At 41.4% G+C, this 144,179-nt stretch overlaps 3 protein-coding genes across 30 annotated transcripts in view; 2 read left to right on the top strand and 1 right to left on the bottom strand.

Annotated features, from left to right (window-relative positions):
• Positions 1-5,904, top strand: part of ANKRD28 (ankyrin repeat domain 28) — a 212,889-nt gene extending 206,985 nt beyond the window's left edge. For 5 of the 10 annotated variants that reach the window (XM_021068206.1, XM_021068209.1, XM_021068210.1 and 2 more), the window contains one exon: positions 2,599-4,549. In XM_021068206.1, coding sequence (XP_020923865.1) covers positions 2,599-2,885 — 287 coding nt within the window. In that variant the 3' untranslated portion in view covers positions 2,886-4,549. 10 annotated transcript variants of the gene reach the window in all.
• Positions 26,140-88,334, bottom strand: BTD (biotinidase). Of its 17 annotated transcripts, none has more exons than XM_013981378.2 (6): positions 88,051-88,183; positions 52,978-53,215; positions 47,725-47,777; positions 45,825-46,056; positions 40,673-40,822; positions 26,140-29,601 (listed from the first exon to the last, which is right to left on the bottom strand). In XM_013981378.2, exons 4-6 carry the CDS (start codon positions 46,044-46,046, stop codon positions 28,429-28,431), a joined length of 1,545 nt encoding a protein of 514 aa, XP_013836832.1. In that variant the 5' UTR covers positions 46,047-46,056; positions 47,725-47,777; positions 52,978-53,215; positions 88,051-88,183; the 3' UTR covers positions 26,140-28,428. The 17 variants fall into 17 exon arrangements, with proteins under 17 accessions (XP_013836832.1, XP_005669335.1, XP_013836834.1 ...); XM_005669278.3 differs by having other exon boundaries at positions 88,058-88,176; XM_013981380.2 differs by lacking the exon at positions 88,051-88,183 and adding an exon at positions 87,863-87,949.
• On the top strand, positions 87,877-142,752 carry HACL1 (2-hydroxyacyl-CoA lyase 1). 3 transcript variants are annotated; one of them, XM_021068435.1, is made up of 17 exons: positions 87,877-88,324; positions 88,497-88,601; positions 91,859-91,899; positions 93,451-93,531; positions 94,832-94,904; positions 96,566-96,643; positions 98,062-98,156; positions 100,723-100,835; positions 112,252-112,387; positions 118,570-118,675; positions 120,646-120,729; positions 121,971-122,072; positions 125,035-125,189; positions 126,058-126,216; positions 127,771-127,878; positions 128,794-128,980; positions 141,934-142,082. In XM_021068435.1, exons 1-17 carry the CDS (start codon positions 88,235-88,237, stop codon positions 141,964-141,966), a joined length of 1,746 nt encoding a protein of 581 aa, XP_020924094.1. In that variant the 5' UTR covers positions 87,877-88,234; the 3' UTR covers positions 141,967-142,082.

Raw genomic sequence — 144,179 nt, 5'->3', positions numbered from 1 at the left:
GCTGTTTCCTCTACTCAGAACACTCTGCCCCCAACAGTCTTACTAAATCCTTCACCTGTTTGAAGTTTCGTCTTCTCAATGAAGGCCATCCTGACTACCCTTTTTGTACTACAGCCGCTGCACACCCCACTGTATCCTCTTTCTCAGTTAACCTGCTCTGCTCCTTCCTCGTTCTCTTTTTCCATAGAGCTTATCTTCTAACATTGTTTATAATTTGCTTTTTTAATTATCTTGGGTGTCTCCTCCACTAGAATAAATATAAGATCCACCAGGGCAGGAGCCTTTGTCAGCTGAACTCAAAGTTCTAAGTGGTTAGAGAAGTGCCTGGCCAAGGGGGCTCAGGGACTCTGTGTTGGTGGTGTGCCCAGCACTGTGCTCAGGTTCTCCAGATACTGTTCAGAGTGAAACAGTCCAGTTCCTTGAATGGAAATGAGTACAGACAGGCTGTCACAAGGTGCTGGAAAATAGTACAGTTGGAATAAACCTAGAAAAAGCCATAAGAGAGGGATTAGGAAAGGCATCCCCAAAAAGTACCTTCTGAGCCAAGATCCAAAGACAAGTAGAAAGTGGGGAGAAAACTTTCTAAGCAAAGAGAGTGGCATGTTTAAAGAGATAATGCAGGGCAGGGTCATTACTGTCATACTGGAGTCTCTTAGGTCAAATGGCAAAGGATCTGTATCAGGGAGGAGACACCAGTTAGTCTGAAAGGGAGCAAGCCTAGAATAAGAAAACAGTTTCACAGGGGTGGAAGAAAAGGGTGGGCAGAAATAAGTTAGAGATGTTGGAGATAAAAAACGGTAGCGGTAGCTGTTCCTAGAGATTTTATGATGGGACTCATTGGAACTTGTAGCAGGAAGAAGTCATCTCTGCCACCTAGCATGGGATGCTGTGGCAGGGGGCAGGGAAGAGGGAGTGCTGTTGTTTAAGATGAGAATATAGGAGGAAGAGCTAGGTTCACTTAGGGACTTAGGAAAAGTTCTCTGGAAACTCCAAGAAGGTAATGGGATGTATGAGTCTGGAGCCCAAAGTTAGCAAGATCTGGGCTGGATGTAGAGATTTAGGAATCATTAGTATATGTAGTCATGAAATCAGCAGGAGTGAATAATATCACCCATAAGACAAGTAAATTACATTTATGAAATATAGCAACTGAATAGATTAAAATGAGGAGCCTAGGAATTCCCTTGGAGCAGGGAGGGGGTTAAGGATCCAGTGTTGTCACTGTCGCAGTTTGGGTCGAACTTTGGCACAGGTTCGATTTCTAGCCTAGGAAGTTCCAAATCCCTCAGGCATGGCCACATAAATAAATAAATAAAATTAAATGAGGAACCTAAATCGCTAACCTGTATAATAAGATATTCGGCCACATCGTGAGGCTGTGTGCCAATAGCAGATGTGCAGTCTTTGATCATTTTCAAGGTTTTATGTCGTTTTTCCTTATAAGGAAATGGAAGGGATAATGTAGCAGATGATAGTGAAGGTTGCCTATGACCTGATGTCTTCCGTCATGCTTTGAACCGTAAAGTAATCATGTTCAAAGCTGGCAAGTCTTAGTAAGTGCCCATCTTATAACAGTTCTGACCTTCAGATTAATGATCCAGTTATAAATTGCTCCAGAAACACAGAGGTTGATTAATTGGGCTCTGTGTTCTTAACCTTCTCTCCCTACCCAACCTAGGTACCAACTACTTCTTTAGCTTGCTATGTTGATACTTTGTGGTGCTTTAGAGCCAAAGTCAGTCTTACTACTAAAGGAATATATACAAAGGAAACATTTGTTTTGACTTAGGAGCTTAAAACCTGGTTAGTTTTTCTGTTTTTCTTCAATTGACTGTGACCCTAAAAGAAAATTCAGTTGTCAGCCAGGTGTCATTCATTCCACATGCAAACATGCATTTTCTTTTTCTTTTTTTTTTTTTTTTTTGCTTTTTAGGGCAGCACCCATGACATATAGAGGTTCCCAGCCTAGGGGTCAAATCGGAGCTACAGCTGCCAGCCTACACCATAGCCACAGCAACGTGGAATCTCAGCCGCATCTGTGACCTACACCACAGCTCACAGCAACACCGGATCCTTAACCCACTGAGGAAGGCCAGGGATCAATCCCGAAACCTCATGGTTCCCAGTCGGATTCGTTTCCGCTGCGCCACAACAGGAACCCCTCAACATGCTTCTTTTGAGCTGGTGCATAAAGCTGTAAGGTTTCTCAGCACCTAGGCACATACTTACAGGACTCCAAATCGACAAAAAACTCTCCCAGCGTTCTGAACACAGATTTGTCCATCTCTGTTTCCATTATTCCAGCCTCGTATCTCCTATGAACTCAGACGGATTTGAGTAAGTTGTGAGATTCTGGAGGAATCATCCACCCCCAGGCCTCGTTTCCTCTGCTTTAATGCAGTCTGTTAGGGCTCCCCCTACCCTAGATTTCTATGACTTTCCTCCTTTTCTGTATACATACTGGGAAGTTCTAAATCATTCTAATTAAGCCAGGTAATTTAAAATCTGTGTAAAGTTGAAGGCCTTTAGGCTTATTCCCTTATGTTAGTGAAATGAGTCTAAGGATGTTTAATTTTTAAGTTTTCTCTTGAATTCTAGGCTATACCCCAGCCTTGGCCTGTGCCCCCAACAAGGACGTGGCCGACTGCCTAGCTCTCATTCTGGCCACCATGATGCCTGTCTCATCGAGTAGCCCTTTATCATCCTTGACGTTCAGTGCCATTAACCGTTATACCAACACCTCGAAAACAGTCAGCTTCGAAGCGCTGCCCATCATGAGGAATGAACCCAGTTCCTACTGCAGTTTCAACAACATTGGTGGGGAGCAGGAGTACTTATACACCGAAGTGGATGAGCTCAATGACTCCGACTCCGAGACTTACTGAGAGGCTGAGCCGAGGTCTGGGGGGGAGGTTCTGACACTGACGCTTCAAACTGTGCTTTTTCAGGAAAAAGGCACGCTCTTACTCACGTGCAAAAGCAACCTATGAGGAAAGATTGCAGAGTGAGCGAATAAACGAACTGTGATGACATTAGGAAAGAGTTTTAAAGGCAAGTTTTACAAAAGGAACTTCTAGAATCTTGAAATAGACTTGACCAGAGGAAAACCTTTGATGTCAGATTGCTTTGTGGAATTATGTAATTTGGTTTTGCAATGCCAGGAATAATTTGGGACACTGCACCCTAATCTGTTTACACAAGCAACACTATGGTAAAAGAAGAGATGTGGACACTATATTTCAATTTTACCAGTAAAACTACAACTAAATTTAAGGGCAATAAAAGTTTGGTACAGTAGGCATGACATGCACAGCAAATTGCCAAAGGACCAAGTAACTCCAGGGTTTTTAATAGAATGCCGTTTTGGAAGCTGGAGCGGGTGAAATGAGACATTATCTAAACTAGGAAAAAAAAAACATCTGAAAGCCTTCTAATACTGTATTAAACCGTGAGAGAAAGCTGATGTATTTTTACATTTTTTTCTTTTACATAAGAATTTTAAAATTCCAACTTTTATAAAATTAGAATTGAAAACCAGCTGACCGAATGCAGTCAGGGTGAAAATATTTGTGATGTAAACGTGAGCTAGATTGGGTTGGGCTGTTGTTGCCCAGTCTTGAATGGTTTAGGTTTAAAATTGAGCTATTTTTGTTGGAAAATGTAAAGAATTTCCTAGAAGAAGAAAGTTTCATGCAATCAGAAAGTAGATGATTTCCACCCTGTTGCAGCTACGTTGTCCTGGGGAGTGGAGTTTTCAACCTCACTGCTTTGGATGGTACACTTTCCTCACCTGTGTCGTCACCCTTGTGCCTCCACAATGGATTGGGGGATTTCTGTTGTCACTGCTTCGTGAAGAATCAAAAAGAAAAAAAAAACTCCCTTGTTATTCATAAGTTAACATCATCAGGTCTCATAGAAGGCATTTCTATATTGGGCAAGGTTTAAAATACTAAAGCCTTTAGGTCTTGTTCACATTTAAAGTAGCATGTTTGTATCGTGCTACAGTTTGAGGAAAGAAGAAATTGCCTGCCGAATTGGAAGACTGCCTTTCAGATAACAAAAAGAGAGGGCGAAAAGGCCGATGTTTAGGCTTTTAAATAACAATTTACACGGCTCTGCTTTTACTGTAACCATTACTCTCCCAGTGAAATGATTTCACAGATGTAGGGGGTCTTACAGGTCTGGGTAGAGTTCCATAAATTTTCACAAAATGATACCCAATTTCATTTTATTCTTTTTGTATTGTGAAACTGGAAACTTTATGACATTGTAAATTATCAGCTGGTTTTTTCTGAATATAAAGTGTGAAAACACAGAACAGTATTTTGATCTATTTGATAATTTTGTGGGTTTTTGAAGAATTAATGAGCATGTAAATAGAAATAGTGACTGCTTGAATACTGTATTTACTTGCACTCTTTCAGTACATCAAGATTCCTGTATATTTTAGAGTATAATAAAACACAGATGTGAGTTGTATTTAATGAATAATGTATTTGTATCTGTGCATATTACCTAAAAATCTATAAAGTTTCTAGAGCATTGACTACTAGATTTTAAGCATTTTTTTCTAAAATATTTGCAGAAATTATAAATGTAATCCTCCATCTTTTCTTTATAATATAAAGAAGTCATATTGGACCCTTCCTAATTATTAGTGGTAGGAAGGTGAATATGCATTTTAAAGACAGCAGACTACATTTTCTATTGTACCTTTTGAAAAAAAAGAAAACTCAAGAGGATTCTAAAAGTATACATACGTGTGCTTTCTCTTTCCTTTTAGGAATTCTCTTCTGAATTCCCTGAGGGAATTTTCTAGAATCTCAGAATTGAAAGAGACCTGAGGTTCATGCAGTCTAACCTCTTAACAAATGCAGGAGTCCCTTCTCCAAGGGTGACCTTTCCACCTTGAACACTTCCAGTGACTCTACCTCACCAAGCAGTCCATTCAGTTGTTGAGCAGCTCTTAACTGCTAGAAAGGTCTTCTTTAGATGGAGTCGAAGCCTCCCTCCCGGGAACTTCTGCCCTTGGGCCCAGGTCTGTCCTCCAAGAGAACTTGAACACTGAGAACTCGGCAGGATGACTTGTGCCCTCTGCCGCGTTCTCTCTTTTACAGGCTGTTTGACTCACCCGCTGAAGTGATTTCCGGAAGGACTCATTAGACATGCTGTTGGATTTAACGCATCTGATGAAACCCAAGGTGTAGCTATAAAGAAACAAGCTGTATAATTTATCCTCACACATACCGGAATTCAGATGTTGCATCACTTTATGTAAATGATGCTATGACTGGAAATATTTGTGAGGTGGGTTTTCTGATTGCTTGCCCACTATTTCAATGCTTTGTCATTGCATTTTTTTATAGTCCATCCCCCAGTTTGATCAGCCATTTCCTTTGGTCTGCACATGATGAGAAATCTCAAAGTACTTTCCCTGGTAGTATTTGCACAGCACTGCACATGATGAGAAATCTCGGAGTACTGTCCCCGGTAGTATTTGCACAGCACTAACATTGTTGGAGTAAGTACATGGACTGCTTGAATGAAGGGACACAGCCCCACAGTGAGATCCTTTATAGTTACACCTTGTATATCAAAGGCATTCAGGCCCTGTTCTATAATGGTTTTTATACTCACACAGAAGAGGGAAGCCTGTTTGCTTTTTTAACTTCTGCATGAAAGATGACATCTGAACTATCTGATGTGTATTATAATAATACCAGCTTCTGCTCTGGAACTACTTTGAGGGCAATGGTGGTAATAGCAAATGACCTCCTTTTAACAAGACACTCAACTCAAACAGTGCCATTTAGTTCAGGAGATCTCTAAGTATACCTGTCAATTTGGGGTTTAATTTGGCTTATATTGGACCTTTTAAATGAAATAAAGTTTTTTAATGCAATAAATCAAGTGTCTTTCTTCTTCACATACAGACTTCTTTGCCTTTATCTTAAAATGTCTGATTAGTCTTCAGTTGTAACTAGTTTTTACTTTTCTTGAGAAACTTAATGAATTTTCAATAGAGCTATTTTAGATATTAGATGAATCTTTCTAAATGGGCTTTTCAAATATAGTTATTCAACAAATTCTCATTGCTTAGTGGTAGGAATGAACAGAAAGTGAGCCTAGAGATTGTGGACTTGTCCCCTCAGAGCTTACCATTTCATTGTGGAAAGGTACACACCTCAGAGTAGAGAGTATGAAAGTGTAATTCAAGTAGAGGTGAACTAAGGAAGGTCAGAGAACAGCAAGATTCTTGCCTTTTCTGGGAGGGAAGATCAGAACAAGATTCTTGGAAGAGGTGGCATTTAGGCTGGACGTTGATGAATAAATGTGATCTGAGCAGGTGGAGAGAGGGCAAATGATACCCTGGGTGAAAAGAACAAAATCAGCATTTCTTAAAATGGTGGAGGGAAGGTGATGAAATAGATATCAGCCTTTAGCATTCCTGATCAGAATGGGATCAGGAAGACCTACTAAAGAGCTCATTATAAATATACAGAGATTAGGTAATAGAACATGTAAGTGCAAATAGTTGACTGGAGGAGCAGGCAAAGAAGACTTTAATAACTTCGCCAAATCATGCTGATAATAACAGAAAGTACACAGACGGTGTTTGTCATGTACCACGCAAGTTTGTGAAATACATATCTTAATCCACACAACTGTCCTGTGAGGTAGGTCCTATCAATAGCACCATTTAACAGATGAGGAATGGGGAGAGAGGTGATGTCACTTCTGCCCAAGCCTGCGCAACCAGTAATTTGTGCAGCCTAGACTCAGATCCAGGCAGTTGTTTCCAGTGTTGCTGCTCTTAATCCCCTGATGACCTCCAACATGCTTTCTGGTCCTTGTTGAAATTGGTGATTTTGATGTTGGACCACATGTTCGACTTACTAAGTTTATGTAAATTCCTTTCAGTTTGATTCTCTGTGGACACTACTACTTGTGGAAGAAACAGAAGTGTAACCACAACAGATGTTTATTGAACACCTGCTGTGTGCAGGAACTGTGTTAGGCTCTGGGTGTAGAGCAGTGAAGGAAGAGTTCTCATGATGGAGCCTAAGAGAATGGCATCTGCTTATGTTTCCATTGCTGTTACTGCTTCAAGTCTCATCAACCTAAACTACTCACCCTCATTTATGCCTTTGCAGGTTGGCTGACAGGCTCAGCTGGGTGACGCCTCAATCTGGAGTCTGGCTGGGCTGGACCGCTTGCCGTGAGTTGGGCTCAATCTGCTCCATCTGTATTCCTCTGTGACCGAAGCACAAGAAGGCAAGCCTGACCACACAAACACAGTTTGTTCCCCTGCATGCGTCATATTTGCTAATACCCCACAGAATGAGCCCAGCCTCAGTGAGGCAGGACAGGTGGCTCTGCTCCATGGGGAAGGATAATTTGAGTTCGGTTCACAGTTCATTTAGCCTTGAAGTGATAAGCCCAATCAGTTTGTCATAACTTTCCCTTTATCCATGGTCATGCTTAGCAGTCTTTTGTCTCTGCCTGCTCCTTCTCATGGTATCCTTTCTGTTGTGGGGGTTCAGATGGAAAACTGGGTAGCAAAAATGAGTTTGGAATTGGAAAGTTCTTCACTGGCAGTATAGAGCTGATTGGTTAGTTGTTGGATTTCCTCTTTCCAAAAATGGAGAACCAACAACCTATCACCTACCTCGAACTCTAGAAGAAGGCAGCACCAGTTACCCCTCTAGTGTCTTCCTGTAATCATCCCTTCCAAATCAGTGCCTAATCCAACAGAATATAGAGTAGAAAGTATACTGATATAGAAAGCTCTCCAATCGAGATCATTTCTTCATCTCAGCCTCTCTGGCACTGGTGTTAAGCCTTCATTTATCTGCCTTCCTCTTTTTGTATTATTTCATTTCCTTGAGATTCCTTTATTCCTCTTATGATTCTTATCTGTCTTCTTTCTTAATTAGGATTGACGTGCAGGCTGAGGTGTGGTATTTCCTTAATTTAAAAAGCCAGTGGATTTAATCTTAAAATGTTTCTTCCTCTTCACCCTTCTCTAAAGTTTAAGAAAACTTGCATTTTCGCTTTCAAGCCCTTCAGCAAATGTTACTGGAGTACATAGTCGCAGCAGGCACTGTCTTAAATCCTAGAGCTCCACCAGGGCTAAAGTTCCTGCCCTCAGGAAACTTATATTTTAGTCGTGGAGAAAGACAAGAAAGACAACAAATGGTGATTACTTTGCAGAGGAAGATTTGTGAGAATAACTGGATGGCTATTTGAGATTTGATATTTGAGGAAGGACCTTGATTTTTAAAATGCTGATTTGTGCACTAGGGGATTACATAATTTTTGATGTGAGAAACCATAAGATTTTGCTGAGAAAATATGAAGAATGTTGAAGTAACTAATAAAGGCAGGAAAAGGGTAGAAAGAGATGGTGACCTAATCCCCAAAAGCAAACCTGAAGTTTCTGTTGAGGCGAAACTAACCTCAAAGTATATCATAGATTAATTTAAGCATCAATTGTCATTTGAATAGCAAGGGGATTCAGGTTGGTTGAAAATATTTCTTAGATGCCTATTAGTTCCATCTCTAATTCATGATGTGTAACTTACTTCACCTTCAGCTAGAAATGAACCTGGCACCATGCTTGACCATGTTAGTACTAAGCGCTTAAACTTGGGCTCTATAGTAATTTTGGCCACCCACCCCACCCCCCAAAAAAGGGAAGTTAGTTTATTTCTGGTACTCAGAGTAACAGCAAGTACTGTGAGTAATATTGCCTCAGACCTAATGGAGACAATCAAAATGCATACTTTATGTTGACATCTTTTTTGTGTAACCTGGTTTAAACCCTCATGCCTGACACAAAGATGGTGGTACCCAGTGTACATGGGAGAAAAGTTACTTGTTCTGATATTCATGGTAAGAAATGCCAAAATCAAAGAGACTGTGAATGAAGAGTATTCAAGGAAAAGGGGCTTCTGGAGAAGAACTTTGTCTTCTCACATCTAGGTGCCGTTAAGTGTGTAGGGGCAAGGGAAAGAAGGCCATTGGTTGCCTGCAGTTAGGTGACTAATAGGAATAGGAACTAAGACATTGCAATTGGTCAAATAGCTTTTGCCAAGTGATGTCAGTGAAAATGGCAGAGGAAGGATCTCTGAATCTTGATAAGAACAAAGTAAGCTTTGTGGTGTTTCAACTTGCTTTACTCCAACTCTGCAGTAGCCTTGACATCTAAGAGCCCACATTCTCGATGCAGCCAAGCAGCCACTAGAAGGTGCAAAACAAAGCTAGAGGTCTTTGAAAGCTTCATTTGCAAGGTTTGCCATTTTTTGGCCTGTCTGATAGTTCCATGGGAGATTCCACTTACCTAGGAGAGCTCAACTTGTAGTTTGTTTTGTTTTGTTTGGGGTGGGGGGTTGTTTTTGTTGTGGGGTTATTTTTGTTTTTGTTTTTTCCTAGGTCAGGGGTCGAATCAGAACTGTAGCTGCCAGCCTATACCACAGCCACAGCAACATGGGAATCCAAGCCGCATCTGCAACCAAAACATCACAGCTCACAGCAAGCCAGATCCTTAACCCTCTGAGTGAGGCCAGGGATCAAACCCACATCCTCATGGATACTAGTCGGGTTCATTACCACTGAGCCACAATGGGAACTCCCTCAAGTTGTAGTCGAGCTAACTCAAAGTTGACCCAATGTGAAAGTTATTCTCCCTAGAGTAATGTTTGTTGAAAACAATTATAGGCAAGAGTTTTAATGTTGCACTTGCTTTAGGAGATGGAGAAGAGCTGAGGCAAGCAAAAAACAGCTGAAAAGCATGAAAGGAAAAGCTAGGGAAATGGATAGCCATGGCAGCTTTGAAAACTCTGACATAGTTCTAGGAACCTAGAATGCCACACACATACACTGAGCTGTATGTGTACTTGTGGAATATCTGAGGCTGTTCTAAATTCTCACCTGTGTCTAGTTTTGAGGCTTGCACAAACAGGAAGTGAGAGCTAGTTTTCAACTGCCAGACAATTTAGAAGCTATGCCTTTACATACACAGCCCCTTGGCAAAGAATAGGTAGTTCTTGTGGTTACAGATGGTTAAGGAAATCTCTGTGCAGATATTAGCTGACTGATAAGCTAACTGAATAGAGATTTCACTGGCCACACATGACAAAAAAAATACAGACTTTACAAAACTTGTAAAAAGTCACTAAACAGAGTGTTCCCGTCATGGCTCAGTGGAAACAAATCAGACTAGTACCCATAAGGACACAAGTTCAATTCCTGACCTTGCTCAGTGGGTTAAGGATCCGGTGTTGCCATGAGCTGTGGTGTAGTTTGCAGGCGAGGTTCAGATCCCACGTTGCTGTGGCTGTGGTGTAAGCCAGCAGCTACATCTCCAATTCGACCCCTGGCCTGGGAACTTCCCTATGCGCTGCGGGTGCAGCCCTAAAAAGACAAAAAAAAAAAAAAAAAAAAAAGTCACTAAAATAAGCAGCCTTTTTTAACACCCAACCCTGAAGAAAGAGACTAATCTGATTTCCAGAGTTGCCATGCTTTATTATTATTATTATTACTATTATTATTTGCTGTATAATAGCATGGATTTTTTAATTTTTTAATTACTTAATGAATTTTATTACATTTATAGTTGTACAACAATCATCACAACCAAATTTTAGAGCATCTTCATCCCAAAACCCTCAGTGCATCATCCCCCCACCCCCAAACCTGTCTCTCTTTTGAAAACCATTAAGATTTTCAAAGTCTGTTATTATCTGTTCTGCAAAGAAGTTCATTGTGTCCTTTTTTGAGATTCCACATGTAAGTGATAGCATTTGATGTTGGAGTCTCATTGTCTGACTGACTTCACTTAGTATGATAATTTCAAAGTCCATTCATGTTGCTGCAAATGTCTTTATTTCTTTCCTTTTAATGGCTGAGTAATATTCCATTGTGTATATGTACCACATCTTCTTTATCTACTCCTCTGTCAATGGACTCTTAAGTTGTTTCCATGTCTTGGCTATTGCAAATAGTGCTGCAGTGAACATTGGAGTACATTTGTGTTTTTGAGTCATGGTTTTCTCTGGATAGATGCCCATGTGCTATATTATTATAAAAGTCCACTTTTCAACAGAAGGTTGAAATACGCCGAGAAATAATGTATGACCCATACGTAGGAAAAACAGTCAGTATAAACTAGCCATGAAGAAGCTGAAACATTGGATTCACTAGATAAAGCATTTAAATCTTATTTTAAATATGTTTAAGGTGGCTGAAGGAAACCATGTCTAAAGAATTAAAGTATTGGAGTCCCTGTTGTGAATCAATGGGTTAAGAATCCGACATAGTGTCTGTGAGGATGTGTGTTCAATCCCTGCCCTCACTCGGTGGCTTAAGGATCTGGCATTGCTGCAAGCTGTGATATAGATCATAGATGTAGCTGGGATCCAGTTTTGCTGTGGTTGTGGTATAGGACTGCAGCTGTAGCTCCTATTTGACCCCTATCCCAGGAATTTCCATATGCTGCAGATGTGGCCATAAAAAAGAAAAAAAAATTACAGTATTAAAAAAATGGCTCTCTGAATAGAAAATGTTGATAAATATATAGAAATTATATGTGTATATATATGTGTGTGTGTGTATATATATATTTGTGGCTGCACCTGTGGCATATGGAAGTTCCTGGACTAAAGACTGAATCTGAGCCAAAGCTGTGATCTACACTGCAGCTGCAACAACACCGGATTCTTTAACCCACTGTGCCATAGTGGGAACTCCTAAGAATTATATTTTTAAATGCAAATGTAAATTCTGTATTCGGAAATTACAGTAAATTATAGAGGGTGTCAGTGTTAGATTTGAGTAAGCAGAAGAATCAGTGAGCTTGAATATAACTTTCAAATGTGAAGGGAAAATTAAGACATTCTGTTTATTATTACCTATTTGCTTTTAAGATAAACAAAATATAAAACTTATCACTAGCAAATCTGCCCTAAAAGGAGTCCTTCAGGCTGAAATGAAAGAACAGTAAAGACATTATAGACTCAAATTCTCATGAAGATATAAAGAATAACAGTAAAGATAACAGCCAAATAAGTTTGAAAGACAATATAAATCTATTTTTTGTAAACTGTTATTTCTCCTATCTGATTTAAAAGTCAACTACAGGAGTTCTCATTGTGGATCAGCAGAAATGAATCTGACTAGTATCCATGAGGGTGTGGATTTGATCTCTGGCCTTGCTCAATGGATTAGGGCATTGCTGTGAGCTGTCGTGTAGGTTGCAGATGCCACTTGGATCCGGCATTGCTGTAGGCCAGTGGCTACAGCTCCAAATTGACCCCTTGCCTGGAAACTTCTGTATGCCATGGGTGTAGACCTAAAAAGACAAAAAAAAAAAAAAAAGAAGTAAAAGTCAACTACAGGAGTTCTCTTGTGGCACAGAGGGTTAAGGATCTAGCATTGTCACTGCAGTGGCTCAGGTCTCTGCTGTGATGCAGATTCAGTCTCTGGCTCGGGAATTTCCACATGCCACAAGTGCAGCAAAAAAATTTCAATTTTCATTTTAAAAAGTCAACTACATAAAGCTATAATTACAAATTGTGTTCTTGGGCACACAATGTATAAAAATGTGAATTCTGACAATAACATCACAAAGGGGGGAAAAGGAGCTAATAGGAGAAAAAGGTTTTGTACAATACAGGCATACCTTGTTTATTGGGCTTTGCTTTATTGCACCTCACAGATACTGTGTTTTTTACAAATTGAAGATTTATGTTGACTCTGAATTGAATAAGTCTACAGGCATCATTTTTCCAAGAATGTATGCTCTTTTCATATCTCTGTCACATTTTGGTATTTGTCACAATATTTCAAATTTTATTCTTGGAGTTCCCATCGTGGCGCAGCAGAAACGAATCCAACTAGGGACCATGAGGTTGTGGGTTCGATCCCTGGCCTTGCTCAGTGGGTTAAGGATCCGGCATTGCCATGAGCTGTGGTGTAGGTCACAGGCTCAGCTCCGATCTGGCATTGCTGTGGCTGTGGTGTAGGTCGGCAGCAACAGCTCTGATTAGACCCCTAGCCTGGGAACCTCCATATGCCACAGGTGTGGCCCTCAAAAGACCAAAAAAAAAAAAAAATTCTTAATTATATTTGTTATGATGATGACCTGTGATTAGTGATCTTTGATGTTACTATAATAACCATTTGGGGGCACCACGAACCACAGCCTTGTAAGATGGTGAATTCAATAAATGTGTGTGTTCTGACTGCTCCACCAACTGGTTATTTCCCTACCTCCTGGTCACCCAAGAGCTCTGATGGAGATGTACAAGATCCATGCTGTTTTCATGCCTGCGAACATAGCATGCATTATGCAGCCCATGGACCAAAGAATAATGTCAACTTCCAAACCTTATTATTTAAGAAATATATTTTGCAAAGCTGTAGCTGCCTTGGATAGTTATTCCTCTGATGGATCTGGGGAAAGTCAATTGAAGACCGTCTGGAAAGGATTCACCATTCATTGATGCCATGAAGAAGACTCATGGTTCATGGGTTGAGGTCAAAATATCAGCATTACAGCAGATTAGAAGAAGTTGATTCCAACACTCATGGATGATTTGGAAGGGGTTCAAGACTTCAGTAGAGGAAGTAACTAGATATGGTGGAAATAGCAAGAGAACTCAAATTAGAAGTGGAGCCTCAGAGTTCCCTTCGTGGCTCAGCAGTTAACAATCCGACTAGGATCTATGAGGATGCAGGTTCGATTCCTGGCCTTGCTCAGTGGGTTAGGGATCCAGCGTTGCTGAGAGCTATGGTGTAGGTCATAGACTTGGCTTAGATCCCCCTTGGCTGTGGCATAGGCCAGCAGTTACAGCTCCAATTAGACCCCTAGCCTGGGACTTCTATATGCTGTGTATGTGGCCCTAAAAAGCAAAAAAGTAAAAAAAGAAAAAAAAAAGGGGGGGGAAATGGAGCCTGTAAATAGGACTGAACTAGGTGACTTCACAGGTGAATTCTACAGAACGGTCAAGGAATTAATACCAATCTTTTGTGAACTTTTAAAGAATAGAAGAGGAAGGAACATTTCCCAACTCACTCTGTATTAACCTGATACCGAAACCAAACAAAGGCATCTCAAGAAAGGCACACTACAGATCAATATTCTTTATGAATATAGACATAGAAGTTATCAACAAAATAATACTGGACCAAGTCACTGCCATCTAGAAAGTATTGTTCACCATGAATGTATCTTATGAATACAGCTGCAAAAATTGTCAAAAAAGTACTATCAAATCAAATTCATTAATACTTTAAAAGTATTATATACCACGACCAAATGGGATTTATCCTAGGAATATATTTTCAGCATATAAAAGTGAATCAATGTAATATACTAACAGTACAATAGAATAGGTGAACACTTGATTATTGCTGTTGATGGAGGAAAAGAATTTAACACCCTCTCATGATAAAAATACTGAACACTAGGAGTAAAAGGAAACTTCCTCATCTGTGAAAAGCCCACAGCTAACATCATACTTAATGATGAACAACTGAAGTCTTTCCCTCTAAGATCAGAAACCAAGACAAGGATGTCTGCTCTGACCACATCTATCCAACATTGTACTAGAGGTTGAGGCCAGAACAATTAGTCAGGAAAAAAAAGAAAAGGCATCCTTACTAAAAGAAGAAGTTAAATAATCTATTTGTAGATGACACGTTCTTATATATAGAAAATCCTGAAAAATACAACAAAAAATTATTAATGCTGATAAGTTCGGCAAAGTTGCTGGATACAAGATCAATATAAAAAACAATTTTTTGTTGTCGTTGTTGTTTTAGGTTTGTTTGTTTTAGGGCCATACCCATGGCATATGGAATTTCCCAGGCTAGGGGTTGAATCGGAGCTGCAGCTTCTGGCCTACACCACAGCCACAGCAATACCAGATCCAAGCAGCATCTGTGCCCAACACTGCAGCTCACAGCAACACGGGATCCTTAACCCACTGAGTGAGGTCTGGGATCGAACTCACAACCTCATGGTTCCTAGTCAGATTCATTTCCACTGCACCACGACAGGAACTCCGGAAACAATTTTGATAAAGAACAAAGAGGACTGACACTCCCCAATTTCAAAACTTACTACAAAGCTACAAGTATAAGGACAAGGACAAGCATATACAACTGTACAAGGACAAGTGTAACACTTGCTTAAGGACAGACATACAGAGCAGTGGAATAGAAATGAGAGTCTAGAAATAAGCCTATATACTTAAAGTCATTAGATTCCAGTAGGGGAACCAAGGCAATACAATGGGGAAAGAATAATCTTTTTCAACACATGGTTCTGGGACAGCTAGATGTCCACATGCAAAGGAATAATTTAGACCCCTATCTCACAACATCTGCAGAAATTAACTTTAGTGCATCATAGATCTAAGTGTTAGAACTAAATCCATAAAATTCTTAGAAGAAAGTGTAACCGTAAGTCTGGGACCTTGAATTGGGTAAACATAAGCAACCAAAAGAAAAAAACAGAAATTAGCCTTCGTCAAAATTGAAAGTTTTGCGTACCAAAAGGCAATATCAAAAAGTGAAAAGACAACCAACAAATGGGGAAAATATTTGCAAAAATCATTTATCTGATAAGGGTCTAATATCCAAAGTATACAAAGGACTCCTACAACTAAATAATGAAACGACAATACAGTTTTTTAAATGGGCTCAATGTTTTAATAGTTTCTCCAGAGAAGATAACGCGGTTGGCCAATAGGCACTTGAAAATATAGTCAACATCCTTTAGCCACTAAGGAAATGAAAAGCACAACCACAGTGAGAAACCACAGCCACTGAGCTGGCTGTCATTTTAACAAGCATTGGCAAAGATATGGAGAAATTTAAATCCTCCTAACATTGCTAATAGGGACGTAAAATGATACAGCCCCTTTGGAAAACAGTCCGCAAATAATTAGACAGACTTACCATATGACTCAGCAATTAAACTCCTGTAGCCAAGGAGTCGAAAACACATGTATGTTCACACATAAACTTGTACATGAATGTTCATAGCAGCATTATTCCTAGCAGCCAAAAAATGGAAAGGACCCAATGTCCACTCACTTATGAATGGATAAACAATGTGATATATCCATATGATAAAATATTATTCAACTGTAAAAAAGCAAGGGAGAACTTATACATGCTACACAAGGATAAACCTTGAAAACATTACACTAAGTGAAAGAAGCTAGGAACAAAAGACTACATATTGGAGTTCCCGTCGCGGCACAGTGGTTAATGAATCCGACTAGGAACCATGAGGTTGCGGGTTTAATCCCTGGCCTTGCTCAGTGGGTTAAGGATCCAGCGTTGCCGAGAGCTGTGGTGTAGGTCGCAGACAAGACTCGGATCCTGCGTTGCTGTGGCTGTGGTGTAGGCTGGCAGCTACAGCTCCGCTTCAACCCCTAGCCTGGGAACCTCCATATGCCGTAGGAGCGGCCCAAGAAATGGCAAAAAGACAAAAAACAAACAAACAAACAAACAAACAAAAAACTACATAATGTGTGATGCCATTTACATAATATGTTCAGGGTGGGCAAATCCAGAGATAGAAAGGATATTAGTAGTTGCCGCTGATGGAGAGCGGGATGGATGTGACAGCTCATCGGTCCAGGGTTTCTATAGGGGTAATAAAATGTTCCAAAAGCAGATAATCTATTGATTTGTATACTTTAAAATGGTGAATGTTATGGCATGTAAATTTTATCAAAAAAAGTGGAATTCCCTGATGGTTTAGTGGTTAGGACTCAGCACTTTCACCACTGTGGCCTAGGTTCAGTCCCTAGCATAGGAAGTGAGATCCCATATCAAGCCACTGCACGCCATAGCCAAAAACAAAATTTTTTTAAAATAGAAAAGCAGTTTTGACATTTAAGACTATAGGTAATGAATAATTAACCTTAAGGAAGTATAGTAAATTTCTTCTAGGTGTGATAGTGACAATGTGATTATGCCTTAAAAGGAATCCTTATCTTTTAAAAACACTGAAATATTTATAATGAAATGATAATGATATTTGGAATTTGCTTCAGATAATATAAGCCTTCACATCCAAGGCTGATTTAAATCTGTCACTCATGCTGATGACAATGAAAAGTAACCAAGCTGTCCCAGAAATCTGTGACTTGTTTTTCACTTCATTAGTAACATAGACCCACGAATGCCATCTGGCTTGGCATCTCACAAAGCCAATCTTGGTAAAGGAGAGGGACAAAGCTAAAGAAATAATGGCAAAATGGAGATATTTGGTAAATATCTTGAAAGTTTATGCTATGCTGGGTCCTCTAGATGAGAGGGTGTTTTGTAATTGTGGTTCTTAAAAAGGAAAAATATATGCACAGAACAGTGGCTAAAATGGTTTTCTAAAAATTCAGTAGTCATACAGAAAGATGTTTCAAAATGGTAAATGTTAATTGGCTCTAAAATTTTAAGCAGCTCTTTCCACATATACCTGTTCAACATCCTTCTGTATCTGTACCTCTTTTGTTTCCCTCCTCACAAATGTTAAATAGAAACTAGTTTAGATTTGCCTCCAAATGGAGATGTTTGCAAAGAACAAGAGAATAAAAAAGTAGATGTAAACATATTAGATATTTGCCACAGTAGGTGTTTTGTTCCAAGGGAGGTCTGTGAAAAAACTCAGTTTTGTTTAAACATCAAGGTTCCACTTATAGAACTGTATTTGATAAGATTTACTATCAACTGAAGAAAGCAGGTGTCAATTTCACATCAAATATATGTACATTTTTCATATACAAAGTAATGTATAGTAGAAAATGTATAGTATAGTAGAAAATGTATAGTAGAAAATGGAGAAAGATGAGCAAAGAGGAGAAAACAAAAACCACCCATTATCTTACAAGGAAGAGATCATAAGAAGCACTAAAGGTAGTTTTACCAAACCTAAAACTGAATACAAGCCATATTTTTACAATATAGGGGTTCCTATTGTGGCTTAGCAGTAAGGAACCCGATTAGTATCCTTGAGGATGTGGGTTTGATCCCTAGGCTTGCTCAGTGGGTTAAGGATCCAGCGTTGCTGTGAGCTGTGATGTAGGCCGGCAGCTGCAGTTCCAATTCCACCCCTTACCTGGGAAACCTGTATGCTGCAGGTGTGGCCCTAAAAAGCAAAATGAAATGAGACAAAATTATATAGGAGGTTTCTCATAGGAACTGGCTTGTGGTTAGAGACAAGACATCCCAGCCTGTGCCCTGAGCACGCTGGAGACCCAGCAACAGGAGGGTCTGAGGGCTGGAGAAGGTCATGTCTGGGCCTGAACACAAAGAGCAGGTTCATCCTTCCTCCACCTCTGTGTCCGCACCTGGGCCCTCAGCAGACTGGACGATGCCTCTCACACTGGTGAGTGTGGTCCTCTTACTCAGTGCGTTGATTTTAACTGCTAATCTTCCCCAGAGACACCCTCACGGACACATCTAGACAATGCTTTTTTGGGTTTTTTCTTTTTTTATTTTCTTTTAAAAGTATAGTTGATTTATACTCTTGTGTCAATTTCTGCTGTACAGCAGTGACCCAATCATATATATTCTTTTTCTCATACTATCTTCCATCATGTTCTATCCCAAGATATTGGGTAGAGTTCCCTGTGCTGTACAGCAAGACCTCATTGCTTATCCATGCTAAATGTAATCGTTTGCATCTACTAACCCCAAACTCCCAGTCCCTCCCCTCCCTCCCCCACACCCTTGGCAACCACAAGTCTCTTCCCTGTGTCTGTGAGTCTGTTTCTGTGCAGAGGTAATGTTTCACCAGGCAAGTGGACACATAAAATTCACCATCACAGATATATCAACTGTCATGTCTTATGTGGATTCAAATTGTGGAAAAGCAAAGGGAGCAGTGTTTAGAAGCAAGAATACGTCTCCTCTGGCCTGGGAGCTGAGGTGGGCAAGGTCAGTGTATCCTTCATGAGGAAGTGGGTAGAATCAGACCCTGTGGACAGCAGTGGCTGGTGGCCCCTTTCTGCACGGCTGGGACATCACTGCCATGAGGAGGAGGTGACCCGGGAAGAACGAGGCTCCAGGCTGCCCTGGTAGGAATTCTGGCTCTGCCACCTCATGGCTGGGTGAACCACTTAGTTTCTCCCTGCCCCACTTTCCTCAGCTGTAAAATGAGGACAGCAATTGTACATCCCTCATGGAGTTGTGGTGGAAATTAAATGAGAAAAGATATGGAAGGTGCTTGGCGCATAATAAGCCCGCAGGGTATTAGTTTCCTCATTACTGCCTGTGTATTCCATGGGCTTGTGGGAAGACCTCAGAAGCTCAACTCTGCCACTTCCTGGCTGGCTGATCTTTGGGCGAGTAACTACCTCCCTAGACCTCAGAAGTCCCGTCTGAGAAATGGAATTCACAGCCCTACGGATCTCCCAGGGTTGGTGCGGGGGTAGGGGCTCGAGTGTGGGAAGGCAGCACAAAGAAGAAAGCTCTGGTTCTTTCCCAAATCATAGAGGGGAAGGAAATAGCTAAGGTTATATCGTCACTGCTACTCTGGGTCCTCCAGCTTTACTGTGCAAGGGCCAGGAGAGAGGCTTGGGCACGAAATAGGGATGGAGCTGGAGTGGCTGCGAGGCTTTAGCATAGCGCAAGTCTAACCCCAGTAGAGGAGGGCAGCTTCCAGAATTGAGTGGGAGCCCCTCGACTGCCAGATTGTCCTGTAGTGAAGATTTGACAGAATATTTGGGGAGTCCTGGAGCCAAAGTGGGCCAACCTGAGGTGGTGCCTTCCTCAGGAATGGCTCTCAGTCTGTGGAGGCCTGGTTCCCAGCCAGCACAGAGATAGATTTCAAGGTGAGCAGCTGAAGCCCGCAGTCACTTTGCTTCCTAGAGTAGGGAGTGTGCAAGAGATAGCAGCTCAACTCTGCGTTCAGGTTCTTAGGCCTGTGCAGCCCCAGAGATGACCTTGACCTCCATACACTTGGTTCAGGCATTTATTGAGCATGTACTAAGTGCCGGGACAGTTGTTTAGAACCAGCAAGCATTATGCATGATAAATCAGGCTCCATGCCATCCACCAATGAGCAAGCAGACATGGGGAAAAACCCAAGCCCTTGTGTTTAGGGGAAGGCAGCAGGGCCATGTGGTCAAATTCCTGGACTTGCAAAGTCAACCTAGGTGACTTCTGGTAAGTTACATAACCTCTCTTAAGCTCTCGTTCACTGTGTCACATATGGTGGGGAGCTCCATGGTCTCGGGTCAGGGTGGGTATCTAACATTTAGAGGAAAGGGAGTGACACAAAGTGCTGAATAAGCTACCCAAGAGAAATGATTGTTCATTTTCCCTGAAGAGACAGAGAAACCAGAGGGACTGAAGGCAGGCCTTGCCCAGGTGGGCTAAGTGGCTCTTGGACTGCAGTCTCGCAAGTGGGAGGGCCAGCCTGCCTTCGAGTTTGGTTTGGAGACACTGGATCAAAGATGTGTGGCTTTCACAGACTTGCAGGTGATGCTTGCTGGGGTGTGGATGAGAGAAAAATGGACCAGGCCTGAGTGACTGCAAGGCTGCCTTGGTGCCAATCGCTATGGCACCAAGACCTCCCATTGTCCACCCCGGTGGAGCAGCCTGGCGTCACTTAGGTGACAGGATGCAGAGGGAGACACTACTTTCATTAACCAGGTAATCGCTGTCCAGGGTCTGAAGCACAGGAGTTCCTGTTGTGGCTCAGTGGTTAACAAATATACTAGGAACCATGAGGTTGCGGGTTCGATCCCTGGCCTCACTCAGTGGGTTAAGGATCCGGCATTGCCGTGAGCTGTGGTGTAGATCAAAGACGTGGCTCAGATCCCATGTGGCTGTGGCATAGGCTGGAAGCTACATCTCCAATTTGACCCCTAGCCTGGGAACCTCCATATGCCACATGTGCGACCCTAGAAAAGACAATAAATAAATAAATAAATAAATAAATAAATACAGGGTCTGAAGCACACGTTCTGTGTAGACCAGGGCTTTGTTCATTCTCCGTCTGATGAGTGTCCACAGGAGACTGTGCATATGTGTGCCAGTGTAATTTCTACTCTTTCTGAATTATTTTCTGTTGTACCCATGTTATATCCTGGTTTCCTGATTCTCATTTTTTTTTTTACCTTGGCATGTAGAAGTTTCCAGGCCAGGGATCAAACCTGCAGGCAAGTGGCAACCCAACCCACTGCAGTGACAATACCACATCATTAACCCACTGTGCCACAGGGGAGCTCCCCCCTTTTTTCCCCGGTAGTCTTTAAAAAAAGAGAAAATGCTAATTGAAGACTTTTATCTTGTTTGCAAGATTCACGCCTAGAAAAACAAAGATTCCTGGTAAGTTGCCTTTGAGCAGCCCCCTCACGCACCCACAGGCATCATTCTCTGGGCCCACAGACTCGCAGCAAAAAGGCAGCTGTGATCATCTACACTTGAGAAGGGTGTTTGCCCAAAATATGGAAAGGCCACACTCTTGCATAGTGCTTCACGCTTTATCACTGCTGTTAATAAATACATAAAATTATGATAAGAACAGCCTAGCTCATTCATTATTTTTTTAATTTTTTTTGTCTTTTTAGGGCCGCACCCATAGCATATGGAGGTTCCCAGGCTAGGGGTCCAATCAAAGCTGTAGCCGCCAGCCTACACCACAGCCACAGCAACACCAGATCCGAGCCGCGTCTGCGACCTACACCACAGCTCATGGCAACACTGGACCCTTAATCCACTGAGCGAGGCCAGAGATCAAACCCTCAACCCCATGGTTCCTAGTCAGATTCATTTCTGATGCGCCACAACAGGAACTCCCCATTCATTACTTTACGACACACATACTGCCTGGATTCAAAACCAGGCTTACCTACAGCTGAGTGGCCTTGGGCCCATTGATTATCATCTCTGTGTCTCAGTTTCCTAATAGGAAGACTCAATAAATAAAAACTGATATCAATAAAGCAGGCTACTCTGAGATATATTTAAAATAGCTACAGATTGTTTTGCACTCTTCCCACCAAGGGACGGTCTGTTTCCTCCCCTAGAATGTAGGTGGACTCTATCGAAGCTTTGCCATTCAGATGTGGCAGAGGTGCCTTCAGAAAGGGGCAGCTTTCCCTACCTGTCTCTCTGGGCCCCATCTCTCCTGAGACCACCATGTGGCAGGACATGGTAAAGGCCCAGCAAAGCCTGCCAGCTGCCACTCCAGCTGGGAAGAGAGGTGCACAGCCAGCCTTTCCACATGGTTCCTGCCTGCAGATCCATGAGCAAATTAAAGTGCTTATTTCAAGCCAGTAGTTCTGCTCCTTAGCAATAGATCATCACAACAATAACATGAAAATCTAAGCATATGTAGCAAATGAAATGGGAAGAGTTTCCTCCTCCAGCCTAAGGGAGAGAAGATTCATGTTACAAATTAAGTCTTTGTTTCTGTTTATTTGACAAAGTGTTCTATAATAGGAGCTTTGCTATAGGAGCTTTGCCGCTGTCATGGTGGATGTTATTGACTCCTAATTTACTATTAGAAACAACAGAGAAGAAAGAAAGGGTGTTTGAGCTGAAAACCTTCTAGTTTAACCCACTCTTTTGTAGAGAAAGAAGCTTAGGCCTGGAGTGGTAAAGGAACTTGCCCAAGGTCACACAGCCAGAGAGGAGGAGGCTGGGCCTGGTCTCAGCACTCTCAAACCTGTGCTTTAAAAATATTATTTAATTTCTTATTTTATTTTTTCACTGTTGTACCACTTTGCAGGAACAAATCTGTCTTGTAACGTATGTCCATTTTACATATATTTCCAACCCTTAGGAAGGGTCTGAAACAGAATCTTACAGGGGCCAAATTGGGGTGTATTAACAGCAAAATAATGAAATCATTTATCCTTTTCAGAACCATTGATAATGCCAATGATCTTATTACATCTTTGTCTCTCTATCCCTTCAACACAGTAATTATCCTGACAGACGTCACACTCCTAAGTCTGACCACCCCCCCAATACCCAGCAGTTTGAATGACATGTGCATTACAACTCAGACGACACAGCCTTCTTTGTTTTTTGTTTTTTGTTTTTTTTGTTTGTTTGTTTTTTTGATGGTTGCTGAAATTTGGATTGCCACCATTCTTGGAAGATGTGTTTTTGTTTTTTTTTTTTCCCTGAAAACAAATGCCTTTCTGTTATCTGTGAATGTAAGGATTTCCCCTTCTTTTGATGTATCTAATAGTCTTTTAAAAATTGATGCAGCAGTGTATTAGAAAATGTTATGCTCAGGATTTCCCATCCTGGCTCAGTGGAAACAAATCCGACTGAGTATCCATGAGGATGTGGGTTCGATCCTTGGCCTCGCTCAATGGGTTAAGGATCCAGTGTTGCTGTGAGCTGTGGTGTAGATTGCAGACGCAGCTCAGATCCCACATTGCTGGTGTAGGCTGGCAGCTGTAGCTCTGATTCGACCCCTAGCCTGGGAACTTCCATATACCGTGGGTGCAGCCCTAAAAAGCAAAAGAAAGAAAGAAAATGTTATGCTCAAAATGGATACTCCCAAAGATTTACTGCTTTTTCCCTTTATTTTTTGGAAAGTTTATTTTTTATTTATTTTTATTATTATTACTTTTGGCTGTGCCCAAAGCATGTGGAAGTGCCTGGGCCAAGGACTGAACGAGAGCCACAGCTGTGGCCTGCGACATCACCACATCCTTAACCAGCTGTGCTACAAGGGAACTTTCTGCTTTTTCCCTTTTAAATTGTTTTATTTCAATTTTTTTAAAAACTGTTTTTGTTGTTTAAATTGCTGTTTATCACAGTTCCTTTGAAACTGCATTCTGGGATGGGACTTGAACCCACATCCTCCCAGCTGAAACCACACACCTGCCATCAGAAACCACAGGACATATCTCGGGGCTTGATGCAGGTTCTCATCTTGGTGCAGAGAGAATTCAGGGAGAGGCCAAGAGATAGGCAAGAAGTGATTTATTAGTAGAGGAGCTCGTGAGAGAGACAAGGGGGCAGGCAGGAGAGTGCCGTCCAGAGAACTTAGGGAGCTACAGCTTTATAGTCAAAGGAAAAGTGGGGGTGGGAGATCACCTTCCTCACCCCTCAGTCTTCCGTCATTAACTCCTCCTGCGTGTCAGTTGAGGGAGTTTCTGACCCTATATGCCCCAACCAGGACTGTCACAGTGCTGTGGGAATGAGTGAAGAGGTGATAACATATATAAAATACGGTAAATCATCTCAGGTTTGAGTATAAGGTCAGCTTTCCCCTGTATTTCTGCTGTTACTACAGAGAAAGCCCCTTCTCAAGTATCATTGACTTGCTGACGAGAATGGGCAGAATGTAGGTCTCATTCCACCATTGTTTTCTTGTCTGAGGGTGTGTCCCATGCTTTTATTGCGTGGTTTTGTTAAGCAAGCCCACTTTCTTCCTTTTTTTTTTTTTTTTTTTTTTTTTTGGATTTTTAGGACCACAGGTCCCCCGGCCAGGGGTTTAATCGGAGCTGTAGCTGCCAGCCTACACCAGAGCCACAGCAATACCAGATCTGAGCCGTATCTGCAACCTACACCATAGCTCAGGGCAACGCTGGATCCTTAACCCACTGAGCGAAGCGAGGCCAAGGATTGAACCTGCGTCCTCATGGATGCTAGTCAGATTAGTTTCCCCTGAGCCATGACAGGAACTCCCAAGCCCACTTTCTTGAGTAATCAACTTCTGGGGTCTCCCAGAGTTCCCGATCTATGATTCTCTAGTGGGATTAACTATTTAATTACCTACTTTGTCCTTTACTCTATCCCTGACACCCCAGTCCTCATGGCTGGTGATGGGGCTTCGGGAAACCCCATTGGCAGGCTCTGAGCCTGTCATTTCCCGGCTCCCACCCCCACCAATGGCACCCTGTGTGACGGCCCCAACCCAGCCCTGCCCGACCCTGGGCCAGAACCACACAGCTCTGCTGTTCCCAGACCCCTGACCCACAGCAACTCTGTTTGACGCCACTGAGTTTGGGGATAATTTGTTACATGGGTACAGGTGATTAATAAAGGAGGGAGGATTGGCGACAAAAGACTGAAGCCTCCACAGTGGTCCTGCTCACAGAGCTTGATGTCACATCAGCCTTTATTCTTTCTGATTGTGCCCGCACCATGCAAAAGTTCCCAGACAAGGGATCGAACCCACATCACAGCAGTGACCCAAGCCACAGCAGTGACAACACTGGATCCTTAACCCTAGAGGTTTAAGGCCACCAGGGAACTCCCAGCCTTTGTTTTAAATATGGGCCTTTGGAGTTCCCTTCATGGTGCAGCGGAAACGAATCCAATTAGGAACCATGGGGTTGCGGGTGCGATCGCTGGCCTCACTCCGTGGGTTGAGGATCTGGCATTGCCGTGAACTGTGGTGTAGGTTGCACATGTGGCTCTGTAGGTTGCAGATCTGGCGTGGCTGTGGCTGTGGTGTAGGCCAGCAGCTACAGCTCTGATTCGACCCCTAGCCTGGGAACTTCCATATGCCACGAGTGTGGCCCTTAAAAAAAAAGATGAAAGACAATTAATTAATTAATTAATATGGACCTTAAAAAAAGTTTTGCCTATATAAATCCACTTTGTGGAGAAATCATTTGTTCGTTTAGTGTGTGATTGGTTTGGAGCAGTTCTGAATGTCACGGTTCCTTTCTGGGCAGGGCTTCTGTGTGGCCACCTCTGGCTACCGGACAGCCCTGTGACTGGCTGGGCCTGGGTCTGATGCTGACTCTCAGTCCCATGTGCCGTGGCCATGGGGTCACAAGATACTACGCACAGTGGCCTGTGGGTCAGCACTGGCCCAGGGTGGTGGGCAGGCCCTCACCTCAGGACCGGGTGTGGTGGGTGCTGGGACCGACAGGCTTTGAGCATGGCTTCACCTTCACCAAGAAGGGGACACTTTAGGCTCACAGTGCCTGCCACCTCCTCCGTGAGGAAAACCGCAAATAGGCACATCTGCACCTTCATGAGAAACCGCACAGACCAGCCACTTCCCCAGCCAAGCCTGAGTCCACCAAAAATACATTTGATTTCCTGCCTCTATGTTATGGTCAAGATAGCCACTTGCTTCCTGAGTTTCAGGACTACAAGCCGACAAAAGCATATCACAACTGTGAGTCATAGGTATTTTTTTTTCCTGAAAATGATTTATTTTACTCATTTCCCTCTGGTCTCCACTTTGTTCTGCCATCTGGCAACTACTTCTTTTTATTGTAAAAATCATCATTTCTTGTCCGCCTCATTTCTACTTCATGAGCCGTTCATTGTAAATTGTCAGCAGAAAGTAACTTGGGGGGAAGTTCTCGGTGCTCTGCTCAGAAAGGCAGAATGTGCATCCAGCAGGTGCTTCATAAATGTTTATTGGGTGAAGCAGCTCCACTAAGTCTGGGTTTAGGGCTGTCCTCTGTCTGTCTGACTTGAATCATCTTGGCAGGAAGGAAGAATATGCATTTCTGAGATAATTTCTGTCTCCCTGGGGTTGAGGGCAAGGACGCGGCATTGGGGAGGGTGGGGCAGGGCAGCCACATCCGGAGCCCGTGGCTCAGCCAGCTCGGTCAGCACGGCATCTGGAGGGAGAGGTCCCCGTCCTATTCCAGGGGGACCTTCCAGGGCTTCCTCAGGAATTCTGAGCTGTTCCTGCAAATTCCCTGAAGGCTTGACTCATTCCAGGCTTTTCCAAGCGGGCAGTGAGTCAGTGGGTCTTTGCTTCTTTCCCACAATTCAACCATCTGATTCAACACACATTCCACGAGTAAGAAAACCAGGCATAACAAGGTCAAATAGTCGAGATCTATGCAGTGAAAAGTGAACAGGGAGGCCGAGAAAGTAAAGCTGGTCAGTCTGACTCTAGGATTTACGCTCTGTATTATCCTAAAAGCCAGAAAAGGATCTGGAAGGCCACACTGGAGTGGAGGTGGGGGGATGGGGAAAGTTCGTTTTTCATTTTGTATAGATATGTGCACATAGTGTTTTTAAAAACCTAACTTATAAAGGAGATAAGACTAAATAGCCACACATTGAAGAGACAAATCACAGAACGCTAACTGTCCATTCTCCTTCAAAAATGATTTTCCACTTTAAAAATGATCTGAAACAGTTACCATGCATAGAGCCAAAATGATTTTGAAAGGTTGGATACAAACAATACAGAAATCAGTGGCCTAAAACCGATTCTGCATCTGCAGTTCATATTCTGGGAGGTCCTTGCTCCGTCCCTGGTGGGCTCTCCAAGGACACCTGCTGAGTGACTGAATAAATGAAAGACTAACGTGGACCAACCTCCACAGCCATTCTTCAATCCGTTGCAAAGAGCGGGCGGGCTGGGAAGGAATCCACAGCCTCATTCCATCCCGCGCAGTGGGGCAGCTGGAAGGCCCTTGCCCAGAGCTAGTGTGATTTATTAAGGTGTCTGGAATCCCTGGATGAGACTCGCTATTCGCAGGAATCCTATTACTCATCTGTTCCCTTTGCGGCCCTCTCGTCTGCACTTTCTTCCATCCTCTCTCTCTGGGGCACTGCACCCTTTTCTTTCCAGTCATTCTGCATCCTGCCTGACACATTCCTATTCCTGACAGGGAGGCAGATGTGAGAAAAACCTTCCCTTCTATTTTTAAAAGCTCCTCGGGATCCACAGTGCTGATGCCGCTGGTGGCACTGGCACCATCCGTCCATGTGCATGAATTCTGGCCAAACGGAATGGAAAAGTCCCTGTGGCAACCATATCGTGTATGGCTTTTGCTTTGAGTTTGTTTCTTACCCTAGAAAACATCTGAGGTTGTGAAGTTTTATGTCCTGGGTGTCACCTGATCAACAACAAAAACAAGAAACACATAACCTGCTATTTTGTGGACATGTATAAACTACATTTACTTTTGTTTGTGCTCTTAAAACAATGTGTTCTGGAGTTCCCGTCGTGGCACAGTGGTTAACGAATCCGACTAGGAACCATGAGGTTGCGGGTTCAGTCCCTGCCCTTGCTCAGTGGGTTAATGATCCGGCGTTGCTGTGAGCTGTGGTGTAGGTTGCAGACGCGGCTCAGATCTGGCGCTGCTGTGGCTCTGGTGTAGGCCAGCAGCAACAGCTCCAATTAGACCCCTAGCCTGGGAACCTCCATATGCTGCAAGTGCGGCCCTAAAAAGACAAAAGACCAAAAACAAACAAACAAACAAAAAAACCCCAAAAACTGTTCTGAAAGATCTGCTGGAGAAAGATGTGGCTTGAAAAAATATATGATTAGAAAATACCAGAAAACATCTCACTAACTTGCACTTAAGAAGAAGAGACACTAGTGCAATCAGTCTCCCTGGCTTCCCCCACAGCTCCCAGGATGGGTTCTCGGGGGGAAAGGTGGTCCCGGGGCTGTGAGCTTTGGCCTGTGCAGGGCCCACATGTCAGCCTGAGCCCACCCCAACATCCCTAGTCCCTCTCATACACCCGCCCATAGAGAGCTGCTGTCACCAGGCCGGAGGACAGTCCACTCTTCCTCAGGAAATAGTGACCATTCTCCCAGCCCACCTGGTCAGGGGTCTCCAGGGTCATCCCTGAGGTCAGAAGCATTGGAAAGATATAGGAAGTACTGAAGTTCCCCCATAGGTGAAAATCAAATATCCCTGTGCTCTCTGTGATCTCCTGCCCACAGGTGTCAAAGCCAAGGCCCCCACACTTGACCAGGGCACAGGCTTGCACATAGTAAGTGCCATGCACGGTGTGAAGGCCATCAAAGACCCCCAGGGAATACAACTCGTTGGACAGGGTGGGCCTCAGGTAATGTAAATGACAGCAAAGGCCATCTGCACAGACTTGGAGGTAGCCTTCCTTTCCCCACACAGGGACCAGGGTGAAATTGTCATACATCATTTCAGAGTTAAATGTGGGGGGAGCGCTCATGTTCCCTTCAGGGGCTCCATCACAGTGGATGTCCTCAGCGTCCTTCTCAGAGTATAGATCCCCTGCCAGGATTTTTAAAAGCTTGCTATGGGCTATGTCCATCTTCGATGTGGTGTTCCCTGTGCTAATGAGACCTGGTGGATTTTTGGCTATTTGGGCAATTATGAGGCGACCTTCAGGGCTTTCCATGTCGTGGTGCCAAAAGGACTTCAGAGGAGTGTGAATGCCACTTCCGGTCATCCCCAGGGATGGGTGGTGGATGTTTGCAGCCAGAAAGTTGATGCCAAAGGCAATGGAAAAACCTCTCTGAATCTGAATGGCTGCCAAGAGCGGAAGCTGGTTCATCCAGGCAGTTGGATATACGATGTGCTTCACCTCAGGGTCTCTGAGGATGCTGACAGCAGGCTCGAAGAACAATATATCAAAGCAAGTGAAGGTGCCAAACTTGCCAGCAAAGGGGGTGTCAAAGATGCTGTGATCCACTTCCAGAGGGGTATCGAATGCTGCCTCAAAGTAGAGGTTGTGTTTGCGGTAGCGACTGACCAGGGTTCCATTACTGCTGAACACGACATTCGTGTTAAACTGGTATCTTCCATCATCTGGGCACCCTGGGTCACTACTATGACAAGGCTCCTTTGTCCCAAGGTTGGCCACCAGGAACATTTGTCCCTTGATAGCCATACAACTCAGGCGCTGGAGGACCTAGAGGAAAGAAAAGGTATAAATAAATGGAATTTTTAAATACTGCCTTTCATAATTTCAAAAGAGAAAAGCACCTGTACTGTATGCAAAATATATAAACAACTATCATGAATCAATAAGAAAAAAGTAACCATTACTGAAAGTGTGCAACAGATATGAACAGGTGGTTCAGAGAAGAACAAATACAAATGGCTAACAAACATCTGAGAAGATGCCTGATCTCATTCGTCATGAGACACAAATTAAAATTATAATAAGGTATGATTTTTCATCTGCATAAGATTTAGAAAAATTTAAAAGACCATTCTATCTTGCATTGACCAAAGGATGGGCAAACAGGCACTAGTGCACTATTACTGGGTATGTAAAGTGAAATTAAAATCTTTTAAAGGGAAAGTTTGGTGCTCTTAAAAAATAATTTTAGGGAGTTCATGTCAGGGCTCAGCAGTTAACAAGTCTGACTGGTGTCCATGAGAACGCAGGTTCCATCCCTGGCCTTGCTCCATGGGTTAAGCATCTGGCATTACCATGAGCTGTGATGTAGGTCACAGATACGGCTTGAATCCCGTGATGCTGTGGCTGTGGGGTAGGCCGGCAGCTACACCTCTGATTCGACCCCTTGCCTGGGAACCTCCATATGCGGCAAGTGTGGCCCTAAAAAGCAAATAATAATAATAATAATAATTTTTAAAGTGCTTATCATCCTGGAGGGCTCCAGTAAAGATGGTAGAATAGTAGGATGTAGAACTCACCTCCTTCCAAAGATACATCAAAAATACATCTGGACTTCCCTGGTGGCTCAGTGGGTTAAGGATCCAGTGTTATCATTGCTGTGGCTCAGGTTGCTGCTATGGTGCAGGTTTGCTCCCTGGCCCAGGAACTTCCACATGCCACAGGTATGGCCAAGAAAAAAAAATGTAGAACAATTCTCACAGAATATCTTAACCACCAAAAATCACAAGATTTCCATGTAACTGGGTAGGATGAAAGAGAAAAAAATGAAAGAAAGCTGAATGGGACATGCTTCCCTGGGATGGAGCTGTGAAAGAGGAAAGGTTCCTGTACCCTGGAAAGCCTCTTCATTGGTGGGGAGATAAGCTGGGACAGAAAGGGAGCTTCAGAGGCTTGGAGGAGAGCACAACAGTGCTTGGCAGAAGGCAGAACAGATGGAGACTGGCACAGATGGCTCAGCCCACCGCCCCTGTGCTCCTCAGCATAAGATGCATGCTTGCTGGTACATCTGGAGGCTGTGTGTTGAAACTCAGGCTTCAGAGGACACACCCAGGGAGAGCATAGGGGTCAGCTGTGCAGAGACAGCCTGAAGGGGCTTTGCTGTGCAATGACAACCTTGGAGCAGAGGAGGGCCCAACTCAACACCCAGTGCAGACTCTGGTCACGACAACTACGACTGCTACTAAGGGAATAATAGCCAGCAGACACTAAGGAAAGAAGCAGCAAGCATCCATACTACAGCGTTCACAAAAAATATTAAATCCATGTAAGCTACACAGGGATGCTCCCACATAAAATAGCCCTCTAAGACCACAGTAGATAACTGTTTATCCTAAACTCATAGAGTCAGAAATATATAAATAAATGGAGAAACAGAGAAACTACTCTGAATTAAAAGATCAAGAGAATTCCCCTGAACAAACAATGAAACAGTCTAGTAGATATCAAGTTCAAAAAGGAGATAATGAAAATACTAGGGAGTTCCTGTTGTGGCTCAGTGGGTTAAAAAGCCAACATAGTGTCCATGAGGATGTGGGTTTGATCTCTGGCCTTTCTCAGTGGGTTAAGGATCTGACATTGCCCCAAGCTGAAGTGTAGGTCACAGATGTTGCCCAGCCATGGTGTTGCTGTGTCTGTGGCATAAGGCCTGCAGCTGCAGCTATGATTTGACCCCTGGCCCAGGAACTTCCATATCCTGCAGGTGCAGCCATTAAAAAAATACTAAAGGACTTAAGAAAGGGTATTGACAGAAATGCAGATTACTGTAGAAAGGAACTAGAACCTATAAAGAAGGGCCAAGAAAAATTAGAAAAGCTCATTTGCCAAGATGAAAGCTGAGCTAAAGGCAATGAATAGCAGACAATGAAAATGCTGATGGACAAACATGTGATCTGGAAGCTAAAGGAAATTACCCAATCCAAACAGCAGACAGAAAGCCAAATAAAAAAGTGAGAGCAATCTAAGAGACTTATGGGATAATATAAAGTATGCCAATCTAAACATAATATGGATCCCAGAAGGAGAAGAAAGAGACAAAGGGCTGGAAAGTGTATTTGAAGAAATTCTGGCTGAAAACTTCCCTAACCTAAAGAAGGAAACAGATATCCAGTTACAGGAACCACAAAGGGTCCCAAACAAGGTGAACCCAAACACACTTACACTAAGACATATTATAATAAAAATGGCAAAGGTTAAAGATAAAGACAGGATTCTAAAGGCAGCAAGATTCACAGAACTAGAACAAAATATTTTAAAGTTTGTTTGGAAGCACAGAAGACCCAGAATATCCAAAGCCATCCTGAGAAAGAAAAATGGAGCTGGAGGAATCAGGCTCCCTGACTTCAGACTACACTACAAATCTCCAGTCATCAAAACCATATGACACTGGCACAAAGACAGAAATATAGATCAGTGGAACAGGATAGAAAGCCCAGAATTAAACCCATGCACCTACAGTCAACTCATCTATGACAAAGGAGGCAAGAATATACAATGGAGAAAAAATAGCCCCTTCAATAAGTGGTGCTGGGAAAACTGGACAGCCACATGGAAATGAATGAAATTAGAACACTTCCTAACACCATACACAAAAATAAACTCAAAATGGATTAAAGACCTAAATATAAGACCACATGCTACAAAACTCTTAGAGGAAAACATAGGACAAACACCCTCCTACATAAACCACAGCAACATCTCCCAAGATCCACCTCCTAGAGTAATGACAATAAAAACAAAAATAAACAAATGGGACTTAATTAAAATTAAAAGTTTCTGCATAGCAAAGGAAACCCTAAACAAAACAAAAAGACAACCCACAGAATGGGAGAAGATATTTGCAAATGAGTGGACGGACAAGGGATTAACGTCCAGAATCTATAAACACCTTCTGCAGCTCAATACCAAGAATACAAACAACCCCATCAAAAAAGACAAAGAAGACATACAGATGGCCAAAAAAACACATGAAAAGCTGTGCAACATCACTCATCATTAGAGAAATGCAAATCAAAACCACTATGAGGTACTACCTTACTGGGCCAGAATGGCCATCATCAAAAAGTCTACAAACAATAAGCGCTGGAGAGGGTGTGGAGAAAAAGGAACCCTATTACACTGTTGGTGGGATTGTAAATTGGTGCAACCACTATGGAAAACAGTATGGAGCTTCCTCAGAAAACTAAAAATAGAACTGCCATTGGATCCAGCAATCCCACTCCTGGGCATCTATCCAGAGAAAACCATGACTCGAAAAGTTACGTGTACTCCAGTGTTCATTGCAGCACTGTATACAAATAGCCAAGGCATGGAAACAACCTAAATGCCCACTGACAGAGAAGTGGATAAAGAAGTTGTGGTACATACACACAATGGAAAATTACTCAGCCATTAAAAGGAAAGAAATAACGGCATTTGCAGCAACATGGATGGACCTAGAAATTATCATGCTAAGTGAAGTCAGTCAGATAGTGAGATACCAACATCAAATGCCATCACTTACATGTGGAATCTAAAAAAAAGACACAATGAACTCCTTTGCAGAACAGATACTGACTCACAGTCTTTGAAAAACTTATGGTTTCCAAAAGAGGGACAGGTTGGGGAGTGGGGGGATGCACTGTGGGTTTGGGTTGGAAATGCTATAAAATTTGGTTGTGATGATCATTGTACAACTATAAAGGTAATAAAATTCATTGAGTAATAAAAAATAAAAGCAGCAAGAGAAAAATGATGTTAATTATAATGAACCCCCCTATAAGGCTAACAGCTGATTTCTATACAGAAACATTGCAGGTCAGAAGGTAGTGGCAAGATATAGTCAGATCTTTTTTTTTTTTTTTTTTTTTTTTTTGGTCTTTTTGTCTGTTTAGTTTGCACCCACGGCATACAGAGGTTCCCAGGCTAGGGGTCAAATGAGAACTACAGCTGCTGGCCTATGCCAGAGTCATAGCAATGCCAGATGCACGCTGTGTCTGCAACCTACACCATAACTCACAGAAACACCAGATCCTTAACCCACTGAGTGATGCCAGGGATCGAACTTGCAACCTCATGGTTCCTAGTGAGATTTGTTTCTGCTCTGCCACTATGGGAACTCCTAGTCAAAGTCTTGAAAGGGAAACTTCTGGAATCCAGAATACTCTACCCAGCAAGATTATCATTTATAATAGAAGGAGAGATAAAAGATTTCTCTGACAAGCAAAAACTAAAAGAATATAGCAATAGCAATCTAAATCTATTATAAGAGAAATATTTAAATGTCATCTCTAAATAAGAGAAGCAAAAATCTATAAGAGGAAATCACAATTGAAAAGTAAACCACTTAAATAAGCCAGTATATGAATTAAAAAAAAAAAAAAACTTTGTGAAAGCAACGGTAACCACAAGGAACAGCAAAAGGATAAACATGAAGATGTAAAAGAAGACATCAAAATCATAAACTGTGGGGGAGGAGAGTAGGAAAATGTAATTTTTAAAAAGTATATTATTTGAGGTTATATGACTGTCTAAAGCAAGTATAGGAAGATGTTAACATACTTAAAACAGGGGAGCCACAAATCAAAAATATACAACAGATTCACAAAAAACAAAAAGAAGAGAACACAAGCATTATAAAAAAGAAAATAATCAAACCTCAAAAGAAAAATGAAAATAAAAAGAAAGGAACAACAGAAGAAATACAAAAGCCAAATGGTAAACAATGTCTAAAATGGTAATAAAAACATATCTATCGATGATTGTCTTAAATGTCAATGGACTAAATGCTCCAATCAAAAGACACAAAGTCACAGATTGGATAAAAAGAAAGAGCCTACAATACGCTGCTTTCAAGAGACCCACTTTAGAGTAAGGAACACACAGAGATTGAAAATGAGGGGATGAAAAAAGATATTTCATTCAAATGGAAATGACAAGTAAGTGGGGATCATAATACTTAGACAAAATAGATTTTAAAAACAAAGACCATTAAAAAAATAAGAAAGAAGGATACTATATAATGAGAAGAGGATCAAGAATACAAGAAGAGGATATTACACCTGTCAACAGATATGCACCCAATATAGGAGTACCTAAATAATACATAAAACAAATACTAACAGATATAAAGGAGAAATGATGGGAATACAATAATAGTAGGGGACTTTAACACCCCACTCACATCAGTGAACAGGAAATCAGTAAGGCCACAGAAATCCTAAATGATACAACAGGACAGTTACACTTCACTGATTATGTTCAGGATATTACATCAAAAAAAAAAAAAAAAAGGCAGAATATATATTGTTTTCAAGTGCACATGATACAGTTTCTAGGTCTGACCACACACTAGGGCACAAAACAAACCTCAACAAATTTAAGAGGACAGAAATTATTTCAAGCTTACATGCACACACACACACACATATACATACAGCTGCCAGCTTCCACCACAGCCACAGCAATATGGGATCCAAGCCACATCTGCAACCCACACCACAGCTCACAGCAATGCAGGATCCTTAACCCACTGAGCAAGGCCAAGGATTGAATCCACATGCTCATGGATCCTAGTCAAGTTCAATAACCACTAAGCCATAAAGGGAACTCCTCAAGTGTATTTTCTGATCACAACGGAATGAGGCTAGAAAGAAACCACAGAAAAAGAAATGAGAAGAAAATGATTATGGAGACTGAACAACATGCTACTAAAAAAAATCAATGGGTCAATGATGAAATCAAAGAAAAAATCGAAAAATATCTTGAGGCAAATGACAATGAAAACACAACCATACAAAAAAAAAAAAATCTATGAGATGCTGCAAAAGCAGTTTTTAGATGGAAGTTCACAGAAACACAGGCCTTCTTCAAAAAACAAGAAAAACCTCAATCTAACCTACCATCTAAAAAGTTAGGAAAAAAAAAAAAAAGAACAATCAAAACCTAAAATCAGCAGAAGGAAGGAAATAGTAAGGATCAGAGAGGAAATATATAAAAGAGAGATCAAAAGACAATAGAAAAAATCAATTAAACCAAGAGCTGGTGCTTTGAAAGGGTAAACAAAATTGACAGACCTCTGGCCAGGCTCACCAAGAAGAAAACAGAGAAAACCCAAATAAAATAAGAAATGAAAAAGGAGACATAACAACCAACACCAAATAAATAAAAAATTTAAAAAAAAGGGAATACTACAAACAATTATATGGCAACAAATTTGACAACCTAGAAGTTTCTAGTTTCAAGTTTCTGGAAACATACAGCTCACCAAAATTGAATCAAGAATAAATAGAGGGGAGTTCCTGTCGTGGTGCAGTGCAAACGAATCTGACTAGGAACCATGAGGTTGCGGATTTATCCCTGGCCTTGCTCAGTGGGTTGAGGATCCAGCATTGCCATGAGCTGTGGTGTAGGTCACAGACATGGCTCGGATCTGACATTGCTGTGGTTTTGGTGTAGGCCGGCAGCTATATCTCCGATTAGACCCCTAGCCTGGGAACCTCCATATGCCATGGATGTGGCCCTAAAAAGGAAAAAATAAATAGATAAATAAATAACTTGAACAGACAGATCACTAGAGGTGAAATAGAATCCATAATAATAATAATTTAGAAAAAAAAACAACTCCCTGGGGTTCTTGTCATGGCTCAGAGGAAACCAATCTGACTAGCATCCATGAGGATGCAGGTTTGATCCCTGGCCTCACTCAGTGGGTTAAGGATCCAGCATTGCCATGAGCTGTGGTGTAGGTCGCAGATGTGGCTTGGATCTCTCATTGCTGGGCTGTGGCATAGGTCAGCAGCTGTAGTTCCAATTTGACCCCTAGTCTGGGAACCTCCACATGCCACATGTGTGGCCCTAAAAAGAAAAAAGAAAAAAAAAAAAAAAACCTCCCTAAGAAAGTCCAGGACTAGACCTCCCAGGCAAATTCTATCACATATACAAGGAAGAACTTGGAAGAAACTCTTCCAAAAGACTGAAGAGGAGGGAACACTCCCAAAGACACTCTAAGAAGCCATTATTACTTTGGTAACAAACCAGAGAAAGTCACTACAAAGAAAGAAAGAAAGAGAGAGAAAGGGAGGAAGGAAGGAAGGAAGGGAAAGAGAGAAAGAGAGAAAAGAGAGAAAATCACAGGCCAATATCTTTGATGAATATAGATGCAAAAGTTCTCAACAAAATATTAGCAAACCGAATCCAACACCACATATAAAAGAATACACACCATGACCAAGTTGGAGTCACCCTAGGGTCACAAGGGTGGTTCAACATATGCAAATCAATCAATATCACATCAATGAAAGACAAAAACAACATGATCATCTCAATAGATGCAGAAAAAGCATTTGATAAAATTCAACATCCTTTCACGATAAAAACTCTCACCAAAGTGAGTACAGAGGGAACATATCTCAACCTAATAAAAGTTATTTATGGAGTTCCCATCATGGCACAGCAGAAACAAATCCAACTAGGAACCATGAGGGTTTGGGTTCGATCCCTGGCCTTGCTCAGTGGGTTAAGGATCCGGTGTTGCTGTGAGCTGTGGTGTAGGTCGCAGACATGGCTCGAATCTTGCAGTGCTGTGGCTCTGGTGTAGGCCAGTGGCTACAGCTCCAATTGGACCCCTAGCCTGGGAACCTCCATATGCCATGGGTGTGGACCTAGAAAAGACCAAAAAAAAAAAAAGTTATTTATGACAAACCCACAGTCAATATAACACTCGGTATTGAAGGAGTTCCCATTGTGGTTCAGTGGTAACAAACCCAACTAGTATCCATGAGGACATAGGTTTGATACCTGGCCTTGCTCAGTGGGTTAAGGATCTAGCATTGTGGTGAGCTGTGGTGTAGGTTACAGGCATAGCTCAGATCCCACATTGCTATGGCTGTGGTGTAGGCTGGCAGCTACAGTTCTAATTGGACTTGTAGCCTGGGAACTTCCATATGCCATGGGTATAGGCCTAAAAAGACAAAAAAACAAAAAAATAACTCAGTGGTGAAAAGCTGAAAGCCTACCCACTAAAATATGGAACAAGGCAAGGATGTCCACTCTCACCAACAGAATATTGGATGTCCTAGCCACAGCAATCAGACAAGAAAAAGAAATAAAAGGTATCCAAATTGGAAGGGAAGAGGTAAAATAGTCATAATACATTGATGACATGATACTATATACAGAAAACTCTAAAGACTCCACACAAAAAACTACTAGAATAGGCAATTTCAGCAAAGAAGCAGGACACAAGACTAACATACAGAAATCAGTTGCATTTCTTTACACTAACGATATCAGAAATGGAATGTTAAAAAAAAGTCCCTTTCAAAATCTTACTATAAAATAAAATAAAATACTTAGGAATATACATGACCAAGGAGGTGAAAGACATATGCTGAGAACTATAAAACATTAATAGAGGAAATTGAAGATGATTTAAAGAAATGGAAATATATCCCATGCTCTTGGACTGGAAAAATTAATATTGTTAAAATGGTCATACTACCCAAAGCCATCTACAGATTTAATGCAATCTCTATCAAATTACCTATGACATTTTTCACAGAACTAGAACAAGTAATCCTAAAATTTATATGGAACCATCAAAGACCCAGAATTTCCAAAGCAATCCAGAAGAAGAACAAACCAGGAGACATAATGCTCCCAGACTTCAGAAAATACTAGAAAGCTACAGTAATCAAAACAGCATGATATCAGCACAAAAACAGACATATATGTGTCGATGTAACAGAGTAGAGAGCCCAGAAATAAACCTACACACCTTCAGGCAATTAATCTTTGACAAAGGAGGCAAGAATATATAATGAAAAAAAGTCAAAAAGACAGTCTTTTCAGCAAGTGGTATTGGAAAAATTGGACAGCTGCATGCAAATCAATTAAATTTGAACATACCTTTATAACATACAGAAAAGTAAATTCAGAATGGCTTAAAGACTTAAAAATAAGAGATGACACCATAAAATTCCTGGAAGAGAATATAAGTAAAACATTCTCTTACATAAATTGTACCAATGTTTTCTTAGGTCAATCTCCCAAGGCAATACAAATAAAAGCAAAAATAAACAAATGGGACCTATAAACTTACAACCTTTGTACAGCAAAGGAACCAAAAAAAAAAAAAAAAAGAAAAGACAACCCATAAAGAGGGAGAAAATATTTGCAAATGATGTGACCAACAAGGGTTTAATTTCCAAAATATAAAAACAGCTCCTATAACTCAACAAGAACAAAACAAATAATCCAATCAAAAAATGGGCAGAGCAGGAAAAAAAAAAGAAAAAAAAAGTGGGCAGAAGATCTAAATAGACTTTTCTCCAAAGAAGACACACAGGTGGCCAATAGGTACATGAAAAGAGGCTCAACATTACTAATCATCAGAGAAACACAAATCAAAACTACAATAAGGTACCACCTCACACTGATCAGATGGTCATCTTTAAAAACAAAAAAATAACTCAGTGGTGAAAAGCTGAAAGCCTACCCACTAAAATACAGAACAAGGCAAGGATGCCCACTCTCACCAACAGAATATTGGAGAGATAAAATAAATGCTGGAGAAGGTGTAGAGAAAAGGGAACACTCCTACATTGTTGGTAGGAAGGTAAGTTGGTACAGCCACTATGGAAAACAATATGGAGGTTCCTCAAAAAACCAGAGTTGCCATGTGATCCAGCAATCCCACTCCTGGGCATATACCCAGACAAAACTGTAATTTAAATATACATGCACACTTACGTTCATAGCAACACTGTTCACAATAGCCAAGACATGGGAACAACCTAAATGTCCATCAACAGATGAATGGATAAAGATGTGGTACATATATTCAATGGAATACTACTCAGCCATAAAAAAGAAATAATGCCATTCACAGCTGCATGGACAGACCCAGAGATTATCATATGAAGTAAGTTAAAGAGAAGAAGACAAGTACTACATGATATCGCTTATATGGGGAATCTAAAATATGACACAAACCAACATATCTATAAAACAAAAAAAAAGATTCACAGATATAGAGAACGGATTTGTGGTTGCCAAGGGAGGGGTGGGGGAGGGAGGTATTGGGAATTTGGGATTAGCAGAGGCAAACATATACAGAAGGGATAAACAACAAAGTCCTACTGCATAGCACAGGTAACTATATTCAATATCCTAACCCTATATTCATATATATATGAATCATTTTGCTATACAGCAGAAATTAACACAACATTGTAAGTCAACTATACGTCAATAAAATAAAAATTTTTTTCGGAGTTCTCACTGTGACACAACAGGACTGGCAGCATCTCTGGAGCGCTGGGACAGGGTGGTCAAAAAAGGGAAAAAAAAAACCATCATCTCTTTGGAGTTTCCATTGTGGCTCAGCAGATTATGATCCTGACTAAGATCCATGAGGACAAATGGTTCCATCCATGGCTTTGCTCAGTGGATTAAGGATCTGGTGTTGCCGTGAGCTGTGGTGTAGGTCGCAGACGTGGCTTGGATCTGACATTGCTGTGGCTGTGTGGGGTAGGCCGGCAGCTGCAGCTCCAATTTGACCCCTAGGTTGGGAACTTTCATATGCCGTAGGTGTAGCCCTAAAAATCAAAAATGAAAACCAAAACAAACCACACCAAACAACAACAACAAAACCAAATAGAATGATCCGCAGATGGGTAAAGGCCTCTCGGTACCAGACACTCCTTAACTGAATGTGGGGCACATGGAGCTTGGTGTTGGTTGTCAGGATCCTAAGGTCTCTGGTCAGTCTCATTCAACAGGTCCCAGGTTTTGCCCTGGGTTTGTTTGGTTCATCTCTGGGAGCCTCCCGCCTGCTGAGAAGGCTGGTCCCCTCACATACCTCTGTGTCGTTGAATCGCTGGGGTTCTAGGCACGGGTTCCACTTGTCCAAGTGGGGAGACGGCATGAGGTCCAGAAATGGGTAAATGGATATTCTTGTAAAGTTGAACCCATGGATGCCATCTTCTGGAAACACTATAATCTGTACACCCTGTAAATCACGACATCAGAGTACATTCCGTCATCAGATCGTGGAGAGTGCCCCTTTCATCCAACAGCCGTCCAACTGTTGCTCTGGACCAGGAACCTGGGGTCGAGAGATGGTGGCTGGACTTGCAGGGATCTCGGCCCGGGGGGGAGCTGTCCCCTTGCTCTGAGGGTACAAAAGTCCTCCAGAAACAAGCACTGACTCTCTGGGCCTCATCAGGGAAGGTTACAGGTGAGCCTGGTTGAAGGGATGGGGCTTTGGAGGGGTTTGGAGCTGATGGTGGATGTGGAGACGGGAGCACGACTTTAAGTGGCCTTGAATATTGGGCTCAACACATGTGCTCTCTCTCGTCAGGTGGTTTTCAACCTTCACTGTGCATCTAAATCAGATGGGGAACTTCTGAAAAAAACACTCTTCATTTAGGGATGATGCTGGAATCCACCCCTAAAGTCTGTCTGCTTCAACGGATGATGGGTGGGGTCCTGGCAACAGTGTTTGTTTGAAGGACCCCACGTGATTCTAAGGTGCTGTCAAGGGTGGACTCACTGGAGTTCGGAGGTTTCCCTCCGAATCCTGACCACCCCACAGGCCCTCTCTTGCATCTGGGGCTCCCTGTGACAGCAACCTAAGGAAACCCAACAAACACGGCAGCCCTCAGCTCCCTGCCCGCCAGCATCTGCCGTGCTGCCTGCTCAGCTTACGTGGCTGAGAATGGCAAGCCTGGAGCACCGCCCCACCATGAAAGGTGGAGGAGGAAGGCAGCTCAGCCAAGAAGAATCTAAAATAACAGGCAGTTTGCGTCACTTATTTCCGGAATGCACTCCAAACTCTTTATCAGTTGTTTTCTTAGTTATAAAACCTTTGAAAGTCCAATTGCAGAAAATTTGGAAATATAAAGAATTCATAATCCTGTAACATGAAGACACTCATTGTTAACACCTTGGCTATTTTCATTTCCCTCTCTCTCTGCATATGTGTGTATGTAAAACTGAGATAATAATAAATATGTGGGAGTTCCCATTGTGACTCAGTGGTAACGAATCCGACTAGTATCCATGAGGACGCGGGTTCAATCCCTTTTTTTTGCGTCCCTCAGTGGGTTAAAGATCCAGCGTGGCTGTGGCTGTGGTGCAGGCCAGCAACTACAGCTCCGATTTGACCCCTAGCCTGAGAACCTCCATATGGTGCAGGTATGGCCCTAAAAAGGCAATAACAATAACAATAGAACATATGGTTTTCCATCTTGACTCTCTCACTATGGAACATCAAGACTACAAAGATACCTTCAGATAGATCACTTGTGTTATACGCTGGGTTATATTTAAGAGGACACTGCTGTTTATCCTCTACTATAGGACATTTGCATTATTCCCAACCTTCTGTAATAAAGGGAAAACTGTGATGACCATCTGTGTACGTGGTGCTCAGAACACTTCCTGAATGAGCACTGAGATTAATATTAATGAGCTTGGATTATTTCTTTAGAATAAAGCCTTATAAGTGAAAATACTAGGTCAATGTTATGAAAAATTTTTAACTTCTTAATATACATTGTCAAATAGCTTTCCAGAGAGCTGACAGCCACGTATACTTCTTCTGGCAGAATATGAGGTTGGTCATTTTACTGTACATTATTGACAAAAATTATCACAAATTGGATATAAATTGGATACATTCTTTGTCTACCTTTCCATGAGGTACCAGGGTACTTATTGATGGACAAGCTCACTTGAGGGTTATGTATCTAGTGAATGTACTACTGTTTGACTTCCTATTTTAAAAAAGATCACTCTAAAGATGACGGTTTTATCTCCCTTAGGACATTAGCCAGTTTTTTATCTACTAACAGATTCATTTCAACATTTATTTGACTGATGGATACACTCAGATAATATCTGTTCCTCAAATTCTCTTTTGCTTTTTTTTGCCTTTTTTTTAATGGCCACGCCCACGGCATATGGAGGTTCCTAGGCTAGGGGTCTAATCGGAGCTGTAGCTGCTGGCCTACACCACAGCCACAGCAATGCCGGATCTGTGCCACGTCTGCGACCTGCACCACAGCACATGGCAACGCCGGATCCTTAACCCACTGAGCGCAGCCAGGGATCGAACCTGCATCCTCGTGGATACTAGTCAGATTCCTTTCTGCTGAGCCACGATGGGAACTCCCTCAAATTCTCTTTGAACCAGCTCTACCATCTTACTGGTTCCTTCATTAATTAATAAGTTAAATAAAAGCTTTCGCATGCACATTCTCTACTTGTGTGAGAGTCACATTTTTAACTTTTTGAAAGTTATATTTGGACAAATATTTTCATTTATGAAAAAACTCTGAGAGCAGTGGATGGTTTCTTAGGAACAATAACTGTTATGCGTAATTAGATTAATATTAATATTAAATTGCATTTCCCAAATATCTGCCAGGAATGAGGAATCAAACCTGAGCCAGGGCAGAACTTGGGTCTGATGTGATTACCCGTGTGTTCTAGGAAGTCATTTGTATCCCTGATACAAGGCTTGAACGATTTTCAGATAGACCTTAGTGAGGTAAAAAATTCCTGGGGAATTAGGGCTGCCAACCCAGGTGATCGCCCAGCCTCACATCTCTAAGCCTGACTCCTTTTCTTCCCTGTAAATGCCTCTATCAAAAGAGAATTGTTTTGGAGTTCCCACTGTGGCTCGGTGGAAACGAATCCAACTAGTATCCATGAAGATTAGGGTTCGACCCCTGGCCTCCCTTAGTGGGTCGGGGATCTGGCATTGCTGTGCGCTGTGGTGTAGGCTGCAGACATGGTTCAGATCCTGAGTTGCTATGGCTGGTGCATAGGCCCGAAGCCACAGTTCCGATTCAACCCCTAGCCTGGGGACATTCCATATGCCGCATGTGTGGCCCTAAGAAGCAAAAAAAAAAAAAAAAAAAAGAGAGAGAGAGAGAGAGAATGGCTTTAATTGGCCTGCTTAGGAATCTCTGCCTTTTAGAGCAAGTTTGATAAAAAAAACTGACACATGCTTGGCATCAACCTGTCTTAGAGGTTGCTTTAACACATAACCACATAAGGGAACCCTAAAAATGACCAGATCAACAGCTTCATCCCTGCTCCTGGACCACAAACAGAAAAGGAATGATGCCTGCAGCCAGCTTGGGTTCAAGAAAAACATCTGTTTCACCTGGAGCAAGTGATGAAAATGCAAGGGTACACTGCAGTAAATCTCTGGGCTGCAGTATGGCAACTTCCAAGTGTGTTAACATGGTCTTAGGGACAGGATGGGGAAGAAGAGGGGGTGACATTTCAGCACCGTCCAAGCAAACGCCTCTGCAGAGAGAAGGGATCTTTGACAGGAGGATGTCCGTGGACATGGCCAGGGATGTTTTTACACTGACATCAGCGCAGACACAAATGAGGTGTGGATGGGAGGTGTGGATGGCGGAAAGATAACTGATCGTGTGATGTCAGTCAAGAGCCCCAAATGGCCCAGCAGGCTGGAATGATGAAATTTCACAGCATAAAGGTGAAGCTTTGCTCTTGGGTTAAATTAATTGACCTTACAAGTACAGGCCAGCCACGGCAGCACGTGTGCCCATGTGAAGAGGGGTCAGAAACTTTGGTTGACAGCAAGCGCCTTATGAATCCACAGTGAGATGTGGCTGCCAAGAGCTTGCTTTGGGGGGACAACACCTGGAATGAAAATGGTGGCAGGTCTCCTCCGCCCTGCCCTCCCTGGAACTGTGAGCAGCTCAGGGCTTGGCCATGACCCAGACGTCTTAGGCGGCAGGGCTGGAGCCGTGTTCCTCTCCCCGGAGATGCAGTCCGGAAGAGCTCTGGGGCCATGACAGCCATCCTCAGATTCGGGAAGAGAGCACGGATCTGAGGGATTCGGTCTGTTCTGTTCTGCTTGGGGAGGATAGGGCAATGGGTGGCAGTTACAGGGAGGCTGATTGCTGCTCATGGAAAGGAAGTCCTTTCCAGAAGTTCCCACCGTCCTCAAGTGGACAGTGACTCCTAGGTCACTGGAGGTGTCCAGAGAATAAAAGAGGAGCATCCCCCATCAGAAGTTGGAGCAGGCCTTCGAGGGCCCTTCTGATAACTGTGTTACATATACATATACTACAGGCTAGATTTTAAGTGTACGGTGGACCTGGCTGTCCAGGCAGTCCTGGCCACCTTGATTGAAGACAGAGTGTTGGCAGGACCTCTTGGCATGACCAGTCTGCCCTCTGAACTCACATATGTGGGGCTCTTCTGCTTGTACATAGTCCGCCTCCTGTGCAGGCGAGGCATGGCTTCCTTAAGCAGCGCAGGGCTGCCCCCACCCCCAGGGTTAAAGGCCAGAGGTCTCTCCCACAGACCATTTTCCTACAGTAAATTCTGGTGCCCACACCTCCCCACCATTCCTGGCAGGAGTAGGGATGTGGCCACGCAGGAAGCCTTTGTAAAGGCTATGCCTTGGCCCTCTGTCCACTGGGCTTGGTTCTGTCTGGACTGAGTTCTCAGGCTGTTCAGGCACAAGGACCAAAAGAGCCCCACGGAACTGGGAGGCAGCCACCAGCCACCCTGGGGCCATTTACCACTTGGAGAGCTTGAGAGGCCATTGTGCCTGGTGGCCTTCAAATTTTCTGCCCCTTTGAATGCATTGGGGAGTCTTAAAAAAATCCAGCCTGTACCCCAGCCGACTCTGCCGGCCTAGGAGCTGGGCACCCACTTTTGTTTACAGGCAGCCAAGCACTCCCTTGGCCCAGCCATGTGTGAGAACCCAAGGTCTGGCCCTGGGCTTCCCAGACTGGAGGAGAAGCATCACCTGGAGATCCTGCTAAAATGTAGATTCTGACTCAGCAGGTCCAGGGTCGGGAGGGGCTCCTGATGCTAATGGGCCTTGGACCACCCTCTAGCAAATGGGACTCATTCAACTCAGCTTTACCCCTGGAGCCCATTTCCCAGGGAGCTGCAGGGCCCACCGGCCAAGGGCTGATGAGCAGTGGACACGAGGCCCCAGGAGCACAGCTTGCCTTTTGAGCTGCGATCATCACTTGCTGTTCATAGATGTCAAGGTTCTGGTTCATGAGCTCCAAGGCCTGTGTGCGGCTGATGAGGGACAGCGGGTCCAGGCTGAGGATGGACCGGTGCTCATACACAGCAGCCACGTACTGGGCATCTTCAGCCTGGACCCCCAAGGCTGCCACGCTGCAGACACACAGGAAGAGGGCGAGCTGACGACTGGCTCCGGACATGATCAGGAATCTAGAATGTAACGAGGCAAGGAGAAGACAGCTGAGTCACGGGTCCTGCCAAGATTTCAACTTTCACAGCTGTGATTTATTAATCCCGGCAATTAAACTCACCCGCTGTGATGCTCAAAGGTTTGTTTCATGTTCCTAATAAGAGGCTATGTGTTTCTCTCCAAACACGTAGCGAGTTAGCTTTTAAAATGCCTCACTGTGTTAATGGTCTGGTTTTAGAACATTTCAAAACAGACCCGGTGTTTGCCACAATGTTCTTCCCCAGCAGGATGGCAGTCACTCTTCTAGCTGTGCGCCTCGGATTTGGGCAAAAGTAACTATTCTCATTATTTTACATAATTCGGTGACATAGTCCACAGCCCACCACCTGCCCTCCATACGCACAAACAATCCACAGCTATGACAGCTGTGATAACAATACAGCTCAGCTATCCTAGCCACAAAAACCTGATGGATCACTAGCCTTTGGTTAGTAATGAATATAAAGGGCAAACCTCCCTTTACACAGCACGACATTCTTTTTGGGGAGTCGGGGGAGCATGCCCGTGGCATGTGGAAGTTTCCCAGCCAGGGACTGAACCTGCACCACAGCAGTGATAACGTTGTGTCCTTAACCCACTAAGCCACCAGGTTATTCCAACATTCTTTAATCTGGTGCAGAGAAACTGCTGACCTCTACTTAAATGCCATTTTATGGACAGTCAAAAGAAGTCTTCCCATTAAAACATGACTTTTCCCCACTCCAAGACTCTTGGACTCTCTTGGACTCCAAGACTCTTGGGAAAAACAAGCATACTAGTTTGGAAATAAAATCCTCTTGCAGGATCCTGTTGTGGCTCAGCAGGTTAAGAATCTGATGGGTATCCATGAAGATGCGGGTTCGATCTCTGCCCTCACTCAGTCGATTAAGGATCTGGCATTGCTATGGCTGTGGTACAGCCCAGCAGCTATAGCTAGGATTTGACTCCTATCCTGGGAACTTCCAACTGCCACAGGTTTTGGCACTAAAAAGCAAAATAAAATAAAAATCCTTTTTCAGTAACCAAATGCAATCTTCTAGAAAGTAAACTCAGCTTTGCAGCTCCTACCATAAAAGATTTGAAGCAAATCATACCTCTGACAGTGACACTTCTGTGTGCCTTTTTCCACCCCCCCAGAATAGGAATTTTAATTTCTAATAGTTCTGTGTACTAGGTGTTTTAGAGTGAAGAGTCCAGTTCCGCCTTGAAAATCAGCCTGGCCTCCTGGCTGAAGCCCCTCCCCTGGCACACAGACTTCCCAGGTGGTGTGCCACGGTCAGGCCCCCTGCTCTGAGGCCAAGCGCCCAGGCTGACTAGCCGCCCTGGGAATCCAAACAAACATCAAGACAACAGAGACAAATTGAGGAACCATTTTCTCTTTAAAGAGAAAATGACACCCTGGCCAAGTCTACTCAGAACCCATGTTTGCATTTGAAAACTAGACTCTCCAAGCCACTGCACATTGCTTTTTCTCTCAAAAGTTCCAGGAACAAAAGCAACCATAATTATTTTCAGCAACAGACCACGGAACTGGAGTGCTCCATCAGAATCCTGGCAAACTCAGACTTCTCAGCATGATCAGCGTGCCCCGGCACCCCAGCCCTGCCCCATCTCAAACTGTTACTTCCTCCCCCAGGGAATAAACGTACCATCCAAATACCAGAGCCCAGGACAGGCTGCCATCCATCCGGGACACTGTGAACTGTGTTTGAAGATGAAAACAAGGGGCCTTTGAGTGAGCAGTCATGAGATTTTGAGTAGAAACAAAAGTAGAATTGATAAGCTTTCTTATCTGAATTTTGCCGCTGAAGAACAGCAAGGAATAATTTTTAAAGTCTCAAAATCTGTTTTCCACTTCATCTCTGGTTTCAGAATAATGATAATGGGGGTGGTGTGAGGGGGGAGACTTTTATCTTCAGTCATATTCACAGTATTTCTAAAGCATAAGGCTGTGGCCTCATTAAGGGATGGAGGGGGTGGGGGTGGAGGGAGCCCACGAACCAGGGCACGGTTGGGGGGGGTCAGGGGTCCTGGAGCCAGGAGTGGCATTGACACTGTCCTCCCTTTTCAGCTCAGAGCTGCACGGTACCGATTTGGGGACAGAGAACGTTTGTTTAAATCTCAGGGACTTGCAATCCAGCAAAACAAGGACATTGTGGGACCGGCAATATAGCACCTTTCTTTCTACTTTGAGAAAATACGTTTAGATTATTTACAAAAGGAGCCTGGTAGGAGAGCTGTGAGGGGCCATCATTTCTGCCTGAACAGAGGCAGGTCAGGAAGAAAAGGCTATGCGGATTCTTGCCAGTATTCACGTGAGAGAGAAGCCAGCCTGGTAAGGGAGGAGAGGATGAGTCATGATGATGAAAATAGGCACAGGAGTGTGCCCTCGCTGAAGAGTGGTGAAACCGCAGACGTTTTAACCAAATTGCAAACTCTGGTCTTCCCTCTTTATGTGGCACCACGCAGCAGCCGCAGGAAGGACCGAGCAAGGCCAGGGGCTTAGAGGGGCCTGGGCGCAGGCTGGAAAGTGGCCTGGTGCCGGCTCGGGACCAAGTGCAAGGGGGCTTGGGGGGCTCCCCAGGAATAATGGCCCCGGAAGTCATGAGGGTTTTGGGGATCCAGCAACTGATCCACCTGCAGCGCTGGCCAGGGCCTGGCCCATAAACAGAATGGTGGCTGGAGGTGTGTGTGCAGCCTGGAAAACGTGGCTACGAACATCCTTCCACCACAGGGCATCTGACACAAGGCTAAACTCCAGGAAGGCCCCACTGAGGTGACAGTGTGCTTCCACACTTTGCTTCATGCCCTCCACCAAGACGGGGGCTGGGAGGCGCTCACTGGGACATGCATGTGACACGTGCCAGGGCTCCACCTGGTGTGGGTGTTAGGGACCCAGCCGGGAAGGCACCCAGCCCTTCCCAGCGGACCCCTCCCCCATGTATGGGGAGACTGACACAGTCAAACACAAACAGCCCCCTGCTTAGGACGCTTTGACTTCATGATGGCTCAGAAGCCACATGCATTCAGTAGAAACCGTACCCAGAAGTTAGTATATGGACCTTTCTTGGGTGAGCGACGTGCAGTGCAACCCCATCTCTGATGCTGGGCAGGGCAGCCATGGCCTCCAGACACAAGGGTGAACAACCAACACACTGACCACCATTTGGGCCCACATCCCATCCTCTTTTCCCCTCTAAGTACAGACCTCCAGAAATTCCATGAGATAGTCAACCCTTTGTGGGGTTTTGGGGGGAGAGGGGATTTTTTTTTTGGCGTGCCTGAAGCATGTGGAAGTTCCTGGACCAGAGACCGAACCTGTGCCACGGCAGTGACAACACTAGATCCTTAACCCATTGAGCCACCAGGGAACTCCTCGACCCTTGTTGCAAAACAGGCCTTGTGTTAGAGGGTTCTGCCCCACTCACTTCAGGCTGATGGGAATGTTCTGAGGCCATGTAAGGTGGGCCTGGCTGAACTGGGATGTTTGGTAGCCTCGGTGTAGTAAATGCATTTTGAACTATGGTATTTCCAACGTACGGTGGGTTTGTTGGGATATTAACCCCATCATGAACTCAGGAAGTTCTGTACCTGGTATGTCAGATGGCAGTAAGTACTAGGAAGAGATAGAGATGGGGGAGGGTGCAGGTATCTGTGAGGAGGCCCTGGATACCTGGGGGATGAGGGTTCCGGGCAGAGGACTGCTCGGTCAAAAGGCCCAAGTGAGAGCTTTCGGGGATTCAAGAAACAGCAAGGACAGCAGTGCGCTGGAGCCCAGGGACCAGGAAAGGCTGAAGAAATTCGAAGTCAGAGGGAAAGAACGGCCCCACCCTCCTCCAGTCCCATCTCTTTGGAGCAGCCTTTGAGATCTGGTGAAAGCCTGAGTCAATCCAGACGCTCCCCTGCTCAGAATCACCCAGTGACTCCCCAGGGCCTGCAGAGTGAGGGAACGGACAGGAATGATGCTGAAATCAGCGGTGGGGTGGGGAGAGCACTGCTGATCTTTTTTTGGAGGAGGTGGGGCATGCCTGAGGCACGTGGAAGTTCTCAGGCCAGGGATCAAACCACCCCACAGCAATGGCCTGAGCCACAGCAGTGACAAGTCCTATCCTTAACCTGCTGAGTCACCAGGGAACTCCTAGCATCTTGGTCTTTTAACTGCCTTACAGAAGCCTCTGCTTTTCACTCATAAGGGAACATGTTATTTATCCGACATGAATCCTGGTCAGGAAGGTTCTTGTGATCTATGGGGAAAAGAAATCAAGGTCTAAATGGCATGGAAATCCACTTTGTGGAAATTTGATAACATGTCAATCACTAGATATTTTTACACACAGGGAACTTTCTCCTTCTTGCCAAATGATTCATCTTGATAATTAGCTGTGTTTCCTTCCTAGCCATGCTATTACAATAGTGTCTTTTGCAATGAAATGAAAGGATTATTATGAAGGTATCCTTAATAAGATAATTTCAGAGGCAGGTATATACATTTAAAATTTTATATTTAGACCTACTGATCTTTTTTAAAAAAGATCTTGTCACTCTTTACTTGTCAGGGAGAATAAGAGTCCCATGACTGGGAAAGAGGCAGGAAAAGTGGGCAGAGGAAATGTCACATCCTGTGGAACAAATCTGAGGGGCCTAAGTCATAAGGAGCGAGCACCATGTGTGCCTCTATGTGTTTCTGACAGGAGGCTAAGTTCCAAATAGCTTTAAACCTATACTCATGAATTTTGTGATTTCCTTATTTAATACATACTCCTTTTTATATAAGGGGAGAAATAACCCCATCTCCATCTAATTTCCATAATCTGGGAGTTCCCCTGTGGTGCAGCCAGTATTGTCATTGCAGCAGCTTGGGTTATTGCTGTGGCGAAGCTTTGATCCCTGGCCTGGGAACTTCCACAGCCAAAAAAAAAAAAAAAAAAAAAAAAAAAGTACATAATCTGAATTTAAAGAAACCCCAAAGAGACCATGATTTCCCAGAGAGCTTCTTGTTCTCTGCCTCTGCCCTTGCTGAGGCTAGAAGTTGAGTCTGTCCATGACTGGCCCTGGAACAGTGGAAAGCCCCACAATGCTGGAGCTCAAAAAGCTCCAAGCAAGGCGTCTTCCACCTTGACTCAGGAGGCCGTGTCAGGTGGCACCTGAGGGTGATGCCAAGGTACAAGGCTGAATTCATGTGGAGCAGTGGGTAAATTATTAGGAACTCTGGGCTGAAATGGTACCTTGCGATTTCTCCTTTAAAAACATTCCAGCTATTATTTCCAAAAAAGAGAGTGATATACAGAAGTGTAACTGGGTGCAATTCTCTAAGACAGCTATACTTTAAAAAGTGGAAAAAATAAAACAAAACAAGTGTAACTGGGGCCCAGGCCTTTGACTGGGGCCCATTTTTTGTTGACTGGGGCCCATTTTTTGTTGACTGGAGTAATTCACTTAGAATACCACACGAGCAATCAAAGAATCGTGACACTTGAACTTTAAATAAGTCATCTTTCTTCTCCTCAAATGGGAACTATCTTCATATTTAAGACCAAACCTCTCCCTGAAACGTCCAGGTGTTTAATGGAAGGCTCTTTTCTTCACTTTGCTGTGCAGAGAAAAAGAGCCCAAGACTGAGCCTTCAGGCTCGCTACTGCCACCCTGTGGTCAATCTGAGTACCATGAACCCACGTGGGGATTTGCTCTGAAGAGCTGCAAAAGTTGGTCATTCTTAAGAAAATGGATGTTTTTCCTCCTTTTCTTCCCCCTTTCATTCCTAACACTTTCCCTATCTCTTTGACAGTGAAAAAACCCAGGAAACATTTGATTTTCCAAGATTGGATCTCATGAAAGCTACTTTTTATTCACCATGCACCCAGGACTTACTGCATTGTCTAGATTCATTGGTTCTAAATTTGTTGTGATTTCTTACATAGATGTGACTGGGTGTATAAAGTGATGCCGCCCATCCACATCGACAGAGAGCACCATGCATGAAGAAATCTGGCTCAGGTGAAGGATCTATAGGGACAAATTTTTATACAGATGACACACTGACTTTTTTTTTTTTTTGGCTTTTGTCTTTTTATGGCCGCACTCGTGTCATATAGTGGTTCCCAGACTAGGGGGTCCAATTAGAGCTAAAGCCGCCAGCATTCGCCAGAGCAACAGCAAGGTGGGATCTGAGTTGTGTCTGCAACCTACACCACAGCTCACAGCAACGCCAGATCCTTAACCCACTGAGCAAAGCCAGGGATTGAACCTGCGTCCTCATGCATGCTAGTTGGGTTCACTAATTGTCAAGCCACAACAAGAGCTTCCAGATGCTGCATTCCATTTTATGTTACATGTTGTTTTCAAACCACTTTAACATCCACTGTTCTATTTCATCTTCCTGTCACATAAAGCAGTGAAAGCAGACAGTAAAATTCCATTTTCATGGTTAAAGAATCCTCTAGGACTAGTTAGCAGGTAGAAAGGCCTGGAAAGCAGGTCTCCTGGCTCCTGGTCTAGCCTCCCAGCACACTGAAGATGAGGGTAATTTATCAGTCAGACCTTCAAAGACCACAGCGGCATCTTCAATGCAGCTGCAGCAGAATCCAACAAAAATTCAAAGAGGCCTCCCAAGGGAAGATTCTGGGTGGTCTGAGCAGAGCAGGGCCTCTCAAAAGTGGGGGTGACAGAGTCACCTACAGGGCTGGAGCTGCTGCTCTCTGGACTCCCCCGTACCCAGTTTTTATTCAGCAGGTGTGGGGTGGGGCCCTAGAACATGCATTTTGAACAAGTTCCCAGGTGATGCCGGTGTTGATGTTTCTGGTCTGGGGTCACCTGGAGAACCACTGGGCTAGAGGATTCAGGCAGGTACATTCTGACTCTATCTTTCCTTCACATCAAATAAAGGCATGTGTCAGAACCATTACCTTTATTTCCCAGGTGCCTGTCGAACAAGGCTGATAGAATGTGTGCAGATTTCAAAGTGCTTCCACTATATTTAGTGAAAATGAGCAGCAAAGTATTTAAACACTCAAACTTGAGGTGGGCAATGGGGAACCTCCTCCAAAAGAATCCGATCCAGGTCAGTTAAAAGAAGATTCAGTGCCCGTCTTTGCCTCAACAGGAGCATCACTGTGGAACCACGTCGTTACTGGTTTTCATTTTCTGAAATAAAAGTTCTCATTTTAAAAATAAAATGGATACAAAATAGATATTCCATTAGGCAATGACACGAGATGAATAAATATGGGAAAATAAATAATGTTTAAAATTTAAATACATTTTTAATTAATATGTTTTAATTTAGGGGAGTTCTTTAGCGGTCCAGTGGTTACAGCTCCATGCTTTCACCGCTGCAGCTCAAGTTCAAGACCTGGCTAGGAACTGAGATCCCATATCAAGCTGCTGCCCACCATGGCCAAAACAAACAAACAAACAAAAAAATGTTTTGGAGTTCCTGTGGTAATGCAGTGATAACGAACCCAACTAGCATCCATGAGGATGCAGGTTGGATCCCTGGCCTCACTCAGTGGGTTAAGGATCTGGCGTTGCCGTGAGCTGTGGTGTAGGTCACAGATGCTACTTGGTACTACATTGCTGTGGTGTGGTGTAGGACAGCAGCTGCAGCTCCAATTCAACCCCTAGCCTGGGAACTTCCATATGCAGTGGGTGTGGCCCTAAAAAAAAAAAAAAAGACAAAAAAGGTTTTAATTTGAAAATAATGTAATTATTTATAATATAATTATACATTTATTAATAGGTAATCTGAAAAAGCCTTCCAATTATATTCTGCAAAAGTGTATCAGATTTCTTCTCAAAAGTTTATCTGAAATCTTCAAGGGCCAAAATGAATTGCTGAGGAAGTCTTAAACTGTGGCTCAGAGACCTGCACCATGGGGGGCAGGGAAAAAAAGAGAGAGGCTTCCTTACTGTCCATCAGTCTCGGGACAGAAGGGCGGTGCAGGCACTGGTGGTTGCCCTGCTCTTCTGGAACGTCTTTGACTTCTGCCTGGGTTTCACCTTCTCATCCTCCAGGACTATCATCAATGTCTCTGAAATAAGCCTCAGTGGGAGTCAGCAAAGAACTGTCTATCAAAGCCCTCGGGAAATTTCTCCTGCGTTTCCTTGTTGGACCACCTTCAATTAGAGTCATCTGAAGAACCACCTTGTAGGGAACGAGGACCTGGAGGCTGGACGTGACGAAACACAACCAGCACTTGAGACATAAGATGCCCTAGAACCACGTGCTCAGAAACGGGGGCAACGTAAAGGTTCTCGTGAACATTAAGCATATGGTGGATACAACACCCCTAAGGGTCTGGTGGGCCGGATACCACTGTGTCAAGTCCCATCACACCTGTGCTCTTCTCTGCCAGCGGCTCAGGACTGAAACACCCAGATCACAGACCTGCAGGACACCCTGCATGCAGACAGTGGAGAACAACGGAATGGGCAATAAAGCCAAGGAACCGTGGTTCCCAAGTCACTCCCTAACAGGATGCTCTGGAAACACTGAATGGATGACAGTAGGAAGAGTAAAAGAGACAACGAAAAAGGCTAGAGTGAAGTAGAACAGAGCACTAGGAAAAACATGCCAAAGGCCCCTTCTCCTACGGAGGGTACAGGAAGTATACACCAGGGACAAGCAGAGTCAAGTTCAGCAAGAGAGAAAATGTAACAAGCGAGCAAACAGGTCCAGCTTCTGTCCGTGTTGCGCTCTGGTGGAGGATGCTCACGAACATGGTGGGAGGTGCAGACGACCCACAGCACCGTGAGAGGGCGGCACACCGTCAAGAATGACAGTTCCCTTAATGGCTCAGCAGTTAAGGAACCCAGCTGGGATCTATGAGGATGTGGGTTCCATCTCTGGACAGGGGTCCAATCTGAGCTGTAGCTGCTGGCCTACACCACAGCCACAGCAGTGCCAGATCTGAGCCGCATCTGTGACCTACACCACAGCTCATGGCAGTGCTGGATCTTTAACCCACTGAGAGAAGCCAGGGATCAAACCCACGTCCTCATGGATACTAGTTGGGTTCATTACCACTGAGCCACAACGGGAACTCCTAGGTGTGGACCTTTGAGTGTTAAAATATCAGACTTGACATTCCCTGGTGGCCTAGCATTTAAGGATTCAGCACTGTCTCTGCTTTGGCTCAGGTTCAATCCCTGGCCTGGGAACTTCCACATGCTGTGAGCATGGCCAAAAATAAAATAAAATACCTGATTTGAAATCCTGGCTCTGCTAATTACTCCTTATATAACCTTGGAAAAATTATTTATCACAACTAAGCTTCAACTTCATCTACAAGCAGGACATGAAAATATCCAATTTAAAGTGCTTAGTGTTTGATGAGTGGACACTAGCTAAAATTGAAGAATATGTCCCAATAGATGAAAGCTGCAAACGAATAATATCCAATATGAAGCTAGGAAAATGTATACAAACCAGGGGGAATATTAAGCAAAAATTTTAAAGATAGTTATGCTAAACAAACATATAGTGAAAACTTTTCTGCATTTACAATGATAATAGCTAAGTTAAACATATATTCCAGAGTTCTCTGGTGGTCTAGTGGTTAGGATTTAGTGCTTTCACTGAGGCCTAGGTTCAATCCCTGGTTTGGGAACTGAGAGCCCACATCAAGTCGCTGCATCCAGCAGCCAACCCCCATCACCCCCCCCAAAAAACCTCCGCCCATGTATGTATGTATGTATGTATGTAAACAAAAACTGGAAAAGAATGTGAGAAGTCAAATACCATCTGATATCACTTATTTGTGGAATCTAAAATATGGAACAGATGATCCCATCTTAACAAAAACAAAACAGAAACAGCTCATGGCCAAGAAGAGCAGACTTGGGGTTCCCAGGAGGAAAAGGAGAGGGAGTGGGAGGGAAGGGCATTTTGGTGGTTTTGGGGGATGCGAACTGTTATACCTGGGATGGATGGGCAATGGGGCCCAACTGTACAGCATAAAGAAATGTGTGTAATTCGGTCACTTTGCTGTACAACAGAACTTGAAGAAAAATTGTAAATCAACTATACTTTAATAATTTTTTTAAAAGAAAAGGAAAAAAATGTATAAGTAGACCTACACAGTTTAAACTCATGTTAAGAGTTCACTGTACTTCCTAACTCATTTTACAAAGCCACGATTACCCTAGTATCAAAACTAGACAAAGACAGCACAAGAAAATAAAACCACAGACGAATATCTATCATGAACATAGATGTGAAAATCTTCAACAAAATACTAGCAAATCAAACCTAATAATTTATAACAAGGATTATACACCACGACCAAGTGAGAGCATGCAAGTCAGGCATGCAAGGCTGGTTCAACATTTGAAAATCAATTCATGTAATCTGTAATTCTGAAACTGACAACACTTATGACTTGAATCTAGTGCCAGGACTTGAAACTGGCCTAAACTCAGATGGGGACTTGAACCCACAGTTTTTAAATTATTCTAATTTAAGTCCATCTTGCATCTGGACTTACCGAGGTTCAGGTTTTTTGTGCCTCGGCACAGAAGGAATTCAGCAAGAGACAGTGATAGGCAAGAAAAAGATTTATTAAGATAGGACATTTGTAAGAGATGCAAGCCGGCAGGCAAGGAGGCTCTGTACTGAGAATTAGGTAGGCTACACTTTTATCATCCAAGGGGAGTGGGGGCAGGAAAAGACCACTTCTTCCTCTATCTTCAAAAATCCTCCTTGAAATCCAGTAAGAGAGTATATTGCACCCTTCAAGGTCAAACTAGGACCTTCACGGTGCTTAATCAAATCAGCAGAAGGTGGTGCTTAAACTCCTGCCCTTGGTCTGAACCTGAATGCAGGCCTCACCCCAGCCCCCACCCAATGACCTGAGGCATATCTTGTGCCTCCACTAGTTAAGCAAGCCTGCCTCCTTCTGATGGCTTTTTAGATAGTATTTTTTAATTAATCAGTTACATTTATAGTTGTATAATGATCATCACAACTAAATTTTATAGCATTTCCATCCCAAACCCCCCAACCTGTCTCATTTGGAAACCCTAAGTTTCTCAAAGTCTGTGAGTCAGTATCTGTTCTGCAAAGGATTTCATTGTGTCCTTTTTAAATTTTTTATTTATATATTTATTTATTTATTTTTGTCTTTTGTCCTTTTACGGCCACACCTGCGGCATGTGGAGGTTCCCAGGCTAGGGTTCTAATTGGAGCTGTAGCCGCCAGCCTACACCAGAGCCACAGCAACGCAGGATCCGAGCTGCGTCTGCGACCTACACACCACAGCTCATGGCAACACCAGATCCTTAACCCACTGAGCAAGGCCAGGGATCAAACCCACAACCTCATGGTTCCTAGTCAGATTTGTTAACCACTGAGCCATGATGGGAACTCCTGTGTCCTTTTTTCAAATTCCACATGTAAGTGATAGCATTTGATGTGTCTCAATGTCTGGCTCACTTCACTTAGCATGATAATTTCTAGGTCCATCCATGTTGCTGCAAATGCCGTTATTTCTTTCCTTTTAATGGCTGAGTAATATTCCATTGTGTGTATGTACCACAACTTCTTTATCCACTTCTCTGTCAGTGGGCATTTAGGTTGTTTCCATGTCTTGGCTATTTGTATACAGTGCTGCAATGAACACTGGAGTACACATAACTTTTCGAGTCATGGTTTTCTCTGGATAGATGCCCAGGAATGGGATTGCTGGATCCAATGGCAGTTCTATTTTTAGTTTTCTGAGGAAGCTCCATACTGTTTTCCACAGTGGTTGCACCAATTTACAATCCCACCAACAGTGTAATAGAGTTCCTTTTTCTCCACACTCTCTCCAGTGCTTATTGTTTGTAGACTTTTTGATGATGGCCATTCTGGCCCAGTAAGGTAGTACCTTATAGTGGTTTTGATTTGCATTTCTCTAATGATGAATGATGTTGCACAGCTGTTCATGTGTTTTTTTGGCCATCTGTATGTCTTCTTTGGAGAATTGTCTGTTTAGATCTTCTGCCCATTTTTTGATGAGGTTGTTTGTATTCTTGGTATTGAGCTGCAGAAGGTGTTTATAGATTCTGGAGGTTAATCCCTTGTCTGTCCACTCATTTGCAAATATCTTCTCCCACTCTGTGGGTTGTCTTTTTGTTTTGTTTAGGGTTTCCTTTGCTATGCAGAAACTTTTAATTTTAATTAAGTCCCACTTGTTTATTTTTGTTTTTATTGTCATTACTCTAGGAGGTGGATCTTGGGAGATGTTGCTGTGGTTTATGTAGGAGGGTGTTTGTCCTATGTTTTCCTCTAAGAGTTTTGTAGCATCTGGTCTTATATTTAGGTCTTTAATCCATTTTGAGTTTATTTTTGTGTATGGTGTTAGGAAGTGTTCTAATTTCATTCATTTCCATGTGGCTGTCCAGTTTTCCCAGCACCACTTATTGAAGGGGCTATTTTTTCTCCATTGTATATTCTTGCCTCCTTTGTCATAGATGAGTTGACTGTAGGTGCATGGTTTAATTCTGGGCTTTCTATCCTGTTCCACTGATCTATATTTCTGTCTTTGTGCCAGTGTCATATGGTTTTGATGACTGGAGATTTGTAGTGTAGTCTGAAGTCAGGGAGCCTGATTCCTCCAGCTCCATTTTTCTTTCTCAGGTATTCTGGGTCTTTTGTGTGATGGCTTTCTTGAGCAATTATTAACTTACAATCACCTCCCAAAGTTCCCTAGGTTTCCCCCTCTATCGATGCCTTACTGGGACTCCTACAACTACCCGTGTAACTATCCTATTCAATCCCTATCAATATCAATGGACTGAAAAAGAAAAAACCGATATGGACAAAATAGGTGATAAAATCCAACACTCCTGGGAATTCCCATTGTGGCTCAGCAGAAACGAATCCAACTACTATCTGTGAAGATGCGGGTTCAATCCCTGGCCTCGCTCAGTGGGTTACGGATCCGGCATTGCCATGAGCTGTGGTGTAGATTGCAGACACGGCTTGAATCTGGCACTGCTGTGGCTGTGGTGAAGGCTGGCAACTGCAGCTCCAATTTGACCCCTAGCCTGGGAACTTCCATATGCTGCAAGTGTGGCCCTTAAAAAAAGCAACAACAACAACAAAAACACTTTATGATAAAAACTCTCAGTAAACTAGAAGTAGAGGGGCAAACTTCCCCAAGGTGACCAAGAACATCTACAGAAAAACCCCACAGTTAACATACTTACTGGAGAGACCTGTAAGACCAGGTATAAAACAAGGATGCCCCCTCTGCCCACTCCTTTTCAATACTGTACTAGAAGCTGTAGCTAATGCAATAAGAGAAAGGAAATATAAGGTACAGAGATTGAGAAAGAAGATATAAAGTTTTTTTTTTTGAAAATGACATGATTACCTATGTGAAAAATCTGAAAGAATGGACAAAAAAAATTTTTTTAAAACTCTCCTGGAACTAATAAGTGATTATAACAAAGTTGCAGGATAAAAGGTTAATATACAAAGATCAATTACTTTCCTATATACCAGCAATTAACAAATGGAATTTGAAATTAAAAACACAGTACCAGGAGTTCCCGTCGTGGCACAGTGGTTAATGAATCCAACTAGGAACCATGAGGTTGCAGGTTCGGTCCCTGCCCTTGCTCAGTGGGTTAATGATCCGGCGTTGCTGTGAGCTGTGGTGTAGGTTGCCGACGTGGCTTGGATCCAGCGTTGCTGTGGCTCTGGCGTAGGCCAGCAGCTGCAGCTCCGATTCAACCCCTAGCCTGGGAACCTCCATATGCCGCGGGAGCGGCCCAAGAAATAGCAAAAAATAAATAAATAAATAATTAAAAAAATAAAATAAAAAATAGAAAAACACAATACCAGAGTTCCTGTCATGGGTCAGTGGTAATAAACCCAACTAGGATCCATGAGGACGTGGGTTCAATCCCTGGCCTTGCTCAATGGGTTAAGGATTCTGCATTGCTGTGGCTGTGGTGTAGGCCAGCAGTTGTAGCTCAGATTAGACTCCTAGCCTGGGAACCCCCTATATGTTGTGAGTGCGACCCTAAAAAGCAAAAATAAATAAATAAATAAATAAATAAAAATGAAGAACACAATACCATTTACATTAGCACCCCCAAAATGAAATACTTAGGTATAAATTATGTACAAGATATATATGAGAAACAACAAAACTCTTATTAATGAAAAAAAGGATTAAATAAATGGAGAAATATTCCATTACTGTTCATATCCTCTCAATTTCTTCAGTATTTTCACTATCTCCCTTTTGAATTCGATGTCTGTCAGACTGCAGGGGTCTGTTTCATTGTTGACTGCTTTAGGTGAATTCTCTTATTCCTTTAACTGGGAATGGTTTCTGAGCTTCTTCATCTTGCTTGTGTTTTTCTTTTTCTGTGAGTTCGGGGAAGCCAAACTATACTCTTAAAAGGCTACTTCTATACAATAATACCCCTTTGTATTTTGGGGGGTTATTATTTATTTTGGGGGTGGGAATGTGAATATTTGCTGTCTCTTTCTTCAGTGTGAGCAGGCTGTTACTCCCAGGATGCTCAGTGTGTTTTCAGGGAGAAGGAAGCAATAGGTAGGGCCAGCAGTCAGTGCCTGGTTGCTGGGCTCTCAACAGCAGCAAGGACCTGCAGGAAAGTGGCACAGGCTGCTCCTAGTTGCAGTGCCCTGGGAAGTGGTCATAAGCTCTAGGCAGATCTTCAAGGTGACCAGAGCATTTGGCAGTGGCAGTAGCAGCAGCAGCAGCAGTTCCCAGGGGAGTGAGAGCAACAACAGCTTGTGTTTGAGTGCAATGCCCTCCTCTGAGGTGATTGGAACCTCAGGTGGTGCCTGTTCAGGGGCCATGGGAGTGGGCCCTGACCATCTCTAGAGTCAGTGATAACTGTGGTAGTTTACCCCTGCCACCTGTAGTCCACGCATGAAGCAAACCGTCTTACTTAGCCCACATAAGAGGTGCTTCCATGAAGCAATCTGTCTCACTTAGCCCACACAGGAGGTGCTATACAGGCTGCTCCTAGTTGCAGGATCCTGGGAAGTGACAGAGATCAGGCATGTGGGTACCGCCCAGAATGTCTGGCACCAACAGGTGGTATTTGGTCACAATGCCCTCCTCTGTGGTGCCCTTTTGGTGAACGGGGGCTGCAAGTGATTTTTGTTCAGGTATCCCCAGTGGTAGTGGGCCATGCCCACCCCTGGAATCAGAGATAACTGTGGCAGTTTGTCCCTGCCACCTGCAGACCATGCAAGAAGCACCCTGTCCTGCTTAGCCCACGAAGAAGGTGCTGCACCAGATGCTCCTAGTTGTAGAGTCTTGGGAAGGGACAGTGACCATGTGTCTGGGCGCTGCCCAGAGCATTTGGCAGTGGCAGCTGCAGGGCAGGTGTGTTCCTAGGGGAGTGAGAGCAACAGCATATGGTGCTTGGCTGCAGTGCCCTTTTTTTGTGACAACCCCTGAGGTGACTGGGGCTGCAGGTGGAGCCACTCACAGGCCCCCAGTGGTGGCAAGCCACGCCTCCCTCTGGCCTCTGAGAGGACTGCTACAGTCTGTCCCTGCCACCTGTAGATCATACAAGAGGCACCACGTCACACTTAGCCCCCTGATGCCCTTAGCCCACACAAGAGGTGCCTGGCCACCAGCAGCCTGCACAAGAATCGCCCAATCTCTCCTAAACAAGCAAGAGGCTTCTAGTCACCCTCAGCCTGTGCAGAGCTGCCCTGCCCTCTAAGCCCTTGGGCATGCGCACACTCCAATGCAGGGCGTTTCCTATGGTGGTCCGCCCCTCCTCCTTTCACCCTCCCCAACAATGGTGCCCTGCCTCTCCTGTGGGTCCGGACCTTCTCCCCGGTTCCCGCTGACGTGGCGTTCCCCTCCTCAGCCGGTGTTGTTCTGCTCCTTAGCCCCTCATGCCATCCCCAGTCCTCTCTCTCCCCGGGGCTGATCTCCGTAGCCTGAGTCTCAGCGCCCAGCCCCGGCCCAAGCGTCTCAGGCAGTGGTGTCCAGGCCGGTGGTTCAGATGATCTGTGTGGCTCTCACTCTGCTGTGCTGTCCTCAGTCGAGCTGCTGCACTTTTCCCGGTGACTTTGAGGTCCCGCCAACTCGGCTGATCTTTCCGTCAGTTAGGTGGCTTCCCAGGGTGTGGGTTCTCTTTCTCCTTCGCAGCTCCCTCTCGGGAATGCTAGTCCCGTCCTGATTCCTTTTCTCTCTTTTTTTCTTTTGTTCTACCCAGTTATGTCAAGAGTTTCTTGCCCTTTTTGGAAGTTTAAGTTTTTCTGCCAGCATTCAGTTGATGTTCTATACTAGCAGTTTTGCATGTAGATGTGGTTTTTGTTTTGTTTTGTTTTGTTTTGTTTGATGTGTTTGTGGGAGAAGGTGAGCATGACCTCTTACTCCTCTGCCATCCTGCTCCGCCTCCTAGAGTGATATTCCAAATTCGTGGAGAGGAAACTCAACATTGTTAAGACGTCAGTTCTTCTCTACTTGATGTACAGATTGAATATAAATTCAATTAAAATCCCAGCAAGTTCTGTGGTAGATATCTACAGTGACTTGGAAGTTTATATGGAAAGGCCAAAAGACCCCAAATCGCCAATACAACATTGAAGAAGAACAAATTCTGAGAACTAACACTATCTGACTTCAAGACTTGCTATAGAACTACAGTAATCAAGTCAGTGTGGTATTGGCAAAAGAACAGACAAATACATCAGTGAAAAAACAAAATAGAAAGAACAGGCAAATACATCAGTGAAAAAACAAAATAGCACAGAAATAGACCCACATAAATATAGTCACCTGATCTCTGACAGAGGAGCAAAGGTAGTCTTTTCAACAAATAGTGCTGGAACAAGTAAACAAACATCCACATGCCAGAAAATCAGTCTAAACACAGACCTTACCCTCTGTGTGTTTTGTCCAACAGCACCAAACCATTAACTCAGTTCTGACACTACCTACTTGAAGCTAGTACAGATCGGAGCCTACACCTTCAGGGCTCAGTCCTCCCCAGTTTGACTGACAATGGCAAATCCAGGGTGTTAGCTATTGCTTCTGACTGACTGGCTTTAAACTGGAGATTCCCACAACCCTCTCCTCCTGTTTGATTAATCTGCTAGAGCAACTCACAGAACTCAGAAACACTTACTTCCATTACCAGTTACTTATATAAAAGATATGATAAAAGACAACAGATGGAGAGGTATATGGGAAGAGAAGCCCTCTGCATCTCAACGTATTCACCAGCCCAGAAGCTCTCTGAACCTCTGAACCTCGTCTTTTGGGCATTATTGATTAAATCACTGGCCACTGGTGACTGAACTCAAACTCCAGCCCCTGTCCCCTCCCAGGAGGTCAAGGGTGGGAGTGAGGTGGCCAAATTACAAAACTTTACTCACACAGTTGATTCCCCTAGCAAACAAACTCCCTCTTTAGGAGTTTTCAGAAAGTTATCTCATTCACATAACCGCAGGCTTGGTTGAAGGGAGCTTGTTATGAATATTAAGACTCATTTATTGCCTTTATCACTAAGGAAGTTCCAAGGATTTTAGGAGCTCTGTGCTAGAAATGGGGATGAAGACTAAATATATATTTGTTATTATAAAACTCATCACAAACACCCTTCACAAAAATTAACTCAAAATACATCACAGACCTAAATGTAAGGTGTAAACCTATAAAACCCCTAGAAGACAACATAGGAAAAAACCTATATGACACTGGGAATAGTGATGACTTCTTTGATACAACACCAAAGGCACAATCCATGCCTTTGGATAATAACTGGCAAGCTGGACTTTATTAAAATGGAAAACTTCTGCTCTGTGCCCAGAAATAAAATCATGCACCTATGGTCAATTAATCTTCAACAAAGGAGGCAGGAATACACAATGGAGAAAAGACAGTCCATTCAGCAAGCAGTGCTGGGAAAGCCAGACAGCCTCATGCAAATCAATGAAGTTAGAACACCCCCTCACATCATACACAAAAATAAATTCAAAATGGTTTAAGGACTTAAATGCAAAACATGACACCATAAAACTCCTAGAAGAGAACACAGGCAATGCATTCTCTGGCATAAACTGTACCAATGCTTTTTCTAGGTCAGTCTCAGAAGGCAATGGAAATAAAAGCAAAAATAAACAAATGGAACATAATCAAATTTATAAACATTTGCACAGCAAATGAAACCATAAAGAAAATGAAGACAGCCTACATACGGGGAGAAAATATTTGCAAATGATGCCACTGACAAGGGTTTAATTTCCAAAATATGCAAACAGCTCATACAGCTCAGTAACAAAAAACCCAAACAACCCAATCGAAAAATGGGCAGAAGACCTAAATAGATATTTCTCAAAAAAAGACATACAGGTTGCCAATAGGCACACGAAAAGATCCTGAACACTGCTAATTATTAGAGAAACGCAAATCAAAACTACAATGAGGTACCCACTCCACACCTGTCAGAATGGCCATCATTAAAAACTCTACAAATAGCAAATGCTGGAGAGGGCCTGGAGAAAAGGGAACCCTCCTACACTGTTGGTGGGGAAGATAAGCTGGTGCGCCCACTACGGAAAATAGTACAGAGGTTTCTCAAAAAACTAAAAATAGAGTTGCCATAAGATCCAGCAATCCACTCCTGGGCATATATCTGGACAAAACTATAATTTGAAAAGATACATGCATTCCAATGTTTATAGCTGCACTATTTGCAATAGCAAGACATGGAAACAATCTAAGACATCAACAGAGAACTGGATAAAGCAGATGTGGTGTATATATATATATATATATATATATATATATATATATATATATATATATATATATTTGACACACACACACATATATATAATGGAACACCACTCAGTGGTAAAAAAGAATGAAATAATGTCATTTGTAACAACATGGATTACCTAAAGATTATCATACCAAGTGAAGTCAGAAAGAGAAAGGCGGGGGAGACAAGATGGCAGAGGAGTAGGGGGACACGCTCGCCCTCTCCCACAAACACAACAAAAAAAGCACATCTACAGAATAAAAGACTCGCACAGAACAGCAACCAATCGCTGGCAGAGGAACCTAAACTCCAATAACGGCAAGAAGTTCGTGACATTATTGGGCAGAATGGGAGAAAAGAGGAGAGTGAGAGAAGGTGAATCCCAGCGGGACAGGCGCTCCCAAAAGGGAACTGCGGAGGAGAAAGGGATCCCACACCCTGGAAAGTCACCTACCAGGGGAAAGATCAAACGAACCGGAGGAATCTCCAGATGCAGAGAAGAGTGTAGCAGTAAGTTGGAGTACGGAAAAGCCGATCAAGAACCCAACGGACCATCTGAACTACGGGCACAGTCACCAAAAATTGAGACGCCTGGGTGGGGGCTGGGCATGAGTCCTCGCCTCTGAAGGTTAGTCCCCGGGAAAGGGCCGGGGGACGCCTGGGTGGGGGCTGGGCACCGAGACCTCGCCTCAGAAGGTTAATCCCTGAGAAAGGGCCGGGGGACGCCTGGGGGGGCTGGGCACCGAGACCTCGGCTCCAGAGGTTAGTCCCCAAGAAAGGGCTGGGGGGGCGGGGTGGAGCGGAGACTGCTTGGGAGGTCTAGAAACCGGTCTGTCAAGTTTGACAGAGCAGAGACTGCCTGGGAGACTAGAAAACAAAGCTGTCACAGAGGAAGGGAGCAATACTCCAGGGGCGGGGAAGTGGAAAGCCACATCAGAGGGAACCTGGGAGAAGAGCCTGGTCTGCGCCCGTGCTGGGGAGGGGAGAGAAGAAGGGGTGGGTCCCCATAGAATACCCCCCACGCCACAGCAAGCTTACAGGCCCGCTAGCTAGCAGAAAGCTGTGCTTCCAAGTGCATCCCCTCCCCCCACCCCCACCACCCCCTATGCTCTCGCAGGACCTGGGGCTGCCTGCCATCCGGAAGGGCTGGCCTCAACAATTGCCTGAAGCCTACCACTGCAGGGGCTGTCCCTGCACAGGCCTGCCTGCCCTTTGGAGGGGCTACACTTCCGCAGAGCAGCACCAAAAACCATCAGCGCCCGAGAAAAAGCCTGCAGCCCAGAAAAGCTAGAACAAGCCTAGCCAGTCCGTGAAAAGATCTGCCTAATTCTCGGACAGTTTTTCTGAGTCAGGCTGCCCTGGGGAGGAGCCTCTTTGGTTTTCAGTGGCCCTGCTACCCGCCCAAGCCCCCAGGGGGTGCCGAGCCCTAGCGGATCAGCTGCATAGGACTGCCAGCTCCAGGCAGGACCCCCTGCAGCCCAGAAAAGCTGCAACAAGCCTGGCTGAGCCGGGAAAAGATCTCAGACGGTCTTTCTAAGTCGGGCTGCCCTGGGGAGGAGCCTCTTGGGTTTTCAGCGGCCCTGCTAGCCACCCGAGCCCTCAGGGGGTGCCCCACTCCCGTGGAATAGCTGCTCAGCACCACCAGCCCCCTGGAGGAGCCCCTGCAGCCCAGAAAAGCTGCAACAAGCTTGGCCAGACTGTGAAAAGATCTGCCTACATTCTCAGGCCATCCTTCTGAATTGGGCTGCCCTGGGAAGAGCCTCTTAGGTTCTCAGTGACCCAGATAGCTGCTCCAGCCCCCAGGGGAGCTGCACTCCTGAGGAACAGCTGCCCAACACCGCCAACTCCCTGCAAGAACCCCACAGCCTAAAAACACCAGAGCAAGCTCTGCCTGACTGAGTGAAATCTGCTACCATCATGGTGTGGACCTCCCAGTCCTGTCTGCCCTCAGGAAGTCCTCCTTTGCTTCAAAGAAACCCTGTTAGCCCCATCAACACTCCACAAAAGCCACACTGCCTCAAAAAAGATTGACCAACAACGCCAGCCCTCAGGAAATATTCCACAGCAGTGACAAGGCAAACACTGCCCGATCACGGAGAGTACAACTCCCTCAGGAAAAAGAAAACAACAAGCAAGATGAAGCTGAGAAACCACCCCCAGTCAAACCAACAGGAGAACTCACCTAAAACAGTCAACAATGAAACAGATCTCTGCAGTCAGACAGACCTGGAGTTCAAAAGAGAAATAGTGAAAATACTGAAGGAATTAAGAGAAGATATGAACAGTAATGCAGATACCCTCAGAAAGGAACTAGAAAATATAAGGAGGAGCCAAGAAAAACTACAACATTCATTTGCAGAGATACAAACTGAACTAAGGGCAGTAAAAACCAGAATGAATAATGCAGAAGAACGAATCAGTGATATGGAAGATAGAATAATGGAAATCACTCAATCTGGTCAACAGACAGAAAACCGAATCAAAAAACTGGAAAGCAATATAAGAGACCTATGGGATAATATAAAGCGGGCCAATCTACGCATAATAGGAATTCCAGAAGGAGTAGAAAAAGATAAGGGAATGGAAAATATATTTGAAGAAATTATCGAAGGAAACTTCCCAAATCTAAAGGATACTGGGTTCAAGATACAGAAAGCACAGAGGGCCCCAAACAAATTGAATCCAAATAGACCCACACCAAGACACATCATAATAAAAATGGCAAAAGTTAGTGATAAAGAGAGGATCCTAAAGGCAGCAAGAGAAAAAGAGAATGTTACCTACAAGGGAACCCCCATAAGAATATCAGCTGATTTCTCTACAGAAACACTACAGGCCAGGAGGGAATGGCAAGAGATATTTAAAGTGCTCAAAGGAAAAAATATGCAACCTAGAATACTCTATCCAGCAAGAATATCATTTAAAATAGAAGGGGAAATAAAAATTTTTTCCAACAAACAAAAACTTAAAGAATACAGTAACACAAAACCCCAGTTAAAGGAAATATTGAAAGGGCTTCTCTAAACCAAAAAGAAAGGAAGAAAAGGAAAGAAAAAAGAAAAAAAAAAAAAAGAAGAAGAAGAGGAAGAACTAGGACTGAGGAAACCGCAATCAGAGAGCAGTCACTCAAATAAGCCAGCATACAGATTTAATCATGAACATGCTTCAAACAAAATAAAATTAAAAAGAAAAAAATAAAAAAGAGTCATCAAAACCATAAAATGTGGGCAAGGGATGTCAGGAGGTAAATAACCCTTTTTGTTTGTTTGTTTGTATGTTTCTCTTCTTAATTTTAATGTAGTAATGAAGTGTTTGAACTTACAGGACCATCAGGCTAAAACACACAATTATGGGAAGGGGTTAGCATACTTAAAAAACAGGGCAACCACAAGCCAAAACCAAATATTGCATTCGCAAAAAATGAAAAAAAAAAAAACAAAAAAACAAAAAAACACTCAAGCAGATAATAACAGGAGACCATCCAACCAAAAAGAAAGAAAAAGGAAGAATGGAGAACCATAGAATCAACTGGAACACGAGGTTCAAAATGGCAATAAATAATCATCTATCAATTATCACCTTAAATATCAATGGACTGAACGCCCCAATCAAAAGACACAGAGTGGCTGAGTGGATAAAAAGGCAAAAACCTTCAATATGCTGCCTACAAGAAACTCACCTTAGGACAAAAGATACATATAGATTGAAAGTGAAAGGGTGGGAAAAAATATTTCACGCCAATAGACATGACAGAAAAGCAGGAGTCGCAACATTCATATCAGACAGAATAGACTTTAAAACAAAAAACATAAACAAAGACAAAGAAGGACACTACTTAATGATTAAGGGAGCCACCCAAGGAGAGGATGTTACGATCGTCAACATATATGCCCCAAATATAGGAGCACCCAGATACATACAACAAATATTAACAGACATAAAGGGAGATATTGATGAGAATACAATCATAGTAGGAGACCTCAATACCCCCCTCACATCAATGCACAGATCCTCTAGACAGAAAACCAGTAAAGCAACAGAGATCCTATAGGAAACAATAGAAAAGGTAGACTTCATTGAAATCTTCAGGACACAACATCCAAAAAAATCAGAATACACATTCTTCTCAAATGCTCATGGAACACTCTCAAGAATCGACCACATATTGGGACACAAAGCTAACCTCAATAAATTTAGGAGCATAGAAATTATCTCAAGTATCTTCTCTGACCACAATGCCATGAAATCAGAAACCAACCATGGGAAAAGGAAAGAGAAAAAACCTACTACATGGAGACTAAACAACATGGACAAAAATGGCCATACTACCCAAAGCAAAAAAAAACTACTAAAAAACCAATGAGTCAATGAGGAAATCAAGAAGGAAATTAAAAACTACCTGGAAACAAATGATAATGAAGACACAACCCCTCAAAATCTATGGGATGCTGCGAAAGCAATGCTCAGAGGGACATTTATAGCAATACAGGCCTTTCTCAGAAAAGAAGAAAGATCCCAAATTGACAACTTAACCCTCCACCTAAATGAATTAGAAAAAGAACAAAAAAGACCTAAAGTCAGCAGAAGGAAGGAAATTATAAAGATCAAAGAAGAAATCAATAAAATAGAGACTCAAAACAATAGAGAAAATTAATAAAACCAAGAGCTGGTTCTTTGAAAAGGTGAACAAAATTGACAAACCCCTGGCCAGACTCACTAAAAAGAGGAGAGAAAGAACCCAAATAACCAAAATTATAAATGAAAAAGGAGAAATCACAACAGATACAGCAGAAATACAAAAAACCATAAGAGAATACTATGAACAACTGTATGGCAACAAGTCTGACAATCTGGAAGAAATGGACAATTTTCTAGAATCTTACAGCCTGCCAAAACTGAATCAAAAAGAAACAGACCAACTGAACAAACTGATCACTAGAAATGAAATTGAAGAGGTCATAAAATCACTCCCTACAAATAAAAGTCCAGGACCAGATGGCTTCACAGGTGAATTCTACCAAACATATAAAGAGGAACTGGTGCCTATCTTCCTTAAACTCTTTCAAAAGGTTGAAGAAGAAGGAATACTCCCAAAGACATTCGATGATGCCACCATCACCCTAATGCCAAAACCAGACAGAGATACCACCAAAAAAGAAAACTACCGCCCAATATCACTGATGAATATAGATGCAAAAATTCTCAACAAAATCTTAGCCAACCGAATCCAACAACATATCAAAAAAATTATACACCATGACCAGGTTGGGTTCATCCCAGGTTCACAAGGATGGTTCAACATACACAAATCTATCAGCATCACACACCACATTAACAAAAAAAAAGTCAAAAATCATATGATCATCTCAATAGATGCAGACAAAGCATTTGACAAAGTCCAACATCCATTCATGATCAAGACCCTCGCCAAAGTGGGTATAGAGGGAACATTCCTGAATATAATCAAAGCCATTTATGATAAACCCACAGCAAATATAATCCTCAATGGGGAAAAACTGAAAGCCTTCTCACTCAAATCTGGAACAAGATAGGGATGCCCACTCTCACCACTGCTCTTCAACATAGTTTTGGAAGTCCTAGCCACAGCAATTAGACAAACAAAAGAAATAAAAGGCATCCAAATAGGAAGAGAAGAGATAAAACTGTCACTGTATGCAGATGACATGATACCATACCTAGAAAACCCTAAGGACTCAACCCCAAAACTATTTGAACTGATTAATAAATTCAGCAAAGTAGCAGGATATAAGATTAACATTCAGAAGTCAGTGGCATTTCTGTACACCAGCAATGAAATATTAGAAAAGGAATACAAAAATACGATACCTTTTAAAATTGCACCTCACAAAATCAAATACCTCGGAATACACCTGACCAAGGAGGTAAAGGACCTATATGCCGAGAACTATAAAACTTTAATCAAAGAAATCAAAGAAGATGTAAAGAAATGGAAAGATATTCCATGTTCCTGGATTGGAAAAATCAATATTGTGAAAATGGCCATCCTACCCAAAGCAATCTATGGATTCAATGCAATCCCTATCAAATTACCCATGACATTTTTCACAGAACTAGAACAAACAATCCAAACATTTATATGGAACCACAAAAGACCCAGAATCGCCAAAGCAATCCTGAGAAACAAAAACCAAGCAGGAGGCATAACTCTCCCAGACTTCCAGAAATACTACAAAGCTGCAGTCATCAAAACAGTGTGGTACTGGTATCAAAACAGACAGACAGACCAATGGAACAGAAGAGAGAACCCGGAAATAAACCCTGACACCTATGGTCAATTAATCTTTGACAAGAGAGGCAAGAACATAAAATGGGAAAAAGAAAGTCTATTCAGCAAGCATTGCTGGGAAACCTGGACAGCTGCATGCAAAGCAATGAAACTAGAACACACCCTCACACCATGCACAAAAATAAACTCAAAATGGCTGAAAGACTTAAATATAAGGCAGGACACCATCAAACTCCTAGAAGAAAACACAGGCAAAACACTCTCTGACATCAACATCATGAATATTTTCTCAGGTCAGTCTCCCAAAGCAATAGAAATTAGAACAAAAATAAACCCATGGGACCTAATCAAACTGAAAAGCTTTTGCACAGCAAAGGAAACCCAAAAGAAAACAAAAAGACAACTTGCAGAATGGGAGAAAATAGTTTCAAATGATGCAACCAACAAGGGCTTAATCTCTAGAATATATAAGCAACTTATAACACCCAACAGCAAAAAAGCCAATCAATCAAAGGAAAAGTGGGCAAAAGACCTGAATAGACATTTCTCCAAAGAAGATATACAGATGGCCAACAAACACATGAAAAAATGCTCAACATCGCTGATTATAAGAGAAATGCAAATCAAAACTACCATGAGATACCACCTCACACCAGTCAGAACGGCCATCATTAATAAATCTACAAATAACAAGTGCTGGAGGGGCTGTGGAGAAAAGGGAACCCTCCTGCACTGTTGGTGGGAATGTAAACTGGTACAGCCGCTATGGAGAACAGTTTGGAGATACCTTAGAAATCTATACATAGAACTTCCATATGACCCCGCAATCCCACTCTTGGGCATCTATCCAGACAAAACTCTACTTAAAAGAGACACATGCACCCGCATGTTCATTGCAGCACTATTCACAATAGCCAGGACATGGAAACAACCCAAATGTCCATTGACAGATGATTGGATTAGTAAGGTGTGGTATATATACACAATGGAATACTACTCAGCCATGAAAAAGAATGACATAATGCCATTTGCAGCAACAAGGATGGAACTAGAGAATCTCATACTGAGTGAAATGAGCCAGAAAGACAAAGACAAATACCATATGGTATCACTTATAACTGGAATCTAATATCCAGCACAAATGAACATCTCCTCAGAAAAGTAAATCATGGACTTGGAGAAGAGACTTGTGGCTGCCTGATGGGAGGGGGAGGGAGTGGGAGGGATCGGGAGCTTGGGGTTATCAGACACAACTTAGAATAGATTTACAAGGAGATACTGCTGAATAGCATTGAGAACTTTGTCTAGATACTCATGTTGCAACAGAACAAAGGGTGGGGAAAAAAATGTGTAATGCATACATTTAAGGATAACTTGATCCCCTTGCTGTACAGTGGGAAAAGAAAAAAAGAAAAAAAAGAAAAAAAAAGAAAAAAAGAAAAAAAAAGAAAGAGAAAGGCAAGGAGTTCCTGTCATGGCACAGAGGAAATGAATCTGACTAGGAATCATAAGGTTGCAGGTTCAAACCCTGGCCTCACTCAGTGGGTTAAGGATCTGGTATTGCCATGAGCTGTGGTGTAGGTTGCAGATGCAACTTGGATATGACATTGCTGTAGCTGTGGCATACGCCGACAGCTGTAGGTCTGATTAGACCCCTGGCCTCCATATGCCGTGGGTGCGACCCTAAAAAGCAAAAAAAAAAAAAAAAAAAAAAAAAAAAAAAAAAAAAAAAAAGACAAAGAGAATTATCATATGATATCACTTTAATGTGGAATCTAAAATATGGCACAAATGAACTTATTTTTGAAACAGAAACAGACTTATAGACACAGAAAAGAAATATATGGATACCAAAGGGGAAGAAGGGGAGGGATAAATTAGGAGTTTGGAATTAGCTGATAAAAAATACTATATATAAAATAGATAAACAACAAGGTCCTACTGGAGTTCCCTTCATGGCTTAGCAGTTAAGGAACACAACTAGAATCCATGAGGACGTAGGTTCGATCCCTGGCCTCGCTCAGTGGGTTAAGGATCCAGCATCGCTGTGAGCTGTGGTGTAGGTCTCAGATGCAGCTCGGATCTGGCATTGCTGTGGCTGTGTATAGGCTGGCAGCTGCAGCTCTGATTCGATCTCTAGCCTGGGAACTTCCATATGACTCGGGTGTGGCCCTAAAAAGCAAAAAAACCCCAAAAAACAAAAAAAACAAGGTCCTACTGTAGAGCACAGGGAACTATATTCACTATCCTGTAATAAACTATAATAGAAAAGAATGTATATATAACTGAATCACTCTGCAGTACAGCACAAATTAACACAACATTGTAAATCAACTATACTTCAATTTTAAAAAGTCTGCTCTGTTAAAGACAATGTCAAGAGAATAAGCAACAAGACTGGGAGAAAGTATTTGCAAAAGACACATCTGACAAAGGATAGTTATCCAAAATGTGCAGAGAACTCTTAAACTCAACAGTAAGAAAGCAAAAAAATAGATTTAAAAATATGTAAAAAACAGGAACAATCACCTCACCAAAGAAGATTATCTAAATGACAAATAAGCATATGAAAAGTGCTCCACATCATGTATCATAAGGGAATTTCAAATCAAAATAACAATAGATACACTAAACACCTATTAAATGGCCAAAATTAACAGCTGAGAATACTGACAGCACCAAATGCTGGCAAGGATGTGGAGCAAAGGAATTCACATTCACTGCTGGTGGGAATACAAAGGTACAGTCACCTCAGAAAAAAGACTGGTAGTTTCTTAAAAACTTAAACATACAGTACTCTTACTATGTGATCCAGCAGTCACACTCCTATACTAACAGAGCTGGAAATACAGGTTCACACAAATACTTGCACATAAATGTTTACAGACACTTTATTGGTCATTGCCCAAACCTGGAAGCAACTGAGAGTAAGCGAATGGATAAGCTGTAGGACTTCAAACAATGGAATATTGCTCAGCCCTAAAAATGAGCTATTGGGGAGTTCCTATTGTGGCTCAGCTGGTTATAAACCTGACTAGTATCCATGAGGATGTGAATTCAATCCCTGGCCTTGTTCAGTGGGTTAAGGATCCAGTGCTGCCATGAACTGTGGTGTAGGTCACATCCGCGTTGCTGTGCCTGTGGCAAAGGCCGGAGCTGTAGCTCCAATGTGACCCCTAGCCTGGGAATTTCCATATGCAGCGGATGCAGCCCTAAAGAAAGCCAAAAAAAGAAAGAAATGAGATTTTAAGGTATGAAAAGACATGGAGGAAACTTAAATGCATATTATTGAATGAAATATTCCAATCTGAAAAGCATACATACTGTATGATTTCGACTATATGACAGTCTAAAAAAGGCAAAACTGTGGATACAGTAAAAAGTTCATTTGTTCCCCAGGACTAAGGGAAGGGAGGATGAAACAGGTGTAACACGGAGGGTTTTTAGGGCAGCAAAACTATTCTGTATGATACTACAAAGGTAGACACATATCATTATACATTTGTCAAACCTCACAAAATGTACATATACCACTAGGAGTGAATCCTAATGTGAACCACAAACGTTAGGTAATAACAATATGTTACCGTAATAATGTAAGGTCACACAAACATATCAACACTTACCTGCCAGCAAAAGTAACTAACCACCTTAGAAACTTGTATATCTCCTCTTGGGCTTTGAACAAGGGGAGAAATTATCCTCTTGTTACAACACAGGTTTCCTTATCTGGGTTTAGAATTCAACATAACCCTCAAGATAAGAAATGAACATAAAATAGTGTTGAGGTCCTAGCAAAGCCAATCCACACATCCTTCCTAAAGGAGCTCATTTTCAAGTAAGCGCGAGCTCACAATCCAAAATTACTGAACACACAAGGAAGCAAACAATCATGTAAAAGAAAGTAGCACGGAAGAGAGTCAAAAGAACACACCAAATCAGACCAGTAACTTCAGATGACAGTATCACTAGTACAGATTATCAGAGGAGTACATGTGAGATGACTAAAGAAGTATCAGTGGAATCTAAAACAGAAGAATAAGATGCTGTCAAATAGAACCAGATGGAGTGATTCTGTGACAAAGAGTTAGAGCTGAAAAAATTTTTGCTTAGAGTGTACCAGACAGATGACAAAAATGAGAAGAGACATAGAAGATATGTATGATGTTCCATTACATTTCTAACTGAAATTTCAGGAGAAGAAAATACAGCAAATGACACATATTTGAAGGAAAAATGGCTGAGACGTTTCCATATCAACAAAATATAGAAATCCAGATTCAGGATAACCAAAAAGAAATCTATAGCTATTCACATCATAAAGTAACTTTATTATTTATTTATTTATTTATTTATTTGCTTTTTAGGCCCGCATCCATGGCATATGGAAGTTCCCAGGCTAGGGGTCAAATCAGAGCTGCAGCTGCCAGCCTACACTACACCCGATCCAAGCCTCATCTGCGACACCACAGCTCACGGCAATGCCAGATCCTTAACCCACTGAGTGAGGCCAGGGATTGAACCCGAATCCTCATGGGTACTATTCAGGTTCATTACCATGGAGCCACAACAGGAACTCCCTAAAGTAACTTTAAAACACCAAATATTAAAAAAAAAAAAATCTTAGAAGCAACCAGAAGGAAAAGAGATAACATTTAAAGCCATAGTGATTTGAAGAGCAGACTTTTAAACGAGCAACCATGGAACTAAGAAGATGATCTTTAAAGTGCTGAGAGAAAATAACTATCTACCTGGAATGGTCCTGTTCACCTCCCACATAAATCTCCTACAAATAAGCAATCCAGGAAAAAAATCTCACTCAAAAATGAGTAAATAAAAAGCTCAAGCTCTGGTAAAAGATACTACAAAAAAATCAAATTAAGATTATTCACCAGAACGGAGTTCCTTCTGTGGCACAACGGAGTCAATAGCATCTCTGTAGTGTCAGGATGTGGGTTCAATCTCCAGATGGGCACAGTGGGTTAGAGGATCCAGCACTGCTGCTACAGCATAGGCCACAGCTGTGACTCAGATCTGATCCTTGGCCTGGAAACTCCATATGTCACAGGGTGGCCAAAAAAGGGAAAAAAAAAAGATTACTTTGTGGCAGAACACTGCCACAAAGCACATAAAAACTGTGACCAAACATTCTGCTATGAATGAAGAAAAACCCCAAAAACTGCTTTATAAGACAAAAACAAACAAACAAAAAAAAAAACCACAAAAAGAACAACTTTAAATCATTTTTTTAAAAAATTTATGGCTGTATCTACAGCATAAGTAAGTTCCTGGGCTGGGGATTGAATCCAAGGCCCAGTTGCAACCTATGCCATAGCTGCGGCAATGCTGGATCATTTAACCCACTGTACCATGGCAGTAACTCCAAAGCATCTTTTAAAAGGAAGAGAAAGGAGAAGTAGAAAAAAGTGGGTAGGTGGGGGGGAATGAAATGTTTTCTGGTAGAGCTTCAGAAAGAAGAAAAAAAATAAAACCATCTAGGAGGTCCCTTTGGGGTGCAGTGGAAACATAATCCAACTAGGAACCATGAGATGATGGGTTCAATCCCTGGACTCGCTCAGTGGGTTAAGGATCTGGCATTGCCATGAGCTGTGGTGTAGGTCGCAGATGTGGCTCAGATCCTGCATTCCTGCGGCTGTGGTATAGGCCAGCAGCTGTAGCTCTGATTTGACCCTTAGTCTGAGAAACTCCATATGCCACGGGTGCAGCCCTAAAAAACAAACAAACAAAACCCCATCTAATAAATTAAGGCATATTTCCAGTAATAAATAAGTCATGGGATGTAATGTATAGCATGGTGACTATAGTTTTAATAATACTGTACTGCATATTTGAAAGCTGCAAAGAGAATAAATCTTTTTTTTTTTTTTTTTTTTTGGTCTTTTTGCCTTTTCTAGGGCCGCTCCCGTGGCATATGAAGTTTCCCAGGCTAGGGGTCTAATCAGAGCTATAGCTACCGGCCCATGCCACAGCCACAGCAATGTGGGATCCGATCTGCATCTGCAACCTACACCACAGCTCACGGCAATGCCGGATCCTTAACCCACTGAACAAGGCCAGGGAGCGAACCTAAAACCTCGTGGTTCCTAGTCGGATTTGTTAACCATTGAACCACGATGGGAACTCCTAAATCTTAAAAGTTCTTATCATAAAAAAAAAAAAAATGTATTTGGGGGAGTTCCTAGTGTGTTTCAGCAGAAATAACCCAACTAGCATCTTTGTTGCTGTGGCACATAGGCCAGCAGCTACATCTCTAATTCAACCCCTAGCCGGAGAACACCTTCGGCCCTAAAAATAAAAGTATTGTTTACTACCTATGGTAACAATGCGAACTAGACTTAGTGTGGTGATCATTTAGTAATGTATACAAATATTAAAATCATTATGTTGTATACCTGAAACTAGCGTAATTTTATATGTCAATTATACCTTAGTTTTAAAAATGAACTTAGGGGAGTTCCCATTGTGGCTCAGTGGGTTAAGGACCAGTATCTGTCAGGATATAGGTTTGATCCCTGGCCTTGCTCAGTGGGTTAAGGACCCAGCATTGCTGCAAGCTGTGGCACAGATCACAGATGCAGCTCAGATCTGATGTTGCTGTGGTTGTGGTGTAGGCCTGCAGCTGGAGCTCCAATTTGACCCCTAGCCTGGGAACTTACATATGCCACAGGTGTGGCCCTAAAAAGGGGGAAAAACAAAAACAGAGAGAGAATTTAGGAGTGCTCTGGTGGCCTAGCAGTTAAGGATCCAATGTTGTCACTGCTGTGGCTCAGGTCACTGCTGTGGTGCAGGTTTGATCTCTGGCCCAGGAACTTTCACATGATAAAAGAATAACCTAGGGGGAAAAAAAAACCTTAAATTTTTAAAAAATAAGGCAAGTATGGAAGCAGCGCAAAAGAATCTGATGATGGGGGAGTTCCTGTCGTGGCGCAGTGGTTAACGAATCCGACTAGGAACCATGAGGTTGCGGGTTCAGTCCCTGCCCTTGCTCAGTGGGTTAACGATCCGGCGTTGCCGTGAGCTGTGGTGTAGGTTGCAGACGCGGCTCGGATCCCGCGCTGCTGTGGCTCTGGCGTAGGCCGGTGGCTACAGCTCTGATTCAACCCCTAGCCTGGGAACCTCCATATGCCGCGGGAGCGGCCCAAGAAATAGCAACAACAACAACAACAAAAGACAAAAAGACCAAAAAAAATAATAATAATAATAAATAAATAAATAAAAAAGAAAAAAAAAAGAATCTGATGATGTAAATAACATAAGTGACAAAGAGGTCAGGAATGAGAAAGTGAGCAACATGAAGAGAAATACAGAATTGAAAAGGTGTCTAAAGAAAACAATAGATAGGGAGGACTGGTGAATGAGATCCAACATATGCATAATTGGAAAATCCATAAAAGAAAAAGGAAATAATGTGTGGTGGACACACCCTAAGGTGGTCCCTTGTACAATCCCTTGTCCTTGAGTGCAGGTAGAAACTATGCTTTACTTCCAGCCAACAGGATATGAGAAAGATAAAGACATTTACATATGAAATTAAAATCCCAAGTGAGGAGTTCCATCATGGCTCAGCAGAAATGAATGTGACTAGTAACCATGAGGACGCAGGTTCAATCCCCGGCCTTGCTCAGTGGATTAAGGATCCAGTGTTGCCGTGAGCTGTGGTGTAGGTTGCAGACGTGGCTTGGATCTGGCATTGCTGTGACTGTGGCGTAGGCTGGCACTACAGCTCCGATTCGACCTCTAGCCTGGGAATCTCCATATGCCATGGATATGGCCCTAGAAAGAAAGAAAGAAAAAAAAAAAATCCCAAATTTTGAGTTGTTCAAAACAGATTATCCTGAGGGGGCCTGACTTAATCAGCTGAAAGCCTTTAAAAGAGGAACTGGAGACCTCCCTGAAGTCAGACATTTTCTCTCCCTCTGTCTTTGAAGAATGAAGCTGCCAGAAAATTACCTTCCAACAACTGGGCCTGGAAGAGGACTCAGCCTCAGATGAGACTGTGGGTCTGACACCTTCACCTTGTGGTCCTGAGCAGAGGGCACAGTTATGCTACGCTCAGTCTCCTGCCCACAGAAACCATGAGATGATAAATGTGTGGTAAGGGAATTTGTTATAAACAACAGATAATACATAATGGAACAGGAAAATTATTTAAAGATATAATTGAAGAAAACTTTCCAAAATGAAAAGCAGATTTGAATTTATATATTGAAAGGACACACCAAAATTCAGAAGAGAAAGGAACAGACTATCAACAGCAGTACATAGCCTAGTAAAATTCCTGATCTTCAGAGATAAAGTATGAATCATTTGGGAGGCCATATAAAAAGATGAAGGGCATTTATAAGGGCAAAAAAAAAATCAGGCTGTCCTCAGACTTGGCCACAATAACATCAATGCTGGTAAAAGCCTATACAGAGCCCTTTTGGAAAAGAAAGTAGGAACCAGGAATTTTATACTATGCCAAACTGTGTTTGAAGTATAAAAATAAGAGATATCGGTTTGAAAATGCAGGAACTAAGGGAATATTATTTTATCAACCTTTCTTAGAAAAAATGCACATAGGATAAACTCTCAACCAAGAGGTGATTTAAAAATATGGCAAAAGAACTGACAATGAGCCTTAAGTATAAAATAAATATGAAGAGTATGTTTACAGAACACAATGCCAATGTTTTCAACCCTGACAACACAGAAATTATAAAACAAGCAAAAAAAAAATGTGGGTGGGAATGGGAGAAAGAGCAGTGTATTTCGCAGGAAAGTAGGTGAAAAGAAATAAAAGCAGAAGTTAATAAATTAGAAAACAGAAAATGACAGAACTGGTAAATAAGCCCAAGAGATTGTTCTTTGGAAAAAAAACAAAAATGAAAAACAAAACCCCAGAGTTCCCGTTGTGGTGCAGCAAAAAGGAATCTGACTAGTATCCATGAGGATGTGGATTCAGTCCTTGGTGTTGCACAGTGAGTTGGGGATCCAGTGTTGCTGTGAGCTGTGGTGCAGGCTGGCAGCTGTACCCCTGAGTCAATCCCTAGCCTAGGAACTTCCATATGCCTCGGATGTGGCCCTAAAAAGCAAAGCAAAACAAACAAACAAAAAAACAACAAAATAACTGCCAAACCCCAAACATAGATAAATCATCAGCTAACCTAAATAAAAAAAAATACATATACAAAATGGGTAATAATAAGAAGGAAGTATCTACAAATGCAGGAGAAATTAAAAGAATAATGAAGAATCTCCTCTCACAATTCTATGCTGATAAACTTGAAATTTTAGATAAAATGGATAATTTCCTAGGAAAGTATATCTTACCTGTACTTATTCCAGATAAAAGAAAAAAGTAAACCAAGCCAACAATCCCAGAAGAAATAAGAAGTTATCAACCACTATTCCTTTCCCATCCTCTACTCTCAAAACAGGCCCAGATAGTTTCCAGAGAAAGTCTTCCTAACTATAAAGGGGGAGTAGAGAATCCCAATGCTATTCAGTGTTCTAGAAGAATTCTAAGACCGAGTAAAAGAATAAAAGTGTTTCTAAGGAAGCGATGAAATTCTGATAACAAAACCTAACAAAGGTAGGAGTTCTACAGCCTCTTTGTCTTCAGCTCAAAGCTACCATCTTCAGGATCACCTTGCGTTTGCCAAGAGGACTCTCTGAGTCCACACCATGCCACATGGAAGAGGAATTGGAGGCATCTGCTAGTTGAATCAGCTTTCCCCAAAGCCCTGTTCCTACTCCATCTAAACTGCTTTGGCCAATGATGTGGCTTATGTCCACTCCTAACTACAAGGAAGGCTGGGGAGTAAGCTGCATTACCATCTTGAATAAAATTATTATTATTTGTCTTTTTTTAGGGCCGCACCTGTGGCACATGGAGGTTTCCAGGCTAGGGGTTGAATCAGAGCTGTAGCCACTGGCCTACGCCATAGGCATAGCAATGCCAGATACGAGCCATGTCTGTGACCTACACCACAGCTCATAGCAACAGCGGATCCTTAATCCCCTGAGCAAGGCCAGGGATCGAACTTGAGTCCTCATGGATACTAGTCAGATTTATTTCTGCTGAACCACGATGGGAACTCCCTTGAATAAAATTAAATTTTTCCAGGTGAAATACAGGAGGCCCATTTAAGCTTGGGTTTTGGCTAAACAAATATGTTGGAACATATGTCAAAAAATTATTGTTTACCTGAAATGCAAATTTAACTGACAGTACAGGGTGTCCTGTTTTCATTTGTTTCTTTTTCTAAATCTGGTAACTCTTCCCATAAGCGACCAAGTAACCATTACCCGGACTTCAGCCTGTTGAAGAAGCCTGATCATTTGACCTGTAGATTTTCCAACAGAATGGATTTTGCTTGCACTTGCATAGTGAGATTCAAACCTTTCCTCTTTCCTTGGCATTTCTTGCAAATTGACAGCTGGATCCAGAGACTGGATTGGACACAGGTTCCATCTCTTTGGCAGGACTGAGTGGTAGTGTGTTCTTTCAACATGAGACTTGTGTCTGACTCTCTTTTCATGACCTTAGCATGAAACATTGACCCTTAATGTTTTCTACTCATTGGGGATTGCAAAATTCTGGTATTCTATCATTTCATTCTTATTTATTAATTGGAATTTTCTTTTCCTTTCTTTTTAGGGCCACACTTGCAGCATATGGAAGTTCCCAGGCTAGGGGTCAAATCAGAGCTGCAGCTGCCAGCCTACGCCACAGCCACAGCAACGTAGGATCCAAGCCACAACTGTGACTTACTCTGCAGCTTGCAGCAACACTCGATACTTAACCCACTCAGCGAAGCCAGGGATCGAACCCACATCCTCATGGAGACTGTTGGGTTCTTAACCCGCTAAGCCACAAAAGGAACTCCATGGAGCATTTTTTATAAAGAGACATTTTATTTTAAATATTTGGTTATCTAATGGTACAGTTCCTAAAGGAAAGGCAGGATAAATCTCCCATTCTTTATTAAATCAGTTTTTAAGATAAGGAACTGGTTATCTATTATTTTCTGAAGGTGGTCAATTTTTTTCAAAATACTATGAACTCATGGATTTAAACATACTTCATGAGCTTCTTTCTATTGCAATTATTATCATCATTGAAACTCATCCTTGGCCAGTTGTAGCCTCTTGAAGTTGGCTTTCAGTACGCTTGACATTACTGTAATAGTTTCTGAGAGCTTCTTTATAACCAAACATTGAAAGATGTCCTAACTTGAGTTCTCTGGTGGCAAAGAGGGTTAGGGATCTGGCATTGTCACTGTTATGGCTAGGGGTCACTGCCGTGGCACGGATTCGATCTCTGGCCCGGGAACTTCCACTTGTCACAGGTACAGTCAAAAAAAAAAATTCTTTGAAAAGAGGTGTTTTTTGTTTGTTTGTTTTTGTTTTTTTGTTTTTTTTGTTTTTGTTTTTGGTGACTCATATCTCACAAGTTTCTTGCCCTGCCTGAATGTCCCAGCCCATGACTGGGAAGGGATTTTCTCTTAGCCTTGGGGGTGACTATTACTCTCCCTGAAAACCAACACCAAGGAATATTTTTGGCTGGTCTACAGGACACAGGCAGTTCAGCCCAAAATATTCCCCCATAAATTAAAAAATTTATAGATCTACAGGTCTGGCATCAGGGAATCTCAGGGAAAAAGTCACTGCTATAAAAATCACCTTAAAGGAGGCTAATAATTTCCCTTCCAGGCATCAACAACCCCCCTTTCCAGTAAACGCTCCTTTTCTCTTCTTGTTTGCTTCTCATGAAGTCGTGTCTCCTCTAACCACACCCATCCTAATGGTCCTCCTTGTCCACTAGCTTACAAACATCCACTATCTGACCCCATGAATGCCACTCCCAAAGTCACTAAGTCGTCTGACTGGTGAATCTTCCCCTGCCAGCTGCGCCTCCCCAGAGGACCCACGCCTGCTAGGACTCCTCACCTAGTTTTCGCTAACAGAAAAATTTGCTGGGTTCTCCTTTACCACGCAGTACAGTAAGGAAGGAAGGACTGGGGCAGGAACCAACTGGAGGCCAAACTCTCTAGAAAAGACACCCTCTTCTAAATCAGAAGAAAGCGTATTCCAGCTTTTAGACAAAGCTGGCCTTTGTTTACTGGTCTTAGCATCAGGGGACAAAAATTAAGATGGCTCAGTAAAACATACTATAATCACACTCTAATTGTTAGTGATCACAGCTGTGTGACAGACACCACCCAGACGGCTAATACCCAACATGTGGGGAATGTCATTCTCCAGAGGAAGAACCTAGTCACTAGAAACTAAAACTAAAACACAACCAAAATATAATAATAGTTAACAATACAAAAGAAAAGGCCAACAGAGGGATCAGACAACATTTCTGGCCTAATGTCTAATATAACCAATAATTATACTCAGATACACTCCAAATTTCTCCTTATTATAGCAGCTGTATCAAAAGCTTAAGTCATAAGGGAAAAAACTCCAGAGCTTCAAAAAACTCCAACTTTAAATGATAATGCATCACGGATGCAACTTATCTCACCTGAAGACGGAGACCATCCACATGGGCTGGACAAGGCTGCTGCCTCCTCCTACTCTCCACTCCCTACCTCCACCTCCACCACTGCAAACAACCCCAAGACCTCTGTCTCTGACAGACAGCAAGGAGATCTGGACCCACAGGTGGGGACAACGCCCGTGCTCAGCCTGAAGAAGTTTCAGAAGATGGACCATTAACCCTTGCCCCTTAAAAGACTTTAAAAGTCCAGACTCATTGAGGGGGGAATCTTAGAAGCAGGCAGATAGATATGAGCAAAAAAAAGGGGGCATGGGCTATAAAACCATGCAATTTGTAAACAGTGGGGGTCCTTGTGCAGACAAGCAGGAACTTTCAGACTGACAGGAAACGACATATTTGGGGGTGACAAGTGTCCTGGAGGTGGACAAAGAAAGGTGGGAATCTCCAGGGTCCAAATGTAACCTTTTGCTCATTATGCTCTCATTACAATAAAATTAGCCTTGCAGAAGTTCCTATCATGCACCAAAGCCAGGACACTTCCAATCAAAGCTAAATAACGACAAAAATCCCCCCTCTTTTCAAGAAGGTGGAGTTAGAGTGAAAATCAAGGAATACAACCCTCCAGCCCCTCCAGCCCCAATGAATATTCCACCCATCTGTTTTATTCAAAGAACCACTTCACTCTATATTGATAAATTTCCAATAGCACACTTCCTACTGGACATTTTTCAATGTTGGTTTTATCTTTTTTTTTTTTTCCCCCCAGGGGCCGCATCTGTGTCACATGAAGGTTCCCAGGAAAGGGGTCTAATCCAAGCTAGAGCTGCCAGCCCACGCAAGAGCCACAGCAACACCAGATCCGAGCTGGGTCTGCGACCTACACCACAGCTCACGGCAATACTGGATCCTTAACCCACTGAGCAAGGCCAGGAATCGAACCTGAAACCTCATGTTCGGTTCATTTCCACTGAACCACAACGGGAACTCCAACGTTGGCTTTAAAAACAGTTTTCTACATAGACCTCCTTTTGGGTTATTTTAGCTTGTTTCTGTTTGTATTTAAGATAAGCAGTTTCAGTTTTTTATTTCAGCCAATTTTATTTTATGCTCAGCCATTTCATAATGCATCACAAATAACTCTAATTTGGAGCTCAGTGGGTAAGGATCCAGCATTGCAGCAAGCTGTAGGTCGCAGATGAGGCTTGGATCTAGCATTGCTGTGGCTGTGGTATAGGCTGGCAGCTGGAGCTCTGATTCAACCCCTAGGCCCAGGAACTTCCATACACCTCAGGTACAGCCTCCCCAAAAGGAAAAAACTTTAAAAAACCCTCTATTTCCTCATTCAATAACCAAACACTTCACTTTTTGATAAAACATGCCTATGAAAACATTTCTTACAGGTTCATTTAGTGTTATGCTTTTAAATAATCACAAGGATTTTTAGTGTCCTTGTTTATTGAAATTAAAACATGCTATCATCACATACCTGTAGAGCTGCCTGTTTTAAATCTTTGGTGAGCATATCTTCTCCAGGTATTATTTTGCAACTCTTAAGAAATCACCTGTTTGCCCAGATATTCTCTTCACCCAGATTAAGAGCTGCCAAATAACATCAGAAGCCACAAGTAGAGTAACTAGTATGAAGACCGGTTATTTCATCAAAGAGTAACCAATGCGAAGTGACACTTCATGACAAAGTAACAAATGACTGACTCTGCTCTCAGAACACGTTTTCATTACCTTTTCTTTGCAAAACAAACAAACAAACTAGACTTACTTCTCATTTGACATTCTTCCATGAATAAACAAACAAAACCAAACAAAATATTCCACACCTACCACCAATAAAAGTAATAAAGAATGTCATTAATGCTTGCAACGTCTGCACAAAGGGCCTTGGATGAGTCACAAAAAAATCTTGGAATCCTGTCACTGCCACTGCCTTGAAAGCAGTTGCTCCAAGTGGCTGCCAGTTCTGGGCAGAGACTCTCAGCACTTCTGCTGAATCATCAGACCCAAGTGAATCACGGAACGTTGTGCCCTGAATTCAAGGGTATAAAGGTGAAGCAAGTTTCAACATTCTTACCAACCTCTCCCTCTGCTAAAAGGGCTAAAGGACAAGAGTTCAGTCAGTTGATAATTTATCCTTTGTTCCAACCAGTTCATCTGAATTCAGGGGATTTATACCAATTCATAGTTCACTTTTCACCACACCTTATATGGAGTGACTCCATCTGTGATTCATTCGGGACATTGGTGGACACAAGTTCCAATGAACTATCATCTATACAAGTTGGAGCTGCCAATGTCAAACCAGCCTTGAAACCATAAATCCAAATTAAGCAATAGCATTTGGTAATAGGCAATCAAAAATTTAATTAGTAACTCAGGCCTCTAGCATGAATACAGAGCTAGTGGTTCTCTGGTTGGGCTGCAAATCAAATTTAGACAGCAGCTCTGAAAAAATACAGGCGCCTGATTTGTCCTGAGATATTGATACAGAAGACGTGGGGTAGGGCCCAAGTAACTGTATGTTTAAAAAGATTTCCAGGAGTTCCCGCAGTAATGAACCTGAATAGTATCCACGAGGACACGGGTTCGAGCCCTGGCCTCCTTCAGTGGGTTAAGGATCCGGCATTGCCATGAGCTGTGGTGTAGGTCACAGACAGGGCTTGTTTCCCGAGTTGCAGTGGCTGTAGTGTAGGTTGGCAGCTGCAGCTCCGATTCGACCCTTAGCCTGGGAACTTCCATACGCCACATGTGTGGCCCCAAAAAGCAAATAAATAAATAAATAAATAGCTTTCCAAGTGAGTCTGATGCTTGGGGGTAGAGACTGTCACACAGGTACTGATATCAATCCCACATGATAGAGAGGTGTGCAGTCTATGCTTCTCAAACAGGGACAGGAGATAGTGTGCCAAGGACCATTCAAAGCCACACAAAAAACACTCTGTACCTTTCTGGAATCTCAATTTTCCTTGACAGATAAGTAGTTTAACATGTCATTTTTATTCTGGGTGGTGGTTCCGGAGGTATATACAATTGTCAAAACTCATTTAAGATGTGTACATTTATATTTATTTTACCTCAATTAAAATACAGATTCTGGAATACAACTGAAGATCTGCATTTATTATTTTTTTTAGACGAACTCTGAGACTTCAAAGAAATCTCCCTCTTAGATGGACTACACTAGCCCAGGCCCCCATATTCAAGGAAGCAACTATTTTATTCTCCTCTGCTTTGGGTGAAAGTCAGAGTTTCAAATTCCCAGAGAACCCTTTTCGGAAGGACCCACAGGGTTTAGAAATTCTTTCATTTCCAATGCTTTTCATCCATTTCACTACTCATGACCCACTGCCCTCTCTTCTTGTTTCTTCACTTTCCACATATTACTGGGTTCTTTGCATTTTAAAACACTTCGAATCCCCCCAAATTTAAAGTTCCACTCTTCATTAGGATTGGAGATTTTGGTTGCTACTGAGCAGATCTTGAGGATTTAGCTTCATAAATTGCACACTGTAAGCACATTTTTTACTCAAAAATGTGTTTTTTTTTTTAAAATGTGTTTTAAAAGATGCTCCACTGCAGAGCTCCTTGTGGTTACCCACGCTAATTAATCACAAATATCCCCATTTCCTGACTTTGTAAAGAGTGGAGGGTTAGCAGCAAGGGTTAGAGAATAAAATGGTCAAGAATAGGCTTAAGAGGCCCTTCTTATCTCCTGTGGCCAAAGGGCTGAACAATGAATAGAGCACAAGACTGTCCTGGGTCCAACGGCTTTTAGCAACTTGCCTCGTCCTGCGTGGAGATTTGGCGTCCTTATATATGACACGGGATAAGAAGTACACATTTGATTATGGATTTTTCTTTTTTTTTTAAGCACTCCAGGCAAATGTAAGTCCCCGAGTCCCAGGTATCGAATCCAAGCCGCAGACGCGACATACCGGATCCTTAACCCACGGTGCCAAATACGGATCTCCCGCTTGCGGGTTTAATGAAATACTACGTTCTCGGGTTGTAAACCCACGAGGTTATGAACTCATAAACCAAAAAGCATTTAGGTCAAAGCTCAGAACACAGGAGACGCGGAATAACGACTACGCAACCCGAAGAAGACTTTTGCCTAGCCCTCAGCACCTTCCCATTACACCCCAGCAGCCTGTGCGAACCTGTGCGCAGGCCCCAAGGCGAAGCCGCGAGTGCGCCTGCGCTCCGCCCTCTTCCACCCCGGATTTGCGCATGCGCCACTCACTCGCCCTCCAGGGTCCCGAAGTGGGTTGTAGAGTGTGGCAACGAGCGCCCGCTGATCGGCCTCTCACTCTCTAGGCTTAGGCCGCCGCCTCCAGCTAGTCCCGCCTTCTCCTGGCACTTTGCTCCCATCCCCCCACGAATGGACGGTCCAGGAAAAGGCCCCGTTGTGATTGGAGAGAGTGGGTTTACCTCTCACCTCCTCACGAGCTTGCCGGCTTCCGCCCCGCCTCCTCCCCTCCGCTCTCCGAAGGGCGGGTGGCCTCCTCCTCAGAGGGGCGGTTCCACGGTTGGTGTTTTCGAGCCTGCTTTGGCTTGGTAACTCCGCTTCAGCCTGTCGTCGACTGCGGTAGGGCCTCGAACTTTAAGGTGGAAGATGTCCGGAAATAACTTGGCAGAGGGCAGCAACCCAAGCGAGGCGCAGATGTCCGGTGCGGAAGTCATCGCCCAGTCCCTGAAAACACAGGTGTTAGGAACGCTCCTACGGAAGCCGGCGGGGCCGAGTCGTTGTCTTAGAAACGGGGGAAACGGTGGGGGCTGGCAGCAGAGAGGTTTGCGGGAGGTTTTCCTTTTACCGTCGCAGAAGGGAGCTGTGGGGCTGGGAGCCCTGGCCTTATTCCTCTGTTCTTGGCCCCCAGGACGTGAACTACATGTTTGGCATCGTAGGCATTCCAGTGACTGAAATTGCCCTTGCCACCCAGAAACTGGGCATCAGATACGTCGGGATGAGGAATGAGCAGGCTGTAAGTATGGACCTTGAGAGATGAATGCACGATTGAGGATGAGTAATGATAATAATGGCAAATACTCATTGCAGAGAGTCGGCGCTTATCACTACAGTAATATTTTACACGTATCCGTCACAACGATCCTAGGAGGCAAGGACCATTGTTAATCCTAGTTGCGGATGAGAAAAGTGAGACCCAGAGAGGTTAAGAAATTTGCCCAAGGAGACCTCTGGTATTGGCAGGACCACATTTGGACCTAGGTATTATGGATCTGGAGTCCACACTTTTTTTTTTTTTGTCTTTTTGCCATTTCTTGGGCCGCTCCTGCCGGCATATGAAGGTTCCCAGGCTAAGAGTCCAATCGAACCTGAGCTGTAGCCGCCGGCGTAGGCCAGAGCCACAGCAAGGCAGGATCAGAGCCGCATCTGCAACCTACATCACAGCTCACTGCAATGCCAGATCCTTAACCCACTGAGCAAGGCCAGGGATCAAACCCGCAACCTCATGGTTCCTAGTCGGAATCGTTAACCACTGGGCCAGGACGGGAACTCCCATGGAGTCCACACTCTTTTTAACACTATACGGTATTGTACTTTGCCAAGTCTAGAGTGTCACAATTGGAACGGACAGTTATCTGGTCTGAATCTTGGCCTCCTCCCTGTTCTTCAGTCTCATAACTACCTATTATGTGTCATTTCTGTGTATTATTTGTCTGATCTGGCTTCCCTATTAGGCTGTGAGCTCCAGGGGGTCGTGGATATTATTTCTTCCTGACACATCTGTGTCCGCAGTCTGTATGTGGTGCCTGCACATGATAGGTGCTCAGATAGTACCTGCAACATTAGTAGGTGAGGCCATGACCCATGTTATGTAGTAGGCAGCTCTGCAAGGTAACAACACAAATGGCAAAGCCATGCTTGGACTCCAGAGGTGTCCCGAATTCCTGCCCAGTATTCATTCCACCTCATCGCACTTAGAGCCTCCCTTCTTAGAGGCTTATTTGGAAGCACAAGCAAGGAAGATAGGGAGTTCCCATTGTGGCTCAGTGGAGATGAATCTGACTAGTATCCATGAAGCTGAGTGTTTGATCCCTGGCCTCGCTGAGTGGGTTAAGCATCCTGCGTTGCCCTGAGCTGTGGTGTAAGTTGCAGACGTGGCTGGGATCCTGAGTTGCCGTGGCTGTGGTTCCAATTGGATCTCTAGCCTGAGAACCTCCATATGCCATGGGTGCAGCCCTAAAGAGACAAAGAAAAAAGAAAGGAAGATAGGACATTTTGTCAAACCAGTCTCATTTCTTTTTCTTCCTAAAGAGCATTTAGCAGTTTTCTGGATCATCTTCTATTTAATTTAGCACCTTCCTTCTCTTCCTGTAATGAGCTGAAGTGCATTTTAAAAATAAAAACTAACCATTTGAAGTCCATAAAGGAAATTTCAACAAATCTCCAAGGATTGAAAACATACAGTATAAGTAACTTTACCATGTGGAAATAAAGTGGAATTCAGTTAACAGAAAATTTCCAAACATTTGAAAATTCAGTAACACATTTGATTCTTTGTAAATATTTGAAAAGATTAGTTAAAATCAATAAACTTAATGGTAGACAATTAAAAATAAAAGAGAAAAATACAAATTACCAATGTTAGGGATGAAAAAGGAGATGTCACCATGGACCCTAACTAACCAATAGGGTGTTAAAGAAATCCAAGAGGATATGGAAAACTTTATTTTGTTTATTTATTTATTTATTTAATTGTCTTTTTAGGGCTGCAGCTGTGGCATTTGGAGGTTCCCAGACTAGTGGTCTCATCAGAGCTGCAGCGGCTGGCCTATGCCACAGCCACAGCAATGCCAGATTGGAGCGGTGTCTGCAACGTACACCACAGCTCAGGGCAACGCCGTATCCTTAACCCACTGAGCAAGGCCAGGGATGGAATCCGCACCCTGTGGATGCTAGTCAGATTCGCTTCCACTGAGCCACTATGGAATCTCCAGAAAACATTTTTAATTGAGTGACAATGAAAAGATGAGGTCTGAAATATGTTAAGTTACAGCTAAAGCAGTTCTTAGAGGAAATAGTTTTGAATTGAATCTATCAGTAAAGAAGGTCAAAAACCAATGCTCTCAGCTTACATTTTAAGATGCTAGAAAAAGAAAACCACTGTACAGCGAAAATAGGCACAACATTATAAATCAACTATGCTTTAATTAAAAAAAAAAAAGAAAACCAGAGTAAACCCAAACTGGATGGAGTAAAGTAATAAATACAATAGCAGAAGTCAATGGAACAGAAAACAATGGAAGGATAGAGAAAAATCTACAAAGCCAAAAATTGGTTCTTTGGCAAGATGAATATATTTGGTAAGTCCCTAGCAATATCAATAATTGATAAAAGAGAAAAAACACAAATTATGAATGTTAGGAATAAAAAAGACATTGCTATTGGTCCTGCAGATGTTTAAGCAATTGTAAGATGTTGTTATAAATAAACTAGATGATATGGATAAACTCCTTGAAAACCTAAAAATTAGGATTAGGATTAGATATTTAAACCATTATTTGAAATTTTCAAGTAGAACATTATTTGTTAAAATGAAAAGGGTTCTGGAAGTTCCTGTTGTGGTGCAGCAGGAACGAATCTGACTGAGAATTTGGGTTTGATCCCTGGCCTCGCTCAGTGGGTTAAGGATCTGGTGTTGCCGTGGGCTGGGGCGTAGGTCACAGACACAGCTCGGATCCCGCATTGCTGTGGTGCAGGCCAGCAGCAGTAGCTCCAATTTGACCCCTAGCCTGGGAACTTCCACATGCCTCGGGTACAACCGTAAAAATCAAAATAAATAAATAAATACATAAATACGTAAAATGAAAAGTATTCTAAATCCACCTTAATGATTAAGTTCTAGTTTCTTTTTTCTTTTTCTTTCTTTCCTTTTTTTTTTTTTTTTTTGGTCTTTTTAGGGCTGCACCTGTGGCATATGAAAGTTCCCAGGGTAGGGGTCAAATCGAAGATGCGGCTGCTAGCCTACACCACAGCTCACAGCAATGCCGAATCCCCAACCCACTGAACAAGGCCAGGGATCAAACCTTCACCCCATGGATACTAATTGTGTTCGTTACTGCTGAGCCACAATAGGGACTCCCAAGTTCTAGTTTCTTAAGAGTAAATTATTATATACGTACTTAATACATATATAATACTCAAACCTTATTACTAATACTTTTTAATATTATAAGGATCCCAAAATGCTTAAATCTCAGTGTTTTTTCTTTGCAGGCTTGCTATGCTGCCTCTGCAGTTGGATATCTGACAGGCAGGTAAACTAAAGTCTGTGTTTTTTTTCAGTTTCTTTTTTAAAAATTGAGTTATAATGAAATACACTATTATATTAGTTTAGGTGTACAATGTCGCCATTTGATATATTTATAAATTATGAAATAGTCACCACAATAAGACCAGTTACCTTCTGTTATCATACAAAGTTGTTATATTATTGACTATGTTCCTTATGCTGTGCATTTCGTCCCTATGATATTTATTTTAGAGCTGACAGTTTATACCTTGTAATCCTCTTCACCTTTTTCATCCATTCTCCACCTACCTCACCTCTGGCAACCATAAGTTTGTTCTCTGTATCTATGAGTCTGTTTCTGTTTGTTCATTTGTTTTTTGGTTTAGATTCCACGTGTTAGTGAGATCATACGGTATTTGTTTTCCTCTGATTCATTTTCCTAAGCATAATGTCTTCCAGGTCTACCCATGTTGCCACAAATAGCAAGATTTTGTTCTTTTTTATAACTGATATTTCATTGTATATGTATACTACATCTGCTTTATCCGTTCATTTATGGATGGAAACTGAGGTTGCTTCCATATCTTGGCTGTTGCAAATAGTGCTACATGAACATAGGGATGCATATATCTTTTTGAATTTAGTGTTTTGTTTTCTTCAGATAAATACCTAGAGTGGAATTGTTGGATTGTATAGTATAGTTTTTTGAGAAACCTCCAGACTGTTTTTTTATAGTGCCTGCCTCAATTTAATGGCTATCTTAAATAAATATTCTTAAATTACTTTATAAATTGAAAATGGCAAGCTGAATTTTATGGAGATACCTTTTTATTCAGTGCTTTAAGCTTAGAAATTCATTTAGGGTAAAGCATTAAAGTTCAATTTAAAAAGTTGGGGGGGCAAACCCAACCAGCTTTCTAAGATTTGGCTAATGAATTTCTCTGACAGTTGGGCATTTTCCTGCTACTCTAGTCTTTGAAACTCATATCAAGATTTATAATAAACCCTCTGCTTTTACTAAAAAAAAGGGGGGGGCATAGCACTCATTTCAGAATTACTTTCCGTCAGAGACTAATTAACATCATATATTTATTTGTTAAGAATTTTTTTAAGATGTTGTCATACCTGTGGCATATGGAGGCCCCCAGACCCGGTTTGAAACAGAGCCACTCAGAGCTATCGCTGAGGAGTTTATGATGTGAGCCATAGGAGAAGTCCAAGAAATTTTTTAAGAACACTCTTTTTCATGCAAAAATGTACTCAGCAGTGAAAAATTTGCTTCTGTATGCAGTCAACTTGATTTAGCTCTAATATAATAGGAGCAAAATATAAAGAGGTTAGTGAGATACAGTGTAAGGATGATAGGTGCCTTATTTTTTGCAGCAAGATTGATACAATCTTTTTTTTCTAATTGGAAAAATATTCTAGTAATTGTTCTATCAATTGTAGTAAAGACCTATATGTCCTTCCTTCGAAGTCCAAGAAGGCTATGTTTCACCCTAAAGTGATATATTAATAAGTGATAAGTATTTCATCTGACCTGCTTTTAATAAAATTAATTCTGTTTTGCTTTTAGGCCAGGAGTTTGCCTTGTCGTTTCTGGTCCAGGTCTCATCCATGCCTTGGGTGGTATGGCAAATGCAAACATGAACTGTTGGTAATTATATTGTTATTATTGAAAACATTTTCATAAAAATCTCGATGCGTGCTTTTACGTAGTGAAGCAACCACTGATCTGTGGTGGGAAGACTGGGAGTCAAGTCCTTGAGGAAGTGGCTTAGTGAAAAATTAAGAAGAGTGTGGGAGTTCTCGTTGTGGCTCAGTGAAAATGAATCTGACTAGCATCCATGAGGATGCAGGTTTGATCCCTGGCCTTGCTCAGTGGGTTAAGGATGCAGCATTGCCATGAGCTGTGGTGTGGGTCGCAGACGCAGCTCGTATCCTGAGTTACTGTGGTGTAGGCCGGCAGCTATGGCTCCAATTGGACCCCTAGCCAATGGGGACTCCATGTGCTGCAGGTGCAGCCTTAAAAGACAAAAGACAAAAAAATATAATAAAACAAAACTTAAGAGTGTTAGGAAGAAAATAAAAAACCATCAGTAATTCTTCTACCTAGAAATATCACTATTAATAGTTTGGGATAATTTTATATATATTCCACATCTATATGTGAATATGTGTGTAAATTTCTGTAAGTGAAGATCCCACCTCAGTATGCAAGAGTTTATTTAATTTCTCATCTTGTGTTGCATAACTAGCAGGACGATTGAAATCTGACATTTATCAAATAGGCAAGTAGTTGATCTTTCCCTTAACCCCGTCTCTGATTCTTTACCAGTCTTTACTCTCATGTTAAAGGGGGCTATGTTTTAATAATTCATAAAATATTTAATCTTCCTATGGGAAGGACATTGTTCTCTTTCTTGCTATGTTTCTTTCAGTTCCTTTTTTTCTTTCTTCCCTCATAGACTTTTGTCTTCTTATCTACTTTAGTGTCTGATACTTTTTGAGTAACTTTAGCTTTATTCTGTCTTTTTTTTCTTCCCAAAGGATAAGAATTTTACTGCTGAAGAATTTCTCTCTTTCTGCCATTTCCAAATAGGCTCACTTAGGAAAGTGTTTTCCTTCTCTTAGTCCCAAGAGTAATAGGGAGGGCATAACAATTTAGTTTATATCAATTCCCACACCCAGAGGTTTAGCATCAGCATCCTAAAGTAGCAGGGGTGAGATGGGCATGGAGGAAAAATATTTACTATAAATTTCAGGTTTTTCAGAAATTGAGGAAGATTTCTCTCACACCAAATTGTTTCCTAAATATTTTTAAATTGACCATTTTTAAGGGAAAATACAATTCTCTTTTTCTAAACATTCATTGTTTATTATTCATTGGGCACTCTGCTGAATATTTTAAATGTTGAGGTCATTTGTAATTCTTTTCTAAAAAACAAATATTTCAGGCCCTTGATTGTGATTGGTGGTTCCTCTGAAAGAAGTCAGGAAACAATGGGAGCCTTCCAGGAGTTTCCTCAGGTACCCAATGCTAAGATCCTTCCTCTAGCATTTGGTAGCATAATTATACTCCATTAAGATTTATGGAGAAGAGATTAAAACTCTTGTCCACAAAGTAAACAATTAAAGTAGAAGCCTTTTTACTTTAGAAAAATGAAGGAAAGTTAAAAACTTGAAAGAATTTGTCAACAAAGTTACGGTTTTAAGTATAGTTGTAGAAAACAAGTAGGTGAGAGTGAATGATTAACACTTATGTGAATGTATTTGAGCATTTATAGCAAAACATCATGAATAATGTTAAAACCATTAGGCAAATTCTGTTGGTAAATCAGGAATCATTGTGAGAAACTTCAGGATATAAAAATAGGACTTTGTAGAGTTCCCATAGTAGCTTAGTGGTTAACGAATCCGACTAGGAACCATGAGGTTGCGGGTTCAATCCCTGGCCTTGCTCTGTGGGTTAAGGATCCAGTGTTGCCGTGAGCTGTGGTGTAGATCCTAGACAAGGCTCAGATCCCAAGTTGCTGTGGCTCTGGTGTAGGCCGGTGGCTATAGCTCCGATTCGACCCCTAGCCTGGGAACCTCCGTATGCTGTGGCAGCGGCCCAAGAAATGGTAAAAAAAAAAAAAAAAAAAAGACAAAAAAAAAATGGAATTTTGTTTGTGATTTAAACTAATAGAGGATAATAGTCCTTGGTATAGGTTAATGAAGAGTTACATTTTTATACTCTTAAAAGGGAATTGAAGTTTTACTTAATGGTGGAGGATACAGTTGTTATTTAGAAGATGCTGATATATATGAAAAATAAGTAGAGCAGATAAGTTACTTAAAAGCAAATTTGAAGTTACTGCAGAAATTTAATAGAAGAAAAAAGAAAGCAGAGGATAATGTCCATTACAAATATTTTTTTCCTGAAAAGGAAAATAATAGATGTTTATTAGATGAAATTAAAAATTTGAGGAGAAATTCACTGATTTGATTTAAAATCCGAATGTATTTCTTGTGGAATTACTTTATAAATGACATGACCATGAACATACTAAGTTGGGGGGTAATCTTAGTTCTTTCATGCCTGTGGGACTAAGAATGCCAGCTGTTCCATAGATTTCATACCAAAAAGTGTCAAGAGAAACAGCTTGTATATATTGCTTCAAAGTACATTAAACAGCGAAAAATTAATACTACTGAATTTACACCAAACAGCATAGCAGCAAAATATATAACAGGAAAATCATCAGAAATGTAAAAATAGATAATTATTATAGTGAGATATAACAGATGAAGTTGTATATTCCTGGCTGTATAATTTCTGGTTCCAAGGACATACTTATTTAAATTTTTAGGGGATGTTGTCATCTTCTCTTCCCATTTATAGTCTCACCACAGTTTATGAGAGTGTCTGATTTCCTGTATTATGGTAGATGCTGGGTATTATCTAACTCTTATTTTTGCCAATCTAAGAAACGAAAATGGTGTCTTGTTTTGATTTTCTTCTTGAATCATACCAAGGCAGAGATTTGGTTGTACTTTGCATAGGCTTTTAAGAAACAATCCAGGTAATTCATTTTTCTCCATCTTGCCTCTAAAGATAATAGAAAGTAATGACTTAATATTTTGCCTTCTTTCAGAGGAGTAATATGATATGAGAACTGAATTTTAAGTGATTTTCTTTTTATTTATAGGTTGAAGCTTGTAGATTATATAGCAAGTTCTCTGCCCGGCCAGATAGCATAGAAGCTATTCCCTCTGTTATTGAAAAGGTACAGTATTTAATTACATGCCCTCTAAGACAATTAGTTTTGTTCAGTTGCTTATATGTTTATTATTTTTTAATTATTATTATTACTCAATGAATTTATTACATTTATAGTTGTACAATGAATACTTGCATTATTTTTATTTCCAATAGAATGAGTAACAATGTGGGGCATTCCCAATGTAGCCCAGTGGGTTAAGAATCTGACTGTAGCAGTTCCCATTGTGGCTCAGCTAGTTAAGAACCCAGCATAGTGTCCATGAAGATATGGGTTCAAATCCTGGCCTCATTCAGTGGGTTAAGGATCTGGTGTTGCTGCAAGCTGCGGGATAAGTTGCAGATGTGGCTCAGATCCTGCATTACTATGTCTGTGGCTGTGGCTGTGGCTGTGGCTGTGGCTGGCAGCTGCAGCTCTGATTTGACCCCTAGCCGAGGAACTTCCATATGCCACAGGTATAGCCATAAAAAGAAAAAAAAAGAGAGAGACTCTGCAGGGGCTCAGGTTGCTGCAGAGGTGTAGGTTTGCTCCCTGGCCTGTCACAGTGGGTTAAAGTATCTGACATTGCCATAGCTATGGTGTAAGTCAGCTCAGATTTGATCCCTGGCCCAGGAACTTCCATATACCACAGGTGTGGCCATAACATTAAAAAAAAAAAAAAAAAAAAGGAGTAACAATTTGGACTATATTCGGGTAGTTAATGATATTGTTAAATAGCTATTTAACAGTAGCTATTTGAATATTTTAATGTTCACTGTAATTAGCTTAATTATAGAAACAGATAAAGTAAATTTGGGGGGGGGCATTTTCTCCTATACTTAAAAATTTTTTTTGAAATATGGAAAAGTAGAAAGAAGGATATAAGAAACACTGAGTGCCCTTTCTCATGCTCGTGCAAGATTATTTTTGAAAATTAGTGCTAATGCTTATAAGGCTACCTCTTAGTTGACTAAATAGCATATTTTAAATTAATTTTATATTTAAAGTTATTTTTGAGCTGTTTCAAAAACCATGTGTTACAGAAACCATTTGACACATGTTATAATATCACAGTTTCTGAAACCTTTGCTAAATCATTAGGATTAGGAAGCAGGTCAAAGTACATGTTATAAAGTAAAGACTTGATAGGTAGAACCTAGTAGATAATTTCTAGGACTAAAGTGTAACATGAATTTTAAAGCCCTAAGAGAGTATTTTCTTTCTTATCTCTCCCCTTTTGAACAAAAATATCTTAAAATGTATAGAATCAATAGAGGGCATTTCAATTTTAATTAAAATTGTTTATTTCTAAGAATGTGGCATCAGCTAAGGATGTCCAAAAAATTGAAATAGTGTTCACTTCAAGATTTTAAATTATCCTTATGTGGAATGTGATAATAGGATTGAGTTTTTTAAATATTTTCTTCCATTTGTAATGAACTTAGGCAGTGAGAAGCAGTATTTATGGCCGTCCAGGTGCTTGCTATGTTGACATACCTGCAGACTTTGTGAACCTCCAGGTGAATGTGAATTCTATAAAGTGAGTAATAGTTAACTAGAGTTCTTTCTTTTGTTTGGTCTTTTTTTTTTTTGTCTTTTCTAGGGCTGCACCCACGGCACATGGAGGTTCCCAGGCTAGGGTTCCAGTCGGAGCCGTAGCCACCGGCCTATACCAGAGCCACAGCAACAGAAGATCCAAGCCCCGCCTGCAACCTACACCACAGCCCACGGCAACGCCGGGTCCTCAACCCACTGAGCGAGGTCAGGGGTCGAACTCGCAACCTCATGGTTCCTAGTCGGATTCATTAACCACTGCGCCACGACGGGAACTCCTGCTATGGTTATTTAGAGTCTTTATAGTATAAACCAAGAGATGAGGTAACTTTTGAAAAAGTATTAGAACTCAGCATAAAACTTTTTAATCTTATCTTTCTCTGTGATTTAAAAATATTCCAACACCAGGTGTTACTATGATTTTCCAGGTTCCCTTATTTCATAAGTAAACACTGAGTGAGCAGTAAGTACAACAAACTGGTATCTAAGTCACCCTGGCCAGGGTTAACTTGGGTTAATGCATCACCCTGAGGACCATTTAGCACATTCCTGCTGCTGTGGGCCAAGTGGTTCTCTAGTGGCCACGAGAGACAGTGAGCATTTCTGTATACTCAGGATACTAAGGAGTGGTTTCTATTTGGGAGAGTGAGACAAAAAGGACATCTATTGTATGTAATACCTGAACATGACGGTCATTATTGTTGGGGTGGGGGTGGGTGGAAATGTGCCTCAAGGAAGTTAACTCTGTAAGCCTTCCTTAAAATTTTGGTAAATATCTGAATGTCTTGGGAATTCCTGTTGTGGCTTGGGTTAAGAACCCGCCGTAGTATACCTGAGGATGCAGATTTGATCCCAGGCCAAGGTCCGTGGGTTAAGGATCTGGCGTTGCCACAAGCTGCGGCATAGGTCACAGATGTGGCTTGGATTCTGCATTGTTGTGGCTGTAGTGTAGGCTGGCAACTGCAGCTCTGATTCCACTCGTAGCCTGGGAACTTCCACATGCTGCATGTGTGGCCCTAAAAAGAAAAAAAATACTTGAATGTCCTTTTTTTGATATTATATGCCCAAGTTTTATACAGTGTGATATTTATAAATTAGGATAAATTAAACACTGAGGACTTGATGTCTATAAATACTTAACTATAACCGTTCTAATATTTCTTTTACAAGTGCATATTGTGGTACTAAAGTAGTGAGTGGAAATATGGTGAGGTAGTTAAAAGTATGGACTTCAGAGACAGAACAACCTACTTCAATCCAGTCTTTGCCACATGCCTTTTGGAGACCCTGGGCAAATTACCTACTTTCTCAGTTTTCCTTTTCCCACAGTGGTGAAATGGAGATAATGGTAATACCTAATAGAGAAATGCAAATCAAAACTACCATGAGATACCACCTCACACCAGTCAGAATGGCCATCATTAATAAATCGACAAATAACAAGTGCTGGAGGGGCTGTGGAGCAAAGGGAACCCTCCTGCACTGTTGGTGGGAATGTAAACTGGTACAGCCACTATGGAGAACAGTTTGGAGATACCTTAGAAATCTATCCATAGAACTTCCATATGACCCCGCAATCCCACTCTTGGGCATCTATCCGGACAAAACTCTACTTGAAAGAGACACATGCACCCGCATGTTCATTGCAGCACTATTCACAATAGCCAAGACGTGGAAACAACCCCAATGTCCATCCACAGATGACTGGATTAGGAAGATGTATACACAACGGAATATTCCTCAGCCATAAAAAAGAACAAAATAATGCCATTTGCAGTAACATGGATGGAACTAGAGACTCTCATACTGAGTGAAGTAAGTCAGAAAGAGAAAGACAATACCATATGTTATCACTTATATCTGGAATCTGATATAAGGCACAAGTGAACCTTTCCACAGAAAAGAAAATCGTGGACTTGCAGAACAGACCTGTGGTTGCCAGGAGGGAGGGGGAGGGAGTGGGGTGGTTGGGGAGCTTGGGGTTAATAAATGCAAACTATTGCCTTTGGAATGGATTAGCAATGAGATCCTGCTGTATAGCACTGGGAGCTATGTCTAGTCACTTATGATGGAGCATGATAATGTGCGAAAATAGAATGTGTACGTGTATGTGTAACTGGGTCACCATGCTGTACAGTAGGAAAAAATTGTATTGGGGAAATGACTCTTAAAGAAATAGTTAAAAATTAACAAAAAGAAAATTAAATGAGAGAATAAATGGCACTTAGTGGGTATTAAATATTAACTTTTAGTATATTTTTTATTATTACTGAAATTGCCACTACTACAGTGCAAGGCTGTTGACTTCAGATTCCAGTCAGTGAATTGCTCATTTGGCACTTAGATGCTTTTAGTGAATAACTATTAATTTACCAGATGTGATAGGATATTGTGGTTATATAGGAGAAAATCTTTATCTTTTAGAGCTGCATGGGGAGGTTTTAAGTCTTGCTGCCTATAATCTTTAAAATGGTTTGGGAATAAATGTATATGCATGTTTGTGTATATGTGTATATTGACTTCTTTTAATTAACAGAGATCTTTATTTCCAGGTATATGGAGTGCTGCTTGCCTCCTCCTATATGTATGGCAGAAACCTCTGCAGTATATGTGGCAGCATCTCTTCTTAGGAATGCCAAACAGCCCCTTCTTATCATCGGGAAAGGTAGCAGTGAATGGAACTCTAAAAAGCTTGCTCTAGGCTTTCAAAAGAATGCTAATTCTGTTTAGAAATTGTCTTCATTATTTATGAGCATCTGCACTAATGTTTGAAATTGGAATAAGAATTCTCTTTATCCATTTAGCATAATTTATTAATTTCGAAATCATAGAATTATTCTAGAGTGTCTGGAATGTCACCTAGTGCTTTTCTTTGACTTTTTTTTTAAGGATTTTAATTTTTTCCATTATAGTTGATTTACAGTGTTCCGTCAATTTCTACTGTACAGCAAAGTGACCCAGTCGTATATATATTCTTTTTCTCAGATTATCCTCCATCATGTTCCATCACAAGTGAATAGATATAGTTCCCTGTGCTATACAGCAGGATCTCATTGCTTATCAACTCCAAATGCAATAGTTTGCATCTATTAACCCCAAATTCCCGGTCCATCCCACTCCCTCCCCCTCTCCTTTGGAGAACAAGTCTGTTCTCCAAGTCCATGGGTTTCTTTTCTGTGGAAAGATTCATTTGTGTCATATATAAGATTCCAGATATAAGTGATATCATATGGTATTTGTCTTTCTCTCTCTGACTTCCTTTACTTAGTATGAGAGTCTCTAGTTCCATCCATGTTACTGCAAATGACATTATGTCGTTCTTTTTAAAGGTCTGAGGAGTATTCCATTGTGTATATGTACCATATCTCCTTAATCCATTCACCTGTCAATGGACATTTAGATTGTTTCCATATCTTGGCTGTTGTGAATAGTGCCGCAATGAACATATAGGTACATGTCTCTTTTTCAGTGAAAATTTTGTCTGGATATATGACCAAGAATGGGATTGCTGGGTCACATGGTAGTTCTATATTTAGTTTTCTGAGGTACCTCCATTACTGTTTTCCATAGTGGTTGTACCAATTTACATTCCCACCAACAGTGTAGGAGGGTTCCCTTTTCTCCACACCCTCTCCAGCGTTTGTTATTTGTTGACTTATTAATGGTGGCCATTCTGACTAGTGTGAGGTGGTACCTCATTGTAGTTTTGATTTGTATTTCTCTAATAATCAGTGATGTTCAGCATTTTTTCATGTGCTTCTTGGCCATCTTTATATCTTCTTTGGAGAAATGTCTATTCAGGTCTTTTGCCCATTTTCAATTGGGTTGTTGGTTTTTTGTTGTTGAGTTCCATGAGTTGTTTGTATATTTGAGCAATTAAGCCCTTGTCAGTTCCTTCATTTGAAACTATTTTCTCCCATTCCGTAGGTTGTCTTTTTTTTTTTTTTTTTTTTTTTTATGGTTTACTTTGCTGTGCATAAGCTTGTCAGTTTGATTAGGTCCTATTGGTTTATTTTTGGTTTTATTTCTATTGCCTTGGAAGACTGACCTGAGAAAGCATTTGTATGGTTGATGTCAGAGAATGTTTTGCCTATGTTCTCTTCTTGGAGTTTGATGGTGTCCTGTCTTACATTTAATTATTTAAGCCATTTTGAGTTTATTTTTGTGCATGGTGCATGGTGTAGGGTGTGTTCCAGTTTCATTGATTTGCATGCAGCTGTCCAGTTTTCCCAGCACCGCTTGCTGAAAAGACTGTCTTTTTCCCATTTTGTATTCTTGCCTCCTTTGTCGAAGATTAATTGACCACAGGTGTCTGGTTTTCCACTGGTCTGTCTGTCTGTCTTGGTATCAGTACCACACTGTCTTGGTTATCGTAGCTTTGTAATATTGTCTGAAGTCTGAAAGAGTTATGCCTCCTGCTTGGTTTTTGTTCCTCAGGATTGCTTGGGCAATTCTGGGTCTTTTGTGGGTCCATATAATTTTTTTCATTGTTTGTTGTAGTTCTGTGAAAAATGTAATGGGTAATTTGATAGGGATTGCATTGAATCAGTAGATTGCTTTAGGTAGTATGACCATTTTTACTATATTAATTCTTCCAACCCAGAAGGATGGAATATATTTCCATTTCTTCAAATCTTCTTTAATTTCCTTGATTAATGTTATAGTTCTCAGCATATAATCTTTCACTCCTTGGTCAGGTTTATTCCTAGGTATTTGATTTTTTGGGGTGCAATTTTTTTTTTTTTGTCTTTTTGCCATTTTTGGGCCGCTCCCACAGCATATGGAGGTTCCCAGGCTAGGGGTTGAATTGGAGCTGTAGCCACTGGCCTACACCACAACCACAGCAACGCAGGACCCAAGCCGCATCTGTAATCTACACCACAGCTCACAGCAACACCGATCCTTAACCCACTGAGCAAGGCCAGGGATTGAACCCACAACCATATGGTTCTTAGTCGGATTCATTAACCACTGAGCCACGACGGGAACTCCCTCCTTGGGGTGCAATTTTAAAAGGTATTTTTATACTTCTTTTCTAATATTTCATTATTAGTATAAAGAAATGCAACCAATTTCTGAATGTTAATCTTGTATACTGCTACTTTGCTGAATACTTTCATCAGGTTGAGTAGTTTTGGGATATAGCCTAGGGTTTTCTATATATAGCATCAAGTCATCTGCATAGAGTGACAGTTTTACCTCTTCACCTCCAATTTGTATACCTTTTATTTCTTTTGTTTGTCTGATTGCTGTGTCTAGGACTTCCAATACTATGTTGAATAACAGTGGTGAGAGTGGGCATCTTTGTCTTTTTCCAGATTTTAGTGGGAAGGCTTTCAGCTTTTCTCCATTGAGTATTATATTTTCTGTGGGTTTGTCATAAATGGCTTTGATTATGTTAAGGTATGTTCCCTCTAAACCCACTTTGGTAAGAGTTTTTATCATGAATGAATGTTGGACCTTGTCAAATGCTTTCTCTGCATCTATCGAGATGATCGTGTGATTTTTGACTTTTCTTTTGTTAATGTGGTGTATGATGTTGATTGATTTGCATATGTTGAACCATCCTTGTGCACCTGGGATGAATCCCACTTGGTCATGGTGTATGATCTTTTTTATATGTTGTTGGTTTGGATGGCTAAAATTTTGTTGAGAATTTTTGCGTCTATATTCATCAGAGATATTGGCCTATAATTTTCTTTTTTGATTTTGGTATTAGGGTGATGGTGGCTTCGTAAAATGTCTTTGGGAATGTTCCTTCTTCAACCTTTTGGAAAAGTTTAAGAAGAATGGGTATGAGTTCTTCTCTGTATGTTTGGTAAAATTCACCTCTGAAGTCATCTGGTCCTGGACTTTTGTTTGTAGGGAGTGTTTTTATTACATACTCAATTTTATTTCTAGTGGTTGTTCTATTCAGTTGATGTCTTTCTTATTGATTCAGTTTTGGTGGGCTGTATTATCTATAGAAAGTTGTCCATTTCTTCTAGGTTGTCAAATTTGTTGGCATATAATTGCTTTTGGTATTCTCTCTCTCTCTTTTTTTTTTTTTTTTTGTATTTCTGCAGTATCCGTTGAGATTTCTCCTTTCTCATTTCTTATTTTATTTGAGTTCTTTCTCTCTTCTTCTTGGTGAGTCTGGCCAGAGATTTGTCAATTTTGTTTACCCTTTCAAAGAACCAGCTCTTGGTTTTATTGATTTTTTCTATTGTTTCTTGAATCTCTTGTTGATTTCCTCTCTGATCTTTATGTTTCCTTCCTTCTGCTGACTTTGGGTTTTGTTTCTTCTTCTTTTGAATTCTTATAGGTGGTAGGTTAAGTTGTTGATTAGAGATTTTTCTTCTTTTCTGAGGAAGGCCTGTATTGCTATGAACTTCTATCTAAGCCCTGCTTTTGCAGCATCCCATAAATTTTGAATGGTTGTGTTTTCATGATCATTTGTTTCAGGGTATCCTTTAATTTCCCTTTTGATTTCCTCACTGACCCATTGGTTTTTTAGTAACGTGTTGTTTAGTCTCCATGTAGTCAGTTTTTTCTCATTTCTTTTCCTGTGGTTGGTTTCTAGTTTCATGCAATTGTGGTCAGAGAAGATACTTGAAACAATTTCTATACTCTAAATTTGTTGAGGTTAGTTTTGTGCCCCAGTATGTGGTCAGTCCTTGAGAATGTTTCAGGTGCACCTGAAAAAAATGTATATTCTGATTTTTTTGGATATAATGTCCTGAAAATGTCGATTAAGACTAACTTTGCTATTGTGTCATTTAGGATCTCTGTTGCCTTATTGATTTTCTCCTTTATGTCCGTTAGTATTTGTTGTATGTATCAGGGTGCTCCTATATTAGGGGCATGCATATTGATGATTGTAATATCCTTTTCTTGAATGGATCCTTTTGTCATTAAATAGTGTCCTCTTTTCTTTCTTTATGTCTTCTTTTAAAGTCTATTTTGTCTGATATGAGTATTGCAACTCCTGCTTTCCTGTCTTGTCCATTGGCATGAAATATCTTTCCCATCCCCTCACTTTCAATTTATGTGTGTCCTTTGCCCTAAGGTGGGTCTCTTGTCAGCAGCATATTTGTAGGATCTTGCTTTTTAATCTAATCTGCCACTCTGTGTCTTTTAATTAGAGCATTCAGTCCATTGACATTTAATGTAATTATTGATAAAGATGTATTTATTGCCATTTTAAACCTTGTTTTCTGGTTGATACTATGTTTCTCCTTTGTTCCTTTCTTTTTTTTTGGTTGGATTATTTCCTTTAATTTTATGCTTGTGTCCTCTTAAGTTTTCGTGAATGTAATTTTTTTGTCTTTTTAGGGTCACATCTGCAGCATATGGAGGTTCCCAGGCTAGGGGTGAATTGGAGCTGTTGCTACCAGCCTACGCCAGAGCCACAGCAACGCGGGATCTGAGCCATGTCTGCAACCCACACCACAGCTCACGCTAATGCCGGATCCTTAACCCACTGAGTGAGGCCAGGAATCAACCCCACAACCTCATGGTTCCTAGTCGAATTCATTTTTACTGCGTCACAACGGGAACTCCCATGAATGTAATGTTTGGTTTTGATTTGTGGTTGCCATGTTTTTCAAGTATGTTAACCCCTTCCTATATCTGCTTGCTTTAGCCTGATAGTCATATAGGCTCAAACACATTTTTTAAAAAAAGAGTCTAGATTTCTTAACTTACTTTCCCCACACTTTATGATTTTGAAGTTCTTTTTTAACATCTTCATATTTGTCCTTTTGCTGTTCCTTGTGTTTATCATCACTTTTACAGTAGGTTTTTTTTTTTTCTTTTAAATTTTTAAATACTGGCTTACTTAAGTGATTGCTTTCCAGTTATGATTTCCTCCATCTTATTTCTTCTCACTTGTTTTTCATTTAGAGAAGCCCTTTCGGTATTTCTTTATAGAATGGGTTTAGTATTGCTATAGTCTTTTAGTTTTTGGTTGTTGGAGAAATTCTTTATTTCTCATTCGGTTTTAAATGATATTCTAGCTGGGTAGAGTATTCTAGGCTGCCTTTTCCATTTTAGAACTTTGAGTATATCTTACCACTCTCTTCTGGCCTGTAGTATTTCTACAGAAAAATCAGCTGATAGCCCAATGGGGGTTCCCTTATAATTAATGCTTTCTTTTACTCTTGTTGCCTTTAGAATCCTCTCTTTCACTTTTGCCATTTTTATCGTAATATGTTTTGGTGTGGCCCTGTTCTGGTTCACTTTATTTGGGGCCCTCTGTGATTCCTGTATCTTGATATCTGTTTCCTTTAGATTTGGAATGTTTTCAGGCATAATTTCTTCAAATATATTTTCAATCCCATTTTCTTTTTCTTCTCCTTCTGGAATCCCTATTATGGGTAGATTGGCCTGCTTTATATTATCCCATAGATCTCTTATGTTGTTTTCATGTTTTTTCATTTGGTTTTCTGTCTGCTGTCCTGATTGGGTGATTTCCATTATTCTGTCCTCCAAGTCACGAATTCGCTCTGCTCTTCAGTGCCCTTAACTCAGCTTGTGTCTCTGCAAATGAATTTTCTAATCTTTCTTGTCTCCTCCTTAGATTTTCTAGTTCCTTTCTAAAATAATCTGCATTACTGTTCATATCTGCTCTTAATTCCTTCATATTCACCCTTAATTCCTTCAGTATTTTCACTATCTCCTTTTTAAACTCAGTGTTTATTAGACTGCAGAGGTCTGTTTCATTGTTTGATGCTTTAGGTGAATTCTCTTGTTCTTTTAACTGGGAATGGCTTCTGAGTTTCTTCATTTTGCTTATATTTTTCTTATTCTGTGAGTTTATGGAAACCAACTTCTGTAGTCTTGGAGGGATATTTCTATGTAAAGTGCCCCTTTGTATTTTGTGGGAGATTACTATTTATTTTTGATGTGGGAGTTTGGATATTTGCTGTCTCTTTCCCCAGTGTGAGCAGGCTGTTATCCCCTTGACAGGGTGCTGAGCATGTTTCCAGGGAGAAGGAGGCAGTAGGCGGGGCTAGTAATCAGTGCCTGGTTGCTGGGCTCTTGACAGTAGCAAGGACCTGCAGGAAGGTGGCGCAGGCTACTCCTAGTTGCATGGCCCTGGGAAGTGGTAATGAGCCTCAGGCAAATTTAGGAGGTGCCCGGAGCATTTGGCAGTGGCAGCAGCAGGGTATGTGAGTTCCCATGGGATTGAGAGCAACAATGGGTGGTGTTCAGTCACAGTGCCCTCCTCTGTGGTGCCCTCTGAGGTGAATGGGGCCACAAGTGGTGCCTGTTCACCAGCCCCTAGTGGTAGTGGACAATGCCCACATCTGGAGTCAGAGATAACTGTGGTCGTTTCCCCCTGCCACCTGTAGACCATGCAAGATGCACCCCATCCCACTTAGCCAACACAGGAGTTGCACAGGCTGCTCCCAGTTGCTGGGTCCTGGGAAGTGACAGTGATCAGGCACATGTAGGCGGTGCCTGGAATGTTGGCAATGGCGGCAGCAGGGCAGGTGTGTTCCCATGGAAGCAAGAGCAACAATAGGTGGTGCTTTGTTGTAGTGCCCTCTTTCTCTGAGGTGACTGGGGCTGCAGATGGAGCCTGTTCACAGACCCCTAGTTGTGGTGGGCCACACCTCCCTCTGGTTTCTGAGATGACTGCTGTGGTTTGCCCCCACCACCTGTAGATTATGCAAAAGGTGCCATGTCATGATTAGCCCCCTGCTGCCCTAGCCCACACAAGAGGTTCCTGGCCACCTGTAGCCTGCACAAGGGGCACCTGGTCTCCCGTAGGCTGCACCAGAGGCACCTTGCCCTCTGAGAGTCTGCATGTGCACGGGGAAAGATATTCCTGTAGTGGTCCCTCCCTTCCCAACAGTGGCATCTTACTTCTTCTACGGGCCCAGACTCCTCCTGAGTTCCCTTGGATATGGCGTTCTGCTCCCTAGTCCATGGCACACTGCTCCCCAGCCCCTCAGGCTGTCTCCACACAGCCAATCCCAGCCTCTCCCTGGAACTGACCTCTGGAGCCTGAGTCTCAGCGCCCAGCCCCTGCCCGAGCATGTTAGGCTGTGGTGTCCAGGGAGGTGGTACAGATGATCTGTGTGGCTCTCACTCTGCTTTGCTGTCCTCAGTGTAGCTGCTGCGCTTTTCTTGGTGACTTTGAGGTCCCTCCATCTCGGCTGACCTCCCTGTTGGTTAGGTGTGGGTTCACACCTCACAGCCACCACTGTGTGGGTTCCTTTCCTCTTTAACAGCTCCTTCTGAGGATTGCTGGTCCAGTCCTGATTCCTTTCTCTCCCTCTCTCTTTTTTTTTTTTCTTTCTAACCCAGTCATGTGGAGGGTTTCTTGCCCTCTTTCAAGGTTTAAGATCTTTTATCAGCATTCAGTTGATGTTCTGTGCAAATCGTTCCACATGTAGATCTTTTTTTTTTTTTATGTGTTTTTGGGAGAAGGTGAGCGTGATGTCTTACTCCTCTGCCATCTTGATCCTTCCCCCTTCTTTGGCCTTATGAGTAAAATGTGTTTTCTGTAATTTTGAAAATTACACGAGTATTATAAGAAAATTGGAAAATCCAGAAGCTTAGAAAGAGGAAATCCCTTCATCCAAAGAAAACTATTTTAACATGTAGTACTTTTCTGTTCCTTTCTGCATGTATATTTTATATATTGTGATCATACTATGTAAACAGCTTTTAAGTGTATAATCAGATATTTTTTAGTGTATTTATAGAGTTGTGCATCCATTGCCACAATCAGTTTTAGAATATCATCGTTACCTTCCTCAAACTCCTCATCCCTTAGCTGTCACCCCAACCTCCTCAGCCCCAAGCAACCATGAATCTATTTTATGTCTCTCTAGATTTGCCTGTTTGGATACTTCATTTAAATAGAATCATATAATGTATGGTTCTTTGTAGTTGGGCTTTCCGATTTAGCATAATGTTTTGCAGGTTCATCCATGTGATATATCAGTATGTTGTTTCTTTTTATTGCTCAATACTAATAATAATATCATATCCATTATAGTTATGTAACTATATGTCATATATAATATAGTAATAAATATAATTAATAATAATTATACTTATTATTCCATTGTATGGATATACCACATTTAATCCATTCATTGCTGATGAACATTTGGGATGTTTCCACTTTTAGACTACTGTGAATGATGTTGCTCTGAACATCTGTGTACAAGTTTTTATGTGGATGTATGTTTTTAGTTCTCTTGGGTATGTATCTAGGAGTATGATTGCTGGGTCAAATGGCCACTCTATTAGAGTTTTAATTCAGTTAACATAATATTTTTTTCTGGTCTTAATTTTTTTTCCTAAATAATTTCTTTGTGTGTGTGTGTGTGTATGCGCGTGCTTTTCAGGGCCACACCTGCGGCATATTCCCAGGCTAGGGAGTCTAATTGGAGCTACAGCTGCTGGCCTATGCCACAGCCACAGCAGTGTCACATCTGAGCTGCATCTGCGAGCTACACCACAGCTCATGGCAATGTCGGATCCTTAACCTACCGAGCAAGGCCAGAGATCGAACCTGCAACCTTATTATTCCTAGTCAGATTTGTTTGATGGGAACTCCATTCCTAAATAAAATTTTTAATATCTGTTCCAGTATATACTAATACTTTACTGGCAAATATTTAAATATTTGCCAGTTTTTGTTTGTTTAGTATATTTGTGAAAAACATGTTTATACTTAATGCTATTTTAATATTTAAGATATAGGATAAATTCCCAGAAAGAAAAGTAACTAAGTTAGAAAGTATTTATATTTTAAAGGTGTTGGTACATATTGTCAAATTGCTTTCTCCTCAGATATTGAACCAATTATACTCCTGTCAGCAATTTACTGTAGTATCCGTTATAGGTTCTAATACTGAGGGGATTATGAATCACTTATGAACATGCTAGTCAGTTATCAACTACTTAGGAACTAACTACATAGAAACTAAAAATAATTTTAATAAAAATGGTGGGGAACAGACAAAATTTGAAGTCAGAGATGAGTTGAATATAACTATGTGGTATATTCACTCTAACCTTGGAAAAAATGCTTTGAGTCTCAGTTACCTCACTTGTAATATAGAGATTAGCCACCTCAACAGTATTACTATTATTAAACAACAAAATAAATAGAATGAGCTCAGTGATGCTAGTTTTCGTCCTTCCTTTAACCAGCATTTGATGAGTGCTTATGGTAAGGCAGGGATCATAGAAAACACTTCTGAGGTATATAGAGAAAGAATGGTTCCTACTTATAGACAGACAGACAGACATGGTCACAAATAAGTGTGATATAGTCGTAAGTGGTATGTGGAGAGCTGAGCGGGCATCTCAGGGGAAGCAGCAACAATGCTCTTGTGTAGGTAGTGTGGAAAGACTGTTCAGAAGAGATAACTCTGTGGCCACCCCTTGAAAAAATAGGTGACAGTTCACTGAGTCGGCACAGAGAATCCAGGAAGTCCAAGAAGAAACAGCTGAATGGACAAAGATTTGGAGGCAAGAAAGAGAATACAAGGAAACTTTTTGGTGTTTCGTTCTTTTTTTTTTTTTTTTTTTAAAGAGGACGTATGAGAAAAGATACTAAGATAGTTTTTTGGTTTTTGTTTTTGTTTTTGTTTTTTTTTGACTTTTTGCCATTTCTTGGGCCTCTCTCGTGGCATATGGAGGTTCCCAGGCTAGGGGTCCAATTGGAGCTGTAGCCACCGGCCAGAGCCACAGCAACGCGGGATCTGAGCCACATCTGCGACCTACACTTCAGCTCACGGCAATGCCGGATGCTTAACCCACTGAGCAAGGGCAGGGATCAAACCCGAGACCTCATGGTTCCTAGTCGGATTCGTTGACCACTGCGCCCCAACGGGAACTCCTAAGATAGTTTTATAGAAGGGACCATTAGATTAAATGTAAATGTACTGTACTATTTATTGGAATTCAGTAGAGAATATAAGTTCTGGATATGGAGTAATATTCCACTAACCCTGAGAAAGCATAAAGTTAAATAGCTAAAACGATGGCCTTGATGATGTTAGAAATGAAATCATTTCTATATTGAAACAGTGAGTTGTTTTCAGAGTCACCGAGAGCGTAATGCATATGGTTATTTTGCAGGCACACAGCTGTAAAAACAAATGATTTGACTCACTTGGATTAGTCCTATTGCAGTCACAGAGGTATAGAGCCTGTGAAGCCATCTACACTGCTTTAGAAACTATGCCCCTTGTTAGAATTTCCACACATAGACTAGATGACAGTGCAGTCCAGGTTAGCTGGTGGTGGGGAGCAATGTGTGAGGTCAGAGAGAGCTTTCCCTATTGGAACAAAGTCCTTCCTTTCTCACCTGCACTTGTCAGTAGATAGTATGTTCAGGGAATTGTGAGTAGTGATTCAACAGGAGTATAGCATAGAACTGGCAATTAAGAGCAGCCAGAGCTTCTGTCGAGGTGAAGTGGAAACAAATCTGACTGAACCATGATGTTGTGGGTTCGATCCCTGGCCTTGCTCACTGGGTTAAGGATCTGGCATTGCTATGAGCTGTGGTGTTGGTGGCACACAGGCTCGGATCCCACGTTGCTATAGCTGTGGTGTAGGCCGGCAGCCATAGTTCTGATTGGACCCCTGGCCTGGGAAACTCCATATGCCACAAGTGTGGCCCTAAATAAAAAGCAAAAAAAAAAAAAAAAAAAAAAAGGAAAAGAGAGAGAAGCAGATGGGAGGTGCAACTTTTGTTTGGGGATAGACAGCCTTCAGAATGACAGATAACATTATTTTAGGGGAAAATTAGGCCTATTGCCTTCTTAAACATTTTTAAATACCAAAGATAGCGCTCCCTGGTGGCCTAGCATTTAAAGGTTCAGTGTTGTCACTGCTGTGGTTTGGGTTTGATCCCTGGCCTGGGAATTTCTGCATGCTGTGGAAATACCCCCCCCCCCCCCAAAATAATACCCAAAGATAAAACCGTGGTCATAATTTGTTTTGAATTTAAGCCCTGTATAAGTAGGAGAATTTTTGAGAAGTTCTAAAAGCAATATCACATGAACTGAAGGGCCACAGTGTCTGGAGCTTAACTGACTTGTCTAATACATTTGGATTTCTTGTAGGTGCTGCTTATGCCCATGCAGAGCACAGTATCAGAAAACTGGTGGAGCAATGCAAATTACCATTTTTGCCCACCCCCATGGGAAAGGGTGTTATCCCTGACAACCATCCAAACTGTGTAGGTGCTGCCAGATCCAGGTACGTGGTGCTCCAAATTTTAAACACAATAGCTTGGCAGATTTTAGGCTAATTTAAATTGTTTTGTGACTTTAATGAATCTAGGAGAAGTTCTGAAAGAATCATGTAATTTTAAGCAAACCTATTTCCTTTTAGACTTTTCAGTACTTAGAGATGTTGTCCTCTATCTTCTGACCCTCATGGTTTCAGATGAGAAAGCCGTAGTCATTTTACTCTCTGCTCTCCTATATATCACATGTTGTTTTTCTGTGACTCCTTTCAGGATTTTTAAAATTTTTGGTTCTCAGCATTTTGATTATGATGTGTCTGGACATGGTTTTATTTTAGTTTATCCTGTTTGGGGTTCTCTAACCTTCTTGAATCTGTACATTGATGTCTTTCACCGAATTTGGAAAGTTTTTGGCCGTTATTTCTTTCTTTCTTCTTCTTCTTCTTTTTTTTTTTTTTTTTTGTCTTTTTAGGGCTGCACCCAAGGCATATGGAAGTTCCCAGGCTAGGGGTCGAATCAGAGCTGTAGCTGCCAGCCTACACCACGGCCACAGCAATGTGGGATTGGAGTCACATCTGCGATCCACACCACAGCTCACAACAACACCGGATCCTTAACCCACAGAGCGAGGCCAGGGATTGAACCTGCAACCTCATGGTTACTAGTTGGGTTTGTTAAGCACTAAGCCATGACTGGAACTCCTCCTTGGCTGTATTTCTTAAAAAATATTTTTCTACGCTGGTCTCGTTCTCTGTTCTGGAGTAACAAAAAAATTAGGCATGTTGATATTGTCCCATAGGTCCCTGAATAACTGTTTAATTCTTTTCAATCCCATTGTCTTTTTTTTTTTTTTTTTTGGCTATATCCATGGCATGTGGAGGTTCCTAGACCAGGGATCCAACCCATGCCACAGCAGCAACCTGAGTCACAACAGTGACAATGCCAGATCTTATGCTGAGCCATCAGGGAGCTCCCCCTTTGTCTTTTTTACATTTTCTATTTCTCTACTGAGAACGTTTTTTTTTTCTTTTTGGGGCCACACCTATGGCATATGGAAGTTCCCAGACTAGGGGGCAAATCAGAGCTGTGTCTGTCAGCCTATGTCACAGCCGCAATGCCAGACGCAAGCCACGTCTGCAACCTACACCACAGCTCATGGCAACACCGGATCCTTAAGCCACTGAGCGAAGCCAGGGATCGAACCCGAGTCCTCATGGATACTAGTTGGATTTGTTACTGCTGAGCTACAACGGGAACTCCTCTGCTGAGAACTTTTATCTTCTTACTTTTTTAAAGAGTATTTTTGTTTTCCTATGGAACACAGGTATAATAGCTACTTTAAAGTATTTGTTCACAGGATTTCCTGTCGTGGCTCAGCGGAAGCAAATCTGACTCATATCCATGAGGGTGCAGGTTCAATCCTTGGCCTTGTTCAGTGAGTTAAGGATCCGGCGTTGCCGTGAGCTATGGTGTAGGTCTCAGAGGCAGCTCAGATCTGGCATTGCTGTGGCTATGGCATAGGTTGGCAGTTGCAACTTGGATTCGGCCCCTAGCCTGGCAACTTCCATATGCTGCGGGTATGGCCCTAAAAAGAAAAAAAAAAAAAAAAAGGTATTTGTTTACTAATGCTAAAATCTGGGTTATCAGTAGAATTGGCATCTATTCATTATATTTTCTTTTGAAATTGGTTTCATTTTTCTCATCATCTGTATATTGAGTAGTTTTGGATTATATCCTAGAATTTTGAATATTGCGTTGTGAGAGTCTAGGTCATATTGAAATCCTATGTAGAATGTTGATTTTTGTTTGTTTTAGCAAGGAGTTAGCCTCAGACTGCTGGTTCTGTCTTATTTACTGTGGGCATAGTTCCAGGGTCAGTTCATTTCCAAAGCTTTTGCTGTGCTCCTTTGGGTCTGTCTACACATGTCCAGGACAGCAGTGAGCCCCAGACATGTTCTTGTTCACATCCTGAACTAGGGATTTCTCTTCTGTCTTAAGATGCAGCCCACTCTTACCCCCAGTTACCAGAGTTCCTTTTCCTGGCCCTTGCTACTATATTATAGTACTGCACAACAGGGGCTACCTTTGAGGCAGAGTGGCAGAAAAAAAAAAGGAAGATGAAAAATAAGGGGATGCCCCCATACTCTTCAGACCACAAGGGCCCCCTTTCCCAGTTTCTCTTGCCTGAAAAATGAATTTTCTCTTGGGATTTTAGCTTCTTGGGACCTACCACAATGGCACTCTGCTTCTCCTCAGCTGAAAGAAATAGAGAAAAAAGAAAAATTTGTAGCTTACTTCCTATGTTCTCTGGCATACAGGGTTCCTTTTCCTGATTTTCTGGCCAAAAGATAGCGTTTCTCCCCAAGTGTTTGCTGCCCTTTAGTTCTACAACTAGGACTTCTCTGGGTCAGAGCTAACAGATAAAAGGGGGGAAAATCTCAGAAATTCACTGCCTGTGTGGTCACTTCTTTGATCCCCTCCAGGTCCTCCTGCTCTTGTTTAGTTCTCAGAAGCCTTGGGTAATTGGTTTTTGTGGTTTGTTCAGAGTTTTTTGCTGTAATCAATGGGAGAGCTCAGCTGGAATGGGCTTACCCAATCCTGGCTGGCACTGGAAGTTTCATCTTTAAAACACACTTTCTGATAAACCATGCATCTTTTTTTTTTTTCTTTTTACAGCTGTACCCACAGCATATGGAAGTTCTCAGGCCAGGGGTCAAATTGGAGCTCCAGCTGCAGGCCTATGCCACAGCCATAGCAATGCTGGATTGGAGCTGTACCTGTGACCTATGCCACAGCTTGAGGCAACGTTGGATCCTTAACCCACTGAATGAGGCAAGGGATTGAATCTGCATCTTCATGGAGACTATGTTAGATCCTTAACCTGCTGAGCCACAGTGGGAACTCCCAAACCATGCATTTTTCTTTTAATTTCTTTATTATAAAATACCATAAATATACAAACAAAACAAGAAAATAGTTTAATAAATACTTAACGTAACCACAACTCAACTTTATAAAATATAATGTTAAGTAGTATGTTGTTGCTTTAAGGGTTTTTTTTTTTTTTTTTTGGTTGTGCCTGGGCATGTGGCAGTTTGTGGGCTGGAGACTGAATCTGCACCACAACAGTAACCTGAGCTGCTGTGGTGACAATACCAGATCCTTAACCTGCTGTGCCCCAAGGGAACTCCTGGGCTTTTTTTTTATTTTTAGAAGCAAAACATTACAGATTCATTTGTAGTCCCTGAATATCTTTCCTGATCTCATTTCCTCCCTCCCTTTCCACAGTTCACCACTGCTCTGCATTTGGTAGTTTGCATATTGTCATGCAGGCACTAAATTAATTTTGAAGGTATTTAAAATGTAATGTTTGCTGCTTGGTCTTTTTTTATTATAGCCACACCCACAACATATCAAAGTTCCTGGGCCAGGGATTGAAGCTGAGCTGCAGCTGTGACCTATGCCACAGCTGTGGCAATGCTGGATCCTTAACCCACTGTGCCACAGCAGAAACTCCCACTGTTCAATCTTTAATGTTGCTCATTTAATGCTATTTTAATAGCTTGCCTTTACTTTTTTTATATTAGTATACATTGTATAGTAGTCAAATTAATTATGCTTTTTTTCATATACTTGGGTTGGACTGAATTTTATCTTTATTTCAGCTGAATTTAAGAAGATAATATTAATGACATTAATAATATAAAAAAGATTACAAAGGGCTATAAATAATTGAATCAACAGTTTATCAAGAGTTTTGAAGTATCTGTAAGCAAATCTATCCTTCCACTTCCAATTTTATCTGTTTTATCTGTTTGTTAAATTGGGTCCCACAGGACCAGTACAGTATATGAGAATAGCTTTTTTGACTATATATTTGAAATGGTAACTAAATTTCTGTGAAAAATAGCATAAGCTACTGCAGAAGACAAAAACAAAAAGCAGATCCTCTTTAGGCAAAAGCTAAGAAAAACGTGAAACAGCCGAGAAGTAGAAAAACAAAAACCACAGTAATTATAATAATAAATTATCCTGGAAAAAGGTAGAAACATTTAGATTAGATCAGTAATAATGACAGTTATGTTCATCATTAGAGCCATATCTGAAGCAAAGTGATATAGCTTAAAAATAAGCAAAGATGAGGTAAGCAAAAAGAAAGCACGAGTTAATCCACTCTATGTTATCTGATATCCACTCTACGTTAATATCAGAGTGGATACAATACCAAAGTAGAAATAAAAAAATTGAAGTTATATTGACAAAAATATTAAGTTATATAAAACTACTAGAAATATACTTGAAGCAATATTTTTTGAAAGCAGTTCAGGAAAATGAATCAATCATCTAAAAAATACCTGCTTCTAGGGTGGTTCCCGTCGTGCCTCAGCAGTTAATGAACCTGACTAGTATTCAGGAGGATGTGGATTTTATCCTTGGCCTTGCTCAGTGGGTTAAGGATCTGGTGTTGCCATAGGTCAAAGATGCAGATCCCGTGCTGATGTGTCTCTGGTATAGGCCGGTGGCTACAGCTCCACCTGGACCCCTAACCTGGGAACCTCCATATACTGTGGGTGCAGCCCTAAAAACACAAATGAATATGAAGTATGTATTAAGATTCCAATAAAGACATGCAACACAGGAAGCAAATCTGACTAGCTATCCATGAGGAAGCATGTTCAATCCCTGGCCTAGCTCAGTGGGTTAAGGTTCCGGTGTTGCCGTGAGCTGTGGTGTAATTTGCAGACGTGGCTTGGATCTGGTGTTGCTGTGGCACAGGCCAGTGGCTACAGCTCTGATTTGACTCCTAGCCCAGGAACCTCCATATTCTGTGGATGGAGCCCTAAAAAGAGAGAGAAAAAAAAAAAGAGATTCAAATAAAGATGCGCAACACAGGAGTTCCCATCATGGCTTAGTGGTAATGAACCCAGATAGTAACCATGAGGACTTGGGTTCGATTCCTGGCCTTGCTCCATGGGTTAAGGATCTGGCATTGCCATGAGCTGTGGTGTAGGTTGAAGACTTGGCCCAGATTTGGCATAGGCTGGCAGCTATAGCTCTGATTCAACCCCTAGCCTGGGAACTTATACATGCTGCAGGTGCGGCCCTAAAAGACAAAAAAGTGCAACCCAGCACTATTAATAACAAAATACCCATCAATTAAGAAAAGAAGGAAAATATTAGGTGCTCAGCAAAATGTGTAGCCTTTAACATTTGTATTTAAAAAGAGCTTAATGACAAAGGAAAATATTTATGTGGTTTTTTTTTTTTTAGTCTTTTGTCTTTTTAGGGCCACACCCATGGCATGTGGAGGTTCCCAGGCTAAGGGTCTAATCAGAGCTACACAGCTGCTGACCTATGCCACAGCCACAGCAATGCCAGATCTGAGCCACATCTGCAACCCACACCACAGCTCACAGCGTGTAACACTGAATCCTTAACCCACTGAACGAGGCCAGGGATCAAACCCGCAACCTCATGGTTCCTGTTCGGATTTGTTTCCTCTGCACCATGACAGGAACTCCAAGGAAAATATTTATAATAAGCAAAAGTGCATCAGACAATATTTAGTATATAAGCTCAGCTATGTAAGACTAGATGAGGGGTTCCCATCGTGGCTCAGCGGAGATGAATCTTACTAGCATCCATGACAATGCAGGTTCAATCCCTGGCCTCACTCAGTGGGTTAAGGATCCGATGTTGCTGTGAGCTGTGGTGTAACTTGCAGATGAGGTTCAGATCTCATGTTGCTGTGGCTGTGGCATAGGTTCCAATTCGACCCTGGGAACCTCCATATGCTGAGGGTGTGGCCCTAAAAAAAGACAAAAAAAAAAAAAAAAGCTTGATGAAAATATGCCAGGATAGTTTATAATAGTTTATAAGTTGATAATATTATTGGGTGATTTGGGGTTTTTCTTTGTACTTTTCTTTTTCCAGATTACCTACAATAAACTTGTATTAATTTTTCTAATGATAAAAAAGTAATAAAGAGTGTAGATAAAGTCTTACAGTAATATTTTTCTTCTTACTTCATCTTTTAGATTACTAAAACAAAATTTACCATATAGCCAATTCTGAAGACTCATGTAAGCTCCAAATTAGACTTTTCCAAATGCCTGGAAAATTAATTTTAGAAGAATTCAAATAAGATTGTAGATATACTTTTTGTATTATATCAGATTTTTCTTTTTCATAGGGCTTTGCAACTTGCTGATGTAATTGTGTTATTTGGTGCCAGATTAAATTGGATTTTGCATTTTGGACTGCCTCCAAGATACCAGCCAGATGTGAAGTTTATCCAGGTACTCAAAGAGGAGAGATTTAAAATCAGAGCTATGTGTTGTTTATTGTTCTCCTCTCAGCTTTCTTCTTAGCTTTTGTAAAGAACCATTTTTCTTTTTACAGAATTAGAATTTTATAAATCGTCTAGCATAATTACAGGTACCAATGTAAGCTGCCTTTACAAGCCTATGAAAGATAATGTACCACTTTACTTCTAAACAGAGAAACCTGTGAAAATCAAGTTTTAAACAGTTTGAAGAGCATAATTTGCCCCTTCTTTATAGTTCAAGTGTAAAAGTAGACAAAAGAGGTTCAAGTGGGATGGTAGATTAGAACAAAACATTCAGCATTGTTAGGGATTAAGTTATCCTTTTAGATCCCAAAACTTTTGAACGTCTTTGTTTGGGAAATCTCTATAAACAATGCTGCTTTTATCTATGTCATTAAACAGTGTTTGGAACAAGCTCTTGTATTTTTATGACCCTCTTTGTAAACCAGTTTCCTTACTAGTGTGGAAAGTGTTGCCTACATAGTGGCTTGCAAACTTGTTTGCCCCACACCAATTTTGTGAAAAGGTATTCAATGACCTTGTTAACAGTTCCTCTCTTTTCCCTGTTTACCTTCCACTTCTTAAGCAGTCATCTAAGAGTCCCTTTCCCCTTGGGGCCACTGAGAACTAAAACCTCAAGCAAGGCCTGGGGTACACTGGAAGCTGCTGCCACTTCTTTTTTTTTTTTTGGCTTTTTAGGGCCACGCCTGAGGCACATGGAGGTTCCCAGGCTAGGAGTCTAATCAGAGCTACAGCTGCCAGCCACAGCCACAGAAACACCAGATCCAAGGCACATCTGCAACCTACACCACAGCTCACAGCAACGCTGGCTCCTTAACCCACTGAGCAAGGCCAGGGATCAAACCTGCAACCTCATGGTTTCTAGTAGCATATGTTTCCACTGCACCACAATGGGAACTCCCTGCTGCCATTTCTTGATTGCCCGTCTTGATTACAGAATCAAGTGCATCCCCTTTGGGGTGCCTAAATTACTGTTTCTCAAAGAAGCTCTTTTCACTTACCCATGACCATCCAAAAATGGAGCTTCTGGGTAAATAGTAGGTAATCACGCCATGGCCTGGGAGCCGTTCTCAAAATGTGGTTCCTCAACCAAAAGTGTCAGAACCACTTGAGAATCCTGCTAAAAATGCACATTTTTGAGCCCTACCCCAGACGTATTGAGCTTAGAAACCCTGAGGTGGACTCTTGTAATCTATGGTTTAACAAGCCTACTGGGTGATTCCGATGTATGCTCAAATTTGAGAAATCCTGCTCTGAATAGAAATTCCAGTGTAAGTAAGTAGAACCTTATTATTGATTACATTCAAAATTATAACTGATCAAGTCAAATGCGTTGTTCTTCTGGAACAATACCAGAATTCAACAGAGTACATTTTATTTATTTATTTATTTATTTATTTATTTATTTTTGTCTTTTTGCCTTTTTTTCTAGGGCCCCTTGCGCAGCATATGGGGGTTCCCAGGATAGGGGTCTAATTGGAGCTGTAGCCGTCGGCCTATGCAACAGGCACAGCAATGCTAGATCCTTAACCCACTGAACGAGGCCACGGATCGAACCCACAACCTCATGGTTCCTAGTCGGATTCGTTAACCACTGCGCCATGAGGCAACTCCCAACAGGGTGCATTTTAAAATGAGGGAAGAGGGGTGGGGGAAAAAACTGTAACTGCAATGTATACATCTAAGGATAACCTGACCCCCTTGCTGTACAGTGGAAAAATTTAAAAAAAAAAAAAAAATGAGGGAAGAGGGTAAGGTTTCTGTTCTAGTCCTACTACTCATATAGTTCCATGAATTTTTACTTTTATTAAGGAACTTTTTGAATATCAAATCTTAATCATATGCTTATGTGTAATATACACAATTGCCTTAATTCTTAAAGATTTTTAAAGAATAAATATAGCCTTGTCTCTTTTTTAGGTTGATATCTGTGCAGAAGAGTTAGGGAATAATGTAAGGCCTGCTGTGGCCTTGCTTGGAGACATAAATGCTGTCACTCAACAGGTGAGAGCTTTTGCCTGGATTTTAGTTTATGTGGATTGGTCTTTGGGGAAGTCAGTCAGTTCTTGAAAATGTTTCAATCTTGATTCACTTGGTGACAGGTCTTTAGTATCTGTTTTAGACAAAATTTATGATGGAAAGCTATTCTTTTTTTTTTTTTTTTTTTTTTTTGTCTTTTGTCTTTTTAGGGCTGCACCTAAAAAGTGCTTTTGGAGATTCCCAGGCTAGGGATCTAATTGGAGCTGTAACCGCTGGCCTACACCACAGCTGCAGCAATGCCAGATCCAAGCCGAGTCTGCGACCTACACCATAGCTCACAGCAATAATGGATTCTTAACCCACTGAGCGAGGCCAGGGAGCGAACCATCAACCTCATGGTTCCTAGTTGGATTCGTTTCCACTGTGCCACAATGGGAACTCCAGAAAACTATTGTTAAATATAACTATGGAACTTGGTAACTTCCTCTCCTTATACTTAGATCATTTGTATGTGAGTAAGTTAAGCATTTTTGGAAGAGGATTGAAAATTTAAAGGCGTTTGGTCTGCAAACTGATCCAGGTATCTAAAAGATTGTAGTACATCTTCTAGAGGAGCTAAACTTGCAGCCAATAAATATAAAGCCATTTATATTTACTGGAAAAATATCTTAGTATTTCCTTGGGCAGTAAAGAGATTTTTTATTCTTCAAACTGTAATCAGTGACTTATCTGGATTCTTATTATTCACATATAATTTGTACATTTAACTGTGACAGGAGATGAAATATAGGCACATTTATCCCTTGGCTTTGGATACAAATTGGTATCATTATCAGGATTACACAAAATTAGTATGTAATTCCCAGTCACATATTAAAACCCTCTGGAGCATTTGGTATGTATCATGGGAATCCCTAGATACTGGGGCAATGAGCCTGCTCTCAAGAGTTCAATGGCAAGGTGATTTTCCTTACAGAGTCAAAGAAAGAGGGAGTTTATGAGCCCTCCTGCCTGTGAGATATGGAGGGAATAGCACTTCTGCCTTTTCTTATGGGATGCCAACATCTGGCAGACGTATACACTGAACCAAGCAGAAGCTTTCCGTGGTTCCTACTTATCTTCTATCAGTTGTTTGCTGCCTAGAGGAAAAACAGAGTGTGTGTGATGTCAAGGGCAGGATCATTTTATCTTAGGATGAAATTTTTATGGTAATATGATTTAAGTTTATTTTCAAAAAGGAAAGAAAAAGTTTGTGTTTTTTTTAGCTTTTGGAACAATTTGATAAAATACCATGGCAGTATCCTCCTGAAAGCAAGTGGTGGAAAATTCTGAGAGAAAAAATGAAGAGCAATGAAGCTGCATCCAAGGTAATATGGGACCCACTAAAACTCAAAAATGCTTCAGGTTCTTGGTGAGTTCTGTCGTAGAATGACATAGGCATCCCTAATAGCACCATGGGTAAGATATATGTTTGTTGACATTGGACATTGAATTGTGAGAGCTGATGTGGATGGATGTGGTTTATTGTTGTTAATTTGACCAGGGCACCAAATCACAAGACATCATTTGGAATCTTAAATCCTGGGGCATGTTGGGACATGTTTTCTTCTTTTAAGATGTAAGTCCTTTAAGGCATACATTTATAATGGACAGGTATATCTTCAAAATTGAAAACATGATCTAATGTATAGCTACCTTTTTCTTTTGTTCTTCTTCTTTTTTTTTGTCTTTTTTAGGGCTGCACCCAAGGCATATGGAAGCTCCCAGGCTAGGGGTCGAATTGAAGCTGTAGCTGCTGGCCTACACCACAGCCACAACAAGGTCAGATCTGAGCCATGTCTGCAACTTACACCACAGCTCACGGCAACACTGGATCCTTAACCCACTGAGCAAGGCCAGGGATCGAACCTGTGTCCTCATGGATCCTAGTCAGATTTGTTTCCACTGAGCCATGACGGGAACTTCAAGCTGCCTTTTTCTTTTTTTAAAAAATTTCTGGGAGTTCCCGTCGTGGCGCAGTGGTTAACGAATCCGACTAGGAACCATGAGGTTGCGGGTTCGATCCCTGCCCTTGCTCAGTGGGTCAAGGTTCCGGCGTTGCCGTGAGCTGTGGTGTAGGCCGCAGATGCGGCTCGGATCCTGCGCCGCTTTGGCTCTGGCGTAGGCTGGCAGCTGCAGCTCCGATTAGACCCCTAGCCTGGGAACCTCCATATGCCGCGGGAGCGGCCCAAGAAATGGCAAAAAGACAAAAAGACAAAAAAAAAAAAAAAAAAAAAAAAATTTCTGCTTTATTGAGGTATAATTGACATAAAATTGTAAGATAATTAAAGATACATCATGGTGCCTTGAATACATGCACACTGTGAAAGAATTCCCTCCAGGAGTTCTTATTGTGACTCAGTGGGTTAAGAACCCAACTAGTATCCATGAGGATGATGGTTTGATCCCTGGATCCTCAGTGGGTTAAAGAATCCGGTGTGCAGCAAGCTTCAGCATAGGTCACAGATGTGGCTCGAATCTGGCATTGCTGTGGCAGTAGTGTAGGCTGGCAACTGCAGCTCCAATTCAGTCCCTAACTAGGAACTTACATAAGCTTTGGGAATTGTAGTAATTTGTGAAACTACCAAACCATCCACTGTTGGCAGTAAAATGAACCACTGCTTTTTAGGGCCACACCTGCAGCATACGGAAATTCCCAGGCTAGGGGTCGAATTGGAGATACAGCTGCTGGCCTGCGCCACAGCCACAGCAACGTGGGATCAGAGCCATGTCTGTGACATACACCACAGCTCATGGAAACATGAGGGATTGAACCTACATCCTCATGGATACTAGTGGGTTTTTTACCGCTGAGCCATGATGGGAACTCCCTAAAATGAACCACTTCTGCAAGATTTGGCTATTTCTGTTCGAAGTTTTTCTATGTGGTAGTGTTTTGTCTTTGATCATGAGGAAGGTTGTTCCTGATTTTCTTCACTGTTTTGTATATTCCTATACATCTTGGTTCAGCTGGGTGCAGTTTTCTGTGCTCATGAAGTATTTCTAACTCAGAGAATCATGTATAATAAGCAAATACGAAATTACAGTTAAACTCACTGTTCCCTAATATATCCCTAATGTCTTTGAATAAATATTTTCAAAATAAGTAGAGTTGATTATATATGATTATTTCATTGAAATTTTGTTTTTATTTTTATATTTTTTGCTTTTTAGGGCCACACTTGCCACATGTGGAGGTTCCCAGGCCAGGGGTTGAATCAAGCTGCAGCCACTGGCCTATACCACAGCCACAGCAACACCAGATCTGAGCCACATCTGCGACCTACACCACAGCTCATGGCAATGCTGGATCCTTAACCCACTGAGTGGGGCCAGGATTGAATCCACAGCCTCATGGATATTAGTTGGGTTTGTTTCCGCTGAGCCATGACAGGCATTCCTTTTTTTGGTGGGGGGGGGGCATGGGACCACAGCAGTGATAGCACCAGATCCTTAATCCTTTCATTGGAATTTTAATCACTCACTGTTTCTCTTATCAAGAGCCAGTCTCAATTCTCTTTCCTGATTGGTATCTTCTTGTCCATACGCATCACCTTAGTTTAAGATGGAAATATCCTGCCTCTCTTCTCTGGCGCAGGAGTATAGGAGGGTCCCTCATCCATCCTGGGTATAATCTTCAGTGAACCAAAATAGCACAGGTGAAGAGGCAGTGCTGGGACCAGATGGGCCTTTGCTGCTGAAGCTCTGAAAGGCATATGGCTAGACAAGGGCATTATCTGTCTGGTTTTCCCTCCATTCAGAAACCTCCAGAGTCACGGGTAAAGCATGTCCCCTTTACTATCCAGTGCATGTGGAGAAGAACCAGATTTTCAGATTTTCTGAAATCTAAAATTTTAAGTATAGGGCTGTGTTTTAGGTGAAAATATTCTAGAGTAAAAATCTCACTTTTTCTAAGGTGGTGTTTTCATAGAAGGGCTCAAATAAGACTGTTTAGACTTGTTTAACAGACTTCTTTACCATTGTCAGATATCTTTACTTTTGGTCTTTAATACGCTAGTGTGCATTGTGCATCTTCAAGAAGAGGGATATTTCTTGGCTTATTTGGTTATGTCCCAAACTGGGATTGTGGGACCCGTTTTTCTTAGCATGTCCCACAGGACTGTTTACAGATCAGTTAGCTTCTAAGAACGATCATCTGTTGGCCCCTTGGGAATTTTGTGGTTTGTATTTGTTGCCTGTTTCCAAATAAGTTTGAAAGTGGCTTATTGCCATTGCTTATTTTGACTGTATCTTAATCTAATTTGATTATATTTCCCGCTAATGTTTTAGGAATTAGCTTCCCAAAAATCCCTGCCAATGAATTATTACACAGTATTCTACCATGTTCAAGAACAGCTACCCAGAGATTGTTTTGTGGTGAGTGAAGGAGCAAATACTATGGATATTGGGCGCACTGTGCTTCAGAACTGCCTTCCTCGCCACAGGTAAGGCTTCCCAAAAAGGAATATAATGTGTTAAATTTGGATTCAAGATAAATTAATAAAACATTTGAGAATTTACATGTCTAATATATAAGGATGTATTTCCAAAAAGTATTCTTTATTTTATTTATTTATTTATTTATTTATTCTCTCTCTGAAATTACTTCTTTTAATGGTGAGTTTTTCTGATTACACAGGAAAAATACATTAATTTATTGCAAATTGGGAAAACACAATAAAAGCAAAAAGAAAATTTAAATTATCCACAATCCCAACCCTTAAATATATAAATCCCACTCTTTATACAGGCAAAAAATATATGTGTATACACATACAGGTATACATAGATGTGCAAAACTGATCCTTTTTCTCCCAGCTTTTTCCACTTAATGTTTTTTTTTTTTTTTTTTTTGGTCTTTGAATGAAACTTTATTTATTTATTTATTTTTATTGTTATTTCCCCAACACAATTTTTTTTTCACTGTGCAGAATGGGGACCCAGTTACACATACATGTATACATACTTTTTTCTCCCATTATCATGCTCCATTGTAAGTCCAAAAAGTATTCTTAAGTGAGGTTTTGTAGTGTCTTTATGTGTGGTATGTCTTGAGATCAGGTGATAATTTGTTTACTCAGTGTTCTAAGGATACATTTTACAGTCTACCAAGCATTCATGAGTGATTTTTCCCATTCATTCTGCTTTATCCTTCACAGATTAGTTCCTCACAGTATAAAAACTTTATATTAAAGAGAATTTTTAATTGTTCTTTATTTTTCCACAAGCCATGTGAATATGACTAGATTTCTGCCAACCTTACCATCTGTGACATGCCCCAAAGGGTTTCATTTTAGCTTTGCTCCCCAACAGGCTTGATGCTGGTACCTTTGGAACAATGGGAGTCGGTTTGGGATTTGCCATTGCAGCTGCTGTAGTTGCTAAAGATAGAAACCCAGGGCAGCGGGTCATTTGTGTGGAAGGAGACAGTGCATTTGGGTTCTCTGGCATGGAAGTGGAAACCATCTGCAGGTAAAACACCATCCTGAATCAGGGTATTTCTTTCTCCAAAATACAAAAAATTAGGCCTAAGACCCACTCGCCTAACAAATACATACCAAACATTCACCATGTGCCCGGTGCTTTGTGCACAGCACTGTGCTATATCCTGCGATCACTAGTATAATTTACCCTGGGGTCTTTCTCATCCAGGACAGAGTGTTCATGACCTCTTTACCATGAACCAAGAACCTAAAAAACAGGGAGTAGTTTCGAGGTTATTGAAAAAAAGTTCTGGTCCGAGAAAAGCTTGTTTTCTGCAGGGAAATAGCAGAGCTTCATGGTTAAGAGCACAGCCTCTGGGTCAGATGGCCTGGATTTAAATACTGACTTGACCATGTCAGACCCAAGTGACTCAGGTTAAGTTTCTTAATGAAGCTTCATTCTTCTCTAAAGTAGGGATGAGAATTTACTAGTTCCTGCCTTAGAGGACAGTTGTGAGGAGCACATGAGGTAATCTAGGTACTTGTGAGGGAATTAAGTATAGAAAGTGTCATTACTAGAGCTCTGTCATGGCTCAGTGGTAATGAACCCAACTAGTATACATGACGACGTGGGTTTGATCCCTGGCTGTCCTCTGTGGGTTAAAGATCTGGCATTGCCCGTGAGCTGTGGTATAAGTCGCAGACACAGCTTGGGTGCTGCTTTGCTGTGGCGGTGGTGTAGGCCGGCAGCTGCAGCTCCAGTTAGACCCCTAGCCTGAGAACTTCCAAATGCCACAGATGTGGCCTAAAAAGATTTTTTAAAAAAAGTGTCATTACTAACACTCGGATATGTGAAAACCAAGGTTCAAAAAAGCTCAGTGGTTTACCCATGGTCCGCAGCTCCATAGTGGTGGGACCAGGTCTGCCAACCACTAATCTTGCATTCTTTCTACTTCTCCATGGTATTTCTGCTAATAATTTTTTTTTCTTTTCATGGCCGCACTTGTGGCATATGGAAGTTCCCAGGCTAGGTGTTGAATGGGAGCTGCAGCCTCAGGTCTATGCCACAACCATGGCAACACCAGATTCCAGCCACATCTTTGGCCTACACTGCAGCTTGCAGCAACATCAGATCCTTAACCCACTGAGTGAGGCCTCTGTTAATAATTTGATAGTCTTTATTTGGATAACAAATGCTTAATTTTTTATTTTTATTTTTATTTTTTGCTTTTTAGGGTCGCACTAGCAGCTTGTGGAGCTTCCCAGGCTAGAGGTTGAATCAGAGCTACAGCTGCTGGCCTATGCCTCAGCCACAGCAACTCGGGATCCCAGCTGTGTCTGCAACCTACACCACAGCTCATGGCAATGCCGGATCCCTAACCCACTGGGCAAGGCCAGGGATCAGACCCGCAACCTCATCGTTCCTAGTCAGATTCATTTCTGCTGTGTCACACCAGGAACTCCAAACACTTAATTTTTAGTTTCACCCTAATATCACAAAAATGCTTATGTAAAACTGTTTTCAAGTTAAAATTTCAGTCCACTGAAAAGAAATTGCTTTAGAATGAATATGATTTCCTTTATATTTTGCTCTCAATTTTAGGTACAACTTGCCAATCGTACTTTTGGTGGTGAATAATAATGGAATTTACCAAGGACTTGATATAGATACTTGGAAGGATATGTTAAAATCTGGAGATGCTACCACAGTGTGAGTAATCCAGAACAGTGTATATTTACTTTTTCTTATCTATTTTAATATTTCTTTAAAAGTCTGCTGTGCTGGAATGTGCTTCCATCATGTAAGTTTTGCTTGTTTTCATGTCAGCCTCCCTTAAGGGCAGGAACCCTGTCTGCGTGGTTCCTTTTTGCACAGTCATCCTTGACTGGCACTTCAAAAAATAGTTTTATGATCAGGGAGCTACTGAAGACGCGGGTGAATGAGTTTGATGTCTAAGCTTTATTCATGAAAAGGCTTATTGCAGAATGCTTTCAGTCCTACTGTTCCTACTACACCATGTAGGTAGGAATATGGATATTTACATATTATTTATGATATAGAAATCTTCCTTCCTGTTACCACTTAGCAAAATCTTGATCATATTGGCAGAGCCAAATTGAGACAGTATTATGGCTGCCTATGGGGTGTGAGAGATGTGAATCTGAGTCAGCCACTAGGTAACAGTGTGGGATGTGTTTGCTTATGCATTGCTAACTTCATTTCTTTGGTGTTATTTGCTGTTTGATAGTAACCATTTCTTTTTTCCTCTTTTTTTTTTTGGATAATAATTGACAATGTAGCCTGCACTGCTCTAGTAGCCACTAGCCACATGTGGCTGTTTAAGTTAAACTAAAAACTCACTTCCTTCTTTTTAACTAGTCACATTTCAAGTGCTCACCATGACAGGTCACGAGTGGCCTCTATGTTGGCAGGACATATAAAAATTTCCATCGTCACAGAAAGTTCTATCGGACCTTGCTATATAAACAATACAAAATATATAGAAAGTTTAATATACTGACACCTCAGTTTACCTAAAAGTACACCTTTCATTTCTGCTGAAATTTTTCTACAAATTATTTCAGAGAATGACTTTTTCCTGTTGGCTTTTGACCTTATTTTCAGGGCCCCTCCAGTGTGTCTTTTGCCACACTCACATTACGAGCATGTCATGACTGCATTCGGAGGCAAAGGGTATTTTGTACAAACACCAGAAGAACTCCAGAAATCCTTGAGGCAGAGTCTGGCAGACATGACTAAACCCTCTCTTATCAACATCATGATTGAGCCTCAAGCCATGCGAAAGGCCCAGGTAAAAGCGATAGTTATAAGCAGAAAGCAGAAATGCATCTTCTATCTCAACCCCCAAAGTATCTGTCAGGTAGAACACCTTATTATAGCATTCTCTCTAAACATTTCTGAGCTTAGCACTCTCATTTGTTTGTTCAGTGAATATTTGTTAAGATGTGTGTTAGGTATGCTGTGTCAGGTGCTGAGAATGGCATAGCGAGCTAAACGATATTCAGACCTTACCTCATGGAGTTTACTGTCCAGTAGGGGAGAAATAGTCACCTCTCAACCCAGTTCTGAATGAACATAAAAGAATTCAAGAGAATGTGGAGAAAAGGGAGCCCTCCTACACTGTTGGTGAGAATGTAAATTTCTGCGATCACTATGGAGGTTCCTCAGAAAACTGAATATAGAACTATGGTATGACACAGCAGTCCTACTCCTGGGCATGTATCTGACAGAACTACAATCCAAAAAGATACATGCACCCCTGTGTTCATAGCAGCACTGTTTGCAATAGCCAAGACATGGAAACAGCCTAAATGTCTATTGACAGATGAGTGGGTTAAGAAGGTGTGATACAGGAGTTCCCATGTGACTCACCAGGTTAAAAGCCCAATTAGTATCCATGAAGGTGCAGGTTTGATCCTTGGCCTTGCTCAATCGGTTAAGGATTCGGTGTTGCCGCATACTGCAGCATAGGTTGCAGATGCAGCTTGGATATGGTGTTTCTGTGGCTGTAGTTTAGGCTGGCAGTTGCAGCTCCAATTCAGTCCCTAGCTGGGAACTTCCATATGCTGCAAATATGGCCCTAAAAGACAAAAAAAGAAAAGAGGATGTGATACATATATATACTACCACTCAGCCATAAAAAATAATGAAATAATACCATTTACAGCAACATGGATGCAACTAGAGATTTTTATACTAAGTGAAGTAAGTCAGAAAGAGAAAGGCAAATACTGTATCGTAACATTTACATGTGGAATCTAAAATATGAATCTCAAGGAACTTGTCTATGAAACAAACAGACTCATAGACGTAGAAAACAGACTTGTGGGGAGTTCCTATCATGGCTCAGTGATAACAAACCCAACTAATATCCATGACGATGCAGGTTTGATCCTTGCTCAGTGGGTTGAGGATCTGACATTGCCATGAGCTGCAGGGTGGGTTGTAGACACGGCTTGGATCCTGCATTGCTGTGGATGTGATGGTGTATTCCAGCAGCTACAGTTCCGATTCAGCCCCTAGCAGGGAACTTCCATGTGCCATGGATGCAGCCCTAAAAAAAGAGAAAAGAAAAAAAGAAAACAGACTTGTGGTTGTCAAAGTGGGGGGATAGGGGAGGGATGGATTTGGAGTTTGGGATCAGTGGATGCAAACTATCATATATGGAATGGATAAACAACAGTGTCCTACGGAACTTATTCAGCATTCTCTGATAAACCATAATGGAAAACAATGTGACAAAGCAAATACATATGAATTTGCTGAATATACTGAATCATTTTGCTATAGAACAGAAGTTAACACAACATTGTATATCAACTGTACTTCAATAAATTTAAAAAACCCATAGGAATCCGATTAATATAGGGGTCACAGGGAAGGCTTCTCAAAAGAAGTGATGTTTAAACTGAGAGCTGAAGGTTAAGTAGGAACAAAACCAAAAAGAAGTGAAGAAGAGATGTACAAAGGCTCTGTGACAGGAGGGAGCACAGCAAGTCCAAGGAATTGAAAGAAGGTCAAAGTGGCTGGAAGACAATAGAAGAAGCACAATTGGATATTATAATGGGTGATTGGTAAAATTCATTCAAAGTTAGTTATTTTGACCTCTAAAGCAAAACTACAGTGTAGATTATAAGAATAAAATAAGTGACAGGAAGCACAGAGGGCCCCAAACAAGTTGAACCCAAACAGGCCACACCAAGGCATATTATAATAAAAATGGCAAAAGTTAAAGAGAGGATCCTAAAGGCAGGAAGAGAAAAGCAAAGCATTAGTTATAAGGGAACCCCCATATGGCTATCAGCTGATTTCTCTACAGAAACACTATAGGCCAGAAGGGAGTGGCAAGATATATTTAAAATGCTGAAAGGAAAAAATTTGCAACCTAGAATACTCTATCCAGGAAGAATATCATTTAAAATAGAAGGGGAAATAAAGAATTTCTCCAACAAGCAAAGGATAAAAGAGTACAGCAATAATAAACCCATTCTAAAAGAAATACTGTAAGGGCTTCTTGGGAAAAAAAAAAGAAGAATTGGGATGGAGGAAAATTCTTTTTTTTTTCTTTTCTTTTCTTCATTTGGAAAGCAATCACTCAAATAAGCCAGCATACAGATCTAAAAATGAACATGTTTTAAAAAAAAAAAAAAGACATCAAAATCATACAACCTGGGGAAGGAAAGTCAGAAAATACAGATTTTTATTTTATTTTAATGATGTGTTTGAACTATATGACTATCAGGCTAAAGCAAGCAGATATAGGAAGGGATAAACATACTTAAAAAACAGGGCAATCAGAGTTTCCATCGTGGCGCAGCAGAAACAAATCCAACTAGGAACTGTGAAGTGTGGGTTTGATCCCTGGCCTTGTTCAGTGGGTTAACGGTCCAGTGTTGCCATGAACTGTGGTGTAGGTCAAAGACGTGGCTTGGATCTGGTGTTGCTGTGGCTGTGGTGTAGATTGGCAGCTGCAGCTCTGATTAGACCCCTAGCCTGGGAACCTCCATATGCTGCAGGTGTGGCCCTAAAAAGCAAAAAAAAAAAAAAAAGCAAAACAGGGCAACCACAAATTAAAACCAAATATTACATTCACAAGAACTGAAAAGTACTCAAGCATAAAATAAATGGAAACCATTCAACCAAAAAAAGAAAGAAAAGAGAAACATAGAACCAACTGGAAAACAAAGTTTAAAATGGCACTAAATACATATCTATCAATAATCACCTTAAATGTCAATGGACCAAATGCTCCAATCAAAAGACACAGAGTTGAAGATTGGATAAAAAAGTAAAAACCTTCAGTCTGCTGTCTACAAGAGACTCACCTTAAGGCAAAGGACACATATAGATTGAAAGGGAGGGGATGGGAAAAGATAATTCATGCCAATGGACCAGAGAGGAAAGCAGGAGTTGCAATACTCATATCAGACAAAATAGACTTTAAAATGAAGGCCATAAAGAAAGACAAAGAAGGGCACTATTTAATGGTTAAAGGATCCATTCAAGAAAAGGATATTACAATTGTCAATATATATGCCCCTAATGTTGGAGCACCCAGATACCTACAAAAGATACTAACAGACATAAAAGAAGAAGTTGATGGGAATACAACAATAGAAGGAGGTTTTAACACCCCATTCACATCAATGGACAGGTCCTCTAGACAGAAAATCAGTAAGGCAACAGAGATCCTAAATGACACAATAGCAAAGTTAGACTTAATAGACATTTTCAGGACATTACATCCATTCTCTTCAATTGCACATGGAACATTCTCAAGGGTTAATCACATACTGGGGCACAAAGCTAACTAACAAATTTAAGAGTATAGAAATTATTTCAAGTATCTTCTCTGACTACAATGGCATGAAACTAGAAATCAACCACAGGAAAAGAAATGAGAAAAAACTTACTACTTGGAGACTAAACCACATGCTACTAAAAAACCAGTGGGTTGAGATGGGATTAAGATGGCAGAATAGAAGGACTGGAGCTCAACTTCTCTCCTAAAAACAACAAAATTCACAGCTAAAGGCTGAGCAATCTTCAACCAAATGGACCGGAAACCAAAAAATACCCTACTCCAGAAGACAAAGAGGAGGCCACATCAAGAGGTAGGAGGGATGATTATGTGATTTAAGCAACCCCGTACCTCCTGGTTGGGAAGCCCCAGAGACTGGAAAATAACTGGTTCACAGAGACTCACCTATAGGAGTGAGAGTTCTGAGCCCCACATCTGGCTCTGGGGATCTGGAACTGGGAGGAGAGCCCCCAGAGCATCTGGCATTGAAGGCCAGTGGGGCTTGTGTGCAGGAGCATCATGGGACTGGGGGAAACGGAGACCCCATTCTTAAAAGGCACACACAGACTTTCACATGCACTGGGGCTCAGGGTAAAGCAAAGTCTCCATAGGAATCTGGGTCAAACCTGACTGCAGTTCTTGGAGGACATCATGGGAAAACAGGGGTGAATATGGCTTGTTGTGATGGAAGGACATTGGAAGCAAAGTTCTCAGGAATATTTAGCAGCCTGCCTTTCTCTGGAGGTGGCCATTTTGGGAAAACCTGGCCCCACCCATCAGTCAGTGCTGAGAAGCTTCAGGGCAAATAACAATCCAGGTGGGATCACAGCCCCACCTCTCAGTAAACAGGCTGCCTAAAGACCCTCCCCCCACCAGGCACACAACCGCCTCTAATCTCATCTAAAGACAAAGCCTCACCCACTAGAGGGATAGGAATCAGCTCCACCTACCAGTGGGCAGGCATCAGTCCCTCCCATCAGGAAGCCTACAGCAAGCCCCCAGGCAGACTTCAGCCACAAGGGGAGCAGACACCAGAAGTAAGAGAGGCTACAACTCTATTATCTGTAAAAAGATCACCACACCAAAAACCTATAAAAATGAAAAGACAGAAAACTATAACTCAGATGAGGGAGAAAGAAAAAAAACCCTGAAAATCAGCTAAGCGATGAGATCCTCAGCCTCCAGGAAAAAGACTTTAGACTGTTGATGCTGAAGATGATGCAAGACATTGGAAATAAACTGGAGGCAAAGATGGATAACTTACAGGAAACACTGAGCAAAGAGATACAAGATTCTTAAGAAGAGATGCAAAATACAATAACAAATAAAAAATTCACTAGAATCAGCTATAAGCAGAATATAGGAGGCAGAAGAACGAATAAGCGAGGTGGAGGACAGATTAGTTGAAATTATGGATGCAGAACAGAAAAGAGATAAAAGACTGAAAAGAAATGAAGACAGTCTCAGAGAACTCTGGGACAACGTGAAACACACCAACATCTGTATTATACGGATGCCAGAAGGAGAAGAGAGAGAGAAGGGGACAGAAAAATATTCCAAGAGATAATAGCCGAAAACTTCCCTAACATGGGAAAGGAACCACTCACTCAAATCCAGGAAGCACAATGAGTACCATATGAAATAAACCCAAGGAGGAACACCCAAGACACATATTAATCAAAATGACCAAAATTAAAGACAAAGAGAAAATCTTGAAAGCAGCTAGGGAAGAGAAACAAATAACATACAAGGGAACCCCAATAAGGTTATTGGCAGATTTTTCAGCAGAAACTCTGCAGGCCAGAAGGGAGTGGCATGATATACTTAATGTGATGAAAGGGAAAAACCTCCAACCAAGATTACTCTACCCAGCAAAGCTCTCATTCAGATTTGAAGGAGAAATCAAAACCTTCACAGATAAGCAAAAGCTGAGAGAATTCAGCAACACTAAACCAGCCTTACAATAAATACTGAAGGAACTTCTCTAGGCAGAAAAGAAAAGACCACGATCAGAAACAAAATTACCACAAATGACAAGGCTCACCAGTAAAGGTACATATACTGTAAAGATACAAAATCATCCATGCACAATTATACCACCAAAATCAGAAATCACAAGAAGAGGTGGGTACAAATGCAAGACACTGGAGATGCACTTGCAATGAAGAGACCAACAACTTAAAACAATCTCATATACATATAGACTCTTATATCAAAATTTCAGAATAACTGCAAACCAAAAATCTGCAACAAATAAGAAAAATCAACTCAAATACAACACTAAAGATAGTCATCAAACCAGAAGAGGAGAGAAGAAGGTAAGAAAAAAGAGCAACAAAAACAAGTCCAAAGCAATTAATAAAATGGCAATAAGAACATACATATCAATAGAATGACCTTAAATGGTAATGGACTAAAAGCTCCAACCAAAAGACATAAACTGGCTGAATGGACACAAAAACAAGACCCATGTATATATATATGCTGTCTTCAAGAGACCCACTTCACTTCTAGGGACACATAACAAATTGAAAGTGAGAGGATGGAAGAAAATATTCCATGCGAATGGGAATCAAAAGAAAGCTGGAATGGCAATACTCATATCAGACAAAATAGACTTTAAAATGAATATTTTAAGGGACAAGGAAGTGACCTAATGATCAAAGGATCAATCCAAGAAGAAGATACAACAATTTTAAATATCTACGCAGGAACAATATATAATGCAACTGCTAACAACCTTAAAAGGACAAATCGACAGTAACACAATCATAGTGGAGGACTTTAACACCCCACTTACAGCAATGGACAGATCATCCAGACAGAAAATCAATTAAGGAAACACAGGCCCTGAATGAAGCATTAAACCAGATGGACTTAATAGATATTTATAGGACATTCCATCCCAAAGCAGCAGAATATACATTCTTGTCAAGTGCACATGGAACATTCTCTAAGATTGATCACATCCTGGGCTACAAATCCAACCTCGGCAACTTTAAGAAAATTGAAATCATATCAAGCATCTTTTCTGACCACAATGCTATATGACTGGAAATCCAGAACAAGAAAAAAAAAAAACTGCAAAAAACACAAACACATGGAGACTAAACAGCATGCTACTAAACAACCAATGGATCACTGAAGAAATCAAAGAGGAAATTAAAAAATACCTAGAAGCAAGTGACAACAAAGATACGACACTCCAGAAACTAAGGGATGCAGCAAAAGCCGTTCTAAGCGGAAAGTTTATAGCAATACAAGCCCACCTCAGGAAACAAGAAAATGCTCAAATAAACAAGCTAACTTTACATCTAAAGCAGCTAGGGAGAGAACAGACAAGACCTAAAGTTAGTAGAAGGAAAGATAAAGATAAAGATCAGAGCAGAAATCAATGAACTAGAAACAAAGAAAACCATAGAAATGATCAATGAAATGAAAAGCTGGTTCTTTGAAAAGATCAACAAAATTGATAAGCCTTTAGCCAGACTTATCAAGAAAAAAAGACTCTGATCAATAAAATTAGAAATGAAAAAGGAGAAGTAACAACGGACATCACAGAAATACAAAGGCTCATAAGAGACTACTATATGCAACTATATGCCAATAAAACAGAAAACCTAGAAGAAATGGACAAATTCTTAGAAAAGTACAATCTTCCAAGACTAAACCAAGATGAAATAGAAAAGGTGAACGGACCAATCACAAGAACTGAAATTGAAACTGTGATTTAAAAACTTCCAACAAACAAAAGTCCAGGACCATATGGCTTCACAGGCGAAGAGCTAACACCTCTCCTGAAACTATTTCAAAAAATTGCAGAGGAAGGGATACTCCCAAACTCATTCTGTGAAGCCACCATCACCCTGATACCCAAACCAGGCAAAGATACCACAAAAAAAGAAAACTGCAGGCCAATTTCACTGGTGAACGTAGACGTAAAAATCCTTAACAAAACACTAGCAAACCACATCCAACAATACATTAAAAGGATTGTACATCATGACAATTCCAGGGATTTGCAAGGGTTTTTCAGTATGCTCAAATCCATCAGTGTGATACACCACATTAACAAACTGAAGGATAAAAACCATATGATCTTCTCAATAGATGCAGAAAAAGCCTTCAACAAAATCCAACACTCATTTCTGATAAAAACCCTTTGGAAAGTGGACATAGAGAGAAGCTACCTCAACATAATAAAGGCCATATGTGACAAACCCACAGCAAACATCATTCTCAGTGGGGAAAAGCCGAAAGGATTCCCACTGAGATCAGGAACAAGACAAGGATGCCTGCTCTTGCAACTGTTCTTCAACATAGTTCTGGAAGTCCTAGCCACAGCAATCAGAGAAATGAAAGAGCTCAAAGGAATCCAAATTGGAAAGGAAGGAGTTTCCGTCGTGGCGCAGTGGTTAACAAATCCTCCTAGGAACCATGAGGTTGCGGGTTCGATCCTTGCCCTTGCTCAGTGGGTCAAGGTTCCGGCGTTGCCGGGAGCTGTGGTGTAGGTCGCAGACGCGGCTCGGATCTGGCATTGCTGTGGCTCTGGTGTAGGCTGGCCGATTCGACCTCTAGCCCGGGAACCTCCATATGCTGCAGGAGCGGCCCAAGAAATGGCAAATAAAAAACAAAAACAAAAAAAAAACAAACAAATAAAAAAACAAATTGGAAAGGAAGAAGTAAAACTATCACTATTTGCAGATGACATGATACTATACCTAGAGAACCCTAAAGACTCTACCAGGAAAATGTTAGATCTCATCCATGATTTTGGCAAAGTCTTAGGATACAAAATTAATACACAGAAATCAATGGCATTTCTATACACTAGCAATGAAAGATGAGAAAGAGAAATTAGGGAAGCAATCCTGTTTACCATCATATCCAAAAGAATAAAATGCCTAGGAGTAAACCTACTGAAAGAGACAAAAGACCTGTACTCTGAAAACTATAAGCCACTGATGAAAGAAATCAAAGAGGACACAAACAGATGGAAAGACATACCATGCTCTTGGATTGGAAGAGTCAATATTATCAAAATGACTATACTACCTAAGGCAATATACAGATTAAATGCAATCCCTATCAAATTACCAAGGACATTTTTCACAGAACTCGAACAAAATATTTTAAAGTTTGTTTGGAAGCACAGAAGGGTTCATATCAGAAATGGGTGTTGGAGAATTGGTGTTTCTATAAAGCAACATCAAACTATCAGAGAAATTAAGAAAATAGTCTCATTTAAAATTGCATCAAAAAGAATAAAATATCTTGGAATAAATATAACCAAAGAGATGAAAGATCTGCACACTGAAAACTATAAGACATTAGTGAGAACAATTGAAGAGGGCACAAAGAAATGGAAAGATACTCTGTGCTCATGAATTGAAAGAATTCATGTTGTTAAGATGTCCAGGCTACCTGAAGCAGTCTACAGATTCAGGGTAATCTCTTATCAGAATTTTAATGGCATTTTTCACAGAAATGGAACAAACAATCCTAACATTTGTTTGGAACCACAAAAACCTCAAATAGCCAAACCAATCTTGAGAAAGAACAAAGCTAGTGGCATTAAATTACCTGATTTCAAAATATATTACAAAGCTTTAGTAATCAATACAGTATGGTACTGGAATTAAAACAAAAATGCATAGATCAATGGAAAAGAATAGAGAACCCAGAAATAAACCAGTGCATGTACAGGCTTTACTTGGCAGAAAGGTGGAAAGAATATACAGTGGGAAAAGGACAGTCACTTTAATAAATGGTGTTGGGAAAACTAGGCACCACATGCAAAAGAATGAAACTGGACCACAGTGTCACACCATACGCAAAAATTAACTCAAAATAGATTAAAGGCTTGAACATAAGAACTGAAAATGTAAGATTCCTGGAGGAAAACTGACAGTAAGCTCCTTTACATTGGTCTTGGAGGTAATTTTTTGAATCTGACACCAAAAGCAAAAATAAGCAAGTGGAACTACATCAAACTAAAAAGCTTCTGCACAGTAAAGGAAATCCTTAATAAAACAAAAAAGAGAACCTATTGAGTTGGAAAAAATTGGTAAATCATACAATATGCTAATGGATTAATATCCAAGAAATAGAACTCATTCAGTCAATAGCAAAAAAGAGTCCAATTAAAAATGGGCAGAAAATATGAATAGACATTTTTCTAAAGAAGACATGTAGTTGGTCAACAGATACAAGAAAAGATACTCAGCATCACTAGTCATCAAGGAAATGCAAAGTAAAATCTCAGTGGGCCATCACCACATAGATGTTAGAATGGCTGTTATCAAAAAGCCAAGAAATAAGTGATGGCAAGTATGTGGAGAAAAAGGAAGCCTTTGCCCTGTTGGTGGCAATGTAAATTGGTGTAGCCATTATGAAAAACACTATAGAGTTTCCTCAAAAACTTAAATGCAGAACTATCATGTGATCCAGCAATTCCACTTCTAGGTATTTATTTGAAGAAAATGACAACACTAAAAGACACACCCACTTCCTTGTTCATTGCACATTATTTGCAAGTCAAGATATGAAACAACCTATGATGGATGACTGGATAAAGAAATTGTAGTATGTCTACACAGTGGATTATTATTCAGCTGTAAAAAAAAGAATGAAATTTTAGCATTGCAGCAACATGGCAACAAGGCCTCATTGGGCCTTGAGGGCATTATGCTAAGTGACTTAGAGAAAGACAAGAATTGTATGATCTCACTTACGGAATCTAAGACAAACAACTAAGTTCATAGTTACAGAGAACAGATAGGTGGTTTCTATAGTTGGGGGGCGGATAAAATGAGAAATACATGTCAAAAGGTACAAACTTCCAGTTAAATATTAGTCATTGGAAATGTAACACACAGCATTGTGACTGTAGTTAGTAATACTTTGTTGCATATTTAAATGTTGCTAAGAGAATAGATACTAAGAGTTCTCATCTGGGAGTTCCCATCATGGCCCAGCCGAAACGAATCCAACTAGGAACCATGAGGTTGAGGGTTCGATCCCTGGCCTTGTTCAGTGGGTTAAGGATCTGGTGTTGCTGTGAGCTGTGGTGTAGTTAGCAGACGAGACTTGGATCTGCTGTTGCTGTGGCTCTGGCATAGGCCAGCAGCTGCAGCTCAGGTTAGACCCCTAGCCTGGGAATCTCCATATGCCTCAGGTGTGGTCCTCAAAAGACAAAAAAAAAAAAAAGTAAAAAGATTTCTCATCTGAGTTCCCCTCATGGCACAGTGGAAATGAATTCGCCTAGGAAACCATGAGGTTGCGGGTTTGATCCTTGGCCTCGCTCAGTGGGTTAAGGATCCAGTGTTGCTGTGAGCTGTGGTGTAGGTCACAGACGCTGCTCAGAAGTGGTGTTGCTATGGCTGTGGCATAGGCTGGCGGCCATAGCTCCAATTAGTCCCCTAGCCTGGGAACCTTCATATGCTGCAAATGTGGCCCTAAAAAGGAAAAAAAAAAAGTTCTCATCACAGAATTTTTTGTGGCTATATATAGTGATAAATGTTAACTAGATTTGTTGTAGTGATCATTTCTTAATATATATAAATATTGAATCATTATATTGTACACCTGAAGTGAATATAATGTTTTATGTCAATTATACTTCAATGGAAAGAGAGAGAGAGGCACTTCGGCCTTTCATAGGCTCCTCTCATAGCAGAGAGGAGATACTTAGGAAGCATGGTGATAGGGGTAGTGAGCACAGAAAAAGTAGGCCAGTAGGTGATGGTGCAGGTGGCATCTGCAGGAATTTATGTGGAGCAAGCGGGCAGACTGTTTTAAGTAGGATTAGCAACTTTTAGAATCTACTCTGTACCTTTGTAGGTTTATTGATTGTCTTAAAAAAAATCTTAAAAATATTGAAATGATTTCTGCTAGCTAGATATCCAATAGATAGGTTTTAAAATCTCATGTCATTTTATCCATAGCTGAGTACATACTTTGCAATGGCTGGAATACATTCCTCCTGGCATCAGGGCATCAGAATACTAGAAAAACTAAAGTCATAGGAGGCTTGGTAAACATTCAGAACACAAACAGAATAGGCAGTCTGTGTTCTGAGACTGTATTAGTCTCAGAGGGCTCCAATGGATTGTCCCTTCTTTGCAAATGCATTCATCTTTCTAAAGGATCTGCTTCTAATGGTCTGTTCTCTGAGTCCTTATGAATTTGGAGAGTACTGCTGGAAAAATACAAGTTCTTATTTCCTCTTTTATAATTCTGTGAGGATTATCCATACGTTTTTTTGCATCTTCCACTTCAACGTTATTCTTATTTTGAATTTCACACCTATTGTAGTTTCTAAGCTATTGATTTTCATTGATTGTCCTTTGCCATTTGTCATTTTTAAAAAATTGAAGTATAGTTGATTTGCAGTATGTTAGTTTTGGGTATACAATATAGTGATTCAATATTTTCATAGATTATACTCCATTTAAAGTTATAAAAATATTGCCTATATTCCCTGCACTGTACAGTATATCCTTGTAGCTTATTTCTTTTATACACAATAATTTGTGTCTCTTAATCTCATACCTCTATCTTGCTCCTCCTCCTGTCCCTCTCCCCACTGGTTACCACTAGTTCTCTATAGCTCTAAATCTGAAAACATACATGCTTCAGCATTCATAGCAGCATAATTTACAATAGCCAAGATATGGAAGCAACCTAAGTGTCCATCAGCAGATGAATGGGAAAAGAAGATTTGGTGCACTTATACAATGGAATACTACTCAGCAATAAAAAAAATGAAATTCTGCCACCTGCAACAACATGGATGACCTAGGGATATGATGCTTAGTGAAGTCAGACAGGAAAAGAAAAATACCCTGTATTATCACTTAGATGTGGAATCTAAAAAATAAAATGAATGAATGTAACAAAAGAGAAATAGAGTCACATATAGAGAACAAACTAATGGTTACTATTTGTCATTGATTTGTGGTATAGCTAGCTGCTTTCTACTATAATTCATTGTGGAGTTAATCTCCGCAGTTGCTTGTGTCCAGGCCCCATGTGTAGGATGGTTTTCGTCCTGGACAAGATTTCCATGCACTAGTCTTTCTACCCAGGTTCTTCTGAGACATGGGCACTTGGCCCTCTTTAGGCCTCCCTCTTCTCCTTTCTTTTTTTGCATGTGATTCTGGTTTTTTCAGACTCTTGAGTTTTTTGGTACCCTGATTTCTATTAATAGGAGAATATACAGAAAGTGATTTTAGGTGGTTTTGTAGGACAAGACAACAGGGTTCACTAAAGGATTTTTAGCTCTTTCTGGGAGAAGCTAGACCAAAGACAAACTTCATTTATCACCACTGTGGCTAGTGTGATTATAATGGGACTTTTAGATTTTAGAGCAAGCAAAACACAGTATAGTTTGGGACAGTTATTTCTATTGACTGAATGTTTGTTATCTTGTCTTTTTCCAGGATTTTCACTGGCTGACCCGCTCTAAAATATGAATAAAGATGCCAATGAGTGACTTGAAGAATTTTCTCTTTCCTGCGAGATGGAATTTTATTTTCCATAGCAAAATTACAATAATGATGTACAAAGAAAAATAAAAAATTCTAAACAACATTTTATAGTGCAGGAATTGATTAAAAACATAAAAAGTTACCAGTATTCTACCACAGAAATAACCATATACACAGGAAAGATGGGCTTTATTCAATGGCATTGTAGTCACCTAACGGCTGAGTTACACATCAGTATTTTTTAAGTAAATCCTCTCTTAAAGTCACATATCTTCTAAAAGCATCTTCCAAAGGAAAGAACTTCAAGGACTATGTAATGTAGAGGCATGTTCATTAAGTTGGAGTACTTAGACTTACTTCATAGTTTATCCATTGACTATTTACTACCTGAGTCTACCTAGTATTGAATGGGGCTTGTTCTATACTTTATGAGTTGCCTTTTCATTTTGTTTCATTTTTCTGGAAAGAACTTATCAAACCAAAGGAGAAGTCACACCATAACCAAACTAATAATTTCAGGGTATTTTTGGATTAGCAGCCTTAGTTTGTATGTACCACATTGAGATCAACAGAATCAACAGCCTTACTATATAAGGAACTCTTATAAATAAGAAAAAATGCACTAATAGAAAAATGGGCAAAGGGCATGGAAACGGAAAAACACAAGTGATCAATAAAAGTAAGAGTATGAATACATATGAGTAAGTTAAACTGAAAAAAATTTTTTTACCGTAGCCACTTGGCAAAGCAGGTTTTTTTGTTTGTTTTTTGCTTTTTGCTTTGTAGGGCCGTATCTGCGGCATATGGAAATTCCCTGGCTAAGTTTTCAATCAAAGCTAGAGCTGCTGGCCTATGCCACAGCCACAGCAACACAGGATCTGAGCCACATCTATTACCTACACTGTATCTCACGGCAAGGCTGGATCCTTTTACCCACTGAGTGAGGCCAGGGATCAAACCCGAATCCTTATGAATACTAGGCGTGTTTGTTACCACTGAACCATGATGGGATCTCCAGCAAAGCAGTTTTTAAATTATAATTTTCAGTATTAGGTAAGGCTGGAGTGAAGCGGGGGACTGGTACGTTGTGGCAGAAAATGAAATTGGTAGGGCATTCTGTAGAGTGATTCTAGCAGTGCTTGTGTTTGTAATCATAAAATGTTCACACCATATAACTTTTGACCCAGTAGGCCTGTTTCTTCTCTCTCTCTTTTTTTTTTTTGGCCACAGCAATGGCATATGTAAGTTCATGGGCCAGGGATCAAACCTGTGTCACAGCAGTGACCTAAGCCACAGCAGTGACAATGCTGGATCCTTAATCCACTGAGCCACCAGGGAACTCCAATAAAATCTATAGGCACATGACTTTGAGAAACACTGCATATCATCAACAGTGCTTAGATAGTCCCAAAGCAAATTAGCTTTTTTTTTTTTTTTTTAACCAGCAGGCCTATTTTGAGAATGTATTAAAAAAAAAACCAAAATATTTGTTCAAATATTTATATATAAGGCCATTCAGCATAGTTTTATTTAGAAATAATGCCAGGGTTTAAGAAGACATCAGTTATGTAAATTATAACCTGTCAATTTCATAAAATAAAAATTGTGTTAATATTTGTTAATGGAGAAATAATTACATTGTAATACTATATGAAAGAGACAAGCTACAAAAATGTATAGGTTCAGGTCATCTTTACTCATACCTAGACACATACATAGAGAAAAAAGGTGGATAGAAAATAAGCCAAAATTTTAATGTAACCTGGTGATGAGATTATAAGCATTTTTTATATCCTCTTATTTTTTTCCTTTTACAAAATTTTAAAATAAAGATAATTAGATGATAATGTTACCAGAAACAGACATGGTTTTAAGAGACTATGAGAAATGCAAAGGTGTCACTTACTTTCAGGGTCATTCTTGTTTATTATCTGCAATTTTATATGAATTGGAGTATAGCACTTTATATCCGAGTTCAGCTAGTTTGACTGTACCATACACATCAGACCTGTGTCCTTAGTTAAGGGCCTAAGTGACCTCCACAGAATGATTGACTCTAGCTCTGAGGTGTGAACCCAGGAGATACTCGCAGGGAGCTGTGGCTTTACCTGGAGGCCACAGAAATCTGGCCCAGCTGGCAAGTCCTCTTGCAGAGTCCTGAAGGTACCCACTCGAGGGACTGGGCTGGGCTGTGGAAG

The sequence above is a fragment of the Sus scrofa genome, chromosome 13 (genome assembly GCF_000003025.6).
Source record: "Sus scrofa isolate TJ Tabasco breed Duroc chromosome 13, Sscrofa11.1, whole genome shotgun sequence".
Taxonomy (NCBI): Eukaryota; Metazoa; Chordata; class Mammalia; order Artiodactyla; family Suidae; genus Sus; species Sus scrofa.
This window is presented reverse-complemented; position numbering and strand designations above follow the sequence as displayed.

Bases quoted from the DNA above. Each gene is read 5' to 3' on its own strand.
- BTD (XM_021071339.1), bottom strand. From the start codon at position 83,822: ATGGTCCATCTTCTGAAACTTCTTCAGGCTGAGCACGGGCGTTGTCCC. The intron at 46,057-83,631 runs GTGAGATAAGTT...GTTACATTCTAG, and splicing joins TGGATGGTCTCCGTCTTCAG to ATTCCTGATCATGTCCGGAG. The intron at 29,602-40,672 runs GTATGTGAGGGG...TCTTTCCTCTAG, and splicing joins AGCGATTCAACGACACAGAG to GTCCTCCAGCGCCTGAGTTG.
- HACL1 (XM_021068435.1), top strand. From the start codon at position 88,235: ATGTCCGGAAATAACTTGGCAGAGGGCAGCAACCCAAGCGAGGCGCAG. The intron at 88,602-91,858 runs GTAAGTATGGAC...TTTTCTTTGCAG, and splicing joins GGATGAGGAATGAGCAGGCT to GCTTGCTATGCTGCCTCTGC. The intron at 100,836-112,251 runs GTAGCAGTGAAT...GATTTCTTGTAG, and splicing joins CCTTCTTATCATCGGGAAAG to GTGCTGCTTATGCCCATGCA.